General features: G+C 38.9%; 3 protein-coding genes across 8 annotated transcripts; 2 read left to right on the top strand and 1 right to left on the bottom strand.

The window, feature by feature from the left end:
* Positions 1–33434: 33434 nt before the first annotated feature.
* On the top strand, positions 33435–104284 carry LOC139953701 (uncharacterized). 2 transcript variants are annotated; one of them, XM_071953222.1, is made up of 42 exons: positions 33435–33516; positions 37092–37202; positions 37695–37979; positions 57391–57423; positions 58653–58981; positions 60516–60660; positions 61346–61662; positions 62176–62323; positions 64598–64953; positions 65901–66048; positions 67345–67537; positions 68718–68935; positions 70063–70188; positions 73285–73439; positions 75533–75689; positions 76724–76886; positions 77856–78109; positions 78561–78950; positions 79648–80073; positions 80879–81088; positions 81558–81639; positions 83673–83824; positions 84778–84828; positions 86466–86840; positions 87246–87371; positions 88015–88149; positions 88666–88785; positions 89272–89385; positions 89949–90101; positions 90577–90693; positions 91060–91179; positions 91716–91824; positions 92681–92806; positions 93384–93455; positions 93948–94019; positions 94129–94200; positions 95005–95076; positions 96420–96491; positions 97014–97085; positions 97638–98713; positions 99163–99392; positions 99621–104284. In XM_071953222.1, the coding sequence occupies exons 1-42, from the start codon at positions 33474–33476 to the stop codon at positions 99807–99809; spliced, it is 7914 nt and encodes a 2637-aa protein (XP_071809323.1). In that variant the 5' UTR covers positions 33435–33473; the 3' UTR covers positions 99810–104284. The 2 variants fall into 2 exon arrangements, with proteins under 2 accessions (XP_071809323.1, XP_071809330.1); XM_071953229.1 differs by lacking the exon at positions 96420–96491.
* Positions 104285–105458: 1174 nt separating this feature from the next.
* LOC139952915 (putative protein-lysine deacylase ABHD14B) lies at positions 105459–126860 on the top strand. Of its 5 annotated transcripts, none has more exons than XM_071952258.1 (7): positions 107502–107653; positions 116439–116615; positions 117472–117599; positions 117867–118011; positions 118283–118515; positions 123049–123239; positions 126305–126860. In XM_071952258.1, exons 2-6 carry the CDS (start codon positions 116465–116467, stop codon positions 123235–123237), a joined length of 846 nt encoding a protein of 281 aa, XP_071808359.1. In that variant the 5' UTR covers positions 107502–107653; positions 116439–116464; the 3' UTR covers positions 123238–123239; positions 126305–126860. The 5 variants fall into 5 exon arrangements, with proteins under 5 accessions (XP_071808343.1, XP_071808359.1, XP_071808351.1 ...); XM_071952250.1 differs by having other exon boundaries at positions 125329–126860; XM_071952234.1 differs by having other exon boundaries at positions 123049–123261; positions 123877–126860.
* A 140-nt stretch (positions 126861–127000) lies between these two features.
* On the bottom strand, positions 127001–142638 carry LOC139952910 (protein Wnt-2b-A-like). The gene is made up of 5 exons (XM_071952210.1): positions 142380–142638; positions 138802–139031; positions 132091–132371; positions 131083–131344; positions 127001–130304 (listed from the first exon to the last, which is right to left on the bottom strand). Exons 1-5 carry the CDS (start codon positions 142460–142462, stop codon positions 129850–129852), a joined length of 1311 nt encoding a protein of 436 aa, XP_071808311.1. The 5' UTR covers positions 142463–142638; the 3' UTR covers positions 127001–129849.
* Positions 142639–144179: the final 1541 nt, after the last annotated feature.

Raw genomic sequence — 144179 nt, 5'->3', positions numbered from 1 at the left:
ATTTGCTTCTTCTACAAGGTTTCGTTTTCGTTTTTGAGATAAGTCTATATTTAGCAAATCTTGTTTTTTGAAGTATATTATGTTTGGTGATTATTGTTAATTTGCAAGTTCATGACAGTTCGATAACTTTGTTTTTGAGAGTCATGTTTTTGGGAAATTTATATTCAGCAATCTTGTTTTTCAAGTTTGGCGATTCTTGTTTTCGCAAGCATTTGAATTGAAAGTGTAGGCAATTTGTTTGAACGTATCTTTCGTTTTCGCGAGTCTTGCTCTTTGGAAGTCTATATTTAGCAAGTCTAGTCTAGTTCAAGTTTGTGTTTGACGACTCTTGTTTTGTTTTTGCAAGCACAGTATGTTTGACAGTTTGGAAGTGTTTTTTTGGAAGTATTTGTTTGGTGAGTCTTGCTTCTTGGAAGTTAGCAATACTTTTTCTTGGCAGTAAAATGTTTTGCAAGTCTTGCTTTTGGAAGGATAGGGCCTATGTTTGGCGAGTTTGTTTTATGAAGTCTTTATAGCAATATTGCACTCAGCATTTTCAAAGTTCCCATAAAGTAACAAAGGTGTTTTGGCGAAACCCCTTCTCTAAGATTGTGTCAACAGGCGATGTTTTCCTGATTCAGGAAAACAGTTCCAAGGCATCTTGCATTACGTCTTAAAATTACTTCTCGACAAAAGGTACGCTATATATACAAGGAAATTGGCATAGGACATGTATAAAATGAAGATGTAAACGAAATCATAGACTACCCTTGAGATGTCTTCAAGGGGAACTCTGTAAGGGTAGACCCATGGGGGCTGATCAGCATTTCTTATTTTCAGCGCATAGTGAGACTGATGAGGTCTGGGCATAATAATAGATTCAAAGCACCGGACACTAATGGTAATTACTCAAAATAGTTTTTTAGCATTAACACTTACGTGGTTTACCAAGTAAGTGTTTAGGCAAGGAGCAACAGAGCTGTTGTTAGTTCAAAACATTATGAGAAACGGCTCTATCTGAAGTAAAGTAGTTTGTGAGAAAGAGGTACACGCACCGTCACTCAAAATTATTAAAAGACTTTGGGCCTGAAGCCTGTTTTTTACTTAGGCATCTAAAACACACAAATTTACGCAACAATGGTGTTTTTTCTTTCATATTCTCTTGCAACGTCGATGAACAATTGAGTCAAATTTGTTATTTTATGCACGTGTTGTGATAAAGTGAGAATACTGTTCTGTGACAATTACCAATGGTATCCAGTGCCTTTAGTTCCTCGGCGTGTTTATGGAGTCTACATTAGTCCATCAGGATTTGCACCGGAGAGAAATTAGATCATCAATTTGGATTTCAAATGGTACCAGTAAAATATTGTACATGACCCAATTCACGTGACGTCACCATTTATTACCATGATCGCGGTCGCGCCATTTGTGGAGTCAGTGCCCCGTGTACCTGCCATATAAACCCGTAAATACACCGTCAACACGAATAGAACAGTCAACACACCCCAAAACACATTCTAAATCAACAAAGTCGATATTAAACCTTAAATGCACGTCAATTTTACAAACAGTTAGGACTCGTCTTATCTCGAGTTAGGACGAGTCCTAACTTAGGATTAATCTTAAGGTCTGCATGATAAAGTGTAGGGTTGGGATTAATCTTAAGTTAGGAAGAGTTTTGTGAAATCGACGGCTGGGGTGGGTTTCACAAAGAGTTAAGACTAGTCTTATCTCGAGTTAGGACGAGTTACTCGTCACAACTTAGGACTAGTCTTGCGTTTTTGAGTTATCCTAGGACTAGTCTTAGTTAGGACTAGTCCTAACTCATTGTGAAATTGACCCCTGGACACCTTTGATAATTGTCAAAGACAAGTCTTCGCGACCACTTAATATATCTCAACATACATGTGTATATATAAAATGAAAATAAAAACTGAAAATTTGAACTCAGTTTGAATAGGTCATCGAAGTTGCGAGAGAATAATGGAAGAAAAAACACCCTTGTCGCACAAGTTGTGTGCTTTCAGATGCTTGAATTCGAGACCTCAGCTGGGGCCTCGAATTCAATTCAACATTTTTGAGAAACAATTTCTTTCTCAAAAACTACGTTTCTGCAGAGGGAGCCGTTTCACACTCCGTTACCAGGTCAGTTTGTATCATGCTAACAATTATTTTGAGTAATTACCAGTGAGTAGTGGCCACTTGCTTAAGTACAGTGACCCGTTAATCCGCAGAAAGGCACTCTTTGTGCATGGCTTGCTCATATTATCCGTCGGATGGTTTGCTAAATGCTAGGTAAACATTATTCAATGGCTACTGGTATGCCCCGCGATGTTTCTCTTAAGAGAAACTAAGTCGTCCATTATAAGAATTGAATAACAAAGTCTTGTACATGTCTTGCCTCAATTATCCGTTAAATGGTTACTGTAATGTGTATTTTTACAGCCTCTTCCTCCACGATGTTTCTCTTAAAGGAACATTACACAATTAGTTTTTGCTAACAAATCAGTTGCTGGCAGTGTATAAACTTTATGTAATCCACCATATACGTGCACACTGACAAACCCGTAAGTTTGAGATCGATCAGCCATCTTTGTACCAACAAATTTGACAATCTCAACATTTTGTATATCTTTGTTCGCGGGTTGCCATGGCAGTCAAATGAAAAATAACAATTAACTGCCGTGTAGCCAGGGATCACACCCAGGTGTACGATACAACATAGCTCCATGATGCAACCCACGAAGCTTGCAGTAGCCATGGATCACCTGAAGGGGATGCGAACTTTTATTTCATATGAAATTGACTGGGTGTGAATAAGAAATGATTTTGGGTTAAACAAAACAGCTTCTTAGGGGTCATCAATAACGGGGAACCGGCATTGGAGTCACGGTCGAGCTCCCAGACTCCAATAAAGCCCTGCCTCATCAGCATTTCTATGTTATAACGGTTTAATTTGCATGTGTTTATCCTTGAGCCACCAGACAATTGTCTTTCAGTAAGTGTCTTTTGGTGCTAAATCCATCATGCAGTAGTGTGATTTCTACCTCCATGGATATACTGACATGGATATAGAGACGGGTGCCCTGTCCTTTTAGCATAATATGGGTTCGACTGTCTACCGTGCACATGTTATTATTAACAGGTCAATCATGAGTGTCGCTAATTACACACATGAAAGCATAAAGACACTGTTGGTTGGTTAAAGGCAGTGGACACTATTGGTGATTACTCAAAATTAGCATAAAACCTTATTTTGTAACGAGTAATTGGGAGAGGTTGGTAGTACAAAATATTGTGAGAAACTGCTCCCTCTGAAGTGGAGTAATTGTCGAGAAAGGAGTAATTTTCCTCGGATTTGATTTTGATACCTCAAGTTTAGAATTTGAGGTCTCGAAATCAAGCATCTGAAAGCACACAACTTCGTGTGACAAGGGTGTTTTTTCTTTTATAGTTATCTCGCAACTCCAATGACTAATTGAACTCAAATTTTCACAGGTTTGTTATTTTATGCATATGTTGAGATACAGCAAGTAAGAAGACTGGTCTTTGACAATTACCAATAGTGTCCACTGGCTTTAAAGCCATTGGACACTTTCGGTTAACAGTATTGTCCAAGACCCATACTTCGTGTATCAAAACTTATATATTAAAGTAACAAACCTGTAAAAATTTAGGCTCAATCAGTCATCGGAGTCGGGAGAAAATAACGGGAAAACCCACCCTTGTTTCCGCACGTTTCGCCGTGTCATGACATGTGTTTAAAATAAATCCGTAATTCTCGTTATCGAGAATTGATATTTTTTCAATGTTTTCTCAAAAAGAGAAGTCTTTGTGTAAACCCTGTAAATTATTTGTAAATCTGTGAACTTTTATTTTTTTCTGTACCGAAAGTGTCCAATGGCTTTAAAGACATTGGATATTTTGGTAATTGCCAAAGACCAGTCCTCTCACTTGGTGTATCTCAACATATTTATAAAATAACAAACCTGGAAAATTTGAGCTCAATTGGTGAAATAATGAAAGAAAAAACATAATCTTGTCACATGAAGTTGTGTGCCTTGAGATGCTTGATTTGGAGACCTCAAAATCTAGTTACAAGGTCTCGAAATCAAATTCGTGGTAAATTACTTCTTTCTCGAAAACTAACGTTACTTCAGAGGGAGCCGTTTCTAGCAATACTATCAACCTCTCCCCATTACTCGTCACCGAGTAAGGTTTTATACTAATAATTATTTTGAGTAATTACCAATAGTGTATACTGCCATAGTGCACAGGGAGAACAAAATAATATTATGATTAGGTCGTGGGTTCGAATCCCACACGAGTAACATCGGTGTATAGGGGTAAAACCAAATTGAATATTTTTGTTATCCCCGATGCAAAACAAAAATCTAGGGTTCCATTACTATGCTAAATCTTTTTTTCATTTTTTTTTGCGTCGCGTTTTTTTTGGTTGCGTCGCATAAAGTTTTCTATAGGATAGTGCCATCGCTTTTGTATAAATTAAAAAAAAACAGTGTTGTTTATATTTTCAAGAGCAGTTCTTGTAGCTTCAAAAGCCTTAAGTTTATTTTTGTGGGTTGCGTTTTTAAGACCTCTTTTTTATCTAAATTTCTTCCGTCGCATCCCACCCTGTTGCATTAAAATGCACTGATTTAGAAACTGACGCAAAATTCCTCTCTTAAAAAGGAGTCTATTGTGTCGTGTCTTGGTCGAGCGGGTAAGGGCATCGGACTCAAGCTTTGGTGTTTCTGATTAGCAAAGGGTTGGTTCGAATCCCTGTTTCCTTAAGCAAGACTCACTTAACCATGATGCTTCATCCTTAGATGACAAAGTATTCGCATATACAGGGTTCGTGTTTCGTGTGATCGATTACAGGCCGTACATGAATTAGCAGACACGTGGAAATTTGGGCTAAATCCGTTGTGTGAGTCAGGACAAAAAAATTGTGAAAAAACATGCTATTTTCAACATATATAACACACGAGAAAATGTTGCGTTTTGAAGGCAGTGGACACTTTATATTGGTAATTACTCAAACTGATTATTGTCATAAAACCTTTCTCGAGAAAGAATTTGGTTTCGATACCTCAGATTTAGAATTTGAGGTCTCGAAATCAAGCATCTGAAAGCACACAACTTCGCGTCACCGTGGTGCGACAAGGGTGTTTTTTTCTTTCATATCTCGCAACTTCGACGATCGATTGAGCTCAAATTTACACAGGTTTGTTATTTTATGCATATGTTGAGATACACCAACAGTGAAGACTAGTCTTTGACAATTAACAATAGTGTCCAGTATCTTTGTTGACGGTTTTTCGGTTTTTCAGAAACAGTTTCTTGAATATGACTTCATTCTATTGACGGGAGTTACAGAAACAAATGTTCTGGTATGAATTACACAATCAGTAAAGCTGTCAGACTAAAATAAAACAATGATATTTGCTTCCCGTACTAATCCTGTATACATTTAATTAGTGTTTGATTTGCCTTAATTGTTGAGTCTGCAGACACGTTAATTACATTGCATAGGGCCATAGGCTATAAATTGTTCCGTAGGCTAATCAAGCCAATCTAAATGTCGATTAATTTGAATCTGATGAAAGCTGATTTGACTTCGTTATTGGATATTCTGCCAAGGACGAATCCACACACACACATAAATGTCAGTGATTCTACACACATTGATCCACTTTTAAGGCACTGGACACTATTGGTAATTACTCAAAATATTTGTTAGCATAAAACCTTACTTGGTAACAAGCAATGCAGAGCTGTTGATAGAATAAAACATTGTGAGAGACGGCTCCCTCTGAAGTAACGTTGTTTTTGAGAAAGAAGTAATTTCTCACTTAAATATTTGAATTGATTTCGAGACCTCAGCTAAGGTCTCGAATTCAATCATCTGAAAGAACATAACCTTCGCAACTTAGCAACTCCGACGACCAAATTTAGCTCAAATTTTCACAGATTTAATTGTTATTTTATGGATATGTTGGGATACACCAAGTGAGTAGACTGGTCTTTGACAATAACCAATAGTGTCCAGTGCCAGTCCATATTATATGGAGCGTTTTTTTTTGTTTTTCATTTTGACAGGTTCATCTGTCAAAAAGCGTTCAGAAAAATAATTGCATGTATCCCACTCGCGCAAGCGGAATTGTTTTCTTCTTCGGAGTGTGACGGTTTCGATCAAGATTTGTTCCGTTTTTCTACCAAGTTCCGACACTCCGATTCCGTATGTGGTTCAGAAGTTAACACAGAAATTCATGTTTTGTTTACTTGTGAAAAAATCAAAATGTGTTTGAAAGATTTGCCAGACGTAAACTGAAAGTCCTCGATCACAGAGAGCCACCCAACCGCCCAACGCGATAGACTGCAACACCAGAGGGGGGTTTTGTCTAAAATATAATTATTCTTTGTCACAAATGATTCATCGATTCAATTTGAGACATTGTTTTCGTAAGTCATTCTTAGCATGTATGTGTCCCCCACATTTAAAGCTATTGGACACTTTCGGTAAAAGTATTGTCCAAGGCCCACACTTCGTTTATCACAACTTATATATAAAATAACAAACCTGTGAAAATTTACCCTCAATAAGTCATCGGAGAAAACAAGGGAAAACCCACCCTTGTTTCCGCACGTTTCGCCGTGTCATGACATGTGTTTGAAATACATCTGTAAATCTCGATATCTAGAATTGATAATTGTTTTGATGTTTTCTAAAAAAGTAAAGCATTTCATGGAATAATAATTATTTCAAGAGAAGTCTTTCACCATTACCTTCTGTAAACCCTGTTAGTTATTTGTAAATCTATGAACTTTGTTTTTGTTCCGAAAGTGTAAAATGGCTTTAAACATTATGGAACACCATGACAGTGTACGCGAGCAAGCTATTGAATTGCCGATAGGTTTATTTTTCGATCACGCTTATACGGGCCCAAGTGACATGTTTGTTTATATTATTTCATTCCATCGAGATCGAAATCACATGTCGGGGAACAAAATATAACAATGGGAACAAAAAAGTATTTCAAGGGAATAAAATAATTGTTTGCATAGGCTTTACTAACTTTTTTTTTTTTTTGTGCTTTGCTTTTTCAATTTATTTGTCACATGTCCCTTCAGGGGTTCCGTACATTTTTCATAAAATTGGAAGTGGGAAAATAGTTAATACTACTTGTGATTTTTTAGCAGAAATGTGAAGTGGGAAAATAGTAAAATGCTATTTGTCTTTTTTTGCAGTGTGAAATTCGTTTATGTTCGAAGACACCAAAGCAAATGGTTCAGAAACACTAATCGTTTGGGAGGAGGGAAGCCAATACATGAAGTGTGCCCCCCCCAAAAAAAAAAAAAAAATAAAAATAAAAAATATATATATATATATATATATGTCTTTGTTCAATCCTAAAATCATTTAAAAATGTACCCAGTCAGTTTCCCTTGTGGTTTATTATTTGATATATAATATATATATATATATATATTTGTCACATGTTCCTTGTGGTTTATTATTTGATATATATATATATATACATATATCAAATAATAAACCACAATATATGTATATATATATATATAATTGGATCGAAAGCTAAGGCTATCTACCCTGTTCATAATATATATATATGTATATACAGATATATAATTATATAAATAAATAAATCCAAGGCCATCTACCCTATTCTAGTGTGATCCCTGGCTACACGGCAGTTTGCGGTTTAATGGCTTCTGACAGGCACCCCCGAACAAAGATATTGACAAAATTGGGAGACCACCAACATAGGGCTAGATAGCTCAGTTGGTAGAGCGCCGGCACGTTAAACCGGAGGTCGTTGGTTCAAATCCCGCTCTAGTCAATTTTTCTTTGTTCAATCCTAAAATCATTTAAAAATGTACCCAGTCAGTTTCCCTTGTGGTTTATTATTTGATATCTGATATAAAAAGTCGCATCCCCTTAAGGTGATCCCCTGTCTGCCGCTTCCCAGGTTGTATCGTTACCCGGGTGTGATCCCTGGCTACACGGCAGTTGGCGGTTGTATGGCTTCTGACAGGCACCCCCCGAACAAAGATATTGACAAAATTGGGAGACCACCAACATAGGGCTAGATAGCTCAGTTGGTAGAGCGCCGGCACGTTAAACCGGAGGCCGTTGGTTCAAATCCCGCTCTAGTCAATTTTTCTTTGTTCAATCCTAAAATCATTTAAAAATGTACCCAGTCAGTTTCCCTTGTGGTTTATTATTTGATATATATATAAATATATATAATTATATAAATAAATAAATAAATAAATAAAAATAAAAATAAAATAAAAATAAAATTAATAAATAACAATAGTTATAATGTGTTTTTTACCCAAAACTCGTTTCGTCACATCTTGAGTGTTAATTTTTCAGTGTAATTACAGTTCTGTTGTACGGTTTGCAAGAGACCAGCAACAACGACAAAAAGCGTGCCTTCGCTGCAAGTCGTTATAAATGGCTCATAAATCACTCAAGCATAACCGTGACTGCATGGATTTACTAATGCCTACCGTATAACTTACCAATATAAATTAATATCCATACGCTACTGATAAAGTAACTTAAAAAAAATTACCGACAAAACATAAAAAGTAATCGTTGTTTTTGAATAAAAACTGCACATCAAATTTCATGACAGTTTAACAACTTTGATGTTTTAGTTGACTTAAATCACATGGGCGGTATAACATTTTTCTTATGTATGTAATATCCAATTAGTTTTTGCGACATGTAAAACTTAAAGAAGCTGCTACTATAATATCTGTGTCCAGCATTTTATTAAATCACCTTTCGTTGATGAAGCGTGTAGACAATCAAGCAAATTAAAGTAGTCCGGAGCTTCAGCCTCTTCAATATTCCAAGAAACAACGACTGTAGCGATCGGGAAATGCCCGAAGCAAGATTAAACGACAGTGCTTCGGGCTAAGCGCATGACATCATTCCTTTATGCAAACCACACGTGGGAGTCTGAACATCTGACGTCACACTTCGAAGCTCGTGAAGGTCACGCCTGAGAGATATCTGCCTTGAGCCTACGTCAATCCCCGTCCCAAAGATTGACCTCGCAGTCAAATCCTGCGTATAAACGTGCTTACAATAAAAACACAAATGCATGCTGCTTCATGCAAACGACCGAAAGTGCTTACGTCACTTCACGTTTATCCAATGAAATCGCCGATTCTGTAACACCAATACCTGTCTTCATTCTCAGGATCGACCAATGCAGTGAGGGCGCTATACCCCATGTTGTGACTTATTGCAATGCAACAACGCCGCGTGTTATTATACAACTTAGCTCTTGGCGGGAAACTGTGGGACATAACCGTCTGCTTCGAGGTCGTATCTTAAGTATCGTGATACCATTTTGGTACTTATTTACTTCTTTCTTGGTCAGCTAGGAAACATCTGCTCTGCGACTGTGGTGAGTGGTTTTTTTTTGCGATTCGGTAGTGTATTTTATTTTATACACGACAATTATTTTGATATCGCAGTGCACATGTACAAATAAACCCTTGTATGACCCTCCTAAATATTCAGAGACGGTTGATGAAAATGTGCCACTAATCCAGCGATTCGTCTGTTTTATGTTTTTTTAATTCACAATAATTCAAAATGAATTCCAAAAACTTTTTAATCAAGTTGACAGATACAAAAGTAAACAAAATGGCAACATCTAGGTCCGGAGACAAGCAATAGCTTTTGTTCCCCGGCCTATGGACGGACAGACAATGACAGACATGCATGAAAAGACAGGGGAAAAAAACAGGTGTAAGACAGAAAACAAGGCCGTTCTATACAAAAGCACTTAATAGGAATTAACAAATTGAGTTTTTAGGTTTTAATAAAAATAGAACACATGTTTGTGCATTGTGGTTATATAAAGATTTGTCAACAGCAGTGTTGCGGGAATAATACTTGAGGTTAGTGTAAAACATGGGTGGAACAAAAAGGTCAAGCATTACTCGTATAACTTATACATAAATTTCCCGAAGTATATTATTATGATAATAACTGCTAGCTGGGAGGCACGACTTAAATAGTGAAGGAACCTCCTCAAAGAAATGAATATTCATGATGTGGCAAAACGTCACCTCCGGCTAGATCATTAGATCATTAGGTTTTCACGGGTTTCAGAAAACCCTTTTATTTGACATCTAGGTTTCCTAGGCGAATCTTCATAGAGTTAAGTCTTTGTTGATTGTGCTAGGTGGCATAACACAATGACTATCTGATGAATGGTATTAACGCATGCTGTGGAGATAGATAGTTTGAGAGGTAAAGCTGATGCAGATTTAGAGTTAAATCTAATTTTAAACCACTTCCGAAATAAATCAGGTCCTCCGGGTCACGGTTTCTTCCTCCATGGTCGGAGAGGAAAGTGTGTGGAACTGGAGGATGTTGAATTTACTCTTCCAAAAAGATTTCTTTTCTCTTTACGTTTAAACTTATGGAAGGCATAACAACTCAATTGGCCCTTGTATCAAATGACTCGAAATATAGGTTTTTCATAATATAGAAAATCATTTAATTTCATTAACATGCATTCAAATTCATGCATTTTCTTGTAATCCCCTCGAACTAGGGTTTCTTTTTAGCTCTTAATGCACATACAATTTCAGTTAAGGGCATAGACGACTATACATTGACCATTCTTAAAGGTCACTTTAAAGGGTATTTTTTGTAACACAAAACACAATGTCTACAGATTTACAAATTAAACTTACACCGTTTGAAGGTAAATGATAGTAGAGAGAGCTTCCCTGAGAATATTACTTGCTGAGGTGGTTTACTATTTTTGTCATGAACAATGTCATGAAAATACGACTTTACGACTTTACATGCTAAGATAATTTTCGCCTCATGATCACTGAGACGAACATTATTTTCATGACACTGTTTTACTCATTTTTCAAAAACTACAGTACCTCAGAATTACCAAATAAGTTTAAAGCATCTGCCTTGAAAGGCAGCTATACAAATCAGAAAGCACATATAACGTATAGAATTTGAATTTAAATCCAAACTTATGAAATGTTTACTCATAAATTAAATTGAATGATTGAGCAGTTCTTGCTGCTGGCTTTTGCGATATTTAATGATTCTTGCTGCCTATAATTAAATGAGCCAGAAGTTAAAATGACCCGGATTTTTGATGAAATTGGCCGGGAAAACCTATAATAAAAAATTACATATTTTAGACAATGAATATTTAAAACACGTTCTAACCACCAAGTTGGCATAGCCATGCTTCTTTGTTTAAACTATCCTCGGACAAACATTCAAAAAGGTCCCGGCTCTCATGAAAAACTATATTGTGCCGGTATCATTTTGTTTGTGTCATAATCAGTGTACACGAAATATCATGCAGTACAGTAACACAGCATGCTGTCACAAATGAACACACGCGTCAGATGTTCAATTACAATATTGTCTATTTCTGTAAATGCAATTTTGGTGTTAAGAGACGACATCTGCAATTATCGTCAAAACCTTGCCAGCAGGAGAATACTTAATCCGAGCAAAGATTTTTGTCAAACACTGTTATCGTATCAGCCGTCCGTCCCAAAATTGTAACTGACAATCTAATAGTATCTTTCCAGCAGCTTTCACAAACATGATTCCGAATGTGTCAACTGTAAGTATAGTTTGACAAACATGTTTCCGAATTGTAAGCTGTAAAGTATATTATTTAACAAGTATGTTTCTAGACTTGTGGACAAGTCGTTTATGGTCCCACGCGGTGAGATAGCCGAGTTTTAGCGGTGCTCTCCGCGCGACTACTGCGCGCTGCCCGACTTCAACCCTATCCAGCGCAACAGTCGCGCAACCAGCAGTTCGCGTGGAGAGCACTGCTGCAACTCGACTATCTCACCGCGTGGGACCATAAACGACTTGTCCACAAGTCTAGTATGTTTCCGAATTGTGCAAACTGAAAGATAGGCATAGTTTGACAAACATGATTTCGACGTGTGTAAACGTTCTGCAAGTAGTTGACAAACTTGATTCCCGTGTCAACTGTAAGTTAGGGCGCTCTTCAAGTGGGCTGCCATGTTTTTGATTTCGCTCTCAAGTTTCATTGTTAAATCCGTCTTCATCCGTGTCTATATTTGCTGTAATTTCCTAAAGTATATTAGTTTTAATTGTATGGTCTCTATTTGAGTGTTGCTTTCTTGTATCAAAGTTGCATTGTTTTTACAGCCTTTATTGTTTTATGGTGTTAATGCACTTTTTTTGCTTGTAAAGTTGTATATCTATTTTGCTTATATATTTTTACGGGTGTACTTTTTAAACTTTTAACTTGTTGTATGTCATTTTCTTAATCTTTTGCAATTTTTTTCTGTCATGCGCCCTCGAACAGGCTGGTCCTGGAGAGAGCGCAATATAAGTTCAATAAATTATTATTATTATGTCTAAGAAAGCAGGGTGGTTGGCTGTAGATCTATAAAGAACTTTTCATATTTTCTGAACACACAATGCACAAGCGTGACGCCAAATATCACCATTTGTCTTGTCGCATTGTGGATAACGAAGAGAGAGAGAGAGAGTCAAAATTAACATTGGTGCGCTCGGTTAGCTTCCCTGTGTCGACCCCGCGATGCTCACTCGGGTGGACCCCTGACAAGAGCTAAACGAGCGATCACTCACCCTCTCATGGTGACGTCATGCACCAGCCCCAAGTGACATGCTTCACAAGCAGGGCACCGGGGGCTGACCCGGGTGAGCCCCTAGAATGACGTCAAAGCTATTCAAACGCACCGGGGGAAGACCGGGGTCGACCCATCCCCAGGGAAGCTAATCGAACGCACCCAGTGTCATCATCATGTCCCATGCGTTGCGGCCGTTGGGGCGCTCTGCATTATTGACGATTTTTTTTTTCAATTAAATTTGATTCACACCAAACGCACATTTGTGTCCATATTTCATAAAGATTTCTCAAAAAAAAAGGCCAAAACAACAATTTGTTTAAAGAAGTTAGCAATAAGAAAGTTTTTTCACAAACCAGATAAAATTTGAGCCACCCTGATGAGTTCCCCTGTCGTTTCCCACTTCAAATCCTTGGTGAAATCAACCCTTTACAATAACACCAATGTTTTGTAGCAATAAGTGTTATTTTAAAGATACTGGACACTATTGGTCATTGTCAAAGACCAGTCTTCTCACTTGGTGTATCTCAACATATGCATAAAATAACAAACCTGTGAAAATCTGAGCTCAATTGGTCGTCGAAGTTGCGAGATAATGATGACAAGAAAAAACACCCTTGTCACACGAAGTTGTGTGCTAAAGATATCTCCTTTCAGATGCTTGATTTCGAGAACTCAAAATCTAATTCTGAGGTCTCGAAAGCAAATTCGTTGAAAATTACTTCTTTCCCGAAAACTATACGTCACTTCAGAGGGAGCCGTTTCTCACAATGTTTTATACTATAAACCTCTCTCCATTACTCGTTTTTTAGTGAGGTTTTATGCTCATAATTTTGAGTAATTACCAATAGTGTCCACTGCCTGTAAACCATGGTGTATGTATTTGCCGCACAATCACTACAGGGTGTTTAAAAAAAAAGGATACATTTGGAAAAATGTATCCCAATTGGATTTTTTTACACAAATTTGGCACTAAGTATTGGTGGACCAAGGTCATAGCTTTTAAATTTCTACCAAATCAATCCTCAGCTGTTCCGCATGAGTGAGCACTAGCTAATTACTTTTGTCAGATTTTAATTGGCTTGCGCACAAAAGTGACAGGATTTTAACCGAAAACAAACACCTTTGGTAGGGAAGGCGGGGTATGTGCTTTACGGCTCACAAATTTTCAATGATGTGACATGACAGAATGTCAAGCTTTGGTATAAAACTGCTAGTCATCTCTGTACATTTCAACATTAATGCACTGAATTGAGTACTTATGTAACATGGTTCGTCCACCGTACACACAACAGAGATCATGTCTGGTATTAGAGTACTGTCATACTAACAGCGTCTCTGCAGTACTTCAAGGGTTCCGACAAACATTCGCTGTTCAACACGAGTAACACTTTACAAAAAATTTGTGAAGTACCAAGCTACTGGTGCAAATCGGAATCTGACAAAAAACGATCTGGCCGACCAATAATTGGTCGATCTGCTGCAAACATCCAATGTTGCATTTCCAATGATGATTTCAATTGGGTCTGCGTCCAAACTTGGTAGACTCATGGAGGACTGAGGGTTCATCCGGTTTTTTTATAGCAAATTTGCGAGCAACAAAGCACATGCCTCACCATCCCTACTACGGTGTTTAATTCTGTTAAAATCCTTTCACTTCTGTGCGCAAGCTAATTAAAATCGGATAAAAGTAATTAGCTAGTACTCACTCATGCGGAACAGTTGAGGATCGATTTGGTAGAAATTAAAAAGCTATGACCTTGATTTACCAATACTTAGTGCCAGATTGTGGGGAACTTAACAAATATCCATTTGGAATACATTTTTCAAAGTGTATACTTATTTTTGAAACACCCTGTATACGGAGGTGGCGGAGCTCCAGGGTCAAGTTTGGCTGCCGTGTCGCATCACGCTTGCAAAACCTGACAAAAGTGCTACATAAAAACCGCTCTCACATTTATTCATATAACTTGGCCAAACCGACTTAAAAACTGAAGAGCGAATTGCATTGCCATGATCCATTTTTTAAGGAGACTGCACTTTATTTTCATCATTCCATTACCATTGTCTATTCCTATTACTCTTCGTGTTGTACCAGCAAGACTGTAGCCTCAGCATCCGACGTTACTCTTATATGAGGCTCGTGAATAGTGCCCAATACCTGCCTGACCAGATGCTGCCAGTTGTATCTTTGACCTCACATTTATTTCACACGGAAATTCACAGTCAGCTCAGTATAGACGATGTGACCTCACGTCACTGACTTGTGACATCACATGTTTACAAAAGAGCCACAGAGCCTGGACTTCCTGCAGGCACGATTTGTACACAGCTCAATGGAAGAAAACATAAAATCGTATATGTTATGGAGATTGCACTGTCTAATTCTGATCAAATTTTGATATAATGCAAGGGGGGCACATCTCAAAAACTTGCCAGCTTTTACTTTCACAACTCTTGGTGTTATGTGGAAATTATTACACAAAATATCAACTTTCCCATAGGACCAGTGTATTGCCTGCCAGAATACTCAAAGAACGTGAAGGTCACACTTATTGTAGACAAAGATCACATAGTCTGTACTCACATTGTTGAAAAGTGAGTTATTTGCTAGTAAGCTTCCCTTATGATACGAGTACTTTGTAATCCTTTCTTGATGATTAGTGTTCACATTCTGTGTTACTTATAGTCCTATTTTACAGGAAGAAATTGCAGATGTTTTAATAAGCTCCCTTCTGTAAGTCACCTGGTTGTGACTCTTTAAATTCTTTTGTAATCAAGAAAGCCAGGTTCTCCTTAGCTAAAAAAAAACACTAGCAAAGATTTTCATGAGGTCATTAAGTTCTGAAGTTTTTCCAGACTGACTTAAAGGAACACGTTGCCTTGTATCGGTCGAGTTGGTCTTTGAAAAGCGTTTGTAATCGTTTTTTATAAAATGCATATGGTTGGAAAGATGTTGAAAAGTAAAATACAATGATCCACACAATCATGCCTCGAAATTGCACGGTTTTGCTTTTACCTCGTCGACGTACACGGTCGGCCATTTATGGGAGTCAAATTTTGACTCTCATAAATGGCCGACCGTGTTAGTTCGCACAAAAAAGGAAAACCACGCAATTTCGAGGCAAACTTGTGTGGATCATTGTATCCTACTTTTAAAACGTCTTTCCAACCATATGCATTTTATAAAAAAGGGTTACAAACGCTTTTTATATACCAACTCGACCGATCCAAGGCAACGTGTTCCTTTAAAGGGTCTATGTACCTTTTCCTAACACAAAACACAATGTCCACAGATTTACATTAAACTTACACAGTTTGAAGATTATTATAGTAGAAAGCTTCACTTGAAACTTTACTTACTGAGGTGCTTTAGTTTTTAAGAAATGAGTAAAACAAATAATCTTCGTATCAGTTTTAGCATGTAAAACGTGTTTAAAGGAACACGTTGCCTTGAATCGGTCGAGTTGGTCTTTGAAAAGCGTTTGTAACCGTTTTTTATAAAATGCATATGGGTAGAAAGATGTTGTAAAAGTAGAATACAATGATCCACACAAACATGCCTCAAAATTGCGTGGTTTTCCTTTTACCTCGTAGACTAACACGTCGGCCATTTATGGGGGTCAAAATTTTGACTCCCATAAATGGCCGACCATGTTAGTTCGCACAGTAGAAGGAAAACCACGCAATTTCGAGGCAAACTTGTGTGGATCATTGTATTCTACTTTTAAAACATCTTTCCAACCATATGCATTTTATAAAAAACGGTTACAAACGCTTTTGTTTTGACCAACTCGTCCGATCCAAGGCAACGTGTTCCTTTAAACAGTATGCTATGGTTTTGGTATAATATCATAACTGGTTAGTGGGATTTTATATGCTATAATAATTTTCGTCTTTCTGAGACTAAAACTATTTTGTGACTTGTTTTCTCATTTCTCAAAAACTACACAGCCTCAGTTAGTAATAATTGAAGGGAAGATTTCCACTATCATTATCTTCAAATCCTGTAAGTTTCATGTAAATCTGTGGACATTTTGAAAAAGTACCCGAATCCTTTAAAATAGCCAAAGTCACTTTCGATTTATGAAGGAGGTGATAAACATGTCATTGGTACTTTCAGACTTGTCTCTGTTTAATCTATGTTTTTAAATGTATTTAAAAAATTCTATATACATCAAGTAGTGTTCAGATTATTCTGTCTTCAAGATTGTTTTTCCGGAGTATTTCTTCAGCATGAGTTGCAGGTGGTTATTATACCGCATGTCAGTTTTCTTGAGATGTGAGGTCAATCAATCAATCAATCAATGTAATATTTAATAAAGCGGCTTTTCCTTACGGTCACAAAGCGCTGCGATTACCATTACGGACACTTATACCGCAACAATATAAAACCTTTATACACAAAGCCAGCTGTGCGTACAGCTCTATGGATTGAACCACTCAAAAATGCCAGCGACCCATTATCCAGTGATCGTATTTTAATTGTATTGCAATAGGTTGATGTTTTAATGATGTGTTCGTTGACGCGTTTTTGAAGAAGCCCGTTTAATTCCTGCGAATGCGATGCGATTTTGACGTCAAGAAGTGGTAACGGGGGTAATTGCAGAAGGGCAAAAAAGCATGTGAGAATGAGCCACACATTCAAGTTCGAGGTCCTCATTTAAAGGCACTGGACACTTTTGGTAATTACTCAAAATAATAATATTGTTAGCATAAAAACTTACTTGGGCCTGGTTCTTGATAGTTTACCTCGACTTCGTCTCGGTAAAATTATCAAGAACCAGGCCTCGTTGGGTTTAAACCATTAGTTGAAAACATCTTCACCACACATTGATTCCCTTATGATTGTATTCAATTTATGGATGATAAACCATAATTTCTAAGCGTTGATTGTATTAATTATGGTAAACCTCAAAAGGTGTGTACATCTTGGTGTGTAACAAACCACGGTAAACCATTATCAATTGTCTTCAGATGAAAGCTAATTTAATCAATCAATAGAAGTTTTAATATAGCGCCTTTTCATTACGGTCACAAGGCGCTGATTTACCGTTTCGGCCACTTTATAGAAAAAGAATTTTTTGATATAAAATCATTATACACACAGCCACCTGGACTACTCTTTGATTGTATTATTCATGGTCTGTAAACCACTACAAATTTGACAGCACTTTCTATGGTTTATATCTTAGTGTTTATGGTGAGAACACGTTTCAGTTGTGATGCAAATCAATCATTCAATATAGCGTATTCAACAAAGCGCCTTTTACGGTCACAAAGCGCTGCGAGTACCATTCCAGCCACTTATATCGAAATACAATAATCATTATACACACAAGTCGTCTGAGCTAAGTTTTGATTGTATTATTCATGGTATGGTAACCACAAAATAAATCAATGTCTTAAGATTTGCGCTATATCAATCATTCAATAGAATATTTAATACAGCGCCTTTTCCGTAAGGTCACTAAACCGATGATGAACTAAGTTTTTGGTTTAAAGACCATAATTCCTAAGCTTTGATTGTGTTATTCATGTTATGTAAACCTCGACATATTTGGCCGCACTTTCTGCGGCTTACATCCAAGTTTAACAAACCACGATGAAAACAACATGTTGAAAAAAAACTCCGCTAAACAATTAGTTGACATACGGCGCCCCATAGATAACCCTAATGTGTAAACCACGCGGGATTGTTCGGGAAGTGGTCGGAACATAGGGATGTCAGAATAATAGAGCGGTCTAAGAATTGTTTACTGAGGCAGGCTGAAAGGGTGAATATCTGTGGTATCTTCTCCCGCCTGCCTCATTTCCCCTCTTCCCACCTTGTTATTGTCCTTTGTGTTTCCATCTTCTTGCGGTGGTCAAACCAGCCCCTTCCTCTCATCTTCCCTTTTGCCTCCCTATTCATTGTTTGCCCCTTGCTCCTTTCTGTGTGCTCTCTATAACCCCATTCATGTATTAGCCTTTGAGAAAGACACTACTAAGGGTCGAAACATCAGCCCAAAAACTATTTTGTTTGCATTATTTCAAGGCAGTGGACACTATAGGTAATTACTCAAAATATTTATTAGTACAAAACCTTACTTGGCAATGAGTAATGGGGAGAGGCTATAATACAAAACATTGTGAGAAACGGCTCCCTCTGAAGTAACGTAGTTATGGAGTAAGAAGTATTTTCCACGAATTTGATTTCGAGACCACAGAATAAGAACTTGAGGTCTCGAAATTAATTATCTGAAAGCACACAACTTCGTGTGACAAGGGTGATTTTTCTTTCAATATTATCTCGCAACCTTGATGACCAATTGAGCTCAAATTTTCACAGTTTTGTTATTCTATGCATATGTTGAGAAACACCACAGTGTCCAGTGTCCTTAAAAAGAAAACTGTCGTATGTCCTGACCTCGGACACAGCGTAGCAATGTTGGACAAGATTTTACACGGGACCCTGGACACTCCAATACTTGCCCTTTCACACGAGGTACATTTTGTAAATTTTTACAACAATGCTACAATTTATCAAGGGACCCTTGCTAAATTGCTCTCATGTGAAAGGGACTATATAGAAGGTTTGTGAACGTTTGCTCTGCAGAGCTCTGGAGCCGACGACGTCACAATTGTGCTTGAAACATTTAAAACAGGAAGTTCTTTAAAAATAGTACAAAGTATAGAGAAAAGAACAAAGCTATTTACAATTCTGCTCATTTTGTACCAAACATTTAATGATATTCAAAAACGCATTTTTACAGTCTGAATTCTGTTAGACGAATGACTAGGCTGAGTGAAAATACTTCCCACGCATACAATACATAAACCACCCCTTTTCAAAATCTTCTCTTTCTTGACAACAACCTAATGAAATTCAGAAGTGCGTTTTACAGTCTGAATTATGAAAAATGAATAACCAGGCTTAGTTTGAAACATATTACCCACGCATGCATAAACCACCCTTTATTAGCTCCCAGCACTAAAGCACTTAAAAAGAAACACACAGCCTACGGACTTGAAGACGGTCAATAACGCGTTACTGTCGACACATTGACACTTTATCCCGGTCGGAGCTTGGTGAGTTGTGCAAGATTCAAGTGGCCCTTATAGCGTACATAATTACTGAACATCTATTACTCCCCGGAAGCAGAAGTGAAGACTGATATTGAAAAGTTAAAGGTAAACTGCATTCCAACCCAAGTCAGGTATCCTTTATTTCCAACAAGGTTTTTCTCTTTCCGATGGTAGACTTGTTTACAAGTTGTTAAATGTTTGTCGAGTTGACTGACGGTGACACTTAATATTGGGTGCGTTCGTGTAATAATGTTATTCCACTTATAAAACATCTTTCTAAATGACTCTTTCATATGCATTTTTATAACAAAGGGATTCAAAAGATTTTCATTGACCAACTCGCTCGATCCAAGGGTCCCTTTAAGCATATGTTCTTTATATCTAACTCAAAAATAAAAAAACTAAAACAATGATGAAATCCCCTTTTTGTATGCTTTTTTTTTTAACGTTTTCTTTGAGAAATATTCTACGTGCTTTTGACTCATTCGTAAATGTCATTCTTCACACTCGACCGCCATTATCAATTTAAAATACAATGTTTTCCACCGTTACCATGGTGCCCCATTTACTATTAAACCGTTAATTGTTAGCTTTCTCGCTCGATTAATTGCTTTGGTCTACGGGGAAACAATGGGGAAGATCTGTGATCACAAAATAAACATGCCAACTTCCAATTTTTGTTCTTGATTTAATTTTGCCAAAAGCCGATGTTTTCCGCAAGTACGCTCACTTTTTTTTTAAAGAATGTATTGATTTCTGCCCGTTTATACCTATAATAAAGGAAAGCGTGCATGACACCTTATATATCCGCTTTAATGAATAAAAGCAGGTCTCACTACATGCGTGTTCAGAATCAACCTTTGTGTCAATATTTATGTGTTTAATATGTAGGCCTATCAGTAAAGGGTGCCCGCATAATTCTGCTTATAAGACCTCGATTTGTCCAAATACATCTACTTTGATGACCATCTTGAAAGTACAAAGCATTTATTAGCTAAATAATGTATGTATCCAGCCAATTAAAACAAAACTAAACAAATATATAGTATTCCGAAGGCCACCAAGTCCGGTGTTTATTCCAATTTCATTTTAATTGGTTGTTCTTCATGTGTTGTTGTGGGTCTATAGGTTACAAAGGAATTGGTTACTGTTTCAACCAGTGTCCCTCATAATAATGATGATCGTAGCATGCCTGTCGCCCTATTGCTCTAAAAACTAATTGTTTTAAACTTAACATTTTAAAGGGAGCGGTTAAAAAGTATACACTTTCAAACCGGGTACATAACAAAAGAGAACAATAGGGTTCACAGATCGGGAAGGGTCAATAGTTGGAAAACGTGTAAAAAAGAGACAAGGAGGTCCACGGTTGCAGGCGTATACATACGAGCTTATGTGAGTGCGACAACTCTTTGTAAAAGTAAATTCATCGTGATAGTTGCAAGATTAAAGTAATTGAACATATTTGTTGAAATATTATCGTTAGCCTATAAAGTTGTCACTGACTGCACTTTAAGTGTGAATTCAACACTTCAGTTTAAAGAGTTTGTATCATTTCACACAGTTCGTACGCGCACGTTTGTTAAAAAAGAAAGAAAAAAAGAAAAAGAAAAAAGAACAGGGAGCCGTAGGGTTGCTACGTGTAATATATTTTGAACAATAACAAATAATAAATGTCGTTCAGGTTTTTGAGAATTATTTTCTTAAGTAATAAGTAAATACGTGTTCGGATTCGAACCCACGACCTTTGCCACGACGATTCAAGAGCATACTGCCAACTAGACCACCGAGATTGCCCGGTGAGACAGTTCAAATCTACCTTTTTTAAACAGTGGGTACCGTAAGAAGCTAAATAGAAAACAATGTACGTCTACACTCTTTAAAACAAATTTATAAATTTGATCCCACCGTAGTATGATCTTTGTGTCGATGTTTTGACTCTTAAAAGAGCCGGTGGTTTTTGTTTCGATGCTCAACGTCTTTCGCCTTGGCTAGTATTATCAGTAACCGCAGAAGCGTGCAATTTGGGTTCAAAACTTGAGTTCGCTATAACATTGATTTGTTTTCTCTCTTTTTTTCGGCAGAAGTGAAGTTATTTCCTTTGTCGGCCGCTACCAAGAACCGTACCGTACCGTCTTGAGGTGTCTGATGACGGTATAGTCGCGTCCTTTGCATGGACCACCACGGTTTCGTCTCGTCTTGGCTCATCGTTCTTGGTCTGGTGCTCTGTGCCGAAGGTAAATATTATCCAGAAGTAAAATGTACACAGGCATAATGTTCTTCCTATACTTTAGTCTCGATTTTTTTTCTGTTGGGAAAAAATAACAATTTTGGATTAAAGGCAGTGGACACTATTGGTCATTGTCAAAGACTAGCCTTCACAGTTGGTGTATCTCAACATATGCTTAAAATGACCAACCTGTGAAAATTTGAGCTCAATCAGCCATCGAAGTTGCGAGATAATAATGAAAGAAAAAACTCTTGTCACACGAAGTTGTGTGCGTTTAGATGGTTGATTTCGAGACCTCAAGTTCTAAATCTGAGGTCTTGAAATCAAATTCGTGGAAAATTACTTCTTTCTTAAAAACTATGTCACTTCAGAGGGAGCCGTTTCTCACAATGTTTTACACCATCAATCAATTATTTTGAGTAATTACCAATAGTGTCCACTGCCTTTAAACAACATGAGCCTTCACAAAAAATACATGTAAGTACTAAATAAAGTTTTCATTTTTGTTTCTTGGGGACCGAAATGTCATGCCTGGTAGTACATTGTATCTAATCAATCCCAAATATACCACTGGTTACATGTTGGGGTTAAGCCAGGGCCCAATTTCATAGAGCTGCTTAACGGTAAGAAATATCTCGTGCTTACTGTACCAGCAATTGTGTGCTAAGGTGCAAGCGTATATCATAGGTTAGCAGAAAAAAAGGCGGTCATCTTGGGCGTTCCCATTGATTTTTGTTGTTGCAATAAACACCGTATGGTTAGCACGCCTTTTCGTTTGCTTATTACGGTTAGCAGCGCTGTGAAATGGAAATCGTGCAGTAAGCACAACATCGGCCGCTAAGCAGCTTTATGAAATTGGGCCATAGGACGGAACTGTTACACCCCTACTCATGAAAACACAATCTGAGAATCGTTACTGCAGCAACGCTTCCCATTATCACAATGTGTGGCATCAAAACTGACATCACATGATGATTTTGATTCTCAAAATGCTTTAATCGAAAGCTGTTGTAGTTTTGATTGACTTAATTGTATGAGTGGTTACCAAACGAATATGTATTCCCTTTAATATAGTGATTGTACTATATCAAGTGTATCGAGTTCGTGACTATAGGTCCCGATATTATGCAAAGCAATAAAGATTGAATTAGATGTGCAGTAGAATGAAGTTATATCAATGGGATTAGTTAACACGTGTCGTTGGATTACGGAGCTTAAAACGGATTTTCCCATTAATCAGTGCAGCAACGGTAGACTCTGCTACGTTGAATAAATACGTGCAGTTAGAAATTACCGTCTTGCCGATAATGCGTCTGACATTAAAACGCAATGTCTCTGCATACAATTTGACAAAATTTCAACAAATTATTTTGTCCGACAAACCGTATATAATTTCAAACTATTAAGTGCAACCCACCGTGTCCGACAAACAATTCGTCGCTTTTATAACCTATCTGTCAAAAAATCACAAATATAGGCAAATCAATTTTTATACAAATTCTTAACACACTCGTACCATTAACATCTCCAGCAAACTTTCAGTAGCTAGTACGTAATGGCTTCGTAGATACACGATTAAGAATAAGCGACGTATCACTGAGATTTCCAGTTGTCAGACGTTAACGGTGCTGCGTATCGTTCGTGTAATTTACTTTTTAAATCGCACATTTCATCAGTCAATAACATTTCTTCTGCCAGAATCTTGTTATCATTAGAAGACCTCTAAGTCCGTTGAAAGGTGCGTAAAAAAGCGACGTCCATTAAAGATGCTATGTCAGATTTTTGGCCCCAAACATTAAAAAAACAAACACAATTTTTAGTGAATGGTATTTCAAAGAGTATTACCCGCTCTAACGAAAAAATTTTTAGCTTTTACTTTTAAAGGTCAGGAACCATGACAAAAAAAATTAAAACGGTTTTTTTTTTTTAATAAAACACATAAGAATTGGTCACGTGATATATTGTCGGGATCCCGACAAAAACTAATTTTGAGCACTTTATTTCACTGCTATTAATAATTGGCGGACTTTTTCGAGCAATGGCTCAAATGAAATCTTGTAACTTTCTCGACCCCCATCAAAATACCTATTGAATTTTAAATCAAAATTTTGGGGTCAAATCGGCCAAAAAACTGACATAGCATCTCTAAACTTTTCTTGCATACATCATACAAAACCCGAGGATTGTACACAGTGTGAGTCAGTGTGAAAAGTGAGCTCGGCTTGCACTGCAGATCCAGGATAACTCTAAAATCTCACACACTACTTCCTCGCAACGTCTCTCTCATTTTATTATCTGTTTCACAAAGCTGTTTAGTTTTCAAGCTAAGCTTAAAGGCAGTGGACACTATTGGTAATTACTCAAAATAATTATTAGCATAACAAATTCACTTGGTAATGAGTAATGGGAGAGGTTGATATAAATTTTTAGTATAAAACATTTTGAGCAACGGCTCACTCTGAAGTGGCGTAGTTTTCGAGAAAGAAGTCATTTTCTGCGAATTTGATTTCGAGACCTCAGATTTATAATTTGAGGTCTCGTAATCAACCATCTAAATTCTAAACGCACACAACTTCGTGTGACAAGGTGTTTTTTTCTTTCATTATTATCTCGCAACTTCGATGACCAATTGGAGCTAAAATTTCCACAGGTTTGTTATTTTATTATGTTGAGATACATCAAGTGAGAAGACTGGTTTTTAACAATTACCAATAGTGTCAAGTGTCTTTAAAACGTCTTGCTTAGCAAGACTAGTATGTTACAGTGTACCTACTAAACACAACTTGATGTAAATTGCCCGTAGCTATGGTGCTCTGCTCATTTTTGCATACATTTCCTATAAACGTTTACTGAGACTATTCGTATACGAATTGGAGTTCCTTTTCTGTTGCCTTTTTACACCTCATGTTTGCTTCAGACGACCAGGAAAAACTCACACAACATTACCCATGGGCATCAAGCATCTAAGCCATTACCTAAATCAGCAGCTTATCTTTTGCACTTACGAAACCGTCGTACCTATATTTGGGCCGCAAGAGAAGATCAAAGCGACTGCTGCCGAGTTATAGGCCTACTACTTTGTTGGGGGATTTGGCGGGAATTTACCTCTCGGCGAATGGTTTACGGACATTCAATACGACAAGATGTAAACTGATCACGTGTGTACAAGGAAGTATCATTGTGTGAGATCAATTTCTTAAAGTGTGAATCAACTCTTGTCCGGACATGGAGACCCGGTCTTGTAATTCCTGGCTAAATCTCGTTCATTTCTGTTTGGAATAACAACCATTAGGGGCATTGACCAGTAAGTAATATCGCCATACGTTCTAGTTTCGCTCAAGGCAGTCACAATTCTCACTCCTAAACAGACGGAACCACATGTAGGCCTACACGTAAACTTTACACAGTGCGTAATGTGTACCACACTGAGCACGACGCCCGTACTACTACTGTGCGCAGGTCATCCGCACTCGTATTACTGGTCAACGGTATCTACGTTCGCTCTTCTCGTGTTAAGCCCTGTTCGCATTGGACTTAATTTGGGTAAACTAACCGAGCCGATGGGTAACTTACCCTTTTAAGTCCAATGCGAACAGCCCAGGAAGTTTTCCTCCCGGGTATATTACCCGCCCCGAATAGTTTAACCGAGCCAAAGGTGCCCTGGAAGATAGACCAGCTGGGCCCAATTTCATAGAGCTGATTAGCGGTCGATTTTGTGCTTAACGGGTGCACCTAGCAAGTTTTTTATTTCATAGCCTTGCTTAAGCAAGGTTTTTTGCTTAAAACGGCGAGGCAAGCAAGCAAAAAGGGTCCTTAAGCCCCATTGCTTAAGCACCCTGTTTAAGCGCCGGGCCCAGTTTCAAAGAGCTGCATCCCGTAACGGTCGATTTTGTGCTTAACGGGCGCACCTAGCAAATTGTTCATTTCATACCCTTGCTTAAGCAAGGTTTTTTGCTTACATAGGTAAGCAAACAAAAATGGTCCTTAAAGCCTCTATTTTGCTTAAGCACCCTATTCACACAGCGCATAGTGCAACACTCATTGCAAACGATGTTATTGTGCCGGCACAGCGGTGATTGTACGTGCGTTTGTATGGTAGGTGTAGCGAATAAACGAGTGTCTAAAATGCTTCAGAATAATGCTGTACAATGTATTATCTTCTTGTTTACTTTCAAGTTAGTGTGTAAACCTTTCGAGGGGCACTTTGAACCATTACAAATAATACATATCAGACACAGAAGGTGATGATTTTTTTATCGCCACTCGAGTGCACTCCGCATTTATTTCGCCCGCCATTTTGTCAGCACCTTCTGCTTTTTCGCTTAAGCAAACGATCTAAAATGTTGCGCGCGCAGTTTGTTTACGAGCTTAAGCTAGCAACCGCTGGTGAAATAGGTTTACGCTTAAGCAATTTTTGTTGCTACGTTAAGCCAACATATTTGCTTACCGTTAAGCAGCCCTAGGCCATGCACACAGTGCAAAATACACTGCCTTCTTCTGTTTTGCTTAAGCAAACGATCTAAAATCTCCGCGCGCAGATTGTTTACGTGCTTAAGCTCGTGTACGTTTAGCATGGAATCCGAATGGTTTTAAGCAATTATTTTTGCTACGTTAAGCGAGTAATGGGGAGCTGTTGAAGAGCCTCTGAAGTAACATAGTTTTCGAGAAAGAAGTAATTAATTAGGAAAACATTCACGCCTGAAGCCTTTTAATATGCTATTGAAAGCAAAGTTGTGCAACAAGGGTGTTTTTCTTTCATTATTCTCTTGCAACTTCAATGACTAATTGAGCAAACATTTTTCATATTTATTAATAAATATGTTATACCAAGTGAGAACAATACTGGTTTATTTATACAATATTACCAAAGGTGTTTAGTGCCTTTAATCTTATGCCTTGTTTCGACTTTTACTTTTTTTCACAATTTCAATTCGTTATTTTCTTTACGACGCTTAAGCCGTTTCCAGCACAGTGGCGTTTTCTTTCCAGGGCAACTTGCTCTTATATAGGCTTGAACAAGATAGAATTTTTGTAATATTTCATATGACAGTTGTGTGTTACCTATTAAGATTCATTAACCCCTTTATTTCAAAGCCCCCCGTTTTAGGGGGATAACACAATATTAAGATGTGATTTGTAAAACGATGGATGGTGATTCCCTTATTTTATTTACAGCTCAGTGGGACTGCGTTAATGTATTTACACGACAGTACAACGGGACGGCGGCCGGGGCGTGCACCAAGAATGCCTACGGGCTCAATGACTGCTTCGAATGTCTGCCCTGGGCAAACGTCTCGGACATGAAGCACGGGCCGGGGAACTATCCGAACTCAGGTTGGTATTACTTGAAGAGGGTATAGACCCAATTCAAGTGTTATATAAAGTGTTTAGAGTGACACTCTTGAAGGCATGGGCACTATTGGTAGTTACTCAAAATAATTGTTAGAGTATAAAATTACTTGGTAATGAGCAAAGGAGAGCTACTGATTGTATAAAACATTGTGAGAAACGACTCACTCTGAAGTAATGTAGTTTTTGTGAAAGAGGTAATTTCTCACTAAAATAATAAAATACTTCAACTGAAGCCATTAAGTTGTGGAAAAAATTGTGCGACATTCTCTTGCAACTTCGATGACCAATTGAGTCCAAATCTTCACACATTAGGTATTTTATGCATCTGGGAAATACACCAAGTGAGAATAATGGTCTTTGACATTAACCAAAGGTGTCCAGTGCCTTTAAGTGATATCCTTAACATTTTGTACGTGCAGTTTGACAGCCACCAAACTTGTAAGTGTAGCAGACGGTATAGCCTGGTGTGACTATTGTACAAGGGAGTCAAGAGGCAGTGCCTCTGGCCCTTTCGAAACCAAGTTATCCACTTCGGCTGGGCTGCATATCTATACTATTAAAAGCGTAACCTGCGCCATCTTGGATTGAAAATTAGAAGGTCCAGTGGTATGGCATCCTTGTGGAATCCAACACGGTTGTTTGTGTGGAATTCAATACGTTTGTGTGGTTTCAGACGTCGGGTTGCAAGTCTGCAAAACCCGGATCCAAACTCGCACTTACAAGTCATGTGATTGGAGGAAGTTTGGGCAAGGACCGTGCGTCAACCACTGGTCGATGTTGTTACCAGACTTCCTAGAAATCTTTCTGACAGGCGACTCATTGGACAGTGTTTCGCAGATGGTGCTCCGGATTGGTTCATTCATTGCCCCTTGAACGCCCACCCGCCATTCGATCCGCCCTACCAATCTCACGAATTATACCGAATTTGCATTGAATGGATTAAGTACCGTAGATTGATGTTTCGCAGGTGACCATGTGTCAACCACTGGTCGACGTTGTTATCAGACTTCCTAGAAATCCTTCTGCGGGTGACTCATTTGTTGAAAAGATTAAATGGAGAATATTTATAAAAAAGCATTCACTTCCAAACGGCATGAGAATTATCGAGATGGACAAGGATGGGATCAAACGGAAGCTTAATAATTTGGAAACATTGGGTAGGGCCGGCTATAGGTTGGAAGGTGTCTAAGGGAACTTTACAATTAATAACATTTTGGGGTGGGGGGGGGGGGGGCCTTACACAAAGAGCCATTCTGGTCAGTGTATTGTGAGTGGTGTGTTGTCTGGTTTGAGACAGGCCACCTGTTGCTTGGTGAAGAAGGTCGCCGTGGGACCACTTTAGGTTGACAGTGGGTGGCGACCTTGGACCTTTTGCCAGTAAACTCAAATGGGTACATGAATACCGTTTTAGAATACGGTCTGTTCATGGAGGTATAATGTTGCAGTTTCAGAGTTTAACCATGGCGGTAGAATTGTGAAACCATTCCTTACTCTATGGTGAAACTTATACACACACGTCAAAGGCTGTTTTGAAGCTGTAAAAAAAAAAGAACTTTGCTTTGCATTTGGTCAAAGTTGTTAAGCAAAACGACATTAAGTTTCCTTTTGAATAAGTCCATTCACAAATTTGGTTAGAGCAGTGTGTCGGTCAGGTCTCAGAATGTACATTTTGCCAAATCCATTATGAAGATTAATTTAGCCATCGGCCCGTCGGGTTGGTTACTGATGGAGATTAACAAAAGAGACCTCGTGCGGCTGAATGGGGTACATTTTTAGGAGTTTGTCTATTGACCCAAACTGGACGTAACAAACCCTAAACATGACTTGACATGCTTTCTGAAAGTGAAATAAGTTAGAGAAAATTAAGGAGTGGGAACGAGTTTATCGTTTTTATTTAGTTTGTACGATATAGGGTTCCAGAGATATGGGATGTATGGAGGTTTGTTCCTAGAGCAGCGTGAACATGAACGCGGTCAGAAATTGTGTCGTTTGTCGTTCAAATTTCGCGAGATGCAATAAGCCCAAAGTGACAATAAAACAAAACCAGACCTGCCAAGTCTCACGCATTAGGCGTGAGACTCACGCATTTGGGCTCTGTCTCACGCTCACACGCACATCAACCATTATTGGGGCGAGATCGGGAAAACAAATTAACGACATTTTTTGTACAAAATTTGTACAAACAGAGCGCAAATTTGCAGATTGCGCACGCTTTTGCTCATCCAGTAGGTTCAGCTCAAATTCGGCAGAGCGCAAAACGCTTATTGCGCACAAGTTTGTTCCGATTTTTTTAGCAAATTCGTTGAAATGCGCTCCACTAGCGAAGACACAACAGGCAGAAGAAGTGAGCGATTGATTTTGGACATCATTTTTAGTCTATTGTTTTCAAGTTTGGAAGGATATAATCTGACACAATCGAACCTCCACATTAACCATCAACATCTCCTGTGTACCTCAAGTGAGTTTTAATTATTCTGAGGAGGCTTTTGATGCATTTTGAAACACTTTTTGTCCACAATTAAATTTCACATTGTTTTATTTATTTATAAAAAATAAAAATAAAAAAAAGGTTGGGCGGCGATTTAAAAAGGCCTTCTTAAACTGGCAATTTTTTTTTCCGGGGGGATGGGGGTTGAGCTTTGAAAAATCTCACACATAGCTAGCCTCTGGACTTGGCATCTCTGCCTGCAAAACACTTTTTTGACGTTCACGTTAAGTGCTCCCGTTATACATGCAGCCTATTGACCAGAAAGTTTACAAGACCAATTCAGATGAGAATAAACTAAAAAGAGGCCTACGCTCTTACCACCCCCGCCCCCCCCCCCCCGAAAAAAAAAACAGTAGATAAATTAGATTTATGGCACACAGCATGTTCCAAAAACTCGCTTTACTTATAGTGCTGTAGCAACGCTGTGTATCGTGGGACGTAAATGTGTCATTTTTGACGATGTTTTTTAAAAAGGAAATGCAAGCATTATGAATGTATATTGAGTGTGTGGAGAAAGTTTTGGTAGTGTAGTACAAAAGAAACTTTAGTTATTGCTGGCTAACGGTCAGTTTCACCTATCAACGCTGATTTGAAAAACGTGTAACGTTAGGGAGGCCCAACATATTAGACCCCTATAAGGATCACGGGGGAGCCTTATAGTTTCTAGATGCATAAGGTACGTTGTCTAACCCAAAACGAGGTGGGTACAGCCACTGCAAGTAGTGGTGGACGTGCGGAATAGCTTCATTTTGGGTTAGAATTATGACGCCATGCATAAATATTGAGAGAGGCGTATAACACCCTCACCCACATTTCGAAATATTTGTGTAAAGGATTTTTATATCCTAGCGGGGTGCCGCGCGAAGCGCGGCATCCCGCTAGTGTAATTTAAAGCGCATACATTATGTACGTCATGGAGCCGGAACCGAAGCTTGGGTTCCGAAAAGGACCTAGAACTAGAACATTATATTCGTGACGAAAATACTTTGGAGGTTTTGACAGAGGTCTCTGTTTCAAAACTAGTCTCGAATCCATTTTTTCAGGTCTCGGTGATCTTGAAAAGGGGGGGGGGAGCGAACAAAAAACACACGAAGTGGTGGGCTATATAGATCTAAACTATACATGTTCTACCTACTTGGGGGGTGGGGCAAGAGGGGGGAAGGGTTCTGAGTGGGGGTAGCTTATGTTACCACATTACCTATCATTGGCTGAGAGTTTCTCCCTTTAGCCTTTTGAGACATGGCGGACACTACGATTGGGTATGTACAGACAAATTTACCCAAACCGTTGCATTGTGTGTCCGCCATATATTTCAGAAAGGCTTATCTTAATGATGGTGACCACCAATGCAAGGGACCTGTGCCCATTTCATAGAGCTGCTAAGCACAATAATTTGCTTAGCATGAAATTTCTTTGTTGATAAAAACAGGATTACCAACCAAATTTCCATTTGTTGCATGTTGCTTTCTTACTGGTATTCAGCTGTTGTTTGTTTGCCCTGAAAATCACGTGGATTGGTTATCTTTCTTGTTTTTTATCGAAGGGAGATATTTCATGCTACGCAAATTTGTGTGCTTAGCAGCGCTATGAAGTTTGCCCTGGGTCCATTAAAGCATCCATTTTGTGCTTACGGAGCGTCCCATAGCAGAATTTCTACTTCATAAAGCAAAGCTTTTAACCGTATAAGCAAGGGTAGATGTTGGCTAACCCTCGGTAAGTACACAATTGACTAACAAAGCGAATTCATGGTGAGTGTACATGCGAGCCTGCTAAAATTGTTCTTCTACCTTGAGAAATAACTGTGAAGTACGTTTATGCTTACACGCACACTTTTTTTCTGCTACAGTAAGCACAAAAAAATTGCTTACCGGAAAACAGCTTTATGGAATTGGGTGTTGTTGTGGCGTATCTAGTCTTACTTATTCCTTGTGTTTTTTTTTAATTTTCTTTTTTAACAGATTTGGTGGAGAACTATTGCCGTTTCGTTGGTACCCGCTACGGGCCAAGTTGCTACGTACAGAAATCAACCAGCATCGGCCTCTATTATTGTTCGAACTTAACTCCATGCCACGGTAATTTGCCTACGTTAATTATGTCCAAAGAGTCGCATTCTTAATTGGGCTGAAGTGTTGTTTTTTCCATCTAGCCCGAGTACGAATGTTAACGGTTTCTCGGTGGCTGAAAGGCCTATGTTGCCGTCCATTGAACTTGGACATCGTTTCGTTCTTGGGCCGCATCCAAATTGCTTCGATGTAATAATGCCCTTTTCGAAACCACGGCTATGCTCGGGCCCGGGCTTGGGCTCCGTCTGCCTGCTTGAACCCCGAAAGAAAGCGAATGTTTTCTAAATAACTGGTAAAGCCCAAGCTCAAGCCGTAGTTTCGAAGCCTCTCAGTGGTTAAGGGTCGCTTATAACGACGTCGCTATATGCGATATCGATAACAACGTCAACTTTGTGATTCAATTCAATTCAATTCAATATTTATTTGTCAGTGGGAGACTTAAAACCATTAATTACACATACACTGAAAGATAAGTTAAAACACAAAAGAACCCAACACATATACGCAAACTGACTGTCGTAACTATTCAGTGTATTATGGTTGCACTCTTTTCCAGGTCAGCTGACTTTGAGAGTGGTTTTAGGTAATACATGTACTTACCAAGACTCAATGGGTTAGGCTATAATGGTATCTAACACAACGATGTCGCTATATACCTTTATCATGCTGCCTCTCGTTGGTCATGGTCTCTAATCGAATAACAAGAATGAATGCTAATAATCATTTTGCAAATAGGAACCAGACTATTTTGTTCTTCCAGCCTCGGTTTGGTAACATTAATATAAATGGGAGAAATTCAAGGTTGCTACACCATTAAAAGGGTCGATATGAATTTTTTTCCACCGAGGAAATTACAAACACGCTGAAAATCCATAACATCAACAGCAAAGAAACAGTGGAATCATTGGTAATGGAGATGTATTTATCTGAAGTATCATACAGTTTTAAATTCAAAATTTATATTGATATCTGAAACAAAAAGTCGCATCCCAGGTTGTATCGTAATTTGGGTGTGATCCCTGGCTACACGGCAGTTAACGGTTGTATGGCTTCTGACTGGCACCCCTAAACAAAGATATTGACAAAATAGGGACACCGCCAATATAAGGCTAGATAGCTCAGTTTGCAGAGCGCCGGCACGTTAATCCAGAGGTCATTGGTTCGAATCTCACTCTAGTCAATTCTTTGTTCAACCCCCAAAATCAGTTTTAAATTCAGTTTCAATAATGCAAGAGAAGGTCTATTTCCACTCATTTTCATCTTTCATTTTTATGTTATAGATATGGAAACGACACAAAAGAAGTATCAGATTAAGAGCACTCCAAGATTTTTGTGTAATACCAAAAAGGATAGCCTCATTGTCTAAGCGAATGTTAATATTAAGAGTACTCCTTATCCAATCCCTAAATTGGGTCCAAAACATAGTTTTAAAAATGCGCATCTAAAAATATATATGAATCAGGAATTGTAAACACTTCCTACATCATCTGTCCAGACTGATTAGATGTTATCTCTTTACAACGCAGCTCACTCAGGCTGTGTGACCGGTGACGGAGCAGACTACCGTGATATGGCGATGTATACAGAGAGTGGTCACAGCTGTCTGCCATGGGTTAACATGACAAGTCAGGATGCCACTCCAATGTTGTATCCGGATGCAGGTAAGGATAAACGTCGTTATAAAGGGGGAAACGTACACTCTAAAAACTAAAGAGTTGAATCCAACACTTGCATGAGTTCGGTGAGTGACTACACTTTAAAAGTGTTGGATCCAGGGTGTTGTTTGGTAAATCTAGCATTTTAAATTTTTGATCCAGCGCAAAAAAGGGTTGAATCATCAATTTAAGTGTTATTTCAACATTTCTCAAAACAATTCTTTTGAATTGTTGGGTCAGCTTTTTAAACGTTAAACTGGCACTTTGAATACCTTAAAATGCTGGATTTTACATATAAAATGCTGGATCCAACACTTTCAAAGTGTAGTCACTCATCGAACTCATGCAAGTGTTGGATTCAACTCGTTATAGCTTTTTAGAGTGTACTAACAAACACAAACGCTATTGGTAATTACTCAAAATAATTATTAGCATAAAACCTTTTTGGTCATGAGTAATGGGGATCGGTTGATAGTATAAAACACTGTTAGAAACGGCTCCCTCTGAAAAGCCATAGTTTTCGAGAAAGAAGTAATTTTCCATGTTATTGATTTCGAGACCTCAGATATGAGGTATCGGAATCGATCATCTGAAAGCACACAACTTCGTGTGGCAAGGGTGTTTTTTCTTTTATTGTTATCTCGCAACTTCGACGACCAAATGAGCTCAATTTTTCACAAGTTTGTTGTTTTATGCATATGTTGAGATACACCAAGTGAGAAGACTGGTCTTTGACAATACCAATATTGTCCACTGTCTTTAAAGAGTGGCATAACAAAAAGGGAAGCGTGCTTGTGAGGCGTTTCAAATTGTTTCATTTCTATACAAATTTGACATTATCAGTTTGGGGAGCAAACGGGGGACGCAATGCAGCTCCATGCAAAATAAAGAGCAGTTAGAGAAAACATAGATGAGGCCACATAAACTAAAAATTGTTGATTGTCCCCGACCGACCGTTCAAAACCCCCGACCCCTTTTTTTATTGTTTATTTATTTATTATAGAAAACAACCTTTTCAGCTGATACTTCTTTTCAAAATTGAAAAGATGTTTAAAGAATGATTTTATTCATGTTGACAAAGCAAGAAAAATTCTTCAAATATTTACTTGGGTTACACTTTGCTAAGTTATTTGAAAAAGTTTACAGAAAATGTCATGTAGGAGTTAAATTTGTTTGAAAAAACTATTGAAAACATCAAAATACACACAAACCCTCTGTTAGTGATTGTGATGATTTCTTTACTCTTGATTTCATATTTGGCATGTCAACAAAACTTTTAAAAAAACTAGAAATTCAGTTTTTGTTAATTACAAAAACAAGGTGTTCGAGAGTAATGTCTTAGTGATAAATGAAAGAATTGGTGAAGACATTTCAATTGAAGAATGATCGAATTGGTGAGGATGTTTGGTTCAGGAGTTGAATTTTTTCGAGTATGAAAGTTCAATATTTGGTCAAGCTCAACTAGGGTAAAGGTCTGTTTAGGCTTTAAGTTATTGAAGATGTTTCCGATTATAGATAGCAAAAAAGCAATGTATGGTTCAGGAGTTATGATTTGTTCAAATTGTCAACTGTAACTTTCGGTTAGCGAATGAAACGACTTCATGGCCGGTTGATGAAGTGCACTGAAGAAGTGGCCATCAGCAAGTCCTCTAACAATACAACAAGTTTCACCTCAGTCGAACTTTTGGTTTGGCATACACACAGCTTTGAAAAGTGCACCTTTAAAGCAATGATGACGTCATCAAGCTAAGACTCTACATATAAGTTGCTATTGTGAGGGAGATTATGTATCATACCAATTTTGAAACAATATCAAAAACTCTACCACAGACATAGTAGAAGTATATGTTGAGATGTTTTTAATCTGCCGCTAGAGGGCGCTCTTACATGTGGTGACATAATCGGTATTATTTTTTAAAACCAGACCTTTGCTAGAGTTGTATTTTGTAATGGTAAAGCATCAAAAAAAGCCATTACATGACGCCTTTTCAAAGTATATTACAGGTACTGCCGGTTTAGACAGGTCAAAAGGTCACGAGAAGGTCACCAACATATCCGTTTTTGTAAAGTACGTAAAGCCCTTCAATATGATGTATAGATTGTTAAAATAGCTTCTGTGGTTGAGGAAATATGAACTTATGAAATATTGACGACTGTACAGAACAGACTAAGTAATCGTAAGGGAACTGTATGTTGAAAACGCCTTGAACGAAGACTATTATACGCAAATCATTGCGCTCTATGGATAAGCACTGAAGCGTGACTCAACACGTGTTGTACGTGTAAAATCTTTACGCACGACCAATGGTGGAATATTTCAACCTCAATTTTGAACCGGAAGACAAGGTCAAAATGGGGTCATGTTTGTGAGGCGTTTACAGAGTTTTTAATGACCTTTCCGATGATGTATTGATTGTAAGAATCCATTGTGTAGATCAAAAGTTATGATTTTTTGAATTAATAAACTTTGAATTTTCATAACTCAAGAATGGATGACGTCATCATGACGTAACTACACATTTTTCTTCTCCTAATGAACATCTAACTATGTGTGAAGTTTCAAGTTCATACGATCTTTGGAAAGATGTTTTTGTTAGGGGACAAGGGACGTAGAGAAGAAGAAGAAGAAGAAGAAGAAGTATCAATAAAAAAAAAAAACCGAACAAAAATAAGAGGTGTTCCGGGCTGTTGGCCCGAACACCTAAAAAAAAAACCTCCCTCCCTCCCCCATCCGCAAAAAGGACGATCAACATTTTGTTGCGGCCTAATATGGCGCCAAAGGTGCAAGACACGGGAACGGAAGCTGATGCTGTATCAATGCTGTATCAATGTTGAAACATCGAAACACACATGCATGGGCGTAATTTCAGCGAGCACATGCAGCTGTATTGCTATGTCATTGATAGCAAAAAATCATTGTCAACACTGATTGTATTGCTGTATCAAATGAGTTGCTTGCTAAAATGGCGTCCGGTGAATACAGGGTGCGTTCGATTAGCTTCCCAGGGTCGACCCCGGTGTGTGGCGTTTTCTTTTTCCAGGACGAACGTGTGCAGATAAGTACCCACGTTCGTCCTGGAATTAAAACCCGCCACACATCGGGGTCGACCCAGGGAAGCTAAACGAACGTACCCATTGTAAACCCTCCGGCCCTCAATAATCTTTGGCTGGATTTTTTTTAAAGACAGGTTGTACTTTCGGTATAACGAAACAAGTGAATAATGCCCATAAACAAACTTATCAAGTAAAGAGCACTTGAGAGCTGTTGATGTTATAAAACGTTGTTAGAAAAAACCCATTGATGAAGTGATGTATCTTTTGTTCACCCCAAAATATAAATCTGAGAAAGGCTTCACGCATGGAGCCTTTTTTCGGGCATCTGAAAGCACACAATTCTATGCAACAATTGTGTTTTTCTGTCAGTACTTCAGTGCAACTTAGACAACCAATCGATCCATATGTTTTCAAGGGTATTTTAATTGATGCATTATTGGGACTTACCATGGCGAGGATACCAGTCTTTGGCAAAAGTCTACCCGCCTGTAACATCATTATATTTTCCTTCTGTTCCCACTATTCAGGTTTAGACTCAAACTTCTGCCGAAATCCAGACAACAGCAGTCGACCCTGGTGCTATTTCAGAGATCCAGGCAATATGCAAATTAGGAGAGACTTTTGCCCAATCGCCGTCTGTAAGTATTCCACCGACGGCTGTTCATGTACTATAAGTCCCCACCCACCATGCCAACTGCCTACGCCCCGCGCTTTGTCACAAAAACTTCGGAAGTTAAATACCTTTTTATCACAACGTCACAGCCCGAGGTTTTTGCCAACCGAGGTTGAAAAACTATGGAAAGCCATTAAATGCAAAAAAAGAAAAAGAAAAAAGATGGCCATCAGTTTGTAAAAATGGTGTTTGACTTGTTGAAAAAAGAAGCATGGCCTGAGCATGTATGGTTTTATGTGTTCTAATGTGGGGCTGCTTCATGTGCCGTAGCACCTTGTAAACCCTTAAGGGCTACATAATAAATTGGATCTCAGAATCCATCACTGCAATCTTTCTGAAATTATGTATTTACTCGGCACCTTGAGTACCTTGTTTGGTAGATACGTGCGCTTTATAAGACTTCGATATTATTATTATTTAAACAAAATTTCCATCAACTATTTTGTAAAACTCGTAGGTGAATCGGACGCCCTGACAAAGTTCCAGCGTCACTTCAAGACGTACATCCCGTCCCACAACCGCAAGTACGTACTGGGCTGGTGGGAAGAGCTGACGGCAGAGGACTGCGCCCGTCACTGCCTCGAGGAGACGTCGTTCGTGTGCCGGTCCTTCGAGTATAGGGAGGTGTACTACGCCAACAATCGGCGATGCATCCTGACTGATCAGAGTCTACATACGTTGGATACATACCGGACTCCTACGACTGGGATTGCTATAGACTTGTTCACAAGGATCGATACAGGTGGGTGTAGTGTTTAAAATTGTATTTTACCATTTCCGATACGGGGCAGTATTGTTATCCCTTAAGTAATTTAGTCTAATAAAGTTTTAGTTTTTTTCATATTTAAATGTTTGTTTGTTTGCAAGTTGCCAGACACACATGGCCTGAAGGACACTTCAAGGTGATGGCTACAATCAACTTTTTGTTTCCAGGGGCCGTTGCCACCTACCTACTCTTTGGGCTAAAACAGGGTTACCCCCTTTACAGTCTGTACGGAAGTAGGCTTTGGGGGGGGGGGGTTCATCCGTTATAAGCCTGCTGCCGATTTCGAAAAAAAATTACACGACTGCGCAATTCCACTTACGCAACATTTATGGTGCAAGTTGCTCCATAAACGATGCGCACGTGGACTAACGCAGTGGCGTAAAGTTTCCTGAAATCAGCTGCTGGCTGCTTAAGCAGAAGGCACTACCTCCCCGAATATTAGGAAGCAAAGTTTCTTGCGTCTGTCGCGACCGGGACTCTTACCAACACTCTGCTGATCAAACACCAAAGCTTGAATCCGGTGCTCTTGACCGTACGCCATGACACGTCAGGCACTGGGGTGGATTTCACAAAGAATATGGACTAGTCTTATCTCGAGTTAGGACCAGTTACTCGTCCTAACTTAGGAGTATCAATACAATTTGAACATATCTCCTAGTAGTCCTTAGTTCGGACTAGTCCTAACTCTTTGTGAAATCGACCCCTGGATACCTTGGGTATTTTGTTGGTCAAAGGTATCCTCACTTGGTGTATCACATATGCATAAAATAACAAACTTCTGAAAATTTGGACTCAACTGGTCATCCAAGTTGCAATAGAAGAATGACGGGGAAACACCATTGTTACACAATGTTGTGTATTTTCAGATGTCCTAAAAGGGCTTTGCAGGCCTGAAGTCTTTTATTTATTTGAGTGAGAAATTAGTATCTTTTTTCTCAAAAACTACGTTACTTCAGGGGGACGGAGCCGTTTCTCACAATGTCTTATTACTTACCAACAGTTCTCCATTGATCGTTTACCAAACCGTGTAAGTATAATGTAAATCTGTGGACATTGTGTTTTGCGTCCTAAATAAGATTACCCAAACCCTTTAATGCCTCGTACAGTCTATTTGTAACGTCATGACTTCAATGTGAAGAGTGTCACATTTGGTTTGCAATCGTGTCAATGTAAGAGCGTTAGTCACCCCATTAAAATAAGTCAGTGTTCAACTGCTACAGTGGAACTGGGTGACCCTTTTAATAATTGAATATATATATTTTTGGCAAATGCAGAAAATATTAGGTCCGATGAAATTGAATTACTCGGATCATTTATTGACATAGTTATTATTTACCGTTGGCAAAACTGTTGAAATATAAATGCTTCAAATGCATTTGAGCTCACGTTTGATGAGAACAAACATGCACAGACAGCGTCTTAAAGGCAGTGAATTTTCAAAGACTAGCCTTCACAGTTGGTGTATCTCAACATATGCATAAAAAAACAAACCTGTGAAAATTTGAACTCAATCGGCCATCGAAGTTGCGAGATAATGATAAAAGAAGAACAAACCTTGTCACACGAAGTTGTGTGCGTTTAGATGGTTGATTTCGAGACCTTAAGTTCTAAATTTATTATGAGGTCTTGAAATCAAATTCGTGGAAAATTACTTCTTTCTCGAAAACTAAAGCCCTTTTCACACTACAGAGCCATTTCCCGGGAAATAAACTCCCGGGAAAATCCCGGGAGTTTTTAACCCCACCGCCACCCTAGCAACCGTTCTCACTATCCCAATTTGGTAACTCCCGGGAGTACTATTTCCCAGGAATATGCACGGTCGTTTCACACTTACGATCAAACCCCAGGAAATGTGGTAAACAGGTCAGCCCATGCGGAAGTTGCAATGTTTGTGGACGGAAGTCCGTTCCCATAATGCCACGCGGCCGGCTGCAAAAACCTTGCCACATGCGACCCAAAATGGCTGCACATAAATTGTGTATTTGCGTGTTGTTATATATATTATAATATATTGTGTGATTACGGCGGAGAAGAAGCCTTGCAGTTCAGGGAAGACGTCGCTGACGTCTTGTCAGGAGAAGACGATTGCTGTGACAGTGTTTTAAAGACATGCGGTATAACAATCGGATGGAATTTGTCGTGCGATTGACGGGTTTCATGGCACTTGCTGAAGTATTGGTCAAAGGTCAATCTGGTCTACCATGAAGAGCGGCCACTGGTGGTGGGAGCAAGTTGCTACTAGAAAAAGCGAAAGGGAGCTTTCTACTCTGCGACAATTTTTTTTCTTTCTTTTGAGAACTGTAATTGAATGGACTTTTGTGTCCGTGTTTTACCCAGAGGTTTTGTGTTGGCGTTCATCTCAATTTTTGCCTGTTCACACTATAGTTATTTCCCGGGAAATTCCCGGGAACTTTTGGTTGATCTGTTCACACTACAAAAATACTCCCGGGAATTTCCCGGAAAATGATGTTTTCCCAGGAAAAAATTCACCCTGCTCAGGGGCAGGGTTAAGGGAATCAACCCTGGGGTAAGGCCTAGACATTTTCTGAATGGCATTTTCGAAGGATTGCATAATAACGTCCATGATGTTAGGGCCAAGATAATTAAAGGTTTTATAGAAAAAACACCGCATGGTCGATTTTGCACAATCTGACAATAGCAGTAGAAAGCAGACGAAGCAATCTTCCCTTCCAACATCAACAGTGCTGTTTTCCCATCGTGCAAAAAAAGAACACTGAATAGGCTTTAACCCTATATTGGCCAGCATTTTTTTCATGGCTTCATAACGACTTTTAAATGTATGTTTCTTCTAAAAAGAAATGTTTGCAAGAGAACACTTATGCAATAGAAAATATTTAGGCCTTGAAAAACAAAACTAGTATCCTACCGACCTAAAGTCTTTTTTACCCAAGGTTTTCAGTTTTTTTGCAATGAGCAGGGGTCCGTTCATACCCAGCACCACGCAGGCAGTCCGCCAATTTTGAGAAAACTTTCCCGTGACTTGTAGGCCTATGCCCATCTAGCTGTTTTTGGACTGCATCGTCGGCCCAAAATGCAACTAGTTTCAAAATGTCATCATCACTCCATCGGTCACTTCTACCCATCGTAAGAAATTGAGCAACAAATTGAGCTAAAATATTTACTGTCAGGTTGTAGACAGCAATGTCGATCGATGAACTCAAATCTGACTCTGGACAACACAAGTCCACCAACGGCCAAGTACATGTAAAAAATACGAAATACCATACACACATGGCGTGTGTACGAGAAGGAAGCTTGTTCACGCCAACTATTTATTCTATTCCTATTCCATTCACGTGGTCAATTTTTTTAATTCATATATTTATTTGTAAATTACAGATGTTATTCACTTTTATTTTCGTACCTAAACGTAAACACTTTCAGAAGGAGAAAACAAAAAAGGGCTATTGTTACCACGTGAATTATTTGGCGCGCTATTTTTGACGTCTGTGACCTTTCGAGATTAATGACGTCTCAACACAGTTGAAGCAAAAGGTGGGGTAAGTTAGACCCGCTTTCGTTCTCACTAGCTGCTTTTCCTGGGAAAAACGTTTTTCCCCGGGGTTAACGCCTTTAACCCTACCCCTTAACTGGGTAAATTATTTCCCGGGAAAATGTTATTTCCCGGGAGTTTTTTTGTAGTGTGAACAGATCGACTAACATTTCCCGGGAATTTCCCGGGAAATACCTGTAGTGTGAAAAGGGCTTAAGGCACTTCAGAGGGAGCCGTTTCTCACAATGTTTAATACCATCAACCTCTCCTCATTACTCGTCGCAAGGAAAGGTTTTATGCCAATAATTATGTTGAATAATTACCAATAGTGTCCACTGCTTTTAATTGAAATAATAAAACCATTTACATTTACATGCACAGTACAAACCATGTAGGCCTGTCCGTTGATATAAAAAAGTCTGCCCCCTATTAGAATAAAAATTGCATGTTCGTTGTGCAATGCAGTGCAACTTCTTCCTACTTAATTCTAAGTGAATGGTACCCTTAGTCACTCTGGACACTATTGGTAATGACTCAAAATAATTGTTGGCATAAAACTTACTTGGTAACAAGCTTGGATAGTTGTTGGTCGTATTACACATTGTGAGAAACGGCTCCCTCTGAAGTAATGAAGTTTTTGAGAAACAAGTAATTTCTCACTAAAATATTTGAATTGAATTTGAGATCTCAGCTGAGGTCTCAAATTCAAGGCTGCTGAAAGCACACAGCTTATGCGTCAAGGGTGTTTTTCCTCCATTATTCTCTCGCAACTTCGACGACCAATTTCAAATTTTCACAAGTTTGTTATTTTTTAAAGGCCCTATATATATGTTGAGAGAATACTGGTTTATTTTGACATTTACCAGAGATGTCCGGTGCCTTTAAATCAGCTGACATTTCTGAGTTGAATGACAAGTGTACACTTATAGTCGCCAGAGAGAGAGAGAGTTAATGTTGCAGTTTTATAACTACTTCTACAAACATTTATCACGTAAGATCACATGAATAACAATCAGTAATGCTGATTTAGAAAGCAATTTCGGCATCCATGACAGCGCACAAATTGTCTTATCAAAGGAACACGATGCCTTGGATCGGTCGAGTTGTTCTTTGAAAAGCGTTTGTAACCGTTTGTTATAAAATGCATATGATTAGAAAGATATTTTTAAAGTAGAATATAATGATCCACACAAGTATCTTTCGAAATTGCGTGGTTTTCCTTTTACCTCGTCGACAAACACGGTCGGCCATTATGGGAGTCAATTTTTTTAATCCCATAAATGGCCGACCGTGTTAGTTCGCAAAGAAAAAGGAAAACCACGCAATTTCGAGGCAAATGTGTGTGGATCATTGTATTCTACTTTTAAAACATATTTCTAACCATATGCATTTTGTAACAAACGGTTACAAACGCTTTTCAAAGACCAACTCGCCCGATCCAAGGCAACGTGTGCCTTTAACAAAAAGCAATTTTTGCGCCTTTACTTGTAAGATCCATGCTGCTATAGCGATCAATCAATTTTTTTTGTTTGTGCTATGGAAATCGAGTAAGTTGACAGCTAACGTATTTGCAATACCACGAACTGCATGAAAAGACCGGGAGAGTTGTTGCTGGGACTGAATGTAGCAGAAATATGGGAAAGTATTGAGTATGCAGTTCTTAGTACAAATCGATGTAAGCGTAAACATGAGATCTTTCTATCTATATTTCTTTATATCAATGCTAAACTAACATAGTTTTAATTGCCGCGACGCCCGCTGCAACACATGGGATTCGAACTGCCTCTATCCATCATAGCTGGTCTAGTGGTAAGACATCTGCTGTATATAGCAATGCAAAAGCCATGGGTTCGAATCCCACCAAAGTGATTTTCCTGTGGACTTTGTTTACAGATCTCTGTAAATTACTAAGTATGCAGTGCTTTAAACAATTCGGTGGAAGGGTTAAAACAAATTAGTTATTATACCAGATGCAAAACTAACAAAATGTAGCTAAAAAGCACAACCAATATGTTACGAGAATAATATAGGGTTAACGGCAAAACTACCATGTCACATGCTCAATTTGTTACTGGCATCCTGTTCATTTTCGAATCGGAGTTTGGCCCCTGCAGGTATTGAAAATTGAATGGATTGTCTGATACAGGCTCTGTTGTTGATGCAAATATAATGGCTGTTTGAAGGGGGGGGGGGGGGTTATAGCTTGATGGTTGCTTACTATAAAATCATCACATACAAAACATGATGGAATTGGGCACAGTTGTGTATAGGTTGAGATGGGGCTCTGTTGTAATTTATGCAAATGACCGTGTGGTGGGTGGGGGGTGGTGGTGGGGGGTGGGGGTAGTTAGATTACTGCTTATTTTGCCATCATAACCACCCCCCCCCCCCCCCCCCCCAAAAAAAAAAAAAAAAAAAAAAAACACCAATAGGCCTACTAGAGACACTAACTGATGGCCATGAAGTAAAGATGTGAACTACATTCAAATTGTTAACAGAAATATAAGATAAAACCAATATAACAAAATGGTTAATTTCTAATTAATAATACACATCATGACAACGAAAAGTAAAAAAACTCCCACATGATTGCTGTATAATGAATGGGGCGCCACCCACATTCTAATTAATAAATTGCTTCCTACGCCAATTAATATTGATAAGCCTGATCTTTGTCTAGCATGTTGGAACACACCGCTAACAGACGTGCTTTAACAAGATGTGGGCTTTGACAATAAGGGATTCGATGAAGCTGTGGATTCAGTGTCACGGCCCATTAGGTGTCATACCATAGAGTAAGGACAGCATAGTTGAAAACCAACCAGCAGTTAATTATTCTAGATCATGGTCTTAAAGGCAGTGGACAATATTGGTAATTACTTAAAATAATTATTAGCACAAAACCCTACTTGGTTATGAGTAATGGGGAGAGGTTGATAGTATAAAACATTTTGAGAAACGGCTCCCTCTGAAGTGAAGTATTTTTCGAGAAAGAAGTAATTTTCATCGAATTTGATTTCGAGACCTCATATTACTTAAAATGTGAGGTCTCGAAATCAAGCATCCGAAAGCGCAACTTCGTGTGACAAGGGTGTTTTTTTCTTTCATTATTATCTGATTTATCTCGCAACTTCGATGACCGATTGAGCTAAAATTTTCGGAGGTTTGTTATTCTGTGCATTTGTTGAGATACACCAAGTGAGACGTCTGGTCCAGTGTCTCGGTTCGGTTTCGGTTCAGTGGTTCAAGGCAAACTAATGAGGGTTGACAGAGGAGTGTGGGTTGGCATAAAAAATGAAATTTAGTTATTATCTGTTAATTATCTGTTATCAATTCTTCTGCGCACGGACACAATCATAGGTAGGCCTGTAAATTTTGGGGTCCATGAAAAACAGGTGTGCGTTTTCGCCAGTAACCAATAATTCTTTCGGTTGAACTTGCCGTTGGTTGATCAATGGCAATTGACCGAAACAGTTACGAGTGTGAAAACACACCCAGTTTGAAAACCACTGATTTAGCAGTTGTCTTATTTTTTGTTTGTTTTGTTTTGCAGCTTTTATCAATGTTTTTGCATGTAAATTTTCCATTTTGATTTTTTTTTTAATGGACAAATCAATGAATTGAATTGAATTGAATTGAATTGAATCTCAATGTTATAGTATCAAGAATCGCATTGTCAATGGAGAGTAATAAGTAGTCGAATAAGTCAAACACAAGATCTGCTCAAATACTCAACATTTATCTGTTGTTCGGTTGACGTATGAAATGACGCAGTTTTCGAGAAAGAAGTAATTTTCTACGAATTTGATTTCGAGACTTTTGAGGTCTCGAAATCAATCATCTGAAAGCACACAACTTCGTGTGACATTGATGTTTTTTTCATAGTTGACGATCAATTGAGCTGAATTTTCACAGGTTTGTTATTTTATGCATTAGACTGGTCTTTGACACTTACCAATAGTGTCCGGTATCTTTGGACAAAAAGTGTATCCATAATTGTGGTTGTGCGCATGATCTGGCAATGGCGGCTGAGGAAGTGATTTATTAAAATAAATTAACTTTCTGCATCGGCACGCCGCCATAATCGTTTCGAATCTTCGCTGCCGCCCTCGCGACCCTGTCCTTGATTATCCAATTAGAGTGCTTCGCAGTAATTAATTTATAGTTAATACAACAGGGACATGTTGGGCCTTACCAGCTCCTTTCTTGGAGATTTCCCTCTCACCAGTCTTGTGGACAAGTCCCTAATGTCTGTCTCAGTGATAGGGAAACGGCTCCCTCGTAGCCTTACTATCTCGCAATGGGGCTGCTCGGCGGAGACTACTTGCTTTTACCACGACTATCAGACCCTATTATATGAGATAGCCGTTTCAGTAGACCGCGACACATTTTTTTTAACGACTTGTCCACAAGTCTACCGTCTCATAGGTGTAGCAAGTAGAAGTCACTGTAGAATCGGCTCACAGTTTTCAGTCCATTTTGGGTCTCAACTCAGATTTTTTTTCTCTCGGGAACTAGCTTCATCTGCCACTGAGACCACCTGTCTCACCCGTGTCTACTTTGATTAACTTTTCATTTATTTACAGTAATTATTTATTTATTCTATACAATTAAGTGCTGTTTATCCTATTTTGTTTTGTATTGTTGTAACCTACACAAGCCTCGGCTTTTAGGCCTAATTCCTCCATGTGCAATAATGTGGAAATAATGTTATATTGGATTGAACTAAATGCAACCTTTTTACAGAGCTTTAGGCCTCTGTGGCTGTTTCGGTAGCGGTGTGGTTTGGTTGTTCATAGCTGACAGGGAATCATGACAGGGGCGGGGATAAAGAGCTTCCGACAGATCTGGGAGATAATTAGGTCTTGAACATTCGCCCGTCCTTAGGCGAGCTATGAAAGCATGGCGGTAATTTCTGATGTGATGATGAAAAACACCGGCTGTAATGTTTAGGGGATTGCAGCTCAAATAATTTCGTGGAGGTGTACAAGGCTTAAGGTAGTTGACACTATTGGTAATTGTCAAAGACTAGCCTTCACAGTTTGTGTAGCTCAACATTAACAAACCTGTGAAAATTTGAGCTCAATCGGTCATCGGAGTTTCGAGATAATAATGAAAGAAAAATAACCCTTGTCACACGAAGTTGTGTGCGCTTAGATGGTTGATTTCGAGACCTCAAGTTCTAAATCTGAGGTCTCGAAATCAAATTTGTGGAAAATTTCTTCTTTCTCGAAAACTATGGCACTTCAGAGGAAGCCGTTTCTCACAATGTTTTATACCATCAAACTCTCCCCATTTCTCGCCACCCTAGGTTTTATGCTAATAATTATTTTGAGTAATTACCAATAGTGTCCACTTCCTTTAACTTGCAGTGGCCTTAAAGTCATCCTATGTTTGAATTAGATTCCTTTTCCCCGGGTGATGGTTTGTTTTCGACTGGACCAACGTTTTCAAATCTTCATCGCGGAAGAATTTTCCAACATTCTCGTTGCAATCGAGCCGTAGCCAAACTTGCCAAAGTCGTTTGAATTTCAAAGTCGCTTGGATTTTAATCGACCGTGTTCTAAACCAGTTAAAACAATTAAAGGGTTATGCTTTGCCTTTACAAACAAACAATGAAGAAAGAGAGATGTTTTTTCAACGGTCTATGAGTCGACCTTACAAGAAACATATTTTTGAAAGCTAACCCCACAACATAGGCCTAAACATTTTTATTTTATTTTATTTTAACACTGTTAAAACAAGATTAGAAAGCAAAAAGCAAATTGGGATCATGCTCTTCTAAAGATATGCCTGTCTGAATAATGTACACGAAATTACAAGGAACGCCAGATGCAGAGTTCAGAAAAGAAGAAAAAAAATCCCACTAAACTTCAGTGAAAAACTCACAGAACGAACAAGCACAAGAAGACACCATCTCCCATCAGTGCAAAACCGAAGAGGTTAAATATGCCTTTAGCCCCTTGCTCTCAGTTTTTACCATTATTAGGGCGGGTAAAGTGTCAAAAGTTACCGACTGTAGAATTAGATCGTCCCCACACATAAATCACTGAGATAAAAAGTGTGATAGAAAGATTTACAAGAACGCAGGCATACGACTGTTGCATGCGCATAAGAAATGCTTTCTACAACCAGCCGTATACTATCACTAATCTTTAGTTGCCGGAAGTTTGAGAACCCTGCGGGCTTGATGGGATGTTTTGATTTGGATCTACGGATTGATGATGTTACTTACACTCATTGGTTGCATTTTCCTTTACCTTTGGCGAGAGTCACGGATAACTTTCCGTATGGCGCCACCACTTTTTCACTCATTTTTACAAAAAGGGATTTATCAATCAGGTAAATTAGATACTATATTATTTTATTTCGAATGAAAAAGTGGTGGCGCCATACGGAAACTTTTCCAGAGTCACAGCTGTAGACTCCACAAGATCTACAACAAGGTTCTGATTTTACAAATTGAAAGTAGAGAGCATGTTCTCGCTGGGTTGGTGGTACTGCTGATATAGGTTTGTGTTATTTTAGTTAGCCTCATCATTGTACGTGAGAGTACACAGTTGAGTTAGGGCGTATCACGTCCTAACTCAACTGTGTACTCGGTTCTTTTTCGTTCAGAACCTCATATCCCTGTATATCTGTATCTGTATCTGTTTTTTGGCTTGAGCCGGCAAACAATTTCTAAAGGTCCCACTCATCACAGGCACCCTCATCACACCGGAGATTCCTCACACCAGCTTGTGCGCATTGTGTGGATGGGATGGCTGAAATTTGAAGTGTTTAGTGAGAGTGTCTTTAAAGATGTCTAGTTTCTAATGAGTTGCTGGAAATCACACGACAGGCATGGGCTGGGGGGGGGGGGGGGGGGGGGCTTCTACCTTCATGCTACAGGATAAGACATTCCAGTCCTTGTTTAAGTGTCTTGGGAAAAAACCTGCTGCTGTAGATTTTGGGTTGAGATTCTGTTCAAAATACGGGAAGGTCGAGTAGAATGCTGTCCAAGTCTTGAAGAGGGATTTCATTTGGCAATTTACAGGCAACCAGTTGAAGATTGCACTATGGTGGCCCTGAAGGGACACCGCCAGTCGTGAATATTTTTTACGACATCGTGAATATTTTTGCGACGTCGTGAATTTATTCACGACAAGTCGCGAATATTTTTGCGACGTCGTGAATTTTTTCACGACAAGTCGCGAATATTTTTGCGACGTCGTGAATATTTTTGCGACGTGAATATTTTTGATTCACGACAAGTCGCGAATTTTGTCACGACTAGTCGCGAATATTTTCACGATGTCGTGAATATTTCTGCGACTAGTCGCGAATATTTTCGCGACTAGTCACGAATACTTTCACGACTAGTCGCGAATATTTTCACGACGTCGTGAATAATTCTGCAACTAGTCGCAAATATTTTTTGCGTAACTTAAAGGTTTCTTTCAATTTGTGCATGATGGGATAGCATACTACACGCGGCGCTGTGTATGATCGATCTTTGGTGCCATAGCACTTAAGTAAATTACCGTGGATCGGCTGATGGGCAGGGGAACGTTGACCAACTTAGAAGAACCTTTTGGCATTGAAAGACATGGTGTATTTACTCAGAAGTGTCTTGTTTCTGTTGGCAAGAAGTTTCTTTTTGGATAAGAGGTGTTCCGGGCTGCGGCGAACACCTAATTAAAATGTTAAGAGTCAGTTCAGGTAAATAGTTGACATAGTTGCTCACGGTCAAAAAATGAATTTTTTTTATACTTTGTTGGTGGAAGGGCCTTGGGGTGCAAGTAAACAAAATTGCATTTTCAATTCTATATATAGCCCGTTGCCATGGTTACGGCTCATTTTGTTTTTTGGCCATTTTAGGCCGATTTTGGGGTCTGAAAAACTGGTTTTTAGCTCATATTTACAACTCCACCCCACCAAAACGCAATATTATTTCAAAAAACCTTTTATATCACTACAAAGTATCATCCTTGGCCTTCCTTGAGAAAAAAAATTATTGCTTTAAATATCACCCTTGTGCTATTTTTGCATCATGCATTAGAGTATGTTTTTAGAACTTGCAAAATCGAAATTTTTACCCTATTTTTGGACCCCAAAATGTCAACTTGCCAGGGGTCTCAGAAAATTTTCCTTTCGTCTGTGATTAGGGCCAACATTGGTCTTTCCATATCTGGTGTCAAAAACTTGGGCAATTGTATCCTGTTGGGCCAGTACTGCCTCAAAACTAGACTTTTTTCCCCAAAACATGAAAAATGACTTTTTAAGGGTCTTTTCACATAATATCGACATACGTGTCCATGGTAAAAGAAAAGGAATATTTTTCTTATACTTTGTGGATGGTAGGGACTTGGGGTGCAAATAAACAACATTAACATTTCAAATCATAATATAACACGTTGCCATGGTAACTGATCATTTGTGTTTAGGCCACTTTGGGCCGATTTTGGGGTATGAAAAACTGTTTTTTTTTGAGCTAATATTTACAACTCCACCCCACCAAAAAACAAAAATATTTCATAAAACCTTTTACATCACTACAAAGTATCATCCTTGGCTTTACTTGAGACAAAAAAATATTGCTATAAAGTTCACCCTTGTTCTATTTTAAGAACGTGCATTATAGTATGTTTTTAGAGCTTGCAAAATCAACATTTTTACCATATTTTTTGCCCTCAAAATTCCATTTTTTCAGGGGTCTCAGAATATTTTCCTTTCGGTTTTGATCAGGGCCATAATTTGTCATTTTATTTCTGGTAAGAAAAGCTCGGGCAATTGTATCCTGATGTAACAGAACTGTCTCAAAAATAGACCCTTTTCCCCGAAAACATAGAGAAATGCATTTTGAAATATTTGCTTCATTTTGAATTTATAACATGAAGAAGTAAGCAATAATTCCATCAACCTGGCAGCTTTTTATAAGCACTTTGTAGGTTTAGTGCATTACCAAACATTGATCAGGACTTGTTGATGACCTAAATCTTATAATTTGCCCCACCCCGGCCCTGGCCCAATCATATTTCTTGACATTGCATAAAATAAAATAACAGTTTTGTGAACAGCGCCTCTTTTTTGAAAGTCACATTTTTAAATTCCCCTGCACATCAAGAAAGTTTGTACTGTCTTTAATGTTTTATTGGTTCTCAGAATATTTCCCTTTTTGTTTTGATTGGGCTATTATTATGGTTTGCATGTCTACTGGGGAGAAACACTTTGGTTTATTGTATCCTGTTGTGACACTTCTGCCTCAAAAATGGTAATTTTTCCAAAAACAATAAAAATGCATTTTGAAGTTATCCCTTAGTTTGAATTGATAAAAAACAAAAACGAGCATGCTTGTTAAAAAAATATGGCACTGTTTCCATGCTCTTTAAGCCACTGAGATCTTGTTTTGTCATAACTACTTTACCTAGTTGTACAGGTATGATTCACATTGCAAGAAGAGAAGTAGTGCGATGAGCAATCTTTACTGTTCTTGTCTTTACATGGCCTTATAATAGTCTTCTTGGTCCCCTGCCCGCTACCAAACTAAACATTTTCATCCCAATCAGAACAAAGAGGCTCTAAAAGTGAGCAAGTACTGTATCCAAAGTATAAATGGCCATTCACCTGCTTTGGCCTTCTGTAAGCAGTTCCCCCATCTATGGTGGGGTTCCTTTCAATTGTACTGTTGCAAACAATAAAAGAGTTGGTTTATTTAACGTGATAAACAATTCAGCAGGTAATGTTTGACAATGTTTTTTGTTGATCGTTCTCAGAGACATATATAATAATTATGAATTAGTAAGATAGTGAATGGAAATAATAATCAAACTAGCCTGAATAGACTTTTGTTACTGCAAATGCATCTTACTTATTTATGTTCAGCAGGTGCAAGTTTTTACAACTTCTTTCAATGTTGTTTCATTAAAGGAACACGTTGCCTTGGATCGGTCGAGTTGGTATTTGAAAAGCGTTTGTAAACGTTTATTAAAAAATGCATTATTATTAGAAAGATATTTTAAAAGTAGAATATAATGATCCACACAAGTATCACTCAAAAACCATGCATTTTAAAACAAACCGTTACAAACGCATTTCAAAGACCAACTTAACCGATCCCAAGCAACGTGTTCCTTTTAAATAATCTCTTACGCTCATCTTGCAAATCGTTAGTATCATTGTTTTTAATAAGATCTTGGCAAACTTTTCCAACACTTTTAAGCGGGCTTTTTAATTTCCCACGTTTGTGTTGGACATGATTGGATGCTCCAAACCATCTGCCGCAAGCACAGAAACTACATTGTTTATGATCTCTATCTCTAAGAAAAGTTTTACATTTGGTAGCAGGCAGGGACCAAGAAAAGTAGGCCCTGTATTAAAGACAACTTGTAAAGAATGCTCATCGCACTCTACTTGCAATGGGAATCATACCTGTATAATAGGTAAAGTAGCCAAATCAAGAACTCTCAGTGGCAAAGCATTGGTTATGGTTTGGTTGGATACCATTATGTTTAAATAAAAACTTTGTATTCAGTACTCAAAGGGCATGGAAACAGTGCCAGATTTTTAACAAGCATGCATTGTTTTTGAAAAATTACTATACTTAAGGCATGATCAGTCACAACAGGATACAATAAACACAGTGTTTCTACCCAGAAGACATGAAAACACCAATAACAACCGAATGGGAACACTTTCAAAAGAAGAGGCGCTATTCACAAAACATTGTTTTATGCAATGTCAAGAAATATGATTGGGGCTGGGCCGGGCAAATTCTAAAATTAAGGTCATCAACAGTTCCTGATAAATGTTGGGTAATCCACTAGTGCTAAGGAAAAGCTGCAAGATTGATGGAATTATTACTTTTTAATGTTAGAAATTCAGTATGAAGAAAAAACAATTCAAAATGCATTTTTCTGTTTGAGGAAAAAAGTCTATTTTTGAGACAGTACTGTTAACATCAGGATACACTTGCCAAGTTTTTCTTACCAGAAATAAAAAAGACAAATTTTGGCCCTGATCAAAACCGAAAGGAAAATATTCTGAGACCCCTGAAAATAATGAAATTTTGAGGGCAACAAATCTGGTAAAAATGTTGATTTTGCAAGTTCTAAAAACATACTCTAATGCACGTTCTAAAAATAGCACAAGAGTGAAATTTATAGCAATATTTTTTTGTCTCAAGTAAAGCCAAGGATGATACTTTGTAGTGATGTAAAAGGTTTTATGAAATATTTTTGTTTTTTGGTGGGGTGGATTTGTAAATATTAACTAAAAAAACAGTTTTTCATACCCCAAGATCGGCCTAAAGTGGCCTAAACACACATGAACTGTTACCATGGCAACGTGTTATATTATGATTTGAAATGTAAATGTTATTTATTTGGACCCCAAGTCCCTACCATCCTACCATCCACAAAGTATAAGAAAAATATTCCTTTTTTTTTTTTTACCGTGGACACGTATTTCGATATTATGTGAAAAGACCCTTAAAAAGGCATTTTTCATGTTTTGGGGAAAAAAGTCTAGTTTTGAGGCAGTACTGTCACAACAGGATACAATTGCCCAAGTTTTTGACACCAGATATGGAAAGACCACTGTTGGCCCTAATCACAGCCGAAAGGAAAATTTTCTGAGACCCCTGGCAAATTGACATTTTGGGGTCCAAAAATAGGGTAAAAATGTCGATTTTGCAAGTTCTAAAAACATACTGTAATGCATGATGCAAAAATAGCACAAGGGTGTTATTTAAAGCAATAATTTTTTTTTCTCAAGGAAGGCCAAGGATGATACTTTGTAGTGATATAAAAGATTTTTTGAAATAATGTTGCATTTTAGTTGGGTGGAGTTGTAAATATGAGCTAAAAACCAGTTTTTCAGACCCCAAAATCGGCCTAAAATGGCCAAAAAACAAAATGAGCCGTAACCATGGCAACGGGCTATATATAGAATTGAAAATGCAATTTTGTTTACTTGCACCCCAAGGCCCTTCCACCAACAAAGTATAAAAAAAATTCATTTTTTGACCGTGAGCAACTATGTCAACTATTTACCTGAACTGACTCTTAAGTTCTAATCTAACGTTAGGACTCGGGAGTAATACCTCCATGCTCTATGCATGGAGGATTCGTGGAGGTACATGACTGTAGACAAACCATGCTCTATATGGATGCTATGGTACAGTACACATAACAGAGATATGATCAGGAGTAACATCAGTCCATGTTGTTTTTAATAAAAATGGTTTGTATTTCAAAGTTAGCGCCTGAGGTCTGTATTTTGCCCAGACGGTAGAGTTCGTGAAATTTAAATACTTACATTATTATATTAATTATTATTCGAGATTAAATTGGGCTTTCATTTTCTTTTCTTTTTTCCCCTTGCTTTTATTAATATTGGGGAGACTGTGCCTTAACCATGGCCTAGTGCCACCATGTTAACATTATTGCTGATTCACAAATTGAACATTGAACAAATCGAACATTGTTAGTTAGCAAACAATGAAAAAGTTGTCCTAACCTAACTTTACATTTTGCCATACAAACTGTCTATGAATATGATGGCATTGTTAATTTTTTTAACACTAAGAATAGAATTTCAGAAATGATTGTGGCACCAAATGGAGTCATCATCTGTATATTAATAACCTTCGTTTATTTTGTTTGTTTTTATGTAGATTTTATGTATTGTGTGCATTTGTCCACCACATCTTGTAGAAACTGTCTTGCCAGACTAGGTATTATGCTGTATTATGTTCAATATTTACTTGACGATCCGGTCTTGTGATGTATGTGGTGCACAGACGCACTGAATTATTCTATGTAATATCCAATGACCAACATCATGGTTGCCTCTTATTTTTTCATTTAAAGACTTTATGAAAAAAATGATGGCAAAACATTTAGATATCGACTGACATTGATTTCAGTAGGTTGATAAAGCTAGTTTTAATTCTCTCATGACAGAAGTACTCTTGATCAGCACATTGACACCCCTACCCTGGTAGAAGTGAATTGCTTTGCCATTCAAATAGTACTTTCTTCTATTAATAAAAATGATATTACTACATGCTCCCTGAATGTATTTTTAATTGTGATCTGTTGAATAATTGTGCTGGCTATCTAAATTAAATGCATTCTAGCCTCAGTTTCATTAAAGCCATTGGACCCTTTCGGTACAGAAAAAAAAAAAAAGTTCACAGATTTACAAATAATTTACAGGGTTTACAGAAGGTAATGGTGAAAGACTTCTCTTGAAATATTAGTCCATGAAATGCTTTACTTTTTGAGAAAACGGTAAAACAATATAAATTCTCGTTAACGAGAATTACGGATTTGTTATAAACACATGTCATGACACGGCGAAACGCGCGAAAACAGGAGTGGGTTTTCCCGTTATTTTCTCCCGACTCCGATGTCCGATTGAGCCTAAATTTCCACAGGATTGTTATTTTATATATAAGTTGTGATACACGAAGTGTGGGACTTGGTCAATACTGTTTACCGAAAGTGTATAATGGCTTTAAACAAAATTTGTTTACCTCGCTTTCAATGTAATATATGACTGACTCATGAATAAAGCCCATTGACACAGTCAATGCCTGTATTAATATCTACTGAACACAAGAACTTGTATTTCTTATCACTATAAGGAGCACTAGTAGCCATGTTTGGTAAAATTGAGGGGGGGGGGAGATATACATGACCATTTCGCTCATTCGAAGAATGACAGTTGTTTTGATGTGCATTGAATTTCACATGCTTGAATATAATGTTGGTCTAAACATGTGCTCATGATTAAAGGCAGTGGACACTATTGGTAATTGTTCAAAATAATTATTAGCATAAAACCTTTCTTGGTGACGAGTAATGGGGAGAGGTTGATGGTATAAAACATTGTGAGAAACAGCTCCCTCTGAAGTGCCATAGTTTTTGAGAAAGAAGTAATTTTCCACGAATTTGATTTCGAGACCTCAGATTTAGAACTTGCACACAAACGCACACAACTTCGTGCAAGGGTGTTTCCTTCTTTCATTATTATCTCGCAACTTTGATGACCGATTGAGTTGAAATTTTCACAGGTTAGTTATTTTATGCATATGTTGAGATACACTAACTGTGAAGGCTGGTCTTTGACAATTACCAATAGTGTCCACTGCCTTTAAGTTGAATCATAAAATGCAATTTCTTCATAGTTAAAGCCAAATAAACCATGTAATTTCCATGCAAGACGTTTGTTTGCATGTTCCTATGTACACGTAGAAGGGTCACAGAGTTGTTTTGGTAAATGCACTATTCGTATTTATGCTTTTTTTTTTAAGAAGAGTAACCAAAACAACATTTTTAAAAACAAATTTCACTATTCATATTTTATACACAAAAACTGCATCTTTAATGTATGCACTATTCAAGTCGAACGTAACACATTCCTGTTGATTGTGTATGCACAGTAGACTTTTGTTAATACAAACTTGTCCAAACCTAACCATAATGTCTGTTAATACAATGCTGCACATAAAGCAAAGTTTAGAGCAGCTTTTATTCAGAGCTTATTTATTCAACCCAGGTGAAAAGTAAGGTTATGTAACGCAAATGCATGTGTACATGCTGCTGCAGCCAGCCGTCACCGCCCTCTATCGCCTGTTTGGTAATACGCACTCTCAAGCTACTTAAAAAATATTTGCGACTAGTCGCGAATTTATTCACGACTAGTCGTGAAAATATTCACGACTAATCTTGAAAATATTTGCGACTAGTCGCAAATTTATTCACGACGTCGTGAAAATATTCGCGACTTGTCGCAAATAAATTCACGACGTCGCAAAAATATTCGCGACTTGTCGTGAATAAATTCACGACATCGCAAAAAATTTCACGACGTCGCAAAAATATTCACGACTGGCTGTGTCCCTTCAGGGCCACCATATTGAACCACCCAGGCAATCTCCGAAATGAAAGTTATTATTTTCCATGATTATTGTTATGTGAATTGGAAATTGTCAAAGAAATATATCTTATTTTAATTATATACTAACTTTTTTTATTATAAAATTGAAAAAGTGGTGGCAGGATCAGACATTTTTCTAATGTGCTGCCGAAGTGTTTGTCTTGCTCCAAGTTGCCTGAAAAATTGCCCTGTCTAAAGGGTATGTCGGGGCATTTTTCAGGTTTTAGCTGGAAAACTCCCCTTATCCTGCCACCTCCTTTTCATTAATTTATACCCAAAGAAATGTCTCATTTGAGTAAACTAGATGCTATTTTATTTCATAATGAATGAAAAAGTGGTGGCAGGATACATACAATTTTCCGGTAAGATATGTAAATCAGTAGAATTTGAGCTGAATTTTGGGTGATGAATTGGTGGCGATCCTGCAGCGAAAAAATTGCCAATACCAATATTTGGGTGTCTTTGCATTAAGGCAGCTATGACATGGTTTTAAAGGGTCGTAGGACATAAAACACAAGCTTCTCTTATCCTAATATTGCTTGCTGAGATGCTGTATTTTAGAAACTAGTAAAACATATAAAAACATGATTGTATAAAAACGTATAAAACGTGATTGTTTTACTCATTTCTCAAAAACTACAGCACTTTAGCAAGTAAAATTTTGAGGTAAGCTTTCCACTATGATTTCTTCAAACAGAGTACTGTAAATCCGTGATCATTGTGTTTTGTGTTGCACAAAATTACCAAATCCTTTAAAGCAAAGCTATCCCCAAGAGCGTTGACTGCCTCATGCGTCAGACGACGCAGGAGCCCCTAAGTAAGTAAGTAAGTATCCCCAAATCATGGCTAGAACTCCCCAAAGAATCTTTGTGTAAAAAGGGATTTTTATTTTATTATTGACAATTGGCTTAATTTTTTTGTTTTCTTCTTCATTTTTTGTCTGTACAGTGTGTGATGCTTACCAAGCAAATGCGGTTCCAGGTCAGTGAATAAAACCATTTTGTTGATGTTGTTGTTTATTTGTTGATAATCCAACCCTAACAGGTTTCCCCAGTAAAGAAAAGAAAACCACCTTTTGCAAGGAAAAGCAAACTATACATGTTTCAGTCCGTACTACATCCCAGGCTGTGTTAAAGAGGAATATCAATTCCTACCTTTAATTAGCTCCCGTAAGTTATTTCATCTTAGTTAAAGACATCAGACACTATTGGTAACTGTCAAAGACCAGTCTTCTCACTTGGTGTTCTCAAACACAGATGCATAAAATAACAAACCTGTGAAAATTTGAGCTCAGTTGGTCATCGAAGTTGTGAGATAATAATGAAAGAAAAAACACCTTGTGTGCTTTATGCATGATTTTGAGACCTCAAAATCTAACTCTGAGGTCTTGAAATCAAATTCATTGAATATTACTTCTCCCTTCTCTACCTCCCTTCACAATGTTTTATACCATCAACCTCTCCCCATCACTCGTTACCAAGTAAAGTTTCATAATAATAATTATTTTGAGTAATTATACCAATAGTGTCCGCTGCCTTTGAATGTTTTCTTTGCAGGGAATTTTGGGGTGATCTGTACGATTACCATTGGCTTGACTGGTACCTTACTCATTTCCTGCTTAGCGTAATAACTTTTTCTGCCTAACAGCTTTATGAAATAGCCCTGTAATGAACCTTGGCAGGTTCGGCAAGCGTAAAAAACGGTTAATCATCGGCTGGTGGTCGTTTCAGCCCTGAAAGCTTCCCTCAATATAATCACATACTCTTAGCCCACCATGGATGAAATTGACTATATAGAACCACATATTACTCAGGGGACATCTGGAACACAAAGCGTGAAATCAGTTTTTAGTCTCTTGGGTACGAGTAATGAAAGAGAGACAGGGAATATTTTTTTATATGAGCTCGAAAGATTTCTAATGGGAAAGATTTTTGATGGGACTCTGGGGTGTGTGTTTTATGAATTCTTCAATTTTCAAAGGTGATTTCCTTATTCAGCTATACATAGCTCACGAGGATGCTGCAGAAGTGTATGTCACATGCAAAGTGCATAAAAAAAAATATAAAAGGGAAGATAAGGTGGCGACAAGGTGATTAACTAACAGCATTTTCTGTGAAGTACTTTTTTGCTTCAATCCATCAAAGTGTGGTAACCCTCACTCCGTAATTGAGTAATTTGTACTCTTGTTTTTTATCTTTACCGGTCTCAAGATGAGTGCCCTTTACTTCTCGGAATGGAGTCCGGCTCGATCCCGGACGCCTACATCTCGGCCTCGAGTTTCGCTACTACTGACCACCTGCCGGCATTTGGTCGCCTTGGCAACCACTCGTACTGGAAGCCCGATGTGAACGACACCTCCCCCTGGCTGCAGGTGTGCTTTCCAAAGAGGATGATTGTGTCTGGGGTCGTCGTGCAAGGTGGCGGAGACGGGGACCAGGCTGGCTGGGTGGAGAACTTTGAGTTGGATTACTCACAGGATGGGGAGTACTGGTGGAAGTATAGAGATTTCCAAGAGTTTGTTGACATTCCGCCCATTATTGTAAGTTCAAGCAAAGTCTGAAATCCTCAGAACTCAGGCCTTGTCCGAATTGGGGCCTTTTGGAACACTAGGTGGCAGCAGACTTACCTGATAAATCAATTGTTCTTGGTAATGAGCACCTGCTCAGGACCATGTGAACAGTGGAAATTTACTTGAAAGTCTGCTGCAAATTCCAAAGTATCCAATTCACGAAGCCCTGTTAGGGCTATGGCTGGATTGTCGTATCAGTTTGCGTTGTAGGATGCCCTTAACATAAGGCCAAGTAAAATAAATAACATGTCCTCGCCCGCGTCGGTTTTGGCAGCCACACTGATTTTTTTGTTATTTGTTATTAAACAAAATATATATATTATTTATAGCTACTTCAAATGTATCCTTTATTTTTCTTGAGCAGTTTCATCATCTTTTTTACAAGTACATGTAGGCCTACAAGATAAGCTATTGCAACACATTAAGGATAATCCTTTACATCGAAACGTTTTGCCCTTCACTGGTTTGCATGCCACAGTTGTTTGCACAAGGGCGCAATGCCACGCACACAGAATAACTTTTAAGCAGAAGAAAGAATGACTCTTTAGAAATAATTATGTATCAAAATGGACACAGAAACGCACACAGAATTTCAGGACATACAGAACATACTTATAAAACCATAAAACCATCTTCAAATGCATATGGCGGCCGTCTTAAACATGGTGGCCATCTTGCAAAAAAAGAAGAAGAAAAAATTGAAAATAAAAAATAACAAGGACCATACTCACCAACTTTTTCAAAAAGTCCGAACGGGCAACATGTTATTTGTTTTACTCGGCCTAACCCCTCGCAGCAACAGCTGTAGGTTAAGCCGCCAATTTGGAACTGGCCTATGACTGCAAAACCATCAACCCTCGTTATAAAGAGCAGAGCTTGTTCTAAACCAGTTCTGGTTAATACATTTAGTGGAGTGTCATGGTCGAGCGGTTTCAGAACCCTGGACTGGAGCTCTGGTGTTTCTGATCAGTGTGGGTTTGAGTCCTGGACAATTGTATCCTTTTAGCAAGATACTTCACCATAACTGCTTTGTCCCTCATAAGTCCTGTGTACTAGGATTGGCAGGGCACATAAAAGAACCCAGGCGTCAATTTCACCAAACTTTTCCTGACTTAAGATTTTTCTTAGGACTTAGTATGAGTCCAACCCCGCAATGTAGCATGCAGACCTTAAGATTAATCCTAAATAGGACTGGTTACTCGTCCTAACTCTATGGTAGGATTAATTCTAGCGTTTCGTGAAATCGGCTGCAGAACCCTTATCATGGAAGAGTAGGGGTTCACTCCAGTGTTTCTGGTCCTAATAGCAAACACCCTCGTTATACAGGTCTCTAAAGGCTAGTGAATTACAGTGATTAAGTTCATTAATGATGCTTCCTTAATTTCATTACCAGAAATATAATAATTCTGCAGTCCCAAATCTCATTTTTGCTTTGCAATGTTTTGTTTTTGCTGTCCCTTTATAACAATGTTTCTGTTATTCTGGTATTCTATTTTTTTAACAGACGTTCAGAGCGAATGGAGAAGCATCTTGTGCTAGGCCGGTGATCCTCCCCAGTGCAGTCCGAGCCAAATGTCTAAGAATAATCCCCACTCTCTGGAACCAAAATCTTCACTTACGGATTGACTTGGTCGGATGCTTAGACAATGGTAAGAGTTGAAAAAGATGGTGCGACTTAAACAGTAACATGTTTCAAGAAAAACACCAAATATTTCCCGACTTGAGGATTTTCTCAAAGTTTCCTTTTAAGACTTAAAATGTCTTTAAAAAAGTGAATCACTAGTCACCACAGGGATGAAGAAACATTCCATATTTAGGTCCTAGAGGGAAATTGGTCATGTCAGAGCACAGGAGAGTTTCATCCTCACAATGAAGTGTTATTTCCTTTTTAATGGGTCGTAAAGGATGAAAATATTTTTTTTCTTCGTGATCATGAGACGAAAATTATTTTAGCATGTAAACACAGTTTTTTTATGACATTGTTTTACTCGTTTCTCAAAAACTATCAGCAACTAATATTTTAAGGTACGCTTTCTACTACCAATATCTTCAAACGGTGTAAGTTTAATGTAAATCTGTTGACACTGTGTTTTGTTAAACGTTAAGCTTCCATACCAATTCCTCAAGAGCAATATTTCAAAGAGGGAAATAAAGGGAAATAAACTCCAACAGCAATTTAAAACTTTAAACAAACCCCCTTAAAAAGTGGTGGCCGAGTTTGGAATTTTTTCTAAAGAAATAGTCCACATACATGTAGCTGTATATTTGTATTTCTGGTGATGCACCATTTTGATAGCACTAAAAAAGTGTCTCCCATTTCTCATTCCACTCTAGACTGTGATAAAGTCTTAGGATTGTCCACAGGTCTGGTGTCGGACTCCCAAATCACCTCCTCCAGTAGTGCAAATGAGACAAACTCATCCAAGACTGCACGACTCAACCCGCTGCATGACTCAGGGACCGGCTGGGTTCCGCGTACCAGCGACCATCAACAATGGCTGCTGGTGGACCTCAAACGCAGACACACCATAAAGGCCGTGCTGACACAGGGTTGCGGAAATGGGAATTTATGGGTGACATTCTTCAAGATGCTCCACGGAGATTCGGAGGACGGACTGTATCCTTATTTGGATCAAAATAGCCGTCCAAAGGTGCGTCGGAATCAATGATATAAAAACCTGCCGTCGATTTCACAAAGAGTTAGGACTCGTCTTATCTCGAGTTAGGACGAGTAACTCGTCCTAACTTAGGATTAATCTTAAGGTCTGCATGCTACAGTGCAGGGTTGGGACTCGTTCTTAGTCCTAAGATTAATCCTAAGTTAAGAAGAGTTTTGTGAAATCGACGGCTGGTTCAGGCATGCAACTTTGTTGGTTCTGGAAACTTTTTTTTTGTCAACCCTAAATCATTTAAAATTTACCCAGTAAGTTCCCGTGTGGTTTATGACTTCAAAAGTTGTATCCCCTTAAGGTGCATCCCTGGCCATGATTGTATGGCTTCTGTCTGGCACCCCAATTTTTTTTCAGGGGACCGCCAACATATTGCTATAGCTCAGTTGGTAAAGCGCTGGCACATTAAACCGGAGGTCGTTGTTAAAATCCTGCTTAGTAATTTTTTATTTGTTCAACCCCAAATCATTTAAAATTCAATTTTGGCCCCTGCAGGAATTCATGGCCAATTCTGATCAGCACACCATCGTTAGAAATGAGTTCCACCCTGAGATAGTTGCTCGTCTTGTCCAGATCATGCCATTTATGTGGCACCCAGACGGTATTGGTCTTCGCCTTGAACTCGTCGGATGTGTCTATCTCAGTAAGTTATCTTCTTTTTTTTTTTTACATTCCTTCTCGAAAGTCATGCTTAATATTTTTTTTTTTAAGGAGAGTAGGGCCCAGCCTCGCTTCCATATCGTATCGATACCTCTCATCATCAATGCTGATTGGTTAAACCAGTGATTGCTTTGCGTGCACGCCATTGAAAAACTTACATGGGGGACACAAATGTAGTTGGGGAAAAGATTTGGTTTTACTTAAGTTTTTTACAACTTAATGAGAGTGGTCTTATACTTTGTGACTTGACTTGACTTGCAAAAATTTGACTTGTGACTTGACATGACATGAGCAAAAATGACTTGGTTACAACACTGAATATCTCCGCATACTCCATGCAGGGAGTTTAGGCTCTTTCATTAGAAACTAGATTTTTGGCGGGAAAGTGTGCGCCTGAGACTCCCCTCCAACCCTTGCAGTGTCACTGGCCAATTTTCCAGACTGTCAATTGAAAGAGCCAATTAGCCCAACTTATAACGTTATTTTGTTTGTACTGTTCACAACACACTGACTGACCTTAATGACACAGGACACTATAATTAGTAGTTGTCAAAGACCAGTCTTTTCTCTTGGTGTATCTCAACATATGCATAAAATAACAAACCTGTGAAAATTTGAGCTCAATGGATCGTCGAAGTTGCGGGATAATAATTCAATTCAATTCAATTCAATTCAAAGAAAGAAAAACACCCTTGTCACACGAAGTTGTGTGCTTTCAGATACTTGATTTCGAGACTAATTTTGAGGTCTCGAAATCAAATACATGGAAAATAACTTCTTTCTTGAAAACTGCGTTAATTCAGAGGGAGCTGTTTCTCACAATCTTTTATACCATCAACCTCTCCCCGTTACTCGTTACCAAGTAAGGTTTTATGCTAATATTTTGAGTAATTACCAATAGTGTCCACTGCCTTTAAAATGACTTTTGTGCATGTTCAAACTGTGGCTTAAGTAAAGTTTTGAAAGTCAACTTTGAACTTTTCTATAAGCAATTATAGTTTTAGAATTCTTGCGAAATGTGCAATTAAAAAAAAAAAAATCTGCCACATTCTCTATAGAACAAGTGAATTATATAGTAATATATGTAGGACTGTCAGAAAGCATCTATCAAATACCATTATCGTGGAGAGTGCGCTCCATTTGTGGTCATGTTAAATTTTAAACCATCTATCAAATGTCAGAATTAGTCAGAATATCTCTTTGAACAACAATATGACTGCTGTGATTTTTTTCACAGAACTCGGGTAAGTACTGAGTACACAGTGCCAACACACATTGGTGATGGGTAAAAATACACTAATTTTTCTTTTTTTATTCTTGAAAAAAAGGGGAAAAAAAGGAAACAAAAGAAACAAATCAAAATGGGCCTCTGATCTAATATCAAGTTGTGGTGTGTTGTAGCTGAGTGTCTATAGCGAGGCAGATTCAAGCTCTTGTGTTTTTGAGCTGCAGATTTTCAAATTAACTGGAATCCCTTAAGGTTTCGTAGTCACTCTTACAATTAATGAGAATCAAAACTTACTTGGATATATAATATAATTAGATCAGAGTCTTATATAGCGCACGTATTTATCAACAAGGTACTCAAGGCGCTGAGTATATATATGTATACAGAAAAGAGAGGTTATTGAAAGTACATATAAAGTAGCCCCTAAGGGTATACAAATGCTATAGTGCACTAGCAGCCACAGCCAGGAACAGTGCAGCGAACCCCTTATCCTTTCGATAAGTGCACTGGTTCTTTTACATGTGTTAAACAACACATGGGACCTAAAGCTTAGTCTCATTTAATTGACGAAGCAATGGTTAAGTGTCTTTCTTAAAGACAAGTGTCACGGCTTGGGATTTAAACCCACACTCTGCTGATCAGAAACACCAGAATTTGAATTCGGTGCTCTTAAAGGCAGTCACTATTGGTAGTTACTTCAAATAATTGTTAGCATTAAACACATGGAACCAATGGCTTTACGTTCCATCTAGAGGACGAAGCAAAGGTTAAATGTCTTGCTTAAGGACACAAGTGTCAGGGAAAGAAATACTGCAGCTTTCGATAGTGTAATGCATTTGAGAATCATTACCGTTTGAAGTAACGTGGTTATGGAAACAAATATAAGTTTTTATCCCACTAAATTTGAATCTGAGATGCGTTTCTGTCAGATACGCTTCTCAGATTGTGTATTCCAATGATCATTAGATGATCAAAAGATTATCTTTTATAACATTTTTTTAATTCATGTTTATGATTTTGTTTGTTCAGGTTGCGGTACACGTCTCGGTGTAGAGTCAGGTCTCATCACAGCCGATCAGCTCTCAGCATCAACAACCTTCAGTTTCTCCCCCGTAGTCAATGGACGTCTCCACTTAGAAACAAGTTCAGAGTCGGGCGAGAAACCCTACAGCTGCTGGGGTCCAAGGCACGAACAAGGCGTCGCCGAATGGTACCAGGTAGATCTGGGTGCCATGCACACCATCACTGGGGTCATAACCCAGGGGGATGGGGACGCATGGAGGCACTACTGGGTGGAGGAGTACAAAGTGCAGTGGTTGGTACCCGGTGAGGCTGAGGGCGATGAGGTGTTCCGTACGTACAGAGACTTGGAAGGGAGCGATATGGTGAGTTGCGATGCTCGATGTTAATGAACCTTACACAAATTTGTGGCGCGTCATGACCTAGAGGTTAAGAGCACTGCCGTCGATTTCACAAAGAGCTAGGACTCGTCTTATCTAGAGTTAGGGCGAGTAACTCGTCCTAATTTAGGATTAATCGTAGGGTGTGCATGCTACAGTGCAGGGTTGGGACTCGTCCTAAAATCATAAAATTAATCCTAAGTTAGGAAGAATTTTGTGAAATCGACAGCTGGTGTTTCTGATTAGCAGAGTGTGGGTTCAAGTCCAAGATGTGACACTTGTGTCCTTAAATGGTGAGTTGCGTTGTTCTGTGTTTATGAACCTTACACAAATATGTGGCATGTCATGACCTAAGAGGTTAAGAGCACTGGTATTTCTGATCAGCAGAGTGTGGGTTCAACTCCAAGGCGTAACACTTGTGTCCTTAAAGACACTGGACATGTGTGGTAAATGTCAAAGACCAAGTATTGTCATGTTTGGTTTATTCAAACATCCCATGAAAATTTGGGCTCAATTGGTCATCAATGTTGCAAGAGAATACTGAAAGATAAAAACCCTTGATGCACAACTTTGTGTGCTTCCAGATGCATAATAAAGTTGAGCTTCAGCTGAAGTCTTTTATTATTTGAAAGAAATACTGTTACTTCAGAGGGCACCTTTGTGAAACTGATGAAGCCTTTTTTAGGCATCTAAAAAGCACATGAATTTGTGTAAAAAGGGAGTTTTTTTCTGTCATTATTCTTTCGCAACTTTGATAACCAAATGAGTCAAAATAGTCACAGATTTGTTATTTTATGCTTATGTTTGGATACCCCAAGTGAGAATACTGGTCTTTGACAATTACCAAAGATGTCCAGTGCCTTTAAGAATAATGTTTTCTTTTTTTAGAACATGATGTCACATCTCTTTCATTAATTTTTTTCCCCTTCTAGATTTTTGCAGGGAACAATGACCAGAATTCTGAAGTTCGCAATAATCTGGACAGGCCGTTCATAACCCAGCGAGTACGCATTCTGCCTCACTCATGGCACAATATCACGGCGTGCTTCCGAGTTGAGGTCGTAGGTTGTTTGCTAGAAGGTACAATCTTGTTTTGCAGTTTCTCAATGTGTTTTCTGTAAATTTCATGACTTTGCGGAAAACCCTTTAAGGCCTACTGAGTGCGTCTGAAGCCGGGTTCATACTTTCTTGCGAGTGTGAAGACTGAGACTGAGAATGCTGACGACAAAAATTTGCAGCAAATAATTTAGCAGTTCAACTCTTGGCAACTCACTTGCGAATATCGCTGCGAAAGAAGGGTTGTGACATCAAATTCGTGTCAAACTCGCTTCGCATTCCGCATTCGCATGAAGTATGATTTGAGCTTGATGATAATTTTTTTTAACAAGTTAACAATCGAATGCTTTATACCCGGTCAGGCATATTACTCCCTTGTATAGATTGCTTCTGGGTTAGCTCTTTGGAGTCGGGGGAAAGACTGGTTTTCCCCGATGTCTTTCATACTGTTGCGAGTTGTGTGTGTTAAACCCTATATTCAAACAACAGTACTTTGACTTGGGTCTCTTGCTTAATTTTAGCATCGTTGTAAAATGTTGCAATGTTTGACAATATTTTACATGGAATATTGGACGTCCATTCATCACATGAGGTAAAATTTTACAACCATGCTACAATTTAGCAAGGGACCCTTGCAAATGACACCTGTGTGAAAGGGGCTTGAGAGTTCACAGTCTGTGACCTCTGGAGCTATGTATGGAAGCGAAGGATATTTAGGACAACCAATTAGAGCAAGACTTTCATAAGTGTTTTGGCTTGACTAACAAGATTGACCAATAAGGATTGGTCTTGCAAATGAGTGGCTGAAAGATAGCGCTAGCATACTTGTTGTCACTTTGTCAAAGCTTTTTAAAAAAAGATGTTTGCAGGCCTATCCCACACACTGGTACTTTTTCATTGTTCTTAGTGGCAAGAACAACAGAAATGGAGTAGTAGTATGCCTGAAATAGTTTCAGAAGTCTCCCATTAATAAAATGAATAGAAAGTTCTTGCCAGGAAGAAATAAGCAGCCAGTCACAAACTGTACATGTGACATGGTAATTTGGCTGGTAACTTTATTCTTTGTACCAAGTTACATTTCTTTACGTTACGGGAAAGCTAGTTGGCTTACAGCCACTCACTGTAACGTTTTTAAAAGTCATCATCATTTTTGTAAGATTGTCATATTTTTGTGAAAATGGAAATAAATGTTGTTGAATATGTGTATCTGGTTAGCACAATTTTCTGGTGCTTAGCTACCTTTTGTGCTTATCACACAGCTTTATGAAACCAAGCCCTGTTTTAATGGAAGGATTTTTCAACCCCCCCAAATTGTTCCAGGTATTGGAAGAGTTTGTGGTAACCGTAACCTGGAGCTTGGTGGTTACTGCTTGGGATCCGTAGACAGCCAGGATCAGTTGGCATGCGACCAGATATTCAGTGTAGGCAGTGGGCCGTTGATTGTCAACTCAGCCGATCAGCAGAATGAGCTTTGGGATAACAGGAACACACTTCAGATCCAGAGTCAACACAGGTATGGTTACAATCCCACCCAAGTAGTGCCCGTGTGATTTCTTTTCACAGAGCAGGGGAAAGTACCGAGTATACAGTGCTAACTCACATAGGTGTATAGACCCCTTGCTACACGCGCAAACGTGTCTTCACATCTCAGTGCCTAGCCTGGGTGTCATTTTGGGTGTCAAAATTGTATACAAACATGCACAAAAAAGAGTTAACATCCAAAATTACGCGCATTGTTCGGCAGCCCCCTTTTTTTGTGTGTAAGAAATCAATAGCTCCCCCTTGCATAATGCGAAACGCTACATGTTGAGCTCACGGGCACGTTTTTATGCACAGAGAACAGCTATCGCCAATGATCTGCCTCCTTTTTGAGAGTGTGACATCATGGCTAAAACCAAAATTAATATTCTTTATCCTGATGCAAAAATTTCCATCTATTAAATTAGGTATTATTTTTTTGCTTGATATTTTTCTTTTACCGTGCTTGAAATTCTTTTCTAATGTCACTGTCAACACAATTATTGTTATGGTTGCGATAGTGTAGAAATATTCATAGAATCTTAGGGCCAAATTATTTTCTTTTGTTAAATCTTTAACTTTTCTTTTTATACAAGTAAAGTGGAGACCCATCTCCGCCCTATTGTTCTTACAATTTGCCTTCGATCACTGTATCCTTTTAGAAGTCTGTGTTTTTATGGGTCAAAGGAAAAACTGGAAAAAGATTTACTGTAAACGATATGGACATTTAATTTTTGGTAGAACAGAACAGTAAACCTGGCTTTTTTCTGTTGATTTGCCGTTTTGATGTTTATGAAATGCTCCGATCATAAAACTAACTAACATTGTCATCAATGTGACAAGAGGTCAGTTTTTTCCTGATGAGCACTTCCATCATCCAGCTTGTCACACTTCCGTGATCCCTTTTTTGCGATTCCTTTTTTACATCCATCTTTCATCTTTCCTGCTTCCGATTACCTCTTCAATTTTGTTAGTATGCAATAAAGAAAGTTTTCAATAAGATTTTCGAATCACAAACACAAAAGGTAAAACAGATCATTTCGCCTGGTAAGCAGTTTGCAAAAGTTTGTTGTTCTCTTTTTCTTAAAGTCGGACAATTCAACCAATAAGAGAACGGTTGTCAAGTCGCATGTGTTTTACAAGTCATAATGAACTCTCTACCTCTCTCTATCAAGGTACCTGATTGGTCTAAGTCTACGTCTCACCCAAGGCAGTACCATATATGAATGGGTCGATGGCACACCCCTCACATTCCATAAATTCAGATGGCCTCTTGATAATTACAACCATACGTTTGATTACTGCGTTTCCATGGATATGGAGGATCTGTTTTATTGGAGGGAGGATGAGTGTAACTCTGAGCTTGTCAGGAGGGCACAGATTTGCCAAATCGGTGAATATTATTATGAAGTTTTTCAGTTTCTATAGTTACTTTATTGACAACCTGTTGCACATAGCCAGTTGATAGGAGGTAATAAGGTCGATTACACAATAATAATACTAACAATAATAACAACTGTATTATAATGCATATCACACCTTCAGTAGAAAGTCTTAAGTGATAAAACAAAAAGAAAATTCCATTGACGATGAACTTGAAAAGAGTTTTGGATGGTGTTAGCTTGTTCCATTTATGAGGTCCTGCAAACTGAAAAATCACATTGATACGTTTTGTGGTGAGCAGTAGTTGGAATAACAAGAATGTCTTTGTTTGATGAACGAAGTTTTCTTGCATGTACGCGCGGGCAGAGTAGAATCTTATAGAAAATGCGAGATAAATAGGAAGCTAATGGAGAGATTGAACAAGTGGAATCGTTGGTTCATGATTTTTTAAACAGGTGAGACAGGCTGCTAAGCTAGTTTGAAATAATATGGAGTTTTGGAGGACACAATACAGTGAGCCCTTTACACGTTGTCCAGGAGACCATTTTGGTTGAGTATCTTGGGAAAAGGTTGAGGATGAGAAGTGTTTGATCACCGTGCTGCTGGGCTTAGTTTGTTTGTTTATTCACAGTGACAAGCAATATCAAAGACACACTTCTTTACTTTATTTTTCTCAGAGGAACTTTAGAACTCTTGCTATCTAGGTCTGCTTCTTGTTCTCTTCTTCTATACGATGCAAACCTTCAAGTTGTTCAACAACAAAATATTTAAGGCAGTGGGCACTCTTGGTAATTACTCAAAATAATGATTAGCATAAAACCTTACTTGGTTGCTACTAATGGGGAGCTGTTGATGGTTTAAAACATTGTGAGAAACAGCTCCCTCTGAAGTAACAAGGTCCCAATATCAAGCATATGAAAGCACACAACTTCGTGTGACAAGGGTGTTTTTTCTTTTTATATTCTCTCACAACTTTGACGACCAACTGGGTTAAAATTTTCACAAGTTTTATATTTTGTGCATATGTTGAGACACATGTACACCAAGTGAGCAGACTGGTCTCTGACGGTTACCAATATTGTCCAGTGTCTGAAAAAAAATCTTTACAAATTTGAACTTTCCTCTTTTTTTGTTCAGATATTGATGAGTGTATAACAACCCATCATGGCTGTTCCCATTACTGTACCAACACCCCTGGTTCTTACTTCTGTAGTTGCCCACAGGGTTATCAGCTGAATCAAACAGACCTGAAAACATGTATGGGTAAGAGATATTTTTGTCTTTATTTATTTCTCCCTGACGTCCTGCTCATAATAAGGGTAGGGTTCACATCGTTGGCTCGAAAAGTTTTCAGGCCTGTGAAATTTCCGCTTAAAGCGGATATTCGCTTTTTTATTGATCAGGACGATTTTTTATTTCCATTGTCAATTTTTTTTTATTTCTTTTAAATTATGTATTCCCTTATATAAGCTTGGCATGCCCTATATAAGCTTGACACAAATAATGTACAACTACCAGTACGTGGAATTAGCCTAGTAACTGTAGTATTTCAGCTCTTTTTGAAGGGTCCATTACCTGCCTGAGTCATACTTTTTAGCTTGAAAAACAGGAAATGATTATGTGATGCCGTGAAGCAAAATGAGTTACTTGTCGAATTAGGATGTTTGTTATTTGTTTGTTCATTTAAAAAAAGCATATTCCTTGCAAGCCCCATGTGGATACCACTTCTTGGTTCAAAATTTGTGAAAGTAAAGAAACACCGAGAGATGATAGAGACTGAAACTGAAATTTCTCCCATATTGGCCAAACAGTTTCTTGCCGTTCTCCATAACAAAATATGCATTTAGCTTGATTGCATCACAAATTTTCTTCTAGTGAAGCAAAGTATATCTTGAGTTGTTTTTAAAGACAGCACAAAAAGATTTTCATATTCAAACTTTTCAGCGTGGGAAGGTTTTATTCTTTAAGATAACCAGATGTTTTCATTTGAGGGGGGCAAGCGGGAACAGATACATAACTTAGACAACATTTTTGCTTCAACATTTTTTGCTAGGCAAAAACTAAGCAGGAAGCATTTCAAAGACAGTAAGTGTGGTTTTGTATAGACTCTGCAAGTCTCGCACAAGTCTCGCGCATATTTGAACTTCCGGGACCATTGTGGTTCCAACCTTATGGAGTTTTACCTGTTTACCTGTAGATTCAGGTTCTGCATAATGAAGGCTAAATGAAGCCTTATCAAACGCCCATCCATATTCACACAAAACTTAGGTTGGGTAGATTTTGTTTCGTCCATTACTTTAGTTTAATGTAGTTTATGACCATAAAAATAACATATGTTGTTGAAAATTGTAATACTAATTAACAACATATATAAGAGTAGAAATTAATACCAACAAAATAACCCCCAAAAAACGATACGAAAACTTGACCTCAGGTAAAGTTACTTGAAACAAATTAAGAATTTTTGCCCATCTCCGATCCAGAAACTTACGCTCCAGAAACTTACGTTCGCAAGTGGTGAACAGCCTTTTCATTTGTCATTTAAGCGTCAGCTTCCTTTTTAAACTGCATCACGCATTAATCTAACGCCCTCGCGAACATTGTGCGTCCGCGTAAAACCCAGCTTTTGATAATTTCCATATCGATCATTGTCCCAAAATGTTCCTTTTGTCTATACATCAGGCATGCAACTCTTCCGCGTTTTTGGTTTTTTTTTTGACGTGAAAAAAAAAAGAAAAAAAAAAAGTGAAACCCCCCTTTTTTTTCCTTTTTTTTTTCCAGATTTTTTTTGTTAGCCTAATATATACCTGGCATTAACAGTGTACAACTACAATCATGTAAAATAAGCCTAGTGCATGCTAAAAATGCACCTAAGAGCATAATAAACCTCAACATTTTCTAGGGTACTGTTGTGAGTATCATGTCCCGTGGGGTTTCGGCTGCCTCGCTCCACACTTTTGTTGTGCCTGCGAAAATTTTCCTCTCTTTTTTTCATCGGGCAGTTGCATGCCTGATACATAAACAAGTTCGGTATTAAGAATATTTTAAAGCAAAGATTTTATTTGTTAAAAATAACAAGTTTTTCGTTTGTAGAGTTTTCTCGCACCGTTGCGCGTGAGTTGGCTGGTAACCTTATACTCTGGTAAGCAATGTACTTACTATTGCCTTTAATCATAAAGTAAAACCTGCTTTCCAAAGTCTATAAATTGAGACTCGACAGAGCCTGTGGATACAAATAATAATGCTGCCCTAAAACATGTAAAAGGTAACAATGATCTCGTTGCTCAAAACATCAATTTTTTGGGGGGTAAATTTCATTCTGCAAAGGTTGAAGTGGTTTGATTTTGACTGGATTCTCCATGGCTCAGATAGTGAAGAGGGCCATTAAACTGCTGGTTGTCCCTTATGTTACAAAAATAGCACAAAACACACAGACAAATTTGGTTGCAAGTAATTTGTTTCCTGTCATTTACAATCTAGAGTAATTAACTTTTGAAGATATTTGCCAATCTCAGGAGCGTAATCAGACGTCCATCTATTTTGAGGAGGCTTAGAAATATGAGAGGATTAGAATTTGATTGCAAGTCATTTGTTTCCCTTCATTCACAATTTGGAGTCCCCCATTGTTCAAGATGTTTTGCCAATATGAGGAGTTTAATAAGACATCCATCTATTTTGAGGGAGGATCAGAAAATATGCTTTCAGTAAAGAAGTCACAAAATAACCCATTGTCCCTGATTTTACCCCCCCAAAATAGCACAATATACAGGAATTTGATTGTAAGTCATTTGTGTCCCTTCATTCACAATTTGTAGTCGTACATTTTCAAGATATTTGCCAATCTAAGGAGCGTAATCAGACGTCCATCTATTTTGAAGGAGGCTTAGAAAGAGTTTCAGTAAAGAGGGTCACAAAATTACCCATTGTCCCTGATTGAAAAACCAAATAGCACAATATACAGAAATTTGATTGCAGGTAATGTGTTTCCCTTCCGTTCACAATTTGGAGTCCTTCATTTTTCAAGATATTTGCCAATCTAAGGAGCGTAATCAGACGTCCATCTATTTTGAAGGAGGCTTAGAAAGAGTTTCAGTAAAGAGGGTCACAAAATTACCCATTGTCCCTGATTGAAAAACCAAATAGCACAATATACAGAAATTTGATTGCAGGTAATGTGTTTCCCTTCCGTTCACAATTTGGAGTCCTTCATTTTTCAAGATATTTGCCAATCTCAGTAAACAGGGTCACAAAATTACCCATTGTCGCTGATTGAAAAACCAAATAGCACAATATACAGACATTTGATTGCAAGTCATTTGTTTCCCTTCATTCACAATTTGGAGTCCTTCATTTTTCAAGATATTTGCCAATCTCAGATGTCCAAGTATCTTGAGGGAGGTGGAGACAGCTGCTACAGTATCTCAGACCACAATGCTAACTGGACTGAGGCCTATGATGTGTGTCAAGAAGGCGACAGTCATCTACTCTACGCTCATCAGAGCACCGTGTTGCTGGTAAGAACAACATTTTAGAATAAAAACCAAACAATTTCTGAAGCGATCAAGCTAAATGGGTTGTTTGTTGAAAACATCAGTATGGAGAAACAAGCCAAAACAGACTTATTTGGCTGCAGTTTTAAAAAGATCTTTGTTTTTTGTAAATTTAAATGTGTAGAAAAAAAAAACTTGTTGCAAACTTCCTTCCTTATCTTGTATAGAAAATGTTCCAATATATTTTCAATAAAGATCTTGACTCTGAACCCCTTTTCCCCATTTCAATCTCTCACATCTCTTGTTTTGTCTACTTTCACAAGTGTTGAACCAAAGGTGGTTTCAACTTACATGTAGGGCTTCAACATAATATAGCATAAGCTATGCTCTTGTTAAAAAGAGAAATTCTTAAATGACCTGGGTCGACAAGTGAATCATTTTGCTTTTATGAAGGTGCTGGGTCTGTTTTTTTCTTGGCCAATTCAACCCGGAAAATAATATTAAAACTTTATATATATATATCAAATAATAAACCACAAGGGAAACTGACTGGGTACATTTTTAAATGATTTAGGATTGAACAAAGAAAAATTGACTAGAGCGGGATTTGAACCAACGACCTCCGGTTTAACGTGCCAGGGCTCTACCAACTGAGCTATCTAGCCCTATGCTGGTGGTCTCCCAATTTTGTCAATATCTTTGTTCGGGGGGTGCCTGTCAGAAGCCATATATATATATAAAGTTTGAATATTATTTTCCGGGCACCCCCGTCTAATGTAGTCTATGTCATATCATGTAAGAGATGTGGGCTACAATATGTGGGAGAGACTAAGACCAAACTTAGTCTTCGCTTTGCGAATCATGTCTCTTCCATAAAGACTAAGAAACCGTACCCAGTCTCTATCCACTTCAACAGCCCCAATCATAGTGTCATTGATGTTGAACTTTTGGTGATTGAAGCTTGCAATGGTGATGACACACACCGCAAGAGTAGAGAATCACACTGGATTCACCAACTCAAGACAGTCAAACCCTTTGGACTTAACATAAACACTGGTGTTAAATAACTTCTCATTACCCTCCACTTCACTTCGGCCTAAGAACTTATATGTTGCATATATTCTGTACATAAAGTATAAATTAATCTTGTTTAAAGTTGTTTTTATAAATTCATCACTGTCACTATCTGATGTAAGTAACCCCCCCCCCCCCTTTTTTTCCACAGGTCCCTCATACCTATTTTTAAAATCATCATACCTTTGATCTTGCTATTCTTATTAATTGACCATTGTTAGTTGCATCATGATGCAACTTGCTCTCTAATCCTACCCATTGTTGTCGAACAATACATTTACCACTTTTATGGTCCAGTAACCCATCCTTTCATTCTAAACATCCTTTGTCCTCGCCACTTTACTCCTATTGGTTCATAGTCACACATTGTCTCTGAAATAGAAACTTTGATTGGCTGTTATTTTCCCGATCCTTTCCTTAATCCCTTTCCCCCTCTCTTTTTCTATAAATTGATATGTATTTGTTTGTACTTGTTTTATGCCTCTGAAGAAGGTCCGGATTGGATCAAAAGCTAAGGCCATCTACCCTATTCATTAATGTATATATATATCAAGGGTTTTACATCACAAAATCCACCTAAGATAAGAAGTAGTTCATTTAAAATGAATTTTGAGTGGCATAATTGTGGATGATGGCCATGCCTACATCCTTATGAACTGTAAAGGATGTAACTATATGTCTCAGCCCCAGGGTTAGGTGACAACGTGCCCCTGGTGGTGGGTGGTCTACGTGCCCCTGGTGGTGGGTGGTCTACGTGCCCCTGGTGGTGGGTGGTCTACGTGCCCCTGGTGGTGGGTGGTCTACGTGCCCCTGGTGGTCGGTGGTCTACGTGCCCCTGGTGGTGGGTGGTCTGGGTTGGTAGCCCAAAACAATGTAGCCATCGCCATGAAGTATCCATCCATGGTCTTGTGATATTAGGCCATCTTTCATAAAAAAAATAAATTAAAAAATAAAATTTATATATTTTGAATTGCTAGCAAAATTGTACAACTATCGATTAAAAACTTTGAAATTTTATTACTTTTTTTGAACTTGGTTTCCAGTCCAGCATAAATCAGACAGGACCGATATCCTGGGTTCAAGCTGATGCCAATGAAACCACAGTAGACTCCTGTCTCGTTGTTGTCAAGAATGGCAGTGGTGTTGTCAAGGCCGAGGAAGCCGTTTGCTCGGAGGAACTTCCATTTATCTGTCAAAGAGGTGAGTCATAAAATAAAATGGTCATAAAAATGTCCTAAGAGTAAACAAGTTATTATTTTTTTGTTTTAAAGCAGTGCAAAGGAGGGGATAGTTGTCTGTATTTATTCATATTTTTATTTGTCATGTCCCCCATATTGGGAGTCATATTGTTGTGCCAGGGGCCATTCAGAATAGCCAATAATAAAAAACTTGCCTTTTTTTTCGTTGTGGATTGTTCAAAAAAATAAACTGAAAATCGTTTTTCTTTGAAGGCAGTGTACACTATTGGTAATTGTCAAAGACTAGCCTTCACAGTTGGTGTATCTCAACATACGCATAAAATAACAAACCTGTGAAAATTTGAGCTCAATGGGTCATCTAACTTGCTAGATAATAATGAAAGAAAAGACACCATTGTCACACGAAGTTGTGTGCCTTTAGATGGTTGATTTTTTTGAGACCTCAAATTCAAATTCGTGGACAATTATTTCTTACTTGAAAACTATGGCACTTCAGAGGGAGCCGTTTCTCACAATGTTTTATACCATCAACCTCTCCCCATTACTCGTTACCAAGTAAGGTTTTATGCTAATAATTATTTTGAGTAGTTACCAATAGTGTCCACTGCCTTTAAGAAAATAAATTAACAAGCAAAAAACGAAAAAGAAAAATACCCAGCTGGCCAAGAAAGTCCTCAAATGTGACTGTACTACCAAGTTGTTGTTTATTTCAGAATGAGCCATTGAAAACTACTGATTTTGGAAACCTTTCTGAAATAGTTGGTTCATTTAAGGCAGCAGTTTTTTCTTCAGTGTATGGACTGAACAAGCCATTCAATATTTAAAAAGTACCATTTGGGGAGGGTAGGTGTGTCAAAACAATAAAAACCAATTCACATTGACTGTTCTGAATGGCCTGTTATGCATTTAAACGCCACGTCACCTAAAATATGCACTTCACTCTGGGGACATTAACTTCCAAAGGCACCACCAAAGTTGAATTGTTATGATTTGTATTAAAGTGTGCTATTTATTTTCTTGTTTAATCTTCCCTAGAGTATGCCGATGTAAAGTGTAATAGTCTATGGGCATCTAATAGAAGCCGTGTAGACACTGATCAGATGGAGGGTGTGATCCAATCATTAAGCTATGGACCATGGTATGATGCTGGCTCTATGTGTACAGTTCATATACAAGGCCCTGATGTCTATAAAGTCAGGTACTTTCAAATTTATTGAATTAGTGCATCACTGCTGATCCACCCCCTAGTACTTAAGCAGCATGCAGCATCAGAGTCCAGCATTCTCCAGAAGACGATCAGAGCATACTGATCGAAACGTCGAGTTAACCCAACGGTTCTTTTCAGAACCACCCCAACTCATTTAGAGATTGTTATTACATGGTGTTACCGCAAACTCTTCTATATCTTATCTCCACCATGCAAAGTTTCAAATCATACTTAAATTTATTGTTGTTCTCTTTAGGATCAGCTGGAGAGGAAATCCTCTAGACAGGAACTGTGTTTCATTTAGGCAATGTTTCGAGCTCAAGCTGTTTCTTTTTCCCTTCCTCTGCATTAAAAACTGCTCATTGCTGTATCTTTTAACGGTTTTACTTATGTCCATTATTGTTCTTTTTATCTACCCGAGAAATGAAATAAATATAAATAAACATAGTTAGTGTAAAATTGCAATCAATTTATAAAGGGACATGTTGCACTTGGATTGGGCAATTAATATGGTTTGTAAGATGTTATAAAATAGAACATCATGATTTAGACAAAGATCTGAATCTTGTGGTTTTCTGTTTACTTAGTGAATTAACACAATGCACCATTTTCTATAACCACATTTTTTGCTCCACAAACTTACGGACCATGATAGTCCATCAAGTAAAAGAAGATTCTTTTTGAGGGATGTTTGTGATGCTTTCAAATACTTACCAGCGATATTCATAACAAACAATAAGAAGTACACCTGTACAGCCCAAGTAAAGTGAATACTCTTTAAAGAATACACAATCTGAGAAGAGTTCCGCTGGATGGGCTTCTCGGATTCAAATTTCAGGGCATAAAAACTATTATCTTGTTATGGAACTGCAATACTTTTTTAGGCATGAAGGCTCCGATAAAACCAAAGTTTTTATTGCCGTTAAATAAAGAGTGATTTATACCTTCTTGTTACTATAGAATCGTTATCTTAAGAATGGTCCTGAGGAAGGTGACGCCAGGGAACAGTCAAATCTCCCGTTGTGTGGACCAGCTTGAAGTCATTGATGACATTCCAAATTTTGGGCATTTCATAAGAGGGCAGTATTGCGGGATGCTGAGCGATGTTGAGGTCGTGACCAAGTCGAGCAATGTGGACGTGGTGTTTACCATAGGTCAGCTGAGCGCTGACATGCCTAGGCAGTTGGGTTTCACGGCCAGCTTCAAGTTGATAAGTATGTCTGATCAGAATATTTTTTTTTAGTGGCGAAGTGAGCTAGTATACTGTTCATGCTTGGACAGCATTTAAAGCATAGATTATGTCCTTTTCAAATGAATAAAAATGGACTGAGTTGTCAATTGATCCCAATTTAAGTTCAAAAATAACCCAGAACAAAAAAAACATCCACCAAAAAAAGTCTTTAAAAAAATCTGCATTACTGTAGAAAAACACTGATACATTCAGGCATGATGATATTCCTCCTATACTTAAGTCTGATTTTAAGTTTTTCTTGCCTTTGGAAAAATCAGAAATATTTTGATTATATAGCCCAAAAAGCCTTAATAATCGATGAATATTCCTACTTTTTTTCAAGGATTGTTAAGTAACATCTGAGTATCCCAATTACCTTAAACTAATCTCTCTAATCCAATCTCACCTTTACCCCCTCCCGTAAATAACCACAGATTGCAGTGAGGAAGAGTGCAGCTCTGATTGTGGGGCCAACTCCACCATGCTAACCTCCCCAGAGGGCACCCTGGCCACTAAGGGCTTCCCCGCTCGCCTTCCACCGTTCAGCACCTGCATTTGGCACATCAAGGTCCCAAGAGGGAGCTTCATCCAGCTCGTCTTCCCCGATTTCAGGGTCACAAGAGACACCGGAACCCAGGAGTGCGTTGATTCCGTTCTCGTAACAACTTTTGAAAAATTGAGAGTGATTGAAAGCGGTTCTGGCGAGAGGATTTGTGGAATCCCGCCTCCGGTGATCTTATCGGAGTCTGAGGAGTTGTTGATTGTTTACAGGACGGGGCTGGACGTCCTGTCAGAGGGTTTTAGGGCGGTGTACTCCTCTACAAGTAAGTCCAAATGTGAAACGGAATTCCCTGGATGTTCTTAAAGGCAGTGGACACTATTGGTAGTTACTCTAAATAATTATTAGCATAAAACCTCACTTAGTAACGAGTGGTAATGGGGAGAGGTTGATAGTATAAAACATTGTGAGAAACGGCTCCCTCTGAAGTGACCTAGTTTTCGAGAAAGAAGTATTTCCATGAGTTTGATTTTGAGACCTCAAGTTTAGACTTTGAGGTCTCGAAATCAAGCATCTGAAAGCATACAACTTCATGTGACAAGGGTGTTTTTTATTTCATTCATATCTCGCAACTTCGACGACCAATTTAGCTCAAATTTTCGCAGGTTTGTTATTTTACGCATATGTTGAGATACATCAAGTGAGAAGACTGGTCTTTGACAATTGCCAGTAGTGTCCAGTGTGTTTAAATGCCATCGCTTAATTCTTAATATTTTAATTAGCTCTGCCTTGCTGTGGTTTGACAAATGGCCAGAGACATGTTTTGTCAGAGATTTTTTGGCGGTTCATTTAATTTATCTTAAAACCATAAAACACTTTCGTTCTTATTAATTCAATCAGTTCTTTCTGGTAAAGGTTTGGTCTTCTATAAAGGCCACAGATGTGTTTTTTAAGAGATGTTTAGGGTTTTGTATATTTATCTTCAATCCATAGATCACTTTCCTTCTTATAAATTCATATAGCTCTGCCTGGTTGTGGTGTGGGTCTCCATATGACCGAGGAGGCCCTGCAGTGCCACTTCCCTGCAGCCGTCCTCGCCTCCATCAACCACCCAAGACCCTACCTGCCCAACACCCACTACTCATGGACTATCCTCACCACCAGCTCCACCTACGTACAACTCACTTTTCAAACCATCGACCTTCCATCCTCGCACAGTACCTGCGACCAGGACCACATTAACGTCTACGACGGTGCCGGTAACACTGACGAGGAGCTCGGTGAATTTTGTAGCTCCAGGAAGCCGTCCGGGCCAGTATTGGCCAGCATGAATCGAATGTTTCTGACCTTTGAAACTCACGAGGAGTCAGGGGGGACTGGGTTTATGGCCAACTATCACGCGGTCAACTTCCAGCCGAAGGTTTCGTTGAGAAGTCCATATGATGATGGTAAGGACCACCTTTTGTGATTTTTGCTCAAAAAAAAAAGGGTTTATTTTCTAACATAGTTAGACCACTCTACCTTTGATTTGCCGAAATATATCTTATTTTATATTGGCAACTTCCTTCCTGATAAATAACATCAAAAAGAGGTTAGCAATGAAAGAAAAATGTGGTTATGTATTTTCAATAAACAACTCGACTTTACAGACCAGTCTTCTCACTTGTTGTATCTCATAAAATAACAAACCTGTGAAAATTTGAGCTCAATTGGTCGTCGAAGTTTCAAGATAATAATGAAGGAAAAAACACCCTTGTCACACGAAGTTGTGTGTTTCAGATGCTTGATTTCGAGAACTCAAATTCTAAATTTGAGGTCTCGAAATCAAATTTGTGGAAACTTACTTTTTTGTTGAAAACTACGTTACTACAGAGGGAGCCGTTTCTCAGAATGTTTTATACTACATGTATCAACAGCTCCATGTTACTCGTTACCAAGTGAGGTTTTATGTTGATATTTATTTTGAGTAATTACCAATAGTGTCCCCCTTTTCTCAGTATTATTTTCTCTTGTACATGTATCTTGGTGTTTGTTTTTTTAAGCAAAGGTGACATCAACATGGGGTTTTAACAGCATTAAAGATTATGCTATTTTCAAAAGTACAAATTTGGTTTGAAAAATGACCTGGGTCGAGAATTGACTTGTTGTGCCTGCTCACATCACATTTATTTAATAAAAGAAAACCCAGACTCCTTTCAATATGGCTGCAGAAGCTGAAGACTGTTTTCCAATACTCTGTCCCCCTATTCTTAGAATGCTCATGCGAGGCAGGATGGGCTGAATACTTTGGCAACTGCTATCGTTTTCATAACGACACCGATGCCCTGAGGTGGAAAGACGCAGAAAGGTTGTGTAAAGAGGATGGCGCCCTCCTGACGAGTATCGCAGACTACGCTGAGATGAACTTCCTTCACTTCATGCTAACGTCTGATTGGTTCACCCAAGAGCGGGCAACATATATAGGTTGGTAATTAGTGGTTGGTAAACGGGGATCCATTGGTATCAAACTCAAGTTCTGATGGCCAAGTCATCATCAGAATGTGGGTTTAAATCCATTGGTATCAAACTCAAGTCCTGATGGCCAAGTCATCATCAGAATGTGGGTTTATATCCCGGTCATGACGTTTTTGTTTTATGAGCAAGTTGCCTAAAGACACTGGACACCTTTGGTAATTGTCAAAGACCAGTATTCTCAAATCTATGAAAATTTGTTATACATGTATTTTGAACGATTCAAATCCACTTCAGACCTCAGACTTGAACCTTGCATGTGGATTGTATTTTTATTTGCTCCCATATTTTTAACTTTGAAGATGTCTACAGGGTCATAGTGCTCAAAGTAGCTTTTGAGGGCCCTTTGTAATATATAACCACATCATTTGAGGGTTTGTTTGTTTTGTTTTTTTGTTTTTTCCTACATTGACTCTGTTAGGCCTACAGGATGTTGAGAATGAGGGTCACTTCCGCTGGGTGGACGAGCGCCCACTTAGCTACTCAGATTGGAAGGTAACTAGGTAAGGCCATGTTCCGAACAATTCAATTCAATTCAATTCAATTCAATTTATTTATTTCATCACAGATTACAAGTAAAAAGTGAAAATTGCTTTCCATGTGTGCACTAAAAGATTCAAATTTGATACTTATAGAAAAACAAACAAACATTACATTTTAAAAACACAGAATTAATTACAAAAATTAATATAAGCAACAAATAGGCTAGTTCAAGTTTTACAAAAAGAGAAACGTTATCAAAAACTCACCATCACTGATTAAAATGGAAAACAACAACTACTACTAAGTTACCTTATAAAAAGTGAGTTAAAAAGATGAATAGCACTGGGTAAAAAAGATAGTCTGAACCGGTTTGTGCGAGTAGAGAGAGAACGGTACCTTCCTGATGGGAGAATGTGAATGAATGACTGAAGTGGGTGAGTTGGGTCCTGGGTTATAACTTTCAGTTTATTTACATACTGCTTGTCTAGGATTTCTCTCATGGGTTTTACTTCGAACCCTATTATCTTGCTGGCAACCTTGGTGATACGATCAATTTTCTTCTGATTTTTCACAGTTAGATTATTATACCAAACAATACAGCTAAAATGATTGGGTATCAAAGAGTTCACTACTCAAAAAGATATTTTTGCCTCATGTTACGAGCAAGAATGAACCTGTGTCCAATTTCAAAGACCCATTTCAGAATTGAGCCCTTGCAGCACCCCTACAGGGTCATAGAGTGGTGAATACTCCAAAAGTTAATGACCAGTAAAATGAACTTGGTGGAGAAGCACTGCAGCTGTTGATTGTGTACCCTTTTTGATAATGTTGAGTAATCCTTCCATTAAAGACACTGGACACTAAGCTTGGGCGATATCACGATATTATCGAATATCGCGATATTAATTTGGAAACGATTTTGATATCGGATAGATTTGGTTTTAATCGAAATATCGATATATCACGATATATCGCGATAATCGCGATATATCGCGATATCGATTAAATATCGCGATGTATTTGCAAGCTTAGACATCTTACACCCCATGGGTTTGGAGTAAAACCAGAAGAATAGGTCATTAGAACACCTCTCTTATGATATGACTGTCTCTTCTACAACTTTTACTTGGAGTTTGAAGACTGATGATTATATCGAATATCGCGATATATTGTCGGCGATATATCGTGAATAAAATAAACCGATATCGCCCAAGCTTACTGGACACTATTGGTAATTGTCAATGACCAGTCTTCTCACTTGGTGTATCTCAATATATGCACAAAATAATAAACCTGTGAAAATTTGAGCTAAATTGGTCGGCGAAGTTGCGAGATAATAATGAAACAAAAAAAACCCTTGTCACACAAAGTTGTGTGCTTTTAGATGCTTGATTTCGGGCCGCAAAATCTAAATCAGAGGTCTTGAAACAAATTCGAAGAAAATTAATTCTTTTTCGAAAACTATGTTACTTCAGAAGGAGCCGTTTCTCACAATGTTTTATACTGTTAAAAACTCTCCATTTCTTATTACCAAGCATGTTTTTATGCTAACAATTATTTGGAGTAACTACCAATAGTGTCCAATGCCTTTAAGAGCACCGAATTCAAACTCTGGTGTTTCTGATCAGCAGAGTGCGGGTTTAAATCCCTAGTCGCGACACTTGTGTCTTTAAGCAAGACACTTAACCATTGCTTCATCCTTTGAATGAGACATAAAAAACTTTTGGTATCATGTGCTGTGTAATGCATGTAAAAGAACCCAGTGCACTTATCAAAAAGAGTAGGGGCTGCCCCGGTGTTCCTGGCTGTGGCTGCTAAATGCGCCGGTAGCACCTTAAAAACCCTTAAGGTGCTACATAATTGGGTCTCAAAATGTATAACTTTTAATAACCTCTCTTTCTGTATAAATGTATATACTAAGCGCTGTGAAAACTTATTTGGTAGATACGTGCGCTTTGTAAGAATTCAATATATTATTTCAGATTTGAATTATGGAAGTTGGTGTTAGAGATTGACTTGTAGTATTTGTGCTCTTGTAATGTTTTGGTCCTAGGCTTGGCTACACGCAACCAGATGGTTTAGTCCTTGAGGATTGCTCCTTGATTAATATGCACAGTTTACATTCTACGCAAAACTGGGAGGACATTCCTTGCTCACAGAGAGCAGCCAGTCAGTACATCTGCAAGAAAGCTGCCAAGACGCCGGGTAAGTAATGGGAAAAGTAACATTCTAAGATGCTTAGTTTATTTTGTTATTCAAGTTTGTCCCAAAACAAGGCTATAAAACCACTCTTGGTAGGGGGCTACATGAAGAAAATTATTATTGAAGATGAAAATAACTAGGTCTAGGTTATAGGGTGGAGAGAAACATGCACCGGGCAAGGAGTTCCATCTAAGTTGTTTTTTCTTAGTTTATTTTGTTATTCAAGTTTGTCCTAAACAAGGCTATAAAACCACTCTTGGTAAGGGGCTACAAGAAGAAAATTATTATTAAAGATGAAAATAACTAGGTCTAGGTTATAGGGTGGAGAGAAACATGCACCGGGCAAAGAATTCCAAAGAGATGAAGAACCTGGAATGGCTCTTTGCTCTAAATATCAGCAAAGTGAGAGTGTATGAGCGAGAAGAAGCAGAAAGCCTGGTTCCACGCTCAACCAAACTTATAGGAAGAACTACATGTATAGGTTTGACACACAGATGGCACATTTACCATGATTTACCATGTTTTTGTTTTTTTTACAAAAGTTATTGTTATTGTTTTTGGGATTAAAGATGCTATGTCAGATTTTTGGCCCTCGAACATTTTTTTGAGTGATTGGTATTTCAAAGAGTATCACCTGCTCTAACAAAAAAAAGTCAAACTTTTACTTTTAATGGTCAGGAACCATGACAAAAATTTAAAACGTTTCTTATAAAACACATAAGAATTGGTCACATGATATATTGTCGGGATCCCTACAAAAAACTTATTTTGAGCACTTTATTTCACTGCTACTAATAATTGGCGGACTTTTTCGAGCAATGGCTCAAATGAAAGCTTTTAACTTTCTCGACCCCCATCAAAATACCTATTGAATTTTAAATCAAAATTTTGGAGTCAAATCGACAAAAAATCTGACATAGCATCTTTAATGAATTTGTGGTTATTCCATTTTATAGATGGATCAAACTTTTCAGTGTTGGAACCTCTTGGAAATCTCCAAACAAAAGGTAAGAACAAACAGAATTTTAATATGTACTAAGCCACAATCTTGGTTATACGATGTTTCAATTCCATTAAAGGCACTAGACACACTATTGGTAGTTACTCAAATACTTGTTTGCATAAAAACTTACTTGGTAACAAGCAATGATCAGCTGAAGTAGCATAGTTTTCGATAAACAAGTAATTTTCAGCGAGTTTGATTTCAAGACCTCAAAATTAGATTTTTGAGGTCCCAAATCAAGCATCTGAATGCACACAACTTCGTGTGACAAGGTTTTTCTTCTTTCATGATTATCTTGCAAGTTTGCAACCAACTGAGCTTAAATTTTCACAGGTTTGTTATTTTATGAATAATATGAATAATATGAATAATGTGTTATTGTCACTTGTAAAAATACAAATATTTGTACAGTGAAATTCGTTTTGGTTTTGCGTGTCTAAAAATATGTTATATAAAAATACAAACTAAAAAATACCACTTTAATTAAAAATACATTAAATATATAATAATAAACATTTATGTACTACTATATAAAGGCGAAATACGAAAGATACAAACAGCACGATAGAATTAAAATCAGAAATAGACATTCCTGATTAAAATCTGTAATTTAGAACACAAACAGCTGTGGGGTAAAAACTCTGCAAAGTACGATTCGATCCAGATTTAATTGAAGGAATCGATTATTTGACCGCATGGGCTGAAACAGGTCATGTGCTGGGTGAAACTTGTCATCTACTATAGAGAGAGCTCGTTTTTCAACTCGAGAGAGATACAGTTTATGAAGTGATGGAAGTTGGCAACCTTTGATTTTTTACTTGCGGTGCGAACGATCCGGCTGATACGCTTCCGGGCATCGGCTGTTGCATTGCCCCACCAAACGATCATTGACTGTGTCTAAGACACTCTTAATCACCACTCGGTAGAACTTCAATGCATATATGTTGAAATACACCAAGTGAAAAGACTTGTCTTTGACAATTATCTATAGTCACTCACTGCCTTTAAATGAGCAACAGTTTGAAAACCACTGATGAACCAGTTGTCTCTATGTTATTTATATGTCATTTTAGCAATTGCTGTGTCAATGATGAATACAAAGTGCTTGAGTTTGTTGAATACAAGATCTGCAAAGAGTTACTCATTATGGTGTTCAATTGATGTCTTTATTTTTAACCAAAATGTACCCCTGATTCTGGCTGATGTTCAAATACTTGGAGTAAAGGGATATTTTTATAAAAGTGTATAATGTGTCCATGAAGATTTTGATTGGCACAGTCATCATAAGCCTTTTTGAGGTATGGCGGGCTTAATAGGAGTGCACTGTTTGGTTTGGGTGTATTACACACAAGTTTACCCAAACCTTATAGTGTTGTAGTATTGTGTCTGCCATATCTCAAAAAGACTTATTCACAACATTGTGAGTTAGCTGTGACAGAATAGGTCTTCATAATAATTTCACTCTGCATATGATTCTAGATCTTCTCAAGTTGACCCGAATCATGCAAAACAGGGAATTTTATTGTACAAACTAAAACAATTAAACTGCTCTCAAAATAGAAATAACTGCCAGAGATTTTTGCTCATGGAAATTTCATTTTATGTTTTTTTTTAATGATTTCAAATCTTTCCACAACCAAGAATGCCCCATTGGATTTTCTCTAACGGCTGGTATGTGTGCTCGTCTGATCCTGTCCCCCGTCGGGAGCAACGTCATACTTGCCTCGGATCCGGCAGAGCCAAGCTGCCTGACCGACACCCTAGTTACTCCCAACCTCGCCCTTGCCGTGCTGTACCACATCACACATGTCTGGATGAACGCAACGTCCCTAGAGCAGGACGGTAACCACGTTGGTATCGGGCGGGGTATGGACGGGGATCTTTGGGACAGCAAAATGGAGGGAGAGGATGTTGGATGCGAGACAGTGATGTACTTGGAGGGGCGTTGGGTTCTTGAGAGTCATGTATCTTGTGATACGCTGGTGGCTGGTATAGTCTGCTATCGGCAACCAAAAGGTGATTTTTTTTTTTGATTTGTATAATTTTTGCGGTGAAGGGGCCATTCAGAATAGGTATTTTTATAACGTTTTGATTTTGAAATTGTTTTGACACTCCCGCACTCACCCCAAAGTTTGATTTTTAAATATTGAGACGCTTCATCATGTATTCTACACATTGAAGAACAAAATGCCTCAAATGAGCCAGATATTTTATATCAAAGCTATCCAATGTCATTAGTTAATAAAGGTTTTGCTGGCTTAAACTACAACTTTGTAGTTTTAGTCAGGAGTGATGAGGGTCCTGGCCAGGTGGGTATTTCTTCTTCTCCTTTTTTGTTGTATATATACATTTTTTTTAAAGAAAAACTTAATTTTGATTTACAATTTCAGAAACTGTTTCTTTCCTCCATGATTGATTTAGATGTAATACCACACTGTCCTGACTCTATGTACCATTGTGAGAGCGGTGAATGCATTCATCCTGTGTATGTGTGTGATGGCCTCAGTGACTGTAATGACTCCAGTGATGAAACCAGGTGCAATGACGGTAAGTCTGAACTTTTCAAATTATATATCAGTCTGGCTGATGTAAAAGTGATTATTTTTGTTTTTGTTTATTTTTTATGGGGAAGGAGAGAGTGTATCCTGCAGGCAGGACACAGAAATCTGTTTCTTTTCTTACTTATCTTTATATTCGGAATTGCTCTTTATGTGATTCTTTTGCTTTTATTATGATATTAATATTGATACTTTACATTTATAACGCACTTATTACTGAGCATTGCAATGTATGTGCTACAAGAACGAGACCTGTTGCTTTCCAATAGCACCATGTAATGGTTTAGAAGGTGCTGTGTGTGACGCGATGTGAATCGAACCTGGGAACAACGGGGCAAATCCTATTGTCTTTCTTTTACCACATTTCCAAACACACAGAACTTACTTAACGTCCCACCAGTAGGGTGAAGCAATAATTGTGTAAAGGACTCAACTGTCATGACAGGGAATCAAACCTACACTCCGCTGATCAGAAATACCACAGACTGAAGGTCGATGAGCTTGACTCGTCACATGCCACACAATGGATTTTGGATTAGTCTTAATTCAATCTTCAGTTTGTGATGTCTTGATAATTTTGAGTTGTCCAAGGCATCATTTCAATTTTCACTTTTACTTCTTGATTTTCCTAGGTATCTCCGATGATGCTATATTTCAAGACTGCAACAGTGGATTGTTCCATTGTGCTGGAGGGGGTTGTATATCTGTATCGTTCTTGTGTGATTTTATCGACCACTGCCCGGATGGTTCGGACGAGATACATTGCCGTGAGTAAAATCTTCATTTTCAGAAACGATTATTTCATGATGCGAGATCTTAAGAGTGTCTCCTAATATCCTTTCTTTTGTTGGGCATTTGAAATATGTCCCTCGCAAACTTTTTCCCTCTCCTTCCTCGGACCCAATTATTTGGCATATGCGTTTTATGCACAGCTTTTATCTTGTATTCTGTTTACGCATCATATAAGACTGCGTCAACTTCTTTTGTTGAAGATGTCCATGTTAGATAAACATGCTGGGTGCCATGTTTGGGTTAGTTTCTACCTAGTAATGGCAGCAAATGTATGTCTGTTAAATTTGTCTGTTTTTTTTCCTTGAAGCCCTCGACTCATTTTTGCTCCTTGGCTTTGTTTCAGGTTTTCTTTCATTTTAAAAACGTTTGACTTAAAGATAAAAACAAGGAATATCTTTGGTTGGAAATAAGATATGGCAATGTGTTCACATAAACTTTAAAAGTTAAATTTCTTCCTAAATAATAGAAATTGTATTTTTGTCTTACTACAGAATATCCTGAATCTATCTTGTCTGGTTTCCATTGTTCTTCCAATGACCAGTACATACCAATTGAAGCCCAGTGCAACTTGCTACCAGACTGTCTTGATGGTTCAGATGAAACAAACTGTGGTAAGATGCACAAAAAGCTAAAAAAAAAAAACTATAAAAAAAACTTTTCATGAAACTAAAGAGTGCTCTAAATTTTGAAATGCACTTATTTTCCTATAAGTAGAGTCTTTATGAAAATGAAATAACAATTTCAAGTCTTAACCTTACATTTTAATCTTGCTTTTTATGCAGCAATTTTGAAAGAAAAAAGTATGTAGGCCTTTATCTTTTCTTTGTGTTGTATCTTTTGCCAACCAAGGAATGGCCTAGAATGCATAAAGGTCACTCACTTTGTAAACAATGTTCCATACTTTGTCTTGTATTTGTTTGCAAAATGCATTCTACTAACCTAAGCTGCTGTATTTATGGAGTAAGTTTTTTTCAGTTAAGTTTCAGAGATATCATGAAACATAGTCCATGTTTTACAAAAATGCAGTGTTTTTCTGAGGCCCGTAACAAATCCGTCCCAAATCAAAATAATTGTGTGGATTTTGTTTTGATTGCCAGACACTTGTAGCTCTGGATTCCAGTGTTATGACAGCACCTGTATACCCCATCATGCTTTGTGTGATGCAGTGCAGGATTGCCCAGGCTTCATACGGGAAGATGAAGTAGGATGTGGTAAGATATCAAAACACCTCAAGACGTTATTTTGAGGATGCAGTAAGGAGAGGGATAGAAAGGAGTGATGGATGGGAGGGGATGGGGATGATGATGGGGTGAGAAGTGTAAATGTTAACTCATCATGCTTTGTGTGATGCAGTGCAGGATTGTCCAGGGTCATACACAAAGATAAGTAGGATGCGGTAAGGTCCTCAAGACGTTTATAAGGATGCAGGGGGGGTGAGAAGTGTAAGTGTTAACGCATCATGCTTTGTGTGATGCAGTGCAGGAGTGCCCAGGGTTCATACGGGAAGATGAAGTAGGATGCGGTAATGCTAGAAGTCCACTGGGCCAGCACCAGTTGGTGCCAGTTTGCGCCAATGCAATTTACTGTGGCGCCTAGTGTTGCCAATAAGGTGCCTAGTGGCGTGTAGTGGCTCAAACTGCCTCCCAACTGGCTCGTGGTGCCCCGTAACGGCACCAAATTTGAATGTGGTAGGGCCCTATTATTTAATAGTGTCCAGTGCCTTTAAGATGAATTGATGCGGGATAAGTACATTTCTCTTGTTTCCCTCTTGTAGCCTACCTCCTTTCGCCAGACTTCACCTGCGGAGAGAACCAGCTACCCTGCAACAATGGCGCCTGTGCTGACATGGCTCACTTGTGTATCTATGACTTTGACCAGTTCGGGTACCAGACTGGATGTCGGGATGTTACTCATCTCAGGTTTTGTGGTAGGTGATTTGGGATGTGTAATTATTGGAAGCCCATAGTTGAACAAAGATTAACAGTAATTCTAAATTAAAGGAAGCGTTACTGCATTTTTTTAAATCTAAAAGTTCATCTTTGTTTATGAGGGGCTTACACTTGATTTATTGTCAGCTGTTTAAACATAATTTATATATTTATATTCACTCTGACTTTATTGTTTGCTTTTGTTGTGTATACTTATTGTTTACAAATCCTATAGAAATCCGTATAGTTTCAAATCCTGCTTATTGTTTACTGTTTGTTCTAAATCCTACCTAAGATTTTTATTCAAATTGTAAATGAAATTTAATTTTGCCTTCCAAATTAAATGTTTTTGGAACCCCCCCCCCCCCCAAACAAAACAAAGTTGATTTGAACAAAATGCTGTGCACTTTGAAACATTCCTCAGTTGTGATAAAGCACTATAGAAGATGTGTTATTGTTTTCTTTTTCTTTCAGAGCATTTTGAGTGTGATGCCTTCATGTACAAGTGCCCGCGGTCCTATTGCATTCCATTGCATCGGCGATGCAATAACGTGAATGACTGTCCAAATGGGGAAGATGAACTATTGTGTGGTAAGAATATTGTTGTTAAACAGCTGTTCTCCCCTCTCACATTAAAGAGTTCATGACAAACCTGAGAATTTAGAAGCAAATCCAAAGTTGTCAACAACTACTGAAAGAACACTTTTATTTAATTTTATCTATTTGCCAATATAACAGAATGAATAGGAAACAAGAATAAGTGCTCAGTTAAAGATGTGAGAGGAAAAAAACCAATGGGGAAACCCACACAATCAGGTAGGCTCTCCAGTCTGAACCAGGGTCCACAGAGGTGAAAGAGGGAAGAAATCTCTGAGCCAACCTGATTCCCACTTTCTGACATTCATTCTGAACCTTATATTATAAGTGGTGGTAATATATTTCGTTAATTTCCCCAAGAGCACTTCCGCTGTCCAGAAGGAAGCTACCAATGTCATGGACATCAAGTGTGTGTGACGGAGGACAAGATCTGCAATGGAGTCAAAGAATGTCCTCAAGATGACGATGAGCTGTTCTGTGGTAAGCTCAAAAAGAAAATAATAATAATTTATAAAGTGCCTTAAGTGAGGGCCTATAACGGCACTTCACAGGTAAAAACAGTAAATACAAAAAGTGAAGTTACCAGCAAAAGGTACATATCACGAGAGAAAATTGTCAATAGACATCTAAAAGTGAAAAATACTCAAATCCTAAATTTACAGTCAATGGAAAAAAAGAGTAAGGTTATAAACCAAAATGTTTATGACGATAAAAACTTGCAGCTGTTGATAATTTGTAACAATTTGAGAAACAATTCTCTTCAAAGGAAAGTGGTTTTAGAGAGAGAGATGTGGTTTTTGAGATAGCGTTTGAGGTAGCGTTTTTGAGATCCATCGCAGAAAAGCTGCCTGTCCACACATGAACAGTAATCCGTAATTGGGCTATTCACAATCTCAGAAATTTTCTTGCAGAAAAATAAAGTGATAATATGAAAAGTTTTTGAAGGGAGAATATAGTTTTAGAATCTTTCTAATTTGAAAACTTGATGATATCTTGGTGGTTATTTTCCCTTGCAGATGTGATCTGCCCATCTGGATGTGAGTGCGCCGGACTCTCTTTCATATGTATTGATACAGACTGGAATCAGACTAAGGCAGAAGTCTTGCCCAGTTCTTTACGGAGACTGTGAGTTCAGCTTTGGAATTGTTCAGCATCCTTATGTTGCCCTAACCCCATGGCCTTTAACTCTATCAGGACCGGGATCGGAGCACACAATGTGCCCCTTACCATAATCTACTGTTAATTTGTAGAGTTGCATCCGATCATTTTCAAACGCAATATTTTTAAGCGGAAAAACTGAAAAAAGTGATTCCCAAAATGGGATAAACCAATTACTGTAGCCCCCCCCCCCCCAAACAAAAAGTGACCCAAGTAATGAACCATGTCGCTTTTTCAAACTTTTCAAGAGAAAAACAGAAAAGAGAAAAACTACAAAAAGCTACCAAAAAAGTAAATTTTATTTCTCATCATAGAGCTTGGTGAAATAAACAAGTATGTGCAAGGTTCATCAAAATCGCTAGAGACTTTGGAAAACCTTTTAAAGAGGGTCTATGTACTTTTTGTATGACAAAAAACACAATGTCAACAGATTTACACAGATTGAACATAATGATAATAGAAAGCTTCCGTGAAAATATTAGTTGCTGAGGTGCTGTAGTTATTGAGAAATGAGTAAAACAATGTCATGAAAATAATTTTTGTCTCAATGAATGAGACAAAAATTATATTAGCATTGGTTTACTCATTTCTCAAAAACTACAGCACCTCAGTAACTAATATTTTAAGGTACGCTTTCTACTACCATTATCTTTAAACGGTGTAAGTTTAATGTAAATCTGTGGACATTGTGTTTTGTGTCACAAAAAGTACCCAAATCCTTTAACAGCTTCACCGAACTCCCAATAAGTGCAAAGTTTAAGAGAGTTTTTAAAGCGATTTCAGAAACCCAGAGCAGTTTATGTGTGTGTTTTTTATTTTACAGTGTCTTGAACAATGCCAATGCAGATGCTGATTCTACATTGAGAGTGCGTCGTCAGGCACTCATGGCAGTGACAGTCAACAACACACTCTTCCTTCAATTTGGGAGGTTCCCTTTTCTCTATGATCTGTAGGTAACCCTTTGAAGGAACAAAACAATTCCATTCAGATTTAAAAATTAGTTTGTAACTCTGGTTATGCTGAAGTTTTCCCTCTGTAAAAGTCAATCAGTTGTATAGACCATATTGAATATGTGGCACGCGGTTCAAATATCTGACCTACAAGTAGGCGTGTGTGCGTGTGCCTGCGTGTGTGCGTGCATGTGCCATAGAAATCTAACCGGGAATGTTGCATGGGGCGTGCTTCGATGATGTAAACGTTTGGACGCGCATATGGTTTGCCTACAAGATGGCAACTTTTCATAGCAAAAAGGGGTTATTCAATCAGTTGTATAATGCTTTTTGTCTCGTCAAACAAACCCCTTTTTGTGTTTTTTTTTATACTTCTATTCTGCATAATAAATTTCTTAGAACTGTTTGCTCTTGTAGGTTATTTCTTGCTGCTTTTGTATTGTATTATTGTTGATTTGATTGTATGTATCCAGGGCCCTAGGGACTGATAGGGGCTACCCTGGTTAAATAAGACAAAATGAATAAATAAATAAAAAAGGTGTTTTTTTTTCCTTTTCCTCTGTCCTGTCCAAATAGAGATTTGTCTTGGAATGGGATTGAGATTTTGGAACCTCCGATGTTTGGCCAGCAAATGAATCTAGTCTCTCTGTGAGTAATTCTTTTAAATGATTTTTCATATTTCATAAATCTACTTATTGGGTCAAAGAGCTGTTTGGTCCAAAGGAAGAACAAACTTACAAAATGTTTTCACTTGGTATATGCATAAAATAACAAACCTGTGCAAATTTGAGCGCAATTTGTTTTCAAAATAAATGATGGGACCAAAGCTTTTACTGATAATTGCTAAGCTCCTTATGTTAATAATAATAGTGATAATATATTTTGTTGTTTATCCTTACCTCAAAGTGTGTAAGCACTGTATACTTGAGTTCTGTGAAAAAAAATTATGCAAATTTGAAAAGGTTCCAGGTATAGACACTTTTTGCCTTTTCTGTTGAAACCTGTTGTAAATATGTCCCAGATTGTTGTGTAAATAAAATATTTCAGGTTGCAAAATGCAGCTCTAATTATTAGGCGTAATTTAATTGTTATTATGTAATTCTTATCTAAATATATTATAATTTTTGTTTCTACAATAAGGTCGCTGGCACACAACAGACTTCATAATCTGGAGCCTCATACATTCGAAGGGCTTAGGTCACTACAGGTTCTGTAAGTTCTTTTGATTACTTCAGATTAGTTGATTGATTTGATGATTTATCATGAGAACTTCAAATTGTTGTTATTATTATTATTTACTGAGTGGTGTTTTTTTTGGCAGGGATTTATCGGGTAACCCACTTGTACAGATTCAACGGGACGCATTTCAGCACCTCCCTCTTCTACCTAACCTGTGAGTACCAACCACCTTTCAACTAAATCTCTCTATTACTCCCTGTAATGTAAGTGTCGTGTAAGTGTAATGGTCGACCAGTTAGGAGCACCAAATTCAAACTCGGGTGTTTTTCTGATCAGCAGATACACTTAGCGCCTTGAGTAACTTATTGGTAGATACGTTCGCTATATAAGACTAGGTGTCCTGCTGCTGCCACAGATGGTATGTCAGCCTCTTCGCAGAAGTGCTTGATATCTTCCAGCCATCGTTTTCCCAGTCTATATAGAATAGAATAGAATAGAATAATTTTATTGTCCACGTTAAAAACATAGAAACTTGACATCCACTGGCCAAATTACAAGTATATACAATCAATATAAAAACTATTTAAGTTACAAAATAAGTTAAGTTAGAAATACAAAGCAGCAAAATACAAAAGACCTGCACACTAAAAAATGCACCAGCCAAAACAACGCCAACCGGTCACAATAGGACATCAAGACAACAACAGGCTGGGGAAAAAACCCACTACTCCTACCCCCTTGTAGCCACCCGTGACCAGCTAACGCTGCCCCGACCAATCCATTTGAACAGAGCGAACAATACATTTAATACAAGACCATGGTAAAAAGTTCTAACAACCCTTAGTAACCCTGCTAGCATTGTTGTTGAACATGTGAATAGCATTAGGAACAAATGATCGTCGTAGTATCGTAGTATTTCTTTATGTAGATGGGAGAAATGCTATGAATTAAGGTTTATAATCAAATCACTTAACTGATAAAAACAATACTCAACAGGATAAACAATTTTCCGTTTCAGTGACCTTCATGGATTGGAACTCAGGCGTGTGTACCAAGGATCCTTCAATGGACTAGATTCACTTCAGCACCTGTGAGTTGTAGGAAAACTTGTTAAAATTTTGTAAAAAAAAACTTCAAGACACAAAATGAAGATTTATATTTTGAAATCAGGCTGAGACGTGTTGTGCTTCAATTTCCTTGAAAGTTTGTTACAACTAGAACTTTTATCGAGTTATGAATCACAAAGGAAACTGACTGGCTAAATTTTAAATGATTTAGGGTTAATCAAAGAAAATTTTGGTAGAGCTGGATTCAAACCAACGACCTCCAGATTAACATGCTGGCTCTCTACCAACTGAGCTACAGGTGATCTAAAAAAAGTAGCCTTATGTTTGCAGTCTTCCTATTTTATCAAATCTTTGATCTGGGGTGTTAGTCTGAAGCTTTTGACCCCCGATTAAATTGACAAAATAGGGACACGGCACATAAGACTTGATAGCTCAGTTGGTAGAGCACTTGTGCGTTGAACCAGAGGTTGTTGGTTCGAATCCTGCTCTAGTCAATCTTTTTTTTTCAATGCCAAATAATCTAGAACTTTTCTGCTTAAAAACATAACAAAACAATGTACAAACTAGGAGGAATGTTCTGCTGGTATTAGAAAAATATAAATTACAAACATACAGAAATGCAAGATGGTTTTGTTCAACAATTGTAAGGAGGGCACTGCTTATGGTCCACTTTTCCCTCGAGAGGCAGGTAGTGTGATGATGCCACCTACATGTGTAGTATGAATTGTGTCCTCACTGCCGCCTTACAATTTAAAGGCAGTGGACACTATTGGCAATTACTCAAAATAATGATTAGCATAAAACCTTACTAAATGGGGAGAGGTTGATAGTATAAATCATTGTGAGAAACGGCTCCCTCTGAAGTAATGTAGTTTTTGAGAAAGAAGTAGTTTTCCACAAATTTGATTTCAAGACCTCAGAATTAGAATTTGAGGTCTTGAAATCAAGCATCTGAAAGCACACAACTTCGATTGACAAGGGTGTTAAGTTTTCTTTTATAGTTATCTCAAAACTTCAACAACCACTTGAGCTCAAATTTTCACAGGTTTGTTATTTTATGCATACATGTATGATGAGATACACCAAGTGAGGAGACTGGTCTTTGACAGTTTACCAATAGTGTCCAGTGTTTTTAAATGTCATTTTGTAACTATAAAAGGTCAAGTTTTCACACATTGCTGTAGTATAAAAAAGAATTCCCACTTTGCGCCTCCTCCCAAGTAGCATTTGCATTTTTGGCTGCTTCAACCTTTACCAAATCTACAGTCTCTGGAAATACATATACGCAATATGATAATCACAGAGTACTGTACTTTCCGGAAGCATTTGAACAAAATTATTCCTCGTTTATTTATTTGATCATTAGTGACATCAGCAATAACAATCTGACAGAGCTTGAAGCTGGAACTTTGACAGGCCTGCCTGGGCTGATAAGCTTGTAAGTGTTTAATGCACCTTATTCACTGGTAGATTTAGGGGCGGTGGTCGGGAAAGGTGGCAACTGCCCTCTGTAATTCAGCATAAACCTCTCAGGCTTAGAAAGAAGATAAAGAAATTGATAAGTTTTTTTATGTGGGTAAATGTTTGACAAATCAACCCCTCTTCCTGCCTTAACCAAAGAGTACCCATCGCCTGTGGAACTGCTTGCTTCTTCTTTCAAGTCCATCATCTACTCTTCAAATGTTTGGCCAGTGGGCGCATCTCACTACATTCTTGTTTGCTACCATCAGGTCTTCAAGAGCTGGGCATCGTGGAAGGTTTGGCACAGGTTTGGAGGGGGGGGGGGGTGATGCGCCACAATCACATTTGGGTCTTTCTTTATTTTTGCCTCTCTCCAAATCAGCCAAAACAATGGTTACATGTATATTGAAAGTGATTTTACCCAAGCATTAGTCTATAGCCACCTAAGGTGTTTTAAATCAAATCAAATGGTTTGTTTTCAATGGTTTTTTTTTTATAGAGATATGAGCAACAATGGCCTAAAACGTTACCCTCCAGATTTGTTTAGTGATCTACCATCCCTGGAGACATTGTAAGTATAAATTGATTTAAATTGCTTCTATGTTTGAGCACTTTAAATTGAATAGGTCATGTTGTATATGATTACAAACTTGCTTAGGGGGCTTAGGGGCTTGCTTTAAAGGCAGTGGACACTATTGGTAATTGTCAAAGAGCAGTCTTCTCACTTGGTGTATCTCAACATATGCATAGTGTCCACTGCCTTTAAGTCACAAGCAAGGATTGTAAAGCACTGAAAGAGCAAGATGAAGAACTCGAGCTAAATTGTGAAATGTGTGTTGGTCCCCTTTCCAACAATACATCAATACAGACAATGACCAACACTATGATATAACCTTAAATTGCTTGCTAAAATGGCCCCCATGTGTGTGTCACATTCCAACAATTGATAGACAAGTGACCACTTAAAGTTGAACTCCTAGAGACAGTTGTTTGGTCGTATGTTTCGAGCAAGCTTTCAGTGGTAAGAAACCGCCATAACACCCTTACACAATTCTGAATATAAAGGGAATCAATCTGAAAAAGGCTTATTGTTTTTATATTATTTAATATATTGTTTTTCCAGGCATTCAGACAAGTATCTATTCTGTTGCATGGTGGATGGCCTGAAGGAGTGCACCCCGGAACCAGACCAATTTTCATCCTGCGAGGACTTAATGCGTAACGAGGTCCTCCGCATCTTCATCTGGATCCTTGGCCTGAGCGCCTTCTTGGGGAACCTCTTTGTGGTGGTTTGGCGTAATCGCAACAAGCAACGTTTTCGTGTCCAGAGCTTCCTGATTCTTAACCTTGCTGTTTCCGACTGCTTCATGGGCATCTACATGCTGATCATTGCCAGTGCCGATGCGTACTTCAGGAATATTTACATTTATCACGCGGACTACTGGAAAGGAAGCGCTCTTTGTAAGATCGCTGGCTTCCTCTCCGTCTTCTCTAGCGAGGGGTCTGTCTTCACTCTCACAGTCATCACCCTAGATCGCTTCCTCTGTATTTTGTTTCCCTTCGGGCGGCTTCGCCTCGGACGGAAGTCCGTCAAGTTCGTCATCGCCGGTGGATGGCTGTTTGCCTTCTTGCTGAGCGGGATCCCAACGCTTGGATTACCGTATTTCGGTGAGCATTACTATGGGCGTACCAGCGTGTGCCTTTCCCTTCCCCTGACGTCTGACAAGGCGCCGGGCTGGGAGTACTCCATCACCATATTCCTTGGGGTGAACCTGGTCAGCATCATCACCATCTTAGTCTGCTACATTGCGATCTACATCTACGCCAAGCGTTCGGCCAAGCAGATTCGCTCGACGCAGGGTGCCTCGAAGGAGCTCAAAATGGCCATGAAGACTTTTTTGATCGTCGCGACGGACATGTGCTGTTGGTTTCCCATCGTTATCATGGGGTTCCTATCGCTATCCGGAGCCGTTGTGATACCGCCGACGGCATATGTCTGGATTGCCGTCTTTGTTTTACCAATCAACTCATCCATCAATCCGTATTTGTACACTATCTCCTCTATTGGGCTCCCCAAACTAGCGGAGGTTTCCCAGAACTACAGATCGCAACGATGTCAGTGCCAGAACAGTAGTGTTTTGAATAGTGATATTGCTTTAAGCACTTGTCGAAGGTCAAACAATAACTCACCACCAACAGGTAAATTCTTGAACTTTTCAAATAAAAAATTCCTCTCATTTCCCATTTAATTTTTAATTTCCACCAAGAAGACTGACTAATGGGAAGATAGTTAATTACGCTAGGTTTTTTTTTGGTTCAAATCCTGTTTCTTTGTTCATACAGAGTCATATTACCTTTTTGGTTTGTTCCTTGATAATTGAAATAAGAAAGTTGTATCCCCTTGTACTACCTTTTCCAAGGTTTATCACAAACGTTGGTGTGATCACTGGTTGGCAGTTAAGGGTTGGATGGCTTCTGACTGGGCACCCTGAACAAAGATATTGACAAAATAGGGAGACTGCCAACAAAGGGGTGGATAGCCTGGTTGGTAGAGCACCGGCATGTTAATCTGGAAGTTACTGGAAGTCTCTGTTCAACCCAAAATTAAATAGATACGTTTTTACAACTTTGTATTTTTAATGTAACAGGTGCCACACCCATCTCGACACCAACAGTGAGACGGAAAACGCCCTCGTGTGGCAGGTTTGTCCTGTCGGAGCTGCTCTATTCTCCCGGGACCAGTGACTCATCACTGAGACTCACGGATAAAGACTTGGGTTGCATCAATACAGATCTTGGGGATGCACTGAGGATCTTACATGACAAAGGATTGCACCTTTGCGGAAGTATAGAGAAGGCGGTTGTCTTGGAAAGATTGGTAAGAAAAAAATTATGTATTGGCTTGAGCCCATTAGCATGTTGGACTCAAGTTCTGATAGCCCTAATTAGTCATTGGAGAGTGGGTTCGCATCCCAGTCATGACACTTGTGTCCTTCGACATTAGACCTAACTACCCAATATTTGTTAATGATTTATTCATATAGCAAAACTACCAACATTTATAAATGACCATGATTTTAAGAGTATGTTCTGTTTTAATGTGCAGCCAACAGAGTTAGAGTGGCACGCAAATCTTCTCCTTCCACGGTCATCCCAAGGTACTATTGACAACAAGCCAGACGAAGAAGTTTTACGTGAGGACGAGCAGAAGCTTAAAGTTGTGGTGCAGCAACTGCGAAACAAATTCCACCAGTCCAAGTTGAGTCCACTCCGAAATAACATCAATCTCACGTAACCTTCAGTGCAGGGCCCTGAGGCTGCCGTGGATTGTCCTTGTTTGGGCTGCACTGCAAAAACCGGAGGGTTCAAATTTACACTCTGGGTGTTTAAGATATAGAAACACAGGAACTGCAAAAGTTATCACTTATTTCTGCCATAGCATCTACAGTGGTGTTATTTTATCACATATTTCTGCCAAAGCAACTACATTGGTGTTATTTTATTATTTATTTCTGCCAAAGCATCTACATTGGTGTTACTACATTGGTGTTATTTTACTACCCTATATGATGTTGATTCATTCTGTCTACACCTACATCTATGATAGTTTAAGTCAAAGCATGTTTAGCAACTGGAGAAGCAATGAAGAAGTTTCCGTTGTAGATGTGGGGGGGGGGGGAAGCACCAGAGATTAAATTATTTCAGTAAAAACTCCAGCAGTCAAGTAGGGACTGAAAACCCAGTCCACACATAGCGCTCCGTGCTGGATTCAAAGCAGGGTCCCGAGGTGGAAGGCGAGGCAAAACACCACTACACCAACCTAACTGCCCTTTGGTATGTGACAACACCCATAGTGTCACTTTTAACACCCCAGTTTATGCAGTGTCCCGTGTGTACAGGTTCAAAACTTTAACCATTACTGTGAGGAGATGGGCATGTAACAAAAAAACAAAACATTTTATGGTTTTGAATTTTGTTCACGTTTTGCCTTAATACTGGCTCTTTCAATTGATGCAAAGATTAATACTGTGATTTTATCTGCTGTCTGTTTCCACATATTATTTGTGTAGTTTTATTGTTTGTTATTCAACGATGTGCACTTCATATGAAATATTTCCAAATAATGCCTATCTCTCTAACAAGTATAGGATTTGGGATAACTTTACATTTTTTGTTCAATTAACTTTTTTAATTAACTTTAAATTTTCAGTCAAGGTTTTTACCTGTTGTACTTTAAAACAAAAAGCTGAGATGTATTTGTATATCTAATTAATGGGTTGTGATCTGACAAAAGATTTAAAAATACTTACGTGTATATAATTAAGTAGGCATATATTTAAAATGGAACACTGGTTCCTATAACAGTGTTGCTGCCAGGTCTTTCGATTGAACCGAATGTGTAAATTACTTGTGTTAAAAGCAAACAAAGCGAATGAGAACTGAAGGTTGTGAGTCAGGGGAAAAGGAGGGCAGGCAAATAAAAAATAGTTCAGAATGTTTGGAGAGAAAATACTAATGAGTAGGATTTGAAACTGCGTGGTGGAAGTATAGTCAGGGCCTAATATCGTAAAGCTTGTAAGCACAAAAATTTGTTTAGCATGAAATTTATTCCTTGATAAAACCAAGATTACCAACAAAATTTCCATTTGTTGCATATTGCTCGTTACTTGCATTCAGCTGTTTGCTTATTCTCAAAATCACGTGGAAATTTGGTTGGTAATCCTGTTTTTTATTAAGGAAGAAATTTCATGCTAAGCAAATTTCTGTGCTTATGGGCTTTATGAAATTGGGCTCTGGTGAGGTTTGCCGTAACACCATGTGTAAATCTCTTTCGACTAGTGCTGTTTCTCAGAACCGGTGATTGTCAAAACCAACCATATGATTTGTCAACCACTGGTTGTTTTTTCAGTACAAACATTGCTCAATATAGATTTACACATGGGGCTACCGCAAACTTCGAAAAAAAAGACACTAGTTTGAATGTTTGTGATCATACAGTGAAAAATGCAAGGCCGTATTTGAATGCGGATACAGACTGTTGCCAAGTGTGTTGCTAGGGACGTCCTATACTTCAACGGATGATGATGCGGACATCCAGCGGTAGCCTTGGCTGTAGCCACTTATTCGGACCATCGGACGCTGCCTCAATCAGCTTTACGGACCTCGTGCACCTGACGTCTTTTGAGTAGAGCGCCCTCGCGCGCCGAGAGGTCAATGGAGGTCGTTCATTGGCCAATCATATGCGTCGCGTTCACAGTAGACTTGACTCAAGCCCCAATCCCGTGCCATCGTCGACAACTATCATTTTGTGAAACTCTGCACCCCCAGCTGTTCCACACGGGACCACATTTTGACGGCGAGCACGGCTTGTTTTCTAGTAAGTAGGCGCGATATTTTTAGGGACCTCTCCCGTCACACAAGAGCGGGGCATCGGGACCACCTTACCACATTTTGCCGGCGAGCGCGTAATAAAGTAGTTCACGGCTTATTTGCTAGTTGCCGCGATATGCTTAGTTACCTCTAACAAGAGAACTGGACTTGAATCAAGTCTACGTCCACAGCTGTGCAAATCGGTTAATTATTTCATGTTTCGTCAGCGTATTGCATCGAAGATGGCAGTTCGATGACGTCTATGCATAATGTCCATTGTGGTATGCGGAATTTTAGCTTATTTTAATTAAACTCAGCTGTGGTTCTAAAGGTAATTATTTTTAAGTTCCAGAACACTTTACAAACTGCTTAGGTTTTGATAAAGTTAATTTCCTAAGATTTTTATATATTTTTTTGAATGAAAAGTTATGCAAGCTTTGAAGGCAATTGACACTATTGGTAATTACTCAAAATTATGATTAGCATAAAATCTTTGTTGATTACAAATAATGGGGAGAGGTTGATCGTATAAAACATTGTGAGAAACGGCTCCCTCTGGAGTGACGTAGTTCTCGAGAAAGAAGGAATTTTTATCGAATTTGATTTCGAGACCTCAAGTTTAGAATTTGAGGTATCGAAATCAAGCATCAGAAAGCACACAACTTTGTGTGACAAGGGTGTTTTTTCTTTCATTATTATCTCGCAACTTCGACGACCGATCGAGCTCAAATATTCACAGGTTTGTTAATTTATGCATATGTTGAGGCACACTAACTGTGAAGACTAGTCATGACAATTATCAATAGTATCCACTTTCTTTAAATATAATACTGAGTGGTAGCAAACGTTTTGTTATTTAATTTGTGGGACCTCCGTTTTGTAAAACCGCTTTGTAGCATGGAGGTGTAACAAAAAGCATCCTCCCAAAAAATGACGTCTAATAATTATTGTTAGTTTGATGCAAGCCATCATTGACAGAAATCTGTCTAGCCTTTCAAGACCTTGAGATTGATGCCAAATTATTTGATCAATAATTACGAACACTTGAGACATGCCATTTAACAATATATTAAATGCTTAACAATTCTTGAACTTTAATTGTATGTAATTCTTTGAGGGAAAATGGGTGATACTTAATTTATTCGGTATCGGCGCGATTGTGGAGCGCCTGTCTGAATGCGGTGTTACAGAGGTGAGGGACAGAGCGATAGAAAGGGAGGGAGAGGGGGGGGGGGCGTTGTGTGTGTGAGGAACGCTGAATGGATTATGATAAAGTGATCGTGCAAAGGATAATGTATGAAATCCAAGTCCACACAACACTGGCAACCATCATGTGGTGATTTTGAAGCAATGTGGTACACATCATAAAACACTGCTTTTTAGTATAAACTATATTATGGCCCCCATCTTGTTTGGCGGCTTGACTTCTTGTTTTACCTGTACTCGGCTTCCAAAGATGTTTTTTTGTATATGGGATGTGAATCATTTCGCCCGTACTATTTTTTCCCCCTTAGCTCATATTCGTATTTTAATTTAAGTTGATATGCTACACTATTACGAAATGTTGAAAGGGACATTAGTTAAAGGGGTAATAATTATGGCTTTTATTTATACAAGATCTATTTCAGTAAAATATGTTATAAATATGACTTAAATGGCACACATCATAATTCGTTGGATCGGGACGGGTGCTAGTACAAGTTGTACATATTTCACAACATGAATTCGCATATTTTAGAACTCCTGTGGTCGATTTCACAAAGCACCATGATTTATCTTAAGATGAGGTTGTCAGTATTACCATGTGTATTGTGGCACCACACTTTGCTTAGTGTAATAGTGATTTGCAGCTAAGATCTATCGAGCCCTGGTTGCTGAATGGAGTTTAGTTAAGAGTGGTCTTAAAATATTAAAATATTAAAAATGGACAACAAATAAACAATGTTCGGTTTTTGAGAAGAACCTTTAGGCCATATGTGTGGATTATGACTTATTTCTTTTCAAACCGCTATATACGCATTTCTTTTTAACTATTAACCTTTTGATTATTACGGGTAAGAAATTGCAATTAACGACCAATAGCAGTGATGAGCTAACGAATTTTGAATTTTATTGATTAATATTTATGATATATAATACATAGTTCTGACACTATGTTATAATTATGCAAACATGAGTCGTAGTTTTTGTGACACTATTTTGATTTCTCAATTACCTGTAACGCTTTCACACCATTACATAAACAAATGTTAAATTCCCTTTTTTTTATAACTGGGACGAAATATAAAAGAAGTCATTTTACCCAGAAATGGGAAAAAGACATACACAAATATTTTATACTTTTTGAATTCTTTGTAATTTGTCGTCTGACTAACAGTATCCTAATAAATTATACGTGTACACAAGCAAACATATTGGCTCAATAAACTGTTGAAGTTTTGATGAGTTAATGAGTGTTACTTGATTTCATCAATTCTTAATTTGATGTCATCAATAGTAAAAAGGTATTAGAAAATCGAATTCAAATGTCAAATGCTTTTAATAAAATTAGGAAGACTGACACGAACCTGAACGAGAAACACGAAATCATGTCTGCACGAAAACGAAATTGAATGCATTTTATAGCTAAGAAGAAACTCTAGAAAACGTGTGATTTGGAATGCGTGCTGATGAAGTTGAATGAACATGTGCTGAAATTGATCGGGCAAACCTACATCACTATTGGTAATTGCCGAAGACAAGTCTTTTCACTTGGTGTATCTCAACTCATGCATAAAATAACAAATATGTGGAGCTCTACTGGTCGTCGAAGTTGGTTGTTAATAAAGAAAAAACACCCTTGTCACACGAAGTTGTGTGCTTTCTGATGCTTGATGTCGAGACCTCAAATTCTAAATCTGGGCCGTTTCTTACAATGTTTTATACTATCAACATCTTCGCATTACTCGTCACCATGTATGGTTTTATGCCAATAATTATTTTGAGTAATTACCAATAGTGTCCACTGCCTTTAAAAGTCGAGACTTTTTATTTTATTTTAGAGAGTGATTATTCTGAAAATGGTTTGGCATGTCTGACTGGTGTCGATGAATATCATTGTGTATGTGCAACAGCTTACCATTTGGTTTGGAATAACACCTGTCCGAAGCAAACAAGGAATGTCATGCTTCTGATTGGTTATTTTACAAGCCATGGAATTCTACCTCCATGTGTAGGAACAATACAAACTATTTTGGGGGTTGTCGAATGCTGAACACACTATGGTGGTAATTCCTATTGAAAATCCTGTCTGCTGACTTTGTTCAGCAGTTTTTTTAGCCATACATACCACATAAGTAACAACACAATAGACCTCCTCAATTTAATGGCATTTAAAGTAGTATTATACAAAGTTTGCTACATGGCCCATCAGCCAAAGAACGCATACTATACAGACTGCAAGGAAGTGGTACATTTTACACGTGTCATGGCCGCTTCTGAACCGCTAACTTGTCTGTATTGATGTTTGGAATTGGAGAACTCTGCCGTTTACCGACATTTATTTACCGACTTTCTGCGTTCTGGATTTCATTGTTTCTTGGGATAAGATGATACCTGTACCAAATCTGATGTTTCCAATTTGACTTCACTTTTAAGTACGGAATTGAGAAGACAGATGAAAATCAAGCGGTGATTTTTAGTACGGGGTTATATATTATTCACCACGTGCGCTTTGCCCTGTGAGGGTGTTCAGTCGTGATGTCGTAGAGCTCGCGTAAAAGGGAATTTCATCGGTGGAGTGACGGACTTTGTGAATGATTTCCTCGACTTAGCTGATTCTCAATCTGGTAAGAAAATAATCTAACCCTTCTAGAAAAGGTAGGCTCTTTGTTTTCAAGACGATGCTTTTGTTTAGGAGGGTTACGTTATCGCAACTAGTACATGAAGACATGGTTTCCCTGGAGATGACCCCCGACCCTGACAAGTTACGTCATGCTCTATTTTTAACCATGGGTGATACCTGGGGTGCGTTCCACTCGCGCAAACGTTGCCAACAGTTGCGCACGTTCGCCAACAATTTCAAGTGGAACGAGTTGTTCGCCGCCACCTTTGGCGAACGTTGGCAACTAACTAAGCAAACATATTTCTGAGGTGTTGGCGAGTGGTTTTTAAAATGGCGGACTAGTATACGGTATTATTTCGTTGTCACAAACATAATTACATTGTATTTTCGGTGGATGATAATGCAGATTTGGAACAACAAAGTTAATTAGTTGATGTAATGTTGTCAAAAAGAGGACTATTGCAGCAACAACGAAGTTTAAAAAAAAACCTACGTATGGTGCGCGCCATCTTCATTTCAGGGCGCCGCCATATTGACATCGCGTATACGCACCAATCGTTCAAAAGATAAAAAACGTTTGCGCGAACAGTTGCGATTCGTTTGCGCGAGTGAAACGCACCGGTATCACCAACGGCTAAAAATAGAGCATGACGCAACTTGTCCGGGTCGGGGGGTCATCTCCTGAGGGAAACCATGTCTTCACGTACTAGTTGCGATAACGTAACCCTTATCCCAACGGCCGCCAGGCTGGAGGGTTACGAGATTATTTTGATCGTCAACTAACGACAATCTGGTTCAACACGTATAATTTCGACAGCTAGTCACCAGATTTGCCCCATTTTTACCACTTTTACAAATCATGAAACTTAATCCTCAATCAATGTCTAATGAATACTAAAGTCAAAACACCTTTGAAAAAATATTTTTGAAGAAAAAGGACAAAAACTTACCAGATCCCGGAGCGATTTCCCAAGTTTATATATTTTGAACATGTCGCATCGCTTTGCAAACGCTTTATTTAGGCACAACGCCTGCATTGGCAATAACTGGCATAAAAACTCCTGGATCTACGGCTGACAGGACTGACATTACAAATCCATACCGAACATCAACGATACTGTCCGAATATTGACGACAACACGTTCGGAACATTTCGGATAACTTCGAAAAAGGAGGAGTTCCTCCTTTTTGGTCACGTGATTTGGGGTGATACCGGACCCTAAATTCGACAGAGCCGAGTCGGAGATTTTTGGGTCTGTTCATACTTCATCAAAACAAAAACTAAATACGCATTAAGTTTGCGTTCGCGCGCGGAAACGAACGCGTCAATTTGTGTTCATACATTCGTCCGGTGCACGGATTTTTCATTAAATAAAATCCCCTCCGTCCTAATCTTTATCGCGAATTTCCCCAATTTTCTTCCATGAAATCACTGTTCTGTTTACATCACGGTATTCTTTCAAGCTTGTGTTACACAGATTTGGAAAAAGAAGCACAGTTTTTATCTGTTCGTATCAGGTTCTTGCCATTATTCACTGAAATTGCGTCTACGCATCCGACAAAAATGTTAACATATTCCAATATGTCCGACTACGCATCCGATTAGTGTGTACGACCTAATTTTCATTTTGTCAAAATTCGTACGCATTTGCGAAAAACGATTACGCACTGCGCTTCCTTTTACGCACTGCGGACTTAAAAAAAAACAGGTCCGCGCGCTGCGTACGCAGTGAATACGCAGCGAGTATGAACCGGCCTTTAGACAGGGTTTGCAAAACAGTGAAAGTAACTAGCTAAGCAAGGACTACAGAGGGCGCTCGATTGATGACGAGTACAAGTTCATGAAGTTTGTTTTTGTCGCAGCTAGGTAGCTCCAGCTTGCTTTCTTCCTCCAGAGTCCATGCTTGAATTGAAGACAGAGAGTATCATTCACTCTTTGACAAGCCGTGAGTAGGGTCTATTCTACTTAATTACAAAATGTATTGTTTACTTCCTTTCCTTGTTGTACTAAGCAACCTATACACATTTCACTCGCTTTACTACGTTCTCTCTGCATAAATAACCAGATTACGTACGAATTGTAGCGTCATATACGTTATCGACCCTCATATGTTTTCGGTCCCCAACTTTGATTCCCGTTTACCGCGAAATTGTGCAAGCTGCACCAGTGACAGAAGCTATGCAGTTTACTCACGGTCTGTATTTTCATCAGGCTTAATCATGCTGAGAATAAAGTTTCCTGTCGTTGGTTATGCTCAAACATTTATAAATAAAATGATTGATTTTCGGTACAAATCACTAGTGCATTATTATACCAAAATTCAAATGAGTCAAAGAAACATCATCCATGGAGGAATGCATCATCCAACCTCGAAAGTTCAAAACAAAATTACTATCTGCTAGATTGAGTTTCATTCTGCTTTAGTCACTAGATGGATCACATGAGGTGGTTACTATTCGGGATTCTATGGTGTGCAAATGTGGGGAAAATATTAAAATATTTTAAGTGAAAATGACAACAATTTCTTTTTATTTATTTACTGCATAACTGTTATAAATTCCGATAAGCGTAATAAATATTAAGTCTACATCAAAGAGAAAATATCATAGATTGGTTTCTTATCTCCTGAAACCAAACATTACTGGTCTGAAATGGGGGAAAACGGATTGTTATGAAGTGCATCAAGGGGGATGTTGTGAGTGCATCAAGGGGGGGGGGGTGTTTTACTTTCATGCCTTATGATATCTCTGGATTCTAATATAGTAGCCATAATGCCTTAGGACAAAAATGTAATTAAATTTGTTAAGTACTAATTGAATAATATTTTTTATTTATTTTGCACGCCATACTAGCTTCTGAATATTCAATAAAATACAAACCAATGAAAGGTGTGAAAACATATTGATGTTGCTCCAATGTCGTGCATGCATTTAGCACTGTTAATGGCGAACTGTCTCTCGCAACGTAAAACCAAGACTTTAAAAATGTCAACACACCATGAAGTGAAAGTGTTTTTGTTAAAAAATTGGATAGATGATTTGAAAAAAAAAAAATTAGTTTTTGATTGTGAACAATTTTCCTGTTATCCTACTGAAAACACATGACACCAGGATATAGCCTAGCCCACCTTGTTGAGCTGTTAATGGCTCCGCTTTTAACATCGGTCTCATCAATGTCACCATAACAGCCCACCTTCGATACATGTATAAAACGCTAAGTTTACCAAGGTCGCAAAATGCGTGGTAGTTTGATTGCAAATTTCTCCCGTTTAAAGGAACACATTGCCTTGGATCAGGGGCGTCAATCTGTCTTGAAAGGTGGGGGGACATAACATTTACGGCGTGGGGTCCGGGGCCCGCTTTAGGGCCCCGGGAATTTTTTTAGCCCGTAGATGCTCTCTGGTGCAATCTAGTGAATCTGAGGGGTGATGTTCCCCCCTCTCAGATGTTGGAATTTAATGCCTATTTCAAGCTATGTTGCACCTATTCTTGCTATCATATTGTACCTAAAAAGCAACTGAATTATAGCTTCGTTATATCCATATTGTTTCTGCATTCTAATGCTCAGACGGCATTTCATCCCTCAGGCCTGGAATTACAATTTTTTTAGGGCAGGCCACTTTGGCCTTGGATCAAGCAAAATTTTGAAGGGCACCAAGGCCAGTAGAAAGGGCACCAAGGCCAAAACAGTGAAAATAAAAAAGGCATCAAGGGCAAAAAAAAATTTGACCAGTGGGACCCCTACGGGTGGTAAACCCAATTAAACAGTTCACATGAATAAGGATATTGATAATCAAATCTCAATGATAAATCATATCTTATTATGAGCAAACTGTACCATTTAGTTTTAAAACAATATTTGTATTATTTAAAAACATAAAAATACTTACCCCCCCCCCAAACAAAAAGAAATTAATAAAGCAGCAGCTTTAAAATCAGTTAAAACAAATTTGACCAGTTTACGTGAAGAAGGATATTGATAAATCATACCTTATTGGCATTACATTGAATTGATTAACTTTTATTTTAGGCCTACTAAAAAAATTTTAAAAAATTAAAAGATCCTTAATTGCCCAAAAAAGAAGTTTCTTGCATTTTGCAGCAGAGCTTTCGTACTCATCCCTTTCAGAACGCTTCAAACGCTCTTTTCGCGGCATTATTCTATTATGAAGTTATATAGTTGACCTGAAAAGTTTTTGCAAGCGATAGTAACTAAACAAGTTTTTCAGATCACGCATAGTAACAATGCCACCAGCAGAGGGCAGTCGAAAAACAACAGCGCCCGCTATCGTTCAATGATTCATGTAATAGACGGGTCCCCTGTGAAAATGGGACGTCAGATGTTCGGGCTAATCGCATATGTACATGTGTACGTGTTTGCAACGGATGTCACGATGGGAATAACAAGTTGCGCTACTCGTTGTTTGTACGATGATGACTCTTGACCTGATTGCATTGGATTATATTTTTTTACACTTCACAAGCGAAGTTTCGTTTGACGAATACTAAACACGTAAATATTTGGGGTTTATTAATGAAAATAAAGGCACGACTGCCCTTTTTTTTAAGAAGGAAAAAAAGGGCACGACGGCCAAAAGGAAAAAAGGGCACGGCAATTATGGCCGTGAAAAGCGGAAATTTTTGAAGGGCATCACAGCCAGTTGGAAGGGCATCGATGGCCATGGCCGTCGTGGACGCCGTGTAATTCCAGGCCTGATCCCTATCATCACCAGACCTAAGACACAAGTTTTATGGGGCAAATCTCTCAGAATGGAACAGAACATCTGTAAAATGTGAGCAGCAGTAAAACCTTTTGGGTTGACAGCATCTTCAAGTGCGGATCTATGAACCAAGTTTTAGGGGGAAAATCTGTCAAAGAGTGAGCTCACGAGTGTGAAACCTTTACGGCATGGGTCCAGGCCCGCTGAAGGGCCCGGGAAAATTTTGCATTCTAGATGCTCTGTGGTGCAATCTTACTAGGCCAATAAGAGGCATACAGAACGGAACAGAACATCTGTAAAATGTGAGCAGCAGTAAAACCTTTTGGGTTGACAGCATCTTCAAGTGCGGATCTATGAACCAAGTTTTAGGGGGAAAATCTGTCAAAGAGTGAGCACGTGAGTGTGAAACCTTTACGGCATGGGTCCGGGCCCGCTCAAGGGCCCGGGAAAATTTTGTATTTTTAAATGCTCTGTGGTGCAATCTTTAGGCCATTTAGCGGCTAAATGGCAAACGAAACAGAACAATGAGCTGTGTGAATATTGTGTTCCACAGTGCAAAACACGATTTTCATGATAAAGGTGGTCAAACGACACAGGGAACATTTGATACTGTGTCCCCCACCCTTCGAAAATGGGGTGGGGTGGGGTACACGTCCCTTTCACTCTTTCAAGGGGGAGGTGCAAATTTTTAACGGTGGAGCATGCGTGTGAAAAGCCATTACGGCTCGTGGTGCAGGCCCGATTAAGGGCCTGGGAAAATTTTGCATTTTAGGTGCTCTGTGATGCAATCTAGGGCAAATTTTGAGGGGGGATATTGTGTTATCCTTTGCCCACAGGATTAATGCCCATATAGGGACACAGGGTTTCGTCTTACACAGTGCAAAACTTGGGCTTCATGATAAAGGTGGTCAAAAAGGTGGGGGGGACATTTGATATTGTGTCCCCCACCCTCCAAAAGGTTGGGGACACATGTCCCCCTGTCCCCCCCCCCCCCTGATTGACGCCCATGCCTTGGATCGGTCGAGTTGGTCTTTGGAAAGCGTTTGTAGGCACTAACCGTTCGTTATAAAATGCATATGGTTACAAAGATGTTTTAAAATTAGAATACAATGATCCACGCAAATTTGCCTCGAAATTGCGTGGTTTTCCTTTTACTTTGCGAACTAACACGGTTAGCCATTTATGGGAGTCAAAAATTTGATTTCCATAAATGGCCGACCGGGTTAGTCGACGAGCTAAAAGGAAACCACGCAATTTCGACCGATACTTGTGTGGATCATTGTATTCTACTTTTAAAGGGACACACCGGCCGAATTGGGCTATTTGGGCTACAAAATAGACTAAGATATGACTTCAACGGGCTTCCTGGAATGAAGAAGAGCGGTCCTTAAAAAAAATCAACAAATTTAGCCGTTTTTGAGCATTTTAAGACAAAAACGCAGGTCGCGTGATTCTTCTTACTAAAAAGTGGTACAAACAATCACGTGACCTTCCGGGCTAGTTTTACTTCCAGCCGTCTAAATTTAACTTAATTAACAAAATTATTATCTAATAATTGACGAAAAAGATCATGTATTCAAATTATCGCTACAAAATGTAAATAATGGGGAAAAATCTAACACAAGATTCGCATTCAAAGAGTTCGTGTAACGGAAGCTTGTTATATGGCCCCACGGCGTGGAGCAATCAGAACGTAAGCCTCGGGCATATACCGTACCGCACATGCCGTGTCTCGTGGGGGCTGGAGGTGTAATCCCAGGCGCTATGAACTCCAAGCGTGCGGGTCTCGCCGTTAGCTTGGGAGGGGTTGGGAGCCAGACATCAAACTACATGTTTGTCGTCGTGGGTTTGTCAGTCGGTACACCTCGTGTCGATTCCGTTATTTCTTATGATCGCATAATGCTCTGTTTTGTTTCATGGCTCCTAGTTTTTTTTTGTTAGGAGTTTTCATGTAATTAAAAAAGATTGATTATGTCAAAACGTAGGAATACCGCATTTTGTTATATTGACAGTGTTATTGTGTAAGTAGCTTAAAAAATGTTTTACAAAGAAGAAAAAAGGATGACAAAAAACGGAGCCCGATCGTAAAAAAGGACAGGTGAATAAGAATTTTGTAAAAGGTTGAAACAAAAATAATGATAAAACAAAATTTCATCAAAGCATTATTTTGTCAAACAAATGTAATCTTTTAATTTTGTGAATGAAGTGTTATTTTTGAGATTGTTGAGGTATTATTTGGTTCTGTTCCAAGCTACGCAGATACTCAGCTACGCTTACGTTCCTTCAAGTTACGCTATAATATCAACAGGTACATTTTCAAGCCCGAGTCAAGCTATGCTTACGTTCCAAGATATGCTTACGTTCCAAAAGATAAGGTTACGTTCTAAGCTACACAGCTACTCAGCTACTTTTGCTTACGTTCCTTCAAGTTACGCTATAATAACAAAAGGTATACCACTTTCAATCCTAAGTCAAGTTACGCTTACGTTCCATACGCAGCTACGTTTACGTTCCAAAATACCCAGCTACGCTTACGTTCCAAGATATGCTTACGTTCCCAAAAATATGGTTACGTTCCAAAAGATATGGTTACGTTCCAAGCTACACAGCTTCTCAGCTACGCTTAATCCAAGATACAATAAAGTTTCAGTTACGCTATAATCAAAAGGTACGCTTTCAATCCCGAGTCAAGCTAGGCTTACGTTTCATACACAGCTACTTTTACGTTCCAAAATACCCAGCTACGCTTACGTACCAAGATATGCTTACGTTCTAAAAAATAAGGTTTTGTTCCAAAAGAAATGGTTACGTTTCAAACTACGCAGCTACTCAGCTACGCTTATACAATCCAAGATATGTTTAGGTTCCAGTTCCGCTATAATCAAAAGGTACGCTTTCAATCCCTAGTCAAGCTAGGCTTACGTTTCAAGATTTGCAGCTACGCTTACCTATCAAAATACATTCTCACAAGGACGCTTTTGAATCCCTCAAGATGCACTACCCTACCCTCCTCCGAGATAAAAAAATCTTTCACTGTGAACAGGGCCCATTGATCAGTTTCATCTGTTTAGCAGAAAATACTGCTTACAAATTTTCTTTACTGTTTAAAAATTTAGTCGGGCACCAGCCAAAAGTTTTCAAATTTAATTAAAATTTGGCTGGTAATCAGTTTCAGCTTTGCATACTATTTTGTGCTGAGCAAATTTTGTGCGACTTTGAAGGCATTATGAAATTGGCTGTGTGGTAGTATGCCTAGTTTATTGGGGCCAGGAATGCTTTATTTACTTGTCCCTGTCCCATCATATTCTGGGTTAGTTTCTTTGTGTTCTTCGTGACGATCTTTGGATGTACGTCGAAGCACGAAGGTCTACCTCCATCGTCGAAGGATTTGCCTGATCCGTTTATGCTGGTTGTATGGATAGACTGAATCCTTATGCTGCGTCGTAGTAAAGCGTTGCTATAAACAAAGCACCAGTCTACTTACAACATTGTGCGACAATGTCACGAAGATTTGACAGTTGCAACGGCTGGAAACACGTATACACTGGCCTTTTACCGCTTTGGTGTTTTTAAATCATTTTTCGCTAAATACGTGACATTTTGATGATTTTTTTTTACAGCAACCATCAATAAAAACATTATGTATGATTCTACACCCCTAAATTGCGTAAACGGTGAGCCGGTGTGTCCCTTTAAAATACCTTTCAAATCACATGCATTTTATAACAAACAGTTTAAAATGCTTTTCAAAGACCAACTCGACCAATCCAAGGCAACAGGTTCCTTTAAAAAAGTCCAATACTACTCCAACGTACCTCATTTTATTCCTTACATTTGTGAAATTACTATGACACATAACAGAATGATGACTTTGTCCAGATGTGTAGCCTTGCTATAAAATGGTTGATAAAAACACTTAAAAGACCCTGAAAGTTCTTTGCGTTTGTTGTCTGCCATACACCATTACTTCAATTACAAGATCACATGATTTTTACATGACAACAGAGGGGATACAAAAAACTGTGGTGGTTGAAGTGGACGTTCGCCTTATAGGCAAATTTCCAGAAATTATGATTTTATTGTAAATTGCGCGTGGGTTAAAAAAAAACAAAAAAAAAAAACATCAAAAGCATTGTTGATAAAAAATACGCTCATTTATTATTCATAATTTGTTATATTACAATTAAGTATGAAAAAAAAACAGCATTTTAGTGTATCTTAGTTTTGTAAATTGATGGCTTCACCACAGGTTGGGCCGGTCGTAAGATAGGGGTGCAGCTAATTAGCCTGGTAGAAACCCAACAATTGATGGGGTAATAGTTTTAACTGGCAGTTTTGGCCTTCTAGTTTCCCTGCCGCATGGACTCGAGTGTTGAGAAGAACGCGGCATAGAAAGGGACCCCGTATTGACGTTTCAAAACAAGTGCGTGAATTTATGTGACGCAAAACGTATGCTGGGGCAAATTGGGGTTGTTTGCAGAAGACGACCTTCATTGTGCTTCGATGGCGTTCTACGGGCTTGAAATTCTTCTCTTAGGTGGGTTATGACATCGGACAAATAAAAATAAAGCTCAAAGTTGTTTTGGTTCTGTTAATTAAACTAAAACTCTATCTCAAGTCTTCAGTGCGTGAATATAGGGTACACGAGGATACATATAATGGCTTAAAGACAGTGGATATTATAACACCCCTTGCAAGTATTGTGCCTGCTCATTGGTTTAGAGCGCGTCACATGACATGTCTTAGTTTTGCTAGACGACGGCCGTGTGATAGAGCGTCGGTTTGCCATGCGCTAGTCCGAAGACTAGCACATGGCGCCGTGCGCTAGTCCGACAGACTAGCACACGGCGTGCAGTACCCAGACGTCAGTTGCGTGTACGAGGATGATAAATTAATAGTCTGTAACCATTTCGGATTGTCCGACACTACATGCAACACAGTAGGTAAAAGTGTTTGCAATCTGTGTTCGCGTCGTCCGTGGATTGTAGCATTCAGGTCTGTAACTTAATAATAATAATACAGGTTTTAGAAATGTTTGGGGTGTTATAAAACAAATATTGACTGCTTTTACTCGTGCAATGGTTAAAAACTATGACTCCCTCGGTGATCCCCGGAGCGTTCTATTTTCCCTCGGCTTCGCCTCGGGAAAATAGAACGCTCCGTAGATCACCTCGGGAGTCATAGTTTTAACCATAGCACTCGAAGCAGTCAATATTTGTATACTATTGGTAATAGTCAAAAAACCAGTCTTCTCACTTGTTGTATATCAACATGCATGAAATAACAAACCTATGAAAATTTGAGCTTGATTGGTTGTCGGAGTTGCGAGATGAGTATGCAAGAAAAAAACACCCGTGTCACACAAAGTTGTGTGCTTTTAGATGCTGGATTTCGTGACCTCAAATTCTAAACTTGAGGTCTCAAAATCAAATTCGTGGAAAATTACATCTTTCTCAAAAACTATGTCACTTCAGAGGGAGCAGTTTCTCACAATGTGTTATACTATCAACCTCTCCCCATTACTCAATATCAAGAAATGTTTTATGCTAATAATTAATTTTGTAACCTACAAACGACTACCTCATGTAAACCGAAAGCTAATTTTCAACCCTTCACAAAAGTGAGCAGTGTTCACCCAATCATCAATTACTTTAGGACTTTTTGGTGTCATGTGAAAGTTTAGACCATTAGCTATCCATACACCTAAACCTTGTCCTCCAGAATTATATACTTTTTATTTGGCAGCCATTTCAAATGTGTATAGGGTTTTTGAGACACAGGGTACATTGTGGTTGTGATAATCTTAACCTTTAGACCCTCCTGCCAATATTTACATGGCTTTAAAAAAAAAAAAAAAATCATTTTTATTCATAAAGTTTGATGTAACTTCAGTAGAGATAAACTATTTTTAGTTTAAGAATGGCCACAGTTAGATCCTTTATTTGTTTACTTATTATTAGAATTATCTCTTTTTATCTACAATACAAGTCGTGTTCGTTTTGATCTGCAGGGTACCAGTGCTAACACTGTTATTGAATGGCAAACTCAGCAGGAATGTCCTTCAACTCAAAGGTTGTACTTTTTGTGGTGATACTTGGAGCAATCGTCCTCTTTTACAAATACAACTCCAGTAAAGTTGATACGGAGGAGTTAGACGAAGAGCTGCTGATTAAAAGTTTGCAAAAAGGTATGTCTATCTCAAATGAACAGTATTTCATTTTACAAAACTCATGTCACCTCCATTAAATGGCCATGCAGGAAACGATTTTTCGACTGAACATGATGTGTGCACGGTGAGTAGTAAATGGTGATTTTTGACAAAGGGAAATTGTTCACTCTTTATTGTATTTATAAAAACAGAATACGCTACAGAGATATAACCACAGGAACTAGGCCAAATAGTAAAATGGAGACAAGCCACAAATCATTTAAAAGTTCTATTTCACGAATGAGTGTTTTTTTGCTCTCTTGACGATCTGTCTTTCTGTACTGAAGTTGCAGGATCATTTTTAGGTAGGAACTGTCTGTTGGGGTATTTTTTCATTGTGGAATGCACCCCTGCAATGTCTTAATGTCTGTTTGTTTTGTCTGGTGGTTTACATGCAGCATTGTTACATGAGGCACCCCATACATACTGTTATGTGATGTTTTGTTGCAATGTATTACACAAACCCAAGGTGGCTTGTGTCCCCCCCCCCCCCCATGAAAAAGCACACAATCATTCAGATACAGGCCCCTTCCTGTTTTAATAAAACATTTCTCCTGAAGACGAGCAGAGTAGTGTTCGGTGAGACCACACTAGCTCTTTTCAAAGCCAACATGGATGTACTCGCAGTTTACTATTTAGTATTGACTTCTTAAACCTTTTTCACTGTATGGAACATTGTATACATCAGAACATTCCCCCAAAATGTTTCCCTCCCCCCCCCCCCCCCACCACCACCACACCCAAGATAACAAATGTCTTGTTTCGCCACTACAACAGTCCATGTTTATTCCTTCCCTTGTTTTAAATCTTTTTTTACATCATTCTGTAATCACAGCATCACTTGGAGTACTTGGAATGTCTAACTGGGATGAAATCAAGAAGGTTGCTGTCGCAAATCTGGCGCTGCGAGTAACCGATGGCAAGGTTGACCTCGGCGGTAAAGGCTCAGTGTTCAGACGAGAGGTATGGTCAAGTCATTCTAACTAACGTTTTCTGTCTTTCTTGTATACTATACGATGACGTTTAAAAAAAATAAAAAATATTTTCACAAAAAGCACAAGACTGCCATTTGTGAGTTTACTGGAATGGTGCTGAAGTCCAGTGTAAAATGTGAGCCTGTTAAGGCATTCTTGGGATGAATCAAATTGAGATAAATGTGTGGTTTCATGAAAGAATCTGTGGATACAGGGACTGCAGGGTTTTAAACAATGTGTCTGTGTCTTTATGAAGGTCGTTGACAGCACCCAGAAGAAGACCAAAGGGTCCATCGTCTTTCTTCATGGGATGAGCTTCAAGTCTCAAACATGGCTTGATCTCGGGACACTTCACGTCATTGCATCCTATGGGTACAGGACAATAGCTGTGGATCTTCCAGGTACAGTAGTGCTGGGATATCAAAAATGGAGCCATATCAAATAAGCGTGGGAGATGGCCTTGGCTTTCGAATTCAAACGGGTTTTTATCCGAGGCATAAGTACAAACAAAAACAAATCCATTTAGGCCTATAGCAAAAAGAAGAGCAAAGGGTTTAAGGGAAGGATCCAGAGTGGTATATTCCAGGTGTGAGAAGCAAAATGAGAGAATGTGCGACTTGAAGTTTCTTTATGTTTAAAAAAAGAGTGGCACTCTTTATTTATTCCTCACAGGTTTTGGGGAAACTGCAGCCATTTCGGGTTTAAACCCAGTGGACTTCCTGACAGAATTTCTGAAGAGCATGAAAATTGAGGATCCAGGGAATGTCTTGATCGTCAGTCCTTCCATGAGTGGCTCGTTCTCCCTCCCCTTCCTCATGGCACACCCGGACAGGTTCAAGGGATTCGTTCCAGTGGCTCCGGTTGGTACACAGAAATATAATGCCGCAGCTTATCAACAGCTCAAGGTAGGAGCGGCAGCCATGTTTGTCAAGTTCCCTACATCGTAAATAATGATTCTTATCATAAAATACACATAGCACCAGACTGTCCGTTGAGTTTTGGTTTGGTGATATTGACCCCATTGCATGCACGTGACACGCAGCCACTGTGCCGCGCTCCTGATTTTGGTGGTCAATAGGTTTAGGTGTAATTGCTGCATTGCCTAAAATGCCCACTTCACTGAATAGCACACAGAGTGACATTGCCAAGCAGTATGGCGCATCCAAGATTATTCTGATGATGAAGTCATCAATAGACCTTTGCGTTGTTGATAAACAAACTGCTCTGGTGGCATTGGGATGCAGTGGGATGTTACATGTAGCAAAACAATAAATTGCGTTAACAGCTGTTGTGACAAAATTTAAAATTTTCTGCAAACCTTTCAATTAAAAAAAGAAAAGTCACAGGATTGTGCTTTATTTTCAGCAAGTTGAACACTTGTGTGCAAACTGTGGCTTTTTGGTTTTGCATTATTCTGTTTTTTCCCCATAATTATCTTTGGTCCATAGGGTCGCGGCTTGATTGTCACTTGAGACTTGCGTTTAAGCATAGAAGGCCCTTAGGAACACACTTGGAAACAGCAATAGCCACAGCCGTTAATTTTATTATTGGCAATGGTTTAAGACGGAGCAATGTCATATATAATTCATTTACTGTGAACACGCTTTTTAACAGGAACTCAAGAGTTCTTCCTGTGAATGACTGTCTGAAGGAACTTGCAAAGAAGTTCATCGAGTTCTTCTTGAACAAAGTAATGAAGATTCGAAACATGATTGAAGATGTCAGAAGATTTGAAACATGATTGAAGATGTCAGAAGATTCAAAACATGATTTAAGATGTCAGAAGAGGCGAAACATGATTGAAGATGTCAGAAGATTGGAAACATGATTGAAGATGTCAGAAGATTCAAAACATGATTTAAGATGTCAGAAGATTCGAAACATGATTGAAGATGTCAGAAGATTCCGAACATGATTGATGATGTCCACATTGATCCATCGTCTCCTCTGGAGGACAGAAAGTTTCCTTCTCATGGTTCTCTACATGACTTTTCCCCAGTCACTGAAGATGACCTTTTAAGGATCATCATGAAGTCACCAACCAAGACTTGTGCTTTGGATCCACTGCCAACATGGCTGCTGGAAAGACATTCATCAGTCAATCTTCCCAAACTGACAGAAGTGGTGAACGCTTCCCTCGAACAGGGTATGCTTTCGAATTCTTTAGGCCATGCTATTGTGACTCCCGTCTTGAAGAAATCATCACTTGACAGGAATGATCTAAAAGAACTACTGCACTGTATCCAACATCTCATCAATATCTAAATACATCGAAAAAGTTGTCTTTGCTAGACTTACTGAGCACATCAATCATCACAACCTGTTTGAACCACTCCAGTCAGCCTACCGCAATTCACACAGCACCGAAACTGCTCTCCTCAGTGTATAGGATCACGTTCTCAAAGCAATTGATCAACAAAAAGCTATTTTGTTCGTTATGTTGGATCTCTCAGCGGAGTTTGATATACTAGACCATGACATCATGCTCCACCGCATTCATGAAAGCTTTGGTATATCCAGTAATGCCTTGGGATGGTTTTCATCTTATTTCAACTGTCGCACTAACCATGTTCATGTTCCTGGGGTGGATTTCACAAAGGTAGTCCTAACTTAGGACTAGTCCTAGGCAATGCTAAGAGAAAGGACCAGTCCTAAGGGCCCTTGTCAAAACTCATCCTGGACAGCCATCGGACGGCGCCCGTCCAGAACGAGGTTTCTCGTCCCATGTTGAATTCCCTTGTAGTGATTACTTTATTGGATGGGCTTTAGGACGTGCTCACAGTGACTGGCCTTCACCAGAGGACATTTGTTTACAAAGCCCAAGAGTGTTTAGATCGCTATCTACTGGAAACAGCAGGGGTTCTCCCCAGGGCAGGTTTTCGGTTTCACAACTGGGCCTCAACAAATTTGTTGTGCACTTTTTGCACATCCTTGTTGTAACTTTGTACAGCACTATCCCATGATCTAACAAGTTTGGAGGTGTATGGTCTATATGAAACTCAAAGGTATATTTATACACATGCATTTGAAGGGAATTACCTATATTGAACAGGTGGCTGTGATTAGCATACAGATTTTTATGAGACGATGGCCATCGATGAATACTTTCATCAATAAGTTTTTATTTGATACTACTACATTACATTTAATTATATTCGGTGAAAACCTATCAACTCGAGAAGGGAGGAAGGGGACACAGTATGGGTATACATAAACTGGGCTAGTATTCCCGCTAGTAACCGCATGTCTGTTTCAAAAAACAATGGGTTAAAAACTCCACCAAACTACAGTGACCTCAAAACAGTGGGACCAGACTCAAACCCCGGGTTTGTTTATTTAGTGTTTAATCAGCCAGTGAAACCGCAGAGCTCTCTGTGGACAAGAAGACACTCATTCAGCGTGTGAAACATTGTATCATTGAAACTCCCATCCTATGGCCCGTCCGACAAAAAAATTACATCGGATGAGCCTCGTCCGGTAGTTTGTCCAGGATGAGTTTTGACAAGACCCCTAAGTTAGGATGAGTTACTGGTTCTTACTTAGGACCAGTCCTATCTCTTAGCATTGCCTAGGACTAGTCCTAAGTTAGGACTATCTTTGTGAAATCCACCCCTGGAGTGAACTCAACTAACTGCTAATCTCGACTATGGCACCCCGCAGGGCTCTGTTATTGGACCCTTGTCTTTTACACTTTACACGGTTTACAATTGGGGAAATTCTGCGCAAGCACAATATGTTATATCGCATGTACACTGATGATATTCAGATATACTCCATCATTGACCCAAAGATCCCGTTAGATGCAGTATGTGGATTGTTCAATTTATCTACTTGTGTGAAAGACATTCAGCATTGGATGATGACCAACAAACTCAAACTTAACGCGGATAAAACTGATATCATCTTAATTAAAACTCTTGGTCAACTTAAGTTTACTTTAGAGAAACCACAACTGTTTCACCTGCCAAATCGGTATGAATTCTGGGAGTTGTGTTTGGTGCCAGGATGTCAATGGACGATCATGTTGCACAAATGAGTAAGAGCACCAACTTTCACCTACGAAACATCGCCAAGATACGTCCATACATTGATGAGGATACATGTCAAGATCACTTGTGCTGTCAAGAGTAGATTACTGCAACTCGTTTTTGAAAGGAACCACAAAGAAAATCATAAATCGTCTCCAGAAAGTTTAGAATAAAGCAGCCAGACTCATCTTTAAGACCAGTCGTCATGACAACATTTCACCACTACTTCAGAAATTACACTGGCTGCTCATCACAAACAGAATTGACCTCAAACATTGTCTACTTGCTCACCAGTCACCACCATAAATCTTACATGCTAAAACCGCATGTCCCACCGTGTTCCCTACACGCTTCCTCAGAGAATCTCTTGGCTGAACATCGCACAGTCTCTAGAGCTGGTTTAATGCCTTTTCTGCTAATGCTCCAAGACAAGGGAACTCATTATCATTACTCCTTCGCCATGCAACTTCACTTCGACAATTCAAGAAACCATTTATACAGAAATACTTGACTGTTTTATTTCACTTTACATTGGAACATCTTGAGCTTGGACTTCTTTGTTACATCTTCTGTAGGCGCTTCGTAACCTTGGAAAAAAGGCACCAATAAATGCGAATATATGTATACAAGTATGTATGTACTATGGCAGATTTATAATTCCAGTGTGGAAGTCCTATAGACTGCAAGTCTCGCGCTTATTTGAAACTGCGGGACCACTCCATCCTTAACCCTAAACTGCAATGCCTGCTTTCTGCCTGTGGATTTGTATTATTTTGTCTATGTTGGGCATACACCATGTTTCCATATATTATACGCTGACAATACATTAAAGGAACATGTTGCCTTGGATCGGACAGGTTGGTCTATAAAAAGCGTTTGTAATCGTTTTTTATAAAATGCATATGGTTGGTAAATAAGATGTTTTGTTTTAAAAGTAGAATACAATGAACCACACAAATTTGCCTCGAAATTGCATGGTTTTCCTTTTACTGTGCGAACTACCATGGTCGCCCATTTACGGGAGTCTAAAATTTGACTCCCGTAAATGGCCGACCGTGTTAGTCGACGAAGTAAAAAGAAAACTGCAATTTTGAGGCATGTTTGTGTGGATCATTGTATTCTACTTTTATACAACATCTTTCTACCCATATGCACTTTATAACAAACGGTTACAAACGCTTTTGAAAGACCAACACGACTGATCCAAGGCAACATGTTCCTTTAATAAGTTCTTTCTGTACAGTGTAATAGTTATTTGGCGTATTTGGTAAATTTGAGTATTAATTCTGTTTTAGTTAAGTTATAGTGTAAAACAAAGTTAAACTTTCAGAATAGACAGCTGATCCTTTATGGATAAGAAAATAGTAAAATTAGTTTTTTATTCCTCATGTTACCTAATTACTATTTCAGGTACCAACCATGATCGTTTATGGCTCCAAAGATACAACACTCGGAGTGCAATCGTTGGGAAATCTGCGCAACATCCCCGGCTCAGGGATTGTTAAGATTGAGGAGGCCGGGCATGCCTGCTACTTGGATCAACCTCTCGTTTTCCACAAGCATCTTAAAGACTTCGCTGATAAGGTCTACTCACAGTAAAGGTATTGGTATAGACCATTTAAAGTCACCTGGAAATATACTTCTTTTTTTTTCAAACATAAGAGTATATACTTACGAACAATAAAACAATTTTTTTAAGTAATTGTTTGTCACGATATATATGTTTAACAAATATATAAAGTTGTTTGGGGGGTGACTCCGCCTACCCCTTTTGTGACGTCAATCGAGGCAGACTTTGCCTGCAATGCGTATAGTAAACACACGTGCAAAGTACATGTACGTCCAAGTCGTGAGTTGGTACATTTCAAAAAGCGTTTTTCTGCCTTCAGCAGCAATACACCTAGTCGGCATTGCCGGAAAAAACGTACAAACTCACGACTTGGTCCGTACATGTACTTTGCAATTGTGTTTACTCTACGCACTACAGGCAAAGTCTGCCTCGATTGACGTCACGAACAGCGCCCTCTCGGGTCGGGTCTACTCTTAAATTTGTAAATAACATAAGAACTGATTTTTTTTTTTTAATCAGTTCTGATGTTATTTACAAATTTAAGAGTAGGTTTTAAAAAACCTTAGTTTTAAAACTGTCTATTCACATTCACATTGCACTCATCAAAACACATATATTAGTGACAAAAGCTTTATTTTGAAAAAATACCACTTCCAGGTGACTTTAAGCTTGTAGACCGTATTGAGTATGATGTCACCATTGAAAATCATACCCTACAACATGGCTCCTGTGAACAGGTATGTCTGGGTGCCATAGAAATCAAACCAGGAAGGCTGCGTGCTGCATTGATGTACGCATTTAGACGCGCATCCGGTCTGCCCTACAATACATGTATGGGGACTTCCATAGCAACCAAAGGGGTTATCCAATACAGTCTACTATACCAGATTGGTGCGCATACAAGAAACAAGCATTGTTTAAGTTTAGTCTAAAAGCTTACTGACTACAAAGTTAATTTTATCTTTGGAATATTCCACTAAGAAATGAAGTCATATTTCAATATAAGAGTTCCTGAGAAAAGGAAACGGTAGTGCAACAGCTGACTGGCTGTACAGCCTAAATTAAGGAAAATGTGTTTGGATGTTGAAAATTGTGCAGGGTTTTCACGTTGATTGGATTTAAGCCAAGATTTTCACAAAGTCTGTGACAATTTTTGTCAGTTGTACCAATCCTGTATAGAACCTTGAATCTACTCCTGTATACAACTCCTCGCTGACTGTTTGAAAGACAGAGTCAAGCAAATATTGCCAAATTTGTAAGCGTATATTTCCCTTGATGCTTCCTAAGAAATCAATATGCAAATACAAAACCACAAGGTTAAGCCTGTCTGTCTGTCTCAAAAAGTTGTTTTTTTGTGTGTTTTTTATTTTTTTTAATAACATTATACTCTTTAGAAGATGAACGGACTTCAGGAATTGTGAGAGGAAAACAAATAAGAAATTGAGACACAAAATGTGTAAAATGGATTTAGCAACAATGCAGTCCAGATTCAATGGGCTTTTTTAAAACCAAGGCTTTGGTGAAAATTCCAGAGAACGCTAATATAGGGCTAGATAGCTCAGTTGGGAGAGCCCTAGCAAAATAATTCGGAGGTCGTTGGTTCACATCCTGCTCCAGTCAAATTGTCTTTGTTCAAACCCAAATCAAGTCCCAAGATTGTTGAAAATTTACCTGGTCAGTTTCCCTTGTGGTTAGTTTCCTAATATTTGAAACAAAAAGTCGCACATCCTTAAAGGCAGTGGACGCTATTGGTAATTACTCAAAATTTATTAGCACAAAACCTTAGTTGGTAACGAATGATGGGGAGAAATTGATGGTACAAAACATTGTGAGAAAGGGTTCCCTCTGAAGTAACATAGTAATTTTTCCACGAATTTCATCTCAAGACCAAAGATTTAGAAATTGAGGTCTCGTAATCAAGCATGTCAAAGCACACAACTTCGTATGACAAGGGTGTTTTTTCTTCAATGGTTATCTAGCAACTTCAACTACCAATTGAGCTCAAATTTTTCACAAGTTATGCTTATATGTTGAGATACACCAAGTGAGGAGAGTGGTCTTTGACAAATACCAATAGTCCCCAATGTCTTTAAGGTGATCCCTCTGCTGCCTCTTCCCAGGTTGTATCATCATGGAGGTAGAAATGGTATCATAGTCTTGGGTGTGATTCTTGGGTGTGATCCCTGGCTACACAGCAGGTACTGGTTGAATGGCGTCTGACTGGTACCCTCCAACAAAGTCATTTACAAAATAAACCAACAATATTAGGGCTAGATACTTGCAGCCGCATTGGTTGGTATATGTAGATTAAGTGTTAATCTGGAGGTCTTAGGTTCAACTCCCAACCAAGTAAAATTGTCTTTTTTTTACCCAAAGTTGTTTGAAGTCCTGTTAAGCCTTGGTTTAAGTAAGGGCCTGTTTTGTAACTGATGATAATTTAAAGCGTAAACAAAATATGAAACACTTTTGTATTGGGGGAATTTTTAAGACATAAACAGCAATTTTTTATTTGATCAGTTACTTGGTCAGACTAGTGGCTCTTTAGTTTACCTGTCTATTTTAAGGAGCTTTATTTAACCATAATTGGCACCTATAGAGAAGACAAACTAAATTCATTAGCATCACTTTGTTTACAACAGTTTCACTCACATTTTCTAGCGAAGTCCTTGCAGTTGATGTAAATAAAGTGTTTTTTACCCTGTGTCATGTAACTTCTAGAAATCTTTGGGCTTTAAAAAAGCATTAAACAAGACATATAATTTTAGCTTTATGATACTACTAACACTGCATGTACTACATTTGCTTTGACAGCATCACCTGTATGGAGGATTGGAGCTAAACTCACAAGGTTCAACCTCAAAAAATGATAATTGTATACTAAATTGTTTGCGTAAAAAAATGTGTACTGGTGTACCTGACTCTAAGGTGCTTTTGCTGATTAGGGTGCTTTTGCTTTTGCATATTTTGATGTTTTTTTTTAATGTAACTTTATGTATTCAGAAATATTGTGTTAACTGATGTAATAACTGCATCTGGGATAAAAGGAATATAATTTTGGTGTTACTATACAACTTTTTTTTTTTTACTCTCACTTAGGTGTGGAGTTAGACTTGTCCAAGTCTGTGATCGAAGTTTTATTGTCTGCCTGATTGCCAATAATAATATTGCCTAAAATAGTGCTCTCTTGTGGATTAATCTGCACCATTAACCTTTACATCAAGTGTTAGCGCGTACCACAACCATCTGCAGGGGCAATTTGCATGGCTGATGCAGAGAGATAACCGCAATCTCACTCTCGAAATCAAGTCTAATGTTTGATAATGTCTATAAGGTTTGTATACTCTGTGCGTTTTTGTATGGAACAATTGTATTATCATCGCGGACTAATTGAGTGGGTTTAAAACCCACAAGCCATGTCAGTGTAGACTGAATGTTTCAACAGCACATCCCAGTGGGTGTCATATAGGTGTTATTTTAACACCCAACACCAATGCTGTTTATTTGGATTCTCTCCTCAGTGTATGTGGCAACACCATGGTGTCAATTTTAACACCCAAGTTATCGCAGTATCCATAAAATCAAAATAACACTTCTGCTCTGCATGTAGTTGATAAAATTTATATGTATATTTGGTTTGTGTTTATGCAAGTTGTAGAGAATTTGTCTATTCAATCAGGATTCATGTATAAATTGTTCCATATCTTTATATTTGTTAGATGTGTAGGCAATTTGCGTTTTATTTCTCTTGAAGGGATTTATATATAAATTAAATCCATCTAACTGGTTGATTTCTTCAAAACTGTGCTGTGATTACTTTTTTAAGTTTGTAGTATGAAACCTTGACCGTACCACGGTTTGGCCTCGCTCAATAATTGCGTAAATAAGTGCAGCGAAGTGCGAGGAGATGGGGCGTTTGGGCCCAACAGTTGGGCCGGATTAGCAAATCGGACGCTGGCCCGACTGGTTTTGTTCCCTTTGTTGCATGTGAAGAGCGCCCTCAACTTTACCCGCTCCGTTGATTTATTAGACGCTAACAGAATCATCAAAATGGATACACTATCTTAGAGAAAGGACCAACAAGCATTGCTGTTGAAACGTGCATTGTATGGATCCTAAGGAAAACTACAGTAAGTAAACTTTTGGGTCAGCCATGGAGAAGTGTTGGTTGTGGTGCCATAATTTCTGTCGTTGGCTTGGGCCTTTTTCACACTTGCGATTCTGGCAAATAATAATAATGATTCAAAAGAAAAAACACTATTAGGTCTGTGCTTTTACATACCTGCGAAGTTGCCACTTCCACTCAAATTACTTCAAAGGGGTCTTTTTTTTTAACCACGCTTTATAAAATCAGAAGCTCTCCAGAGCTCTTTGCCGAGAAATGTGTCGTCATTCAGGTTGTTTTAACCTTCAGGTATACAGGCTTTCTATGTTTCTTCTCACCACGCCTTGTAAAAGGCCCAGCCTACAAGACAGGTAGCAAGCTATACGTGGATAAAATAACGCCATCATGACAACGTTGGTTAGCCCGATTATGGCCAGTAGACAATTTTATTGTGTTTCTGGGCCTTTAATCAATCCAATTAATATAAAGGAATTATAAACTGCCAGAGATCGAGAGAAACGGTGATCCATTGTGTATTATTTGTATTTAAATATAATTATCTGGCAATGAAACCAGCACAAAAAGCAATGTAACTCTTGGGTCTGAAGAAAATACACAGCCACTAGGTTTCCAAACTACAATGTAAAAATATTATAATTTCTTGAAGAGTGGAGCGAGCACTTTCGAGATGATTGTTTTTAAATCGAGACATGCCTGCTTCTTGTCGATTGAGAGTTTGTTTTAAAGGCAGTGGACACTATTGGTAATCACTCAAAATAATCATTAGCATAAAACCTTCAAAGAATGGGGAGCTATTGGTAGTATAAAACATTGTGAGGAAACGGCTCCCTCTGGAGTAATGTAGTTTTCGAGAAAGAAATATATTTGGTATATTTTTTTTGCATTCCGTTTATAAGCTTCGGCTTCAAGTGTAATGCCTCCACGTATAATTGTTTTGTCTAAAGTGACGGTTCCTTGTGGAAAATAGATGTTGATGAATTGATGAATTGAAAAGAATTTCCCACGCATTTGATTTCGAGACCTCGATATTAGATAGTGAGGTCTCGAAATCAAGCATCTAAAAGCACACAACTTCCTGTGACAAGGGTGTTTTTTTTCTTTCATTATCTCTCATCTCAAGCGACCAATTGAGCTCAAATTTTCACAGGTTTGTTATTTAACTCCTAGAGATACACCAAGGGTCGAAACGTCAGGCCAATTTACTATTTTTTTTTCCATTCTCCTTTTCGTAAGGTCAATATTTCTTTTGACAAAGGCATATTAAATAAGACTAAGTTTTCATTTTGTTTTACTAAACAATGTTAGCCCTAGCATATTAAAAATTTTAGTCAGTTGCTTATCATATATATATTTATACATATTTACAAAACGAATCAGTTTACAGCGGTGGCAAAATGTCAACAATGATAATATGCGTATTTTTACGTCAAGAAAACAACATGCGAACCATATTGTTTTATAAGCATCCTGCCCCTTATTGTAGTACTCAATAAAAGTGAACTCTGAAACCAACTGGGGAGGAGTAAATTTCAACGAGGCTTCATCCATTCCTTGGGAAAGATGACAATAAGCCATACTGGTTTGATGGACACAAAACTGTGACACTATGTTTCCGTAAATTTGTCTACAGACACCCAAACCAACCAGAGCACTCGTATGATGTGTATGCCGTACCAGACTTTTGAACGCTAGGTGGCAGCAAACAGGTACATTTCCAGCTTGCGTAGTTCTGAGCACGCGCACATTACATGGAACATTGAAATTACCTGGCAGATCTGGTGCCACATGTCTGCTAGTCTAGTGTTCGTGTTCTTCAATGAGGCACAACGAAGATTCCAACAGGCACCAGTTTGTAATACTTGGAACCTTTACATTATAGTAATGGAGAAGACCCTCAAATGCTCAATTATGGTTGCGATATGTTGATGCAATTAAAGGCAGTGGACACTTGGTAATTACTCAAAATAATTATTATCATAAAGCCTGACTTGGTAAGGAGTAATGGTGAGAGGTTGGTAGTATAAAGCATTGCGAGATGAGAACGGCTCCCTCTAAAGTAACATAGTTTTCGAGAAAGAAATAATTTTCCACGCATTTGATTTCGAGACCTCACATTTAGAATTTGAGGTCCCGAAATCAAGCATCTGAAAGCACACAACTTCGTGTGACGGGTGTTTTTTCTTTCATAGTTATCTCGCAACTTCGATGACCAATTGAGCTCAAATTTTCACAGGTTTTTTATTTTATGCATTTTTTGAGATGCACCAAGTGAGCAGACTGGTCTTTGACAATTACCAATAGTGTCCATTGTCTTTACTCGCGCATTATATCAAGAAGTACAGGGTCCTATTTTATGGCCGTGCTTGCACCCCACATAATGTCTGCAATTATGTGGCCTTGTTTACATGTAGTTGTAAAGCTGTCTCCAGGGAAGAACTCTGCTCTGAGTAGTGCCACAAGATGTTGACCTTACTGATGGCTGTTGGTGTTTTACAGTCATGTTGTAGTGACATTTACATTATATTGCTGCTGCTGTTGTTACATCTTTGGATTGCTTGGCAGTAGCAGTAGGTGCTTCACGATTCCTTTTACTTGAAGTGGAGGAGTCGCGCTTCCTCGGTTTATCTCTCCTCTTTGAGGGTTTCCGGCCCTGCCTCCGTGGTTTCGTCGTCACGAGCACCGAGGTTGGAGGCTCGTCCACGCCCGACTGCTGGCTGCTCGTGGCCGTCGCTGATGAGGCGTCTCCTGCTGCCTCTCGTTCCCGGTCTGACGTGATCCCCTTGCATGTGTGCTGGTCCACAGTCTCTGTGCACTCACTGCAGCGAACGTAGCAGCACCAGTGAAATTTACATTCACACTGGTTGGTCTGCTGGACCCTCATGGTGTTGTATCCTCGGCCGCAACACATCACGTCACAACTATCGGGACCTTGGGATGTCTTGTTGCAAAGACGACCGGCTGTACCCAAAGATCCTGCAAAGTTTAACCAACAAAAAACTCATCAGAAACCGAGTAATCTTTGGAAGAAACAAAAGTAAGACAAAAATGGAATGACTGCCCATCCATTTTTAGGGGCTGGTCTCCGAGCGCTAGGACGTCATTGCAAGGTTCACACGAACGTCCTCTCCACCCATACACCCCTACCCTGCGAAGTCCCCGCTCCACATTCACGCTCTCCCGAAATTGTGTCAAAACGTTTGCCAACCCTCAGGTAACAGGCATGAAACTTTGTTGATGCAATAAAGGAGAGATAAAACCTAAGCTTTGAACAATCACAACTGTGCTTCGAAGTTTCTCCGTGCACTAAAATAAAAAATGAAATGGATTTTGTTTTTATCAGATGCATGACTGGTTTCTCATTATTAAATCGGTTTAACCACGAAAGGAAGAACATTTTGATGCTCAATGGGGCACGGTAAACCCCCTCTATCGTGGCTTTATTGTGTGTTTGGAATATTATTATTATTTTGAAAATTGGTGTGTTTAAGTACGGAACATGGGGGTATACCCTCTGCCCCATAACGCGGTCATTATATTTAAGGCCGTATTATGTTCAGGGGCTTAACGCAACCAACTGCACAGCATGAATGCACACAGGGAACACCTCGGCAGCCCATGAGCAACTATTAGCTGCAACTTGCTATACCCAAAATGAGAAAAACTGAATTATGAATCAGTTTTCGAAGTGCAGATTGCTTGGAACTGGCTGTGTGACGCGTGACATTGACCTTAAATAAAGAAGGACACCAACCTGTCTCCGGGTCTCTCTTGCAGTAGTCTGGTGACTCTTCGAAGTACACCAGATTCACCCTGTTGGGCCTCCGATGGTTCCGGCTCGTACTGAGCCCCGTGCCGTCCTGCCCCATGGTCACCTCCGAGGCGTCGTCGTATTTGGAGCGGAGGTACATGCCAACTTCCCGGAAGTCCTGCATGGCCTTCCAGCAGGTCCGTATCGAGCAAGAGCCGCTCACACCGTGACACTTGCATTCTAACTTCATGTTCTTCATTACTGCCTGGATGTTTTAGGTAAACACAAATAAGATAATCGTTTAATTGTGTGAAAGTTTATTTCTGCCTCCAAAAGAAGTTTCAGATCCTATACAAACAAACAATTTAACGCTTAAAATCTTATCTTAGTTTAAAGACTTTACTTTCTCGGATCTTAAAGACACTGGACAGTCACTATTGGAAATTGTCAAGGACCAGTCTTCTTTACTTGGTGTATCCCAACATATGCATAAAATAACAAACCTGTGAGAATTCGAACTAAATTGGTCTTCGAAGTTGCGAGATGAAAATGAAAGGAAAAAACACCTTTGTCACACGAAGTTGTGTGTTTAGATGGTAGATTTCGAGACCTCAAATTCTAAATCTGAGGTCTCAAAATTAAATTCGTGGAAAATTACTTATTTCTCGAAAACTACATTACGTCAGGGGAGCCGTTTCTCACAATGTTGTATACTATCAACAGCTGCCCATTACTCGTTTAAAATGTTGGTGTGGGAGCCTATAATAGACCTTATGCATTGACGTCATCCAGCGGCCATCTTAGTGGAAAAACGGTGACGAAACAATCAAAACGCACAGATTTGTACGCGCGGCGCACAGGATTGGCCAATGAGCAACCTCCTTTTGACCTCTAGGTGAGGGCGCCCCACTGAAATGACGTCATGTGCATAGGTCTATACGCCTACGTTCCAAGATCCGTTGTATGTGTTTTATAGGGTGCACGATCCCATGCTCCCTTCTTTCTACTCACCCTTCGTCCTGCTCTGTTGTTGTGTAAATTCATCAAAGCCCGCGGGTCTCTCTCTTTCCTCTCCCTGGCGTCCACGAACTGCCGGGCGAAATCATCGGCAAACTTGACGTTGTCGCTACATCCTCCCCAGTCGAACTCACCGTGCTCGTCCGTGCTTGAGCCCTTCTTAGTCGGGTCGCAGGCGCAGTCGAGGAGTTCCCCCTTGCTGCACGACCGGGTAATCTCATGTACTACTCCAGCAGACGAAATGGCATAGACGAAGGCTGCCTCTTTGCTTGCTTCTGTGTTGGTCGAGAAGAAATTCAAAATTTGTGTGTCAACCCTTGTTCGTCTATCTACTTGTCAAAAAGTTACTATTTAGCTATTTCGGAAAGACACTTAGGGTCACAAGGTCAGGCCATTAGCTATTGTTTTTGTATTGCATTTATGCTATGTCCACTATGGCCGGTACAGCAGTTTACAGCAGCTAAATCTGTTTTCTACAACAACACTAAAATTAAAAAGAAGAGTTTATTGACCAAGATTATCCCAGCAACTCATTGTGGATTAAATTCTGTTGTTTGGCTATAGGTTTATATGTGTCATGTTTACAAGCAGCACTTCGATAGAAGATCGACGGAGGTGACGTCAGGTCTGTTCATGCGTTTTCACGATTCGTTTGAGTTGTCCATTGGTAAATCACTCGCCAATGACTGTCACAGTGTGAAAATGCACCCCAGGTTTCAGCCCAAATTTTGTCATTAATGGCGCGGTACTTTGTTTTATGAAAGCACGTTATGGTTAAAATTTGGCGCATTGGCTGAACTACCGATCTTGCCAACAGTACTCTTCTCTAATTAATGTCTTGTTAAAAATCTTATTAAGAAGACTTTAATGATCGGTTATTCCCGTCCCCAAATTACAAACTTGGCACGAAAATGGTTTAAGGTTCCAACCCATACGGCCTTGTAATTGGCTTCTTTTTCTCTCTCTCACTATGTTTTGACTGGTGGCAGGGCCTGGAACTCCGAAATGTCTATCATCATGAAAGCTGAATCAATAAACGGTGTTGAGACCTTCCTAGAGGGCAAGTCGTCACCGCCGTGTTACGCCACGAAGATCCACACAGCCATGGTATCTCCGTTTTGCTTTAGGCGGGTACTGATAAAAATGAAGACACCGACACAGAGATGACGTGAAAGGAGCTGACACCGGATATGATATGGCTAATAATGGCACGAGCTGAAAATGATTGTACAAAGTATGTACACAAAAGAGCACTTGGGGTAGACATTATGATATCTGATAGTGTGTAAACTATATGCTATCGTCGTACGATAGCAATAAATCATATAGCGTGTGGCAATTGTCTTGTCTATTTCTTAACTACTTGATGATTACACGTGCAATGCGAACAGACGGGACTTGTGTTGTCTTCATACGATGATGGCGACGCTAAGTAATTGTGTCTTGTTTTTTAGCCAGGCATTTTAAACTATTAAATGCGTTTCTAAGTGATACAATATAATCAAAGCTCGCTCACAATATTAAATGTTAATGCATCGCGAACTTGTCAAAGGGGTAAGAGAGAAAAATGTTGTTGACTTAAAACAAAACGAAAATCACTGGATATATGATAACAGGAAATGCGCAAACGCATTTCGGGTTAGAAGTCTACAGACTGGGGCGTTCCTTAATCATGCGTACAAAGTCTATGTTGGGTTCGTAGAGACAAAGGAAAGAAAACCACAAGGATGTACAAATTGGAATGCGTTTGTGTTTATACCGTGTGTAATTGGCAACCAGTTTGTCATGTGAAATCGAACTGTACACGACGGCCTTGTAAAATGTGTGGCTGGTTTGACGCCTCGTGCGGGAGAGATATAGGTCTGTCTTGTGTTTGTTGACGTTGGACTTGCACACTTTTTAGAAGACAACTCCTATCGCCAATTCCGTACAGAAAATGAAAGAGGAATAACAGAGACCGATGGAATGCCACCGATCGAAGACCAAACAAATATCAAGTTGCACTGTATCAACAGAGTCGCATTGGTGCATGAATTATTAATCAATCTGTTATAATGATTGGTAATACGTGCTGTATGGGTTTGCTATGACACCGAGCCGTCAAGTGGATTGCTGCTGCTCCTATGCCGAAGTGAACAGATTGTGACGGACTATCCACCATGGCCCGGATCGATTGATCCCAAAATGGCCGGCACAATTGGACATTTACTCCCGTTGAAGTGACACCCTAAGACTTCCATACACTTCTAAATGGATTAAGGGGTTGTCGATGAGACGAGGGTCTGACCGGGGGGGGGGGGGGTAAATTACTTTTTTTCTGAGTCATTTTCTTATGTCTAGGTGCACATGGCCCGTCAAGATGGGTACACATTTTTCTCGTGACCATTTCAATGTTAATTATATATCGTATTAACAACCGATTTGTCATTGATGAATAAAAGCGCTTGGGTTTGTCAATTACAAACTTTGCAAAGACTGCTGTTCGTTTTATTTGCAACAAAATGGTGTACCCATGATTGAGGCTGTGCACTTAGGCGTTCTTTCAAAATTTCCTTAAAAAATAGTCATCCGCTTTGTTATAGTATCACCATTCAAACATGATTTTTTTTTTACTTATTCTTTCTTATTGTATAAAATGTTGTGTTCAATGCTATTCCCCCATTCGTGTAATCCAGATGTGCCTACAATGACAGCGGTCTTGGCGTAACGTGTTTTCCATGTGTTTGAGACAGGCGCTTTTTGTTATCAAGGTATGGCACTCAGTGTGTAATAGTAAACGCTGTTAGTTTAAAACTAATCGCATCTTCTTGTTCTTTTGGGGGGCGAGGAAGAATTGTTAAAATTAATTTTGCACTTTAATATATAAGTAATCAGACCTATTTTGTGGTTGTGCCCTGTAAAATTCGACAACTCGATAAATCCATGAAATTGGGACCAGATCCCAAGACAAATACAGTTAGCCGTAAAATGCCAACTCATATAACCATAAGTGGTGCGTTTGATCACCAATCACGAGCAACTTGGATAGTTTCCACCAAAATATGGATCCCTCAAGCACTACTTAAGCAGCACCACCACCGGCAGTCAAGCTTTCTCCAGAAGACGAGCAGAGTAATGTTCGAAACGTCGAGACCAAACCCGTTTTTTCAGAGCCAACACTCCCTCAAAAGATAGTTGTACCCACATGTTAATAATGACAAATTCTCATATAACTATCCGCCGTCTTTAACGAGGAATAGCGATGGTTCATGGCTCTGCAAGGAGCTAGCAGTAGCTATCGACCGGCCAACAACCTCCTATTGCTGTATTGTCGTGACCAGGTGACCTCACATTCTCCCATTATACGCCTGATTAACTACAATTAAACTAATCTCATTGAAACCTGCCGAGGTAATTACCAAAATGCATCACTGGTCCCCCGCATGCCACAGGCGACACCTACCCAAGGATTGGGGGGGGGGGGGTGTCTCAGCATGGTCTGAGATGGTCTGTGCATGCAGGAAGAAATCTATTTCTTCATTCATGGTCTGAGCATAAAGCTATACGTCACTCTATGGTACGAGTGAATCACTAGAGTTCCATTGAACTTATGCACGCTGTGTGATCTCTATAATAATTCTGGAGCACTAGTATTTCTTTTTTGATAAACATGACCGTTACTATAGATGTCGTCACACAAAATGTCACAAAACCAACCATTTCGGTCACTTATAATTAATGATTCCTCCCTTTGTGGAAGAGGAAGTCTTTATGGATTTCTATTTGTGGATCAAAGTTATATGCTGTTTGGAAGAAATACCATTTTAATAGTCCACCTTTTTCTTTTTCATGATTTGTTCATAGCCTTATCACTGTGGACGAGTGTTATGAAATTAAGTAATACAATAGTCTATGAACTGTTTGGATAACCGTGGGGATGGGGATGGGGGGAACAAACTAATTATTCGTTGCCCCCCTCCCCATTCTCGCAGTTTTAGACCGATACTGTTTGCCTATTGTCATACTATTCTGCAGGGATTGTACACAGAACTTTCTTGGAAATATAAAGAAGCTTATAACGACATGAATACCTGTATAATATTGCTGGCGTATCGCTTTGTGTTGTTCTATGGTCTTAGTTGGTTTGTTCCCCTAAATATGTTGTTAAGCACCTCAAACGCTTTTACTCCGAGAGCCATAAAAGAAAATGCCTGGAGGAGCCACCTTAAAACTTCCGCTCTGAACGTGCGACATTGTTCTAAAACATTGAAGTTTATAGGTCGGGGTCACTTCCGCCATGCTTTCCACATAACAAAAAAACATGCTACATTTTTTTATCCGAGAATTTGTGGATTAAAGTCAACACCAAGCAAATCCAACAAAGACAGAGACAAAACGCTTCTGTTTAAAATAAACTCGGAACGATGTTGCAAAGCTTGCTTCGTGTTGATGGAGAGGCATACAACCCTAAGGGGATTATACTCCGTGGGGACGTAACCCGCACACATTGCATCCGTTTTCATGGCAAAGTCGGTGTTTTTGGCGGTATAAAAATAATGTTACCGTGTTGTGCGCCTTACCCATGCTGGGCCAGGAACCATGTAAGTGTTTCCAGGTATGTTATGTTGTGTTAATGACTATAGATTCTTTCATAGCGTTATGTCCGTGCTTTCAACGCCAGTCAATACCTGCAGGGCTAGATTAGCTAAAAGTCGTGCAATCTCCTAAAAGTTGAAGTTCAAGTGGTGGATTAACACAGTGACGCGGTTTGCCGCAACTCTCTGATGCTACTCCTCGCTCCCCACCACAGCTTGGTCCTTGACTGGGGCGTGTTGACTACCCAGACCAAAGAGGGGAAAACTATTACGATCCCTCGTCAACACCTGAAAGCCCCGGTATGTCTGTCCAAATATTGAGGGCTGGCCTGTCGGCATGTTTCACAGGGACGGCTGGCTGGCAGCTACGGTGTTGGAAATCTTGTGTCCCCCGGGGTCGCGCAAAGGCAGAGAAAACCGATACTTTACTAATCTGTCTACTTTAGGAGGGGATGGACGAGTCATATTTAGAAAAAGGCTGTTGCCGACCACCGTGGCAGAAAATGAACAACTGTAGCTTTCGATTATGATGTCCTGTCCTGACGGGGGAAACCACATCTAAAGAGGAACTTTGTAAGAGTAAACCATACATAAATCCTTTCTCTTGTGGGAAAAACTATGGATAGAAAGAATAAAAGAGTGTTGGGAAAGTTGCTCTGGAACAAGGTATATTCTGATTATACGTCCACGTTTGAACTGGCTTACGGTTGACTACCCCCCCCCCCCCCCCTTCTCACCTGGTCCAGTTATCCCAGAACAAAAACACAGTTTTCCGAGTCAATCGGTGTGTTGTTGCCAAGTCTGGCCTGGTATGTGTCACTATCGCCACATAAAAAAAGCATTGATGTGCAATACAACAAAATTGCAACACCCGTGTGTGTCTTTCAAAGTAAACGAAACCGCGCTGGAACACAACAAATTAAAACGGGATCCCTTCGCAATAGAGGACGAGGGTAGGGAGAAAGCTACAAGCGGTCATGATTCCTAGGCGAGACATTCCGAGTTTGTAAAGGAACCGAGAGGGTGAATTTCCAAAGATTCAATTTACGGCGAACAAACAGCATTTTGGGGCTCATCTTCGGCAGCTTTTGTTGTCTGTCACGATGAGCTCATCCAGCCCTCGGGTAAGGTTGGATGGGCGGGCTGTGGCCAACAAGTCATAACCGAGAAATGGAGCGTTTGACCGACCATCACCTCCCCTCCCCGCAAACCACCAATACCCAATGACAAAAAATATAGCACAATGAGGAATTTACCATTAAAACCCCCGAGTACAACAACCAGCTTTCTCATACTAAAATTACAACAGTTTCATCTTAAACGGAAACTTCCTTTCCTTGTCCTCTCTCCATAGAGTAATTGGCTACTATATTAAGTGATCAAACCTTGGCTTCACAATAAGTAAATGAGTCTGCACACTGACTTTATTATACGGTTGTAATAATTTGAAGTTTGTTGACTGACTTATGAATTTCTCTAAACGGATGGCAAATAAACAGACTACATGTATTTAAGTATACAAATGGCTTACACATACAATGTTGTTGGCTGTGCGGGGTTTGGGCTTTTTGTATCAGGCTCCTTTCATTTGTGAATTTGTTGATCTCAATTCGGGGGGGGGGGCAAAAGGGGGTTCTGAATGTGGGGGGGGGGGTCTTGCTCAATCTGTTCCTCGGTATACCGCCACTGGACACAACCAAATAAGCTCCACGTGAAAAAGGTGTGGCCTATGTCTGTTTTGACTACTCGATTAGCAATCAATGAAGTTTCGATAGATTGGCCTGGGAGTGAAGTTAGGGGAAGCAAATACATCCAATAAAACACGTCTTCCTTAAAAAAAAGTCGTGGCCGAGCGGTAAGAGCACCGAACTCAAGCTCGTGTGTTTCTGATCAGCGGACTGTGGGTTCGAGTCCTAGTTGTTACACCTGTGTTCTTAAGCAAGACACTTGACCATTGATTCGTCCATCGGATGGGACGTAAAGCTGTAGGTCCAGTGTTTTGTTAACTCATCGACGCACATGATCACAAGAAGAAAATGGGTTCACCCAGCGTGTATGGTAGTGCGTTTATCTTCAATTTATGAAGGCTGCACTTTAGGGAAGAAATGAAAGAAATCGACAGAACACTTACTTTTCAGCATGACTTTGCCGAAGACCGACGTATCCCTGTCCATGGTGCTACAGTTCCAACGACCGTCACGGAATTGGTACTGACACTCTTTGACGCCCTCTCGAGCACCGCGGCCGATGCTGACCATCACGTCAGGGTAGTTACGGCACAGCTCACGCTGCTTGCCGACCAGGCCCGGGATGTTATCGCACATGATACGGGTCCCTACGGCACTCAACTGGCTGATGAACCTGGCAAAGGTGAATAGAAGGGGGATGGAGCGTTTGTTAGTTCATGGAGGTAGAATTAGATGGTACCTCTACAAATAGTTCATCAGTTTGGGGACCACGGGCTCTCTTTTACATAAAATATAAAGAATCCTTCCATATTGACTCATTGGACAACTCGTCACAAGGCCTTATCACACAACGAGGCAAAGTAGAAGTAACGAACTGCACTGCACATAACAACACTTATTGCAGCACAAAATTAGATACTTTCAATACTGTATGTCTTTACTCCAGCAGGACATGATTGCTTTTATGATGCCTCATGTGACAACGGTGACAATCATGTCCATGCGATTAATAAATATTTTGGGAAAGTAAAAGGCCCAGCAAACACGAACTTTATTAATACACTGATAAAGTCGGGCCCTGACTAAAAAATACCCTAAGCTATATAACTATAGGGCAGGGTCTGGTCCCTACTCTTGCTCTCCATGGAGGTTTTGCTCTATAACCAATTCGAGCCCTTTCCAATAAAAAGGGGAGTGGTTCATAATGATTTCGAATGGGATGCTCACAGGACTTCTTCACACACAAAAACGTGGGCCACAAAATACAACTTTTAATATTTTATGCAATACGTCGCGTCCGAAAGTATTGGCTGCGGCTAGATCGTTAAGTCGTATTGGGGATGCCTAATTAGCAACACCCTTAGCCACAGCCGTAGCCACCAAATCGCAAATGGCCCGACATTGTTTCAAACTGTCTGTAAACGACCTCACACTGCGAAGAGGGAAAACAAGCGAGGAGAGAGTGATCCGGTTTAGTCCTTTCTTCATAGTTTAACCATCTAACTCAATTATGTTGAGGCCTTGGGGACACACTCATTGTACCATGAAGTGTTGTTGACAATGTTAATCCGCGTTGCCGTCTTTTAACACGGGGTTTATACACGAACGAGGATGAAAGCCAAGAGTGACTGATTCCAGCTCATCCAGGATCTGTTGTTTTGTCAATGGAGGAGGGCTAAATAAGAACGCTATAATCATGCTGAGCACTTTTTTAAACAACCTGACAACTTACAATCGTGATCTCTATAGTGTTTAGGTAATAGGTAAAGTTGACTTAATTCTGAGGATGGTGAAGTTTCTGGTACTTTGTGTGTTATATTGTATAGGAATCAAAGGTTCAGAATCCCACAATAGACAAACAAGGAATAGACTAAATCCCGCTCAAGCGAACAGTAAAATTGTGACCGTGAACAATAAATTAATGTTTTTCGTTTGATATGTTTCTCAAATTTAATTGATTTAACTGGTGGCCCTCTCAATTTTTCTGATACAAAGCAAGATTTTCTCGAGCAATCTTGTTTGGTTAATTACGGATCAGATTTTGGTTGCCGTCTGTGGTAAGGGTTTGTAATGCGACTCTGTTCATGGCTACCTGCGGTTCAGTCGTTTCTTCCGGGGCCCTTGCCCTGAACCTCGGTCTAGGCCCAAGCTCCGGGGGCTTTGTATGCCGTTGAAACCCCGTGTAATTAACTGCAAAAGGCACACTGCTCTAGACAAGCCGGGGTCTGGTGTTCCCCTTTGATTAGTCACAACATGTTAGCACGTGTCTATGGATCTGTTCTGAAACCACTTGATTACAAAGGTACCCGTTTTATAAAGTTAAATTGTTTGTGGTGTATGACGATACACCTAATCGGCCTCTTTATAAAATGGAAGACGTGTTTGTATGTAATGTGTAAGGCTGACGAGCGGGAGCACCGACCACAAGCTCTGGTATTTCTGATCATCATCAGAGCCCCGGTCTTTGGCACGAAACTTGACCATAACATTGCTTTGTTACTCGGACCGAATTTTTAAGCCTTAAGTCCAGTGTCAAAGAAGCAATAATGCTTACTGTGGGAGACTATGGGTTTGGTGTTTCTGCATGGTTCACATGGCAAGTGCCATTGTTTAATGGTTTCCTATTATAGGCGTGCGACGGATGCACTTGTGAGACATCATTGGTTTAGTTGCCAGAAATAATACAATAATAAACTAAACTAGTCGATTGATCAGGTTGAAAACACATCGTCTTGTGCACATTTTGATGCAGTCAAACGGATTCTGAATCTGGGTTAAATTAGTCGGCAAAGTAGACAATGACCAGCCAGTCTTGGACAGAAAACATCTTGGGAAACGCAGTTAGACTTGTTTTTTACTTTTAAAATGGAACTTTATTGCTTAAAACATTCTTAAAACAATATACAAATGAATAGCTGTTCCATTGAGTTTACAACAAACACATGATTACTCAGATCTGAGCCCGTGGTAGTAGGCGCACCGTTGACCGTTTGCGAACATACTACAGCCAGAGGTGCACTTTTGGTAACCGCTGTCACCTCGCTAAACGTGAATGGAGTCGCTGTTTTGCGGAAAACCCTTTTGGGGGGCATAAATGAACAACGTTTTCAGCCGAAACTTTTGCGTGTGATTTTTATTGTGTCTTTCTTGACAATTTTTCCTATAAATCGACTTTACGTTGACAAAACCAATCTGACCCCCTGTGTATAAAGTTACGAAGTGACTTGGGTACGGGGTACGAAGCGACTTGGGTACGAAGTGACTTGCGTACGAAGTGACTAACGTGGGTGCGAAGTGACTTGGGTACGAAATGTCTGCCATCGGTTTTGGCCTTTACTGAACACATCGATTACAGACAAACAACTTATAAAAAGGTATAAATTGAATTCATCACAAAGAATTGCCAAGGGTCCCGACCGCTCCGAGCACTAGTTCAACCACACGGAGGAAAGGATCGTGCAGTCCCAACACCCTGCAGCAACGTGTGCAGGCAATTTAAGTGTAAACAATTACACCAAGTGAACATCGAACAATAACAACAGCAGTTTCGTTTTATGTTATAAAATGCAAATTACCAGTTATAGAACGAAATCGTATAACGAACAACAAGATCATCGGGTCGCACTGAATACCGACAACTCACGACCCCTCACGACAACTCACGACACCAATTTTTAAATGCACTTTAACAGAACATTTAAACATAAGTCAACCGTTAAATATATGCACAAGAGTTATACGCACGTGTCTGATAAAAAAATAATATATGAAAAATTCCCCCAAAAAACCACAATTTATTTTACAGACAGATTTTATAAATAGTTGACATTGGCTAACTTTGACTTTTTCAAACTCACTTATTAATGTTGTGGTTTTAAGGATATCAATATTGGAATGTACATTCGGACTGCCATAGCATGAGATACGTTGTTGCTATAGCTCCACGTATATAGACCTACTCGATTGCATAGCTTGAAAATACCACACAAAGGTACTTCAAGTATAGAGATCATGTACTTACCACCATGTCGATATTACTTGGGACGGCATCATGAATACGATGACACCGCTAAGAATGAAATTAATCAGAGTCGACTCCCGCATCTCAACTTCATCCAAAGAATATTTTCCTCAATGCAAAGAAACCTGAAGGTTGTCCACGCAACGCTATTGTTCTACCGGTTTCGTAAACAGTGGAGTTTTTTAAGGTCGGCACGGGAGTTTTCACCCAACAACAGACTTGGTGTTGGTAGCAATTGGTAGCAAGTCCGAGTAGCATGTACAGTGGAATTTCGCGGAGTTCGGAGGAGGAGGATCCGCTTAGAGATTGTACTACCGCCTCGCCATTGGCCTGTTATCACATCAAAGGATGCCGCTTGTGTTTAAATATTCATGAGTTGCTGTTCTTACATGCGCCGTTTGTGTCGCTGTTGGTGAGTGAAAGTAAAAAGAGATGCGGTGGTCATACTGCGGTTTGTTGCCGTTGAGGTATGAATAGTATCAAATCATGTTTAGAGAAAGGAGGGGGGTGTCGTGATCACTCCCTAAGGGCCCCGCTAAGTAATCTCTAATTGTTGGGGGAGGACCGCATGCCATTTTCAATTACAACTAGTCATGTACCTTCAAACCACGGTGGAATAGATTAGATACGAGGGCTGAAAAGCAAAAGGAACCATCGAGTAAGGATAGAGGAACTAACACGGGTCCGGGAAGCGAGGCAGATCATTCGGCTGTACAAGAGCAACGCTTAATCTTGAATGCCTTTGGGGAAAGAAGTATTTATTTTAATACAGGTTTGAACTAACTGATTTTGGAAGTTAGTGCTGATGCGATTTCACCTTTTTTTTCTTCTTCAAGTATTTTAAAGGATACCATAAGTCTCATTACCGATAAATCACAATGAACAAAATACAAAATGGGTTTTATTCGAAAGTCAGGAATGTCTTTTCTTTCTCTGCGGTATTGTAGTTTATTAATTGAAAAGACCGTCGTTAGTGCAACCATGGGGGTAACATGGTGCAACCTCTCCAAATTTAATTTCAGGGGCTCAGATGGTTAGACCATGGAGGTAGAATGGCCAGACCGCCTCAAAACACGAACACATCTTTCCATAATGTTGTTTCAGACAAAATTATGGAAACCTTTTGTGTGTGCAGTTTTTGTGGTGGTTCGAGGTATCTGTGTGTGGGAAGTCCTAAAGGGTGGACAAAGCGCGGCGTCCTAGTGTAGGCCTATACTGGTGTAATTCTTAATCAGATCCTTAAAAGGGGAACATACTTTAAAACCATTCACCGGAGAAAAGCAGAACAGGGATTCAATTTAGTAGCACTGAACTGAAAGACCTAACTCCCTCTTCTTCTTTTTACCAAAATGAGCGGCACAATCTCAAAGGATTTTGCCCCCGCTATTTAACATGGAATTTAATTAAAGCGATCTGATTGGGGCTTAATAGGGAGGTGTGAACAAGCTTTTGTGGTTAGAGGCTCGCCTAGATTGGGTTCCGTGTGACTGGAATGATCCCTGATACCTTGTGACAGCCTCAGAATGAAGACACGTTCCCGTTTTAGGCAGGCGGGGTCATTTCAAGACGCTGGAACAGTCTTGTTTTTGTTGTGCGTGTCAACCAGAGCAGGGGGTCAATGGACCTGGGTTTCCCTAAGATGTGACGATGTTGGGATTGCCTCGGCAAGAATGGCACCATGAAAGGAAGGATTGAAAAGAGCAAGAGTTTCGGGATGTATCACGGTGTACTTCAAAGGCTCAAGATGCATTGTCCCATGGTATGTTACCGGTTTGGCGTGGATTCACAACACAATTCAAT

The sequence above is a fragment of the Asterias amurensis genome, chromosome 2, assembly GCF_032118995.1.
Source record: "Asterias amurensis chromosome 2, ASM3211899v1".
NCBI lineage: Eukaryota > Metazoa > Echinodermata > Asteroidea > Forcipulatida > Asteriidae > Asterias > Asterias amurensis.
Note: the sequence above shows the minus strand (reverse complement) of the source record. Positions and strands in the feature narration are given on the sequence as shown.

Excerpts from the sequence above, each read along its gene's own strand:
- LOC139953701 (XM_071953222.1), top strand. The coding sequence starts at position 33,474 with ATGACAAGTCAGGATGCCACTCCAATGTTGTATCCGGATGCAG. Across the intron at positions 64,954-65,900 it reads ACTTGGAAGGGAGCGATATG|ATTTTTGCAGGGAACAATGA; the intron begins GTGAGTTGCGAT and ends TTCCCCTTCTAG. Across the intron at positions 78,951-79,647 it reads GGCGGTGTACTCCTCTACAA|CTCTGCCTGGTTGTGGTGTG; the intron begins GTAAGTCCAAAT and ends AAATTCATATAG.
- LOC139952915 (XM_071952242.1), top strand. The coding sequence starts at position 116,465 with ATGGCAAACTCAGCAGGAATGTCCTTCAACTCAAAGGTTGTACTTTTT. Across the intron at positions 117,600-117,866 it reads GCTCAGTGTTCAGACGAGAG|GTCGTTGACAGCACCCAGAA; the intron begins GTATGGTCAAGT and ends GTCTTTATGAAG. Across the intron at positions 118,012-118,282 it reads AATAGCTGTGGATCTTCCAG|GTTTTGGGGAAACTGCAGCC; the intron begins GTACAGTAGTGC and ends TATTCCTCACAG.
- LOC139952910 (XM_071952210.1), bottom strand. The coding sequence starts at position 142,462 with ATGCGGGAGTCGACTCTGATTAATTTCATTCTTAGCGGTGTCATCGTA. Across the intron at positions 131,345-132,090 it reads ACAACAGAGCAGGACGAAGG|GCAGTAATGAAGAACATGAA; the intron begins GTGAGTAGAAAG and ends TAAAACATCCAG. Across the intron at positions 130,305-131,082 it reads CAAGAGAGACCCGGAGACAG|GATCTTTGGGTACAGCCGGT; the intron begins GTTGGTGTCCTT and ends TAAACTTTGCAG.